Raw genomic sequence first — 128,852 nt, 5'->3', positions numbered from 1 at the left:
TCTATAAATCCTCCGAGCGGAAGACCGTCGAGATCCGACATTAAAAATCGAGAGACGGGCCGGCGTCTATAAATCCTCCGAGCGGAAGACCGTCGAGCTCCGACGTTAAAAATCGAGAGACGAGCCGGCGTCGATAAATCCTCCGAGCGGAAGACCGTCGAGCTCCAACATTAAAAATCGAGAGACGGGCCGGCGTCTATAAATCCTCTGAGCGGAAGACCGTCGAGCTCCGACGTTAAAAATCGAGAGACGAGCCGGCGTCTATAAACCCTCCGAGCAGAAGACCGTCGAGCTCCGACGTTAAAAATCGAGACACGGGCCGACGTCTATAAACCCTCCGAGCAGAAGACCGTCGAGCTCTGACGTTAAAAATCGAGAGACGAGCCGGAGTCTATAAATCCTCCAAGTGGAAGACCGTCGAGATCCGACGTTAAAAATCGAGAGACGGGCCGACGTCTATAAATCCTCCGAGCGGAAGACCGTCGAGCTCCGACGTTAAAAATCGAGAGACGAGCCGGTGTCTATAAATCCTCCGAGCGAAAGACCATCGAGCTCCGACGTTAAAAATCGAGAGACGAGCCGGCGTCTATAAATCCTCCGAGAGGAAGACCGTCGAGCTCCGACGTTAAAAATCGAGAGACGGGCCGGCGTCTATAAACCCTCCGAGCAGAAGACCGTCGAGCTCTGACGTTAAAAATCGAGAGACGAGCCGACGTCTATAAATCCTCCGAGCGGAAGACCGTCGAGATCCGACGTTAAAAATCGAGAGACGAGCTGGCGTCTATAAATCCTCCGAGCGGAAGATCGTCGAGCTCAGACGGTAAAAATCTACGTTAAGAGGCGGGCAACCAGAGTCTATCACGCCGCCGGACGGGTAACGTGCTGCGTGATCCTCGGCTGTAAGGGCCAACCCATGATCGGGCCTGCCGATAAGGCGAGAATAAAGGCAACGTGTGGCTGAGCGGCTCCCTTATAAAATATACTTGGCACAAGAAAATTAGGACTGAGGTAAAAGTTAAAGATTGGATGCTGGACGAACAAACAAATAACAAAAGAAGACAATTCATTTGCGCCGAACAGAGGAAAGACAAAATTTATAATAGTATTCGCCCGTTCAGTTTACAAAAGACAGCAAACACTTAAAGAAAGTTCATAAACCCTTCATTCACTATCATCAAAATTAAAGAGAGAATCAGGGATGAAGCCCATCATGACCGCTAGATCTTCGGGCGGATCTGTCGGTATGTGGCCCTTGGTCTTCAGATATTCGACTGCCACTTTGATCGCCTCCTCAAAAGTCAAGGACAGCTTGTCGCTGAACTTTTCGCCAAATTCATCCGAGCGGACGAATGCTTTGCGCACCTCCGCCGACCGACCGAGCTCCCCGTCTTGATATTCTTTAAAAGTAGCTTTAGAAGTGTCGAGGGCATCTTGAAGATCTTTCAGAGCCCCTTCCGCTTTAGCCTGGTCGGTTGAACGGCCCTCCCATTCGGCGGACAGCGAGGCGTCCAATTCCTTCACCTGCTGTTCTAGCCCCCGGTTCTCCACCTTCATCAGGTCCACGTCGTCGATGGCTTTGCGCTTCCGGGTGGTCGCGGTCTTTATCTCCTTGTCCCGCTGCTTGACCAAAGCCTCGAGTCGAGCTACTTCACTCGACAAGTCGGAGGACTTACCCCGTTCGGCTTCCAGTAGCTTCTTGGCCTTCTCCAGAGCGGCCGTGGATTGGCCTCTGCTTTCCCCCGAAGCTTTGAACTTTTTCAGCTCGTCCTCCAGCTCGGCTAAGCGGTCGCTGATGGCAATCTGCTCCACCCAGTTCTGCAAAACGGATAGGAGCAAGTTAGAAGCTAAATCAAAGTAACCAGCAAGGCAAAAAATATACCCTAGTCGCCTGTTGTAAATTGCTATCGCCTAGCTGACTGGGAGTCATAAGTGCAATACGGAGCCGAGCGTCCTCCCAGGCTTTGGCGAGAGGACCTGTAAGAGTGATCTGCTGCTCGGGAACCGTTGGCCGATCAGTAGCCGATAAGTATTCCTCTGAAGGAAAGCACAGTGCAGTTTTTATCAACCGCGGACCGCTCGGGTCACCTTGGGGCGCAGCTGCTTTACCAGACGGCTCATCGCCTGAGGAAGGAAGGTCGCCCAATCGTCTTAGGCGATGCATAGGCCGGGGAGGACTGGAGGGCGGCACCTCAGAGGTAGCCATGGTAGAGCCGAGCGGCGTGGGGGTACTCTCTATGGAGACCGTCCTGGAGATCACTGGAGCTTCATCACCCCGCTCGGAACGCCGTTCATCAGATGGGGTCAGCTGAGAGACTTGCTCTGGCCGTCTGCGCTTCCAAGTTGCTAGGGGAGCTTCATGGGCAGAGCGGCCCTCTACCTCGACTTGAGCAGAGGGCGCTATATCGCCCGCAGCCTCATTGAGAGAGGCAGAAGCGGCTAAGGCTTCAGGGACAATTTGAGTCCCCTCACCCTCTCTGGTGGCCGTGCCAGCCAAGGCCGAGTCACGCTCGGCGACCTCCCTATTCTTTGCCTCCTCGATCTCAGCAGCTCTCAATTTCAGCCGCTCGGTAGCCTTGGCGCGTCACATGACTTCGGCTGCAGAAACAAAGAATAAATCAGTTAGAACAAAAGAAAGAGAACAATAAGAGCACTTACTCATGCTGCAAGGCAAGTCGGCTAGGACTGGTGACAAGCCGAATATATACAGCACTCCCGGAAGGAGCAGCTTATCGATGTGATAGCGCTGGCCGACCAGCCGGTCGGCTGCATGAAGATAGGTCGGATCGCCCCTAAACTTGCCGAGCTCCGGTTGTGCTGGCATCGCCGTCTGCCATTTGATACAGAACGTTGGTGGCTCGGGGAGACGCATGTAGAAAAAATGCTCCTTCCAGTGTTTGTTGGAGCTCGGCATATTATCAAAAAGAACAAAACCTATCCTAGATTGGAAAATGAAAGTACCCCACTCGGCTTGCTTAGGGTAGTAGAAGTATTGGAACACTTTAGGGTCCAATGAGATGTTGTTCAGTTTAAAGAGAACTACCACCCCGCTCAGCAGCCTAATGGAGTTCGGAACTAGTTGGCCGAGCGGGATGCGAAAATAGTTGCACACTTGTAAGAAAAACTTATGTGGAGGAAAGCGTAGCCCGGCTAAAAATTGGTCTCGAAAAAAGAGGACAGTGCCTGGCGGCGGTTCATGAGGCCGGTCGGCGGGGGTGGCTAATACTATGTGGTGGTCGGCAGGGATTTCATAGGTCCGAGCGAGGCGCAGTGCGTCCTCCTCGTCAAACCGGCTCTCCATGGTCGTGTACCAAAGGCCAGGAGCGCCGGCAGTCGGCTGGGAAGTGCTGGTCATGGTCGAAAGTAAAAAAGAAATGCGGGACAAAAAGAAAGGGAGATCAAACAAGGAAGAAAGGTGGCAAAACGACAAGAGTAGCTAATCGAAAGCGTAAAGGAATGAGGAAGTGAAGAAAAGAAGGGCTTACGAGTAAAAGGGTGATCTAAATGGGTTGCGAGGTCGTCGGAGAGTTGAGAAACGGAGTCGCCAGAGCAGAAAGAAGCAGCAGGGTGTCGAAGTGCGATGGAGCAGGAATGCGGCGGAGAGAAGAAATCGAAAACTTTATAGCATTGGCCTCTGATAGCCCTAGCCGTCGGATTCAGGTTGCAAAAAACGAAGCTATCATCAAACCGTTCATTTCAAACGGCGGCTGTCCCATCGGAGGTAACGCCACCGTCATACGCTGACAAAAGCGAGATCGCCACGTGTCAGCAGGATACAGGTCACATTTAATGAACGCCCCTTACTGCGCGCAGTGCACGTGCTGGGCAGTAAAGGGGAAGATTCGGTATGGATTCCAAGGGAATACAAGGCACGGGCAAGACACAGCCGAACGGGTGCAACGAAGAGGGTGAACCGAGCGAATGAGCATCCCCAAGCCCTGCTGAGCGGACTAGTGTAGCGGCCGTTACTCAGTCAGATCGGCAGTCCAGTCAGTTGGACTTCGCCTCATTCGACTAGACTTGAGGGGGAGGCAAGTGATCCGGCGGTAAGAACAGGGGACCCCCATTTTGAGGAGTCAACGCCACGTGGATGTCAAAGGGCCAGGTGGTCCATCGGAAAAGGATGGACCGACCGGACGCTCGAGAGAAGGTCGGACTGATCGGCCGACCGGAGAAGGGTGGCTGACCGACCGGATGGCCGACCGGTGTTTAACTGACGGCCAAAAGGCGCCCCGATGGGAGTCGGGGTTTCGGCGCTCGATTGAACATGAACGAAGGGCCGAGCGAAAGTCACGCTCGGCCGAAGACATAAGGTAGCATACTGCTAATAGTCTCCACAAAGCACATGACCGAGAATCTCCCAAGTAAACCACTATATATGTCCGGCCGGACGTAAGGTGGAGGCTGTTTGGCCGGATGTTCGACAGGGAGTAAGGGGAAAAGGACAAGGGACATCTTTTTCTGACAGTGGGCATGTTCTACGTTCAGGCCATACTCAAAATCCTACAGCAGAAGGATTCGCTGTCCCATCAGAGACGTGCTTAAACTGTAGCAGTATGGTGTCAGGTAAGCTCCTCTGACAAGCCCACACTACGGTGTGGGAAAGGACACATGTACTCCTCGGTATGTGTGCACTCGCTTCTCCACAGCCCTATATAAAGGTCCTCACCCTTCGCCAGAGGTACGCGTTCTTGGAGACTTGGAGCCACTTTCTTATTGTCGAGCTTTGCCTGACTTGAGAGTCGGAGGGTCACCGTCGAGAACCCCTTCCCGACCCGACTTCTGTGCAGGTTCGCCGGAGGATCATACGACCAGTCGGAGATCCACATCAGCGACTCGGAGAGCGCCACGTGCCCAGCGTCCGTTGATTCAGCTTTCGGACAGGATCTAGAGCTAGTCGCCAATGAGGACGAACCGACCAGATCTCCTCCTAAGCAGCTGCACTTCCTCCCGGTCGGAGGGCGTTGCTCCGGACTTCAGAAATTCTGCTATAGCCGTCCGCCAGTCATTTGGAAATGTGAGCTCCTCCATCCGGTCGATGTGGGCGACCAGAGATACCTGCTCGATCGACTGTTGAATGACGATCGGTGATATCGAGCTGACTAGCTTAGCCAACTCATTTGCAGCCTGATTCTCCGCTCGGGGGATTTTCTGGATGAGCACCTCTCGAAACTGGCCTTCAATTTTTCAAAGGCCTCCGCATACAACTTCAGCCTTGCGTTGTTGATCTCGAAGGTTCCCAAGAGCTGTTGAGCGGCCAACTGTGAGTCCGAATAAATTAACACCTTCTGGCTCCTACGTGTCGAGCGGCCTGCAATCCTGCTACGAGGGCTTCATACTCCGCCTCGTTGTTGGTTGCGCAGTAATCCAGCTGAATGGACAGATGCATTCGCTCTTCTTATGGTGAAATCAATAGAAGAGCGATGTCGTTTCCCTGCCACGTGGCCGACCCGTCCACGTACACCCTCCAAGTGGCTTCGGGCTCAGGGTTGTGCACTTCGGTGACGAAATCTGCCAAGGATTGCGCCTTAATTGTCGTCCGGGGCTGGTACTATATGTCGAACTCGCTGAGTTCGATTGTCCATTTGATCAATCGTCCGGATGTCTCGGGATTAAGAAGTACTCTTCCCAAAGGGTTGTTTGTCATGACGACGATTGTGTGCACGAGAAAATACGGTCGGAGTCTCCGGGCGGCGAGGACTAACGCGAAGGCAAGCTTCTCGAGACCAGTATAGCGGGATTCAGCGTCCTTTAGGATGTGACTCAGAAAATACACAGACTATTTTTCGTCGTCCGACCTTACCAATGCCGAGCCAACAACATGCTCGGTTGAGGATAAGTATATACGGAGCGACTCACCGATAGTCGGCTTGGCTAATACAGGTAAAGAGTTCAGATAAACATTCAAAGCTTTGAATGCTCTGTCACATCCTTCGTCCCACTGGAATTTGGTGGCTCGGCGGAGAATCTTGAAAAAGGGCATGCTCCGGGCAACCGTTTTGGAGATGAACCACGAGAGAGTCGTTATCCGACCGGTAAGGCGTTGTACTTCCTTCAAATTTCTGGGAGGTGACATGTCCTGCAATACCTTTACCTTGTTGGGGTTCGCCTCTATGCCCTGCTCGGTGACGATATAGCCCAAAAAGTGACCACTCTTTGCTCCGAAGAGACACTTCTAAGGATTTAACTTGACTCCGTAAGGTCTCCTCTATATCTGCACATAGGTTGACCGCTCGGAGTGATTTAATAAGGATGTCATCCACATATACCTCCAAGTTCCGTCCATTCTATTTCCGGAACACCTTGTTCATGAGACGCTGATATGTGGCGTCAGCGTTCTTCAGTCCGAACGACATCACGTTGTAGCAGTAGGTGTCGTCCGCCGTGATGAAACTTACTTTTTCTTGATCATTCCGGACGAGCGGGACTTGGTGGTATCCCTGATAAGCATCCAATATGCATATCAGTTCGCATCCCGCAGTTGAGTCCACCATTTGGTCAATTCGGGGCAGATGGTAAAAGTCTTTTGGGCATGCCTTACTCAGATCTCGAAAGTCAATGCAGACCCTCCACTTGTTACCTGGCTTGGCGACCAGAACCACGTTCACGAGCCAGCTCGGGAATTGCACCTCCCGTATATGGCCAGCCTCCAGAAGCTTCTCGACTTCCGCCCGGATGATGACGTTCTGCTCAGCACTGAAGTCCCTCTTCCTCTGTTTTACCGGCCGCACGTCCGGCCGGACATGGAGTTCGTGCTGCGCAACGCTTGGCGAGATGCCTGGTAGCTCGTGTGTTGACCACGCAAAGACATCGTGGTTACATCGTAGGCATTTGATCAAGTTTTTCTTCTGGCCGCCTCCAGGTCGGATGCAATGAATGTGGTTGTCTCTGGTCGACCATCGTGGATTTACACCTGCTCTTTTTCTTCATAAACCAAAGTTGGAGGCTTTTCTGTTATGACGTTTACCTCCAACCGTGGTGCTTTCCGAGCGGACCTCGACTCGGCTCGGACCATTTCCACATAGCAGCGTCGTGCTGCCAACTAATCGCCTCTGACCTCTCCCACTTGGTCTTCGACAGGGAACTTGATCTTCTGATAGAATGTCGAGACGACGACCCGGAATTCGCTGAGGGCTGGTTGGCCCAAAATGACGTTGTACGCCGAGTGCACGTCCACTACGATGAAGTTAGTGGTCCGCGTTCTTCTGAACAACGTAACTCTTCGCCGAGTGAAATAGCCAATTTAATCTCGCCGACCAGCTGAACCTCTTTACCAGTGAATCTGAATAGGGGCGTTGTCATAGGCAGTAGCTCAGCCCTATCGATCTGAAGCTGGTCGAACGTCTTCTTGAAGATATTATTGACCGAGCTCCCTGTGTCAATGAAGATGCGATGAATAGTGTAGTTTGCTATTACCGCTCGGACGATGAGGGCGTCGTCGTGAGACACTTCAACTCCCTTGAGGTCGCCAGGGCCGAAGCTGATCTCGAGCACGTTCGCCTTCTCTTGACTGCATCCCACGGCATGGATCTCTAGCCGTCGGACGTACGTCTTTCAGACTCGGTTGGAGTCACCGCCGGTTGGCCCACCAGCGATGATGTTGATTTCCCCCCGAGCGGTGTTGCTTCTATTTTCTTCCTCCCGAGCAGACGGTCTGGCCCGCTCATGGGAGGCTTGAGGGTTGCTTCTTGGTTGGTGCGGGTGTTGCTGCTCGGGTGACTGTCTGGCTTCTCGCCGTCCGGCATTTTGATGATTATGCCGTCGGTCAGGCGAAGGCGATCAGCGACGATAGCTTCTCGGCGCCGGGTGAGCAATCGGGCCGAGACTTCGACAGTCACGGGTATTGTGGGTTGTTGACTGGTGAAGCGAACAAAACATGAGAGTCTATACCTTGTATTTTTACTTGGGCCGATCGGCTGCCACATGTTGGACGACGTGCTGTCTTGCCTCTTGATGAGGGTGTGCTCCTTCAGCGCGGGGCCCCCTTGGGGGTTGATGACTGGCCGAAGGTCTACGCTCGATCGGTGCTGAAGGCTCGAGTGGTGCTTCTTTCCTCCTGGCTACCTGAGCTTCCTCCACATTAATGTATTCGTTCGTCTTCTTCAACATGTGATCGTAGTCGCGGGACGACTTTCGGATGAGCGAGCGGAATAAATCCCCGTCGACTAGGCCCTGAGTGAAGGCATGCATCATAGTCTCGGATGAGACCGTGGGGATATCCATGACCGCCTGGTTGAAACGCCGGATGTAAGCTCGGAGGCTTTCTCTCGGGCCTTGCTTCATAGAAAATAAGTTGACGCTAGTTTTTTGGTAGCGTCGGCTGCTGGCAAAGTAGTGGAGGAACGCTGTTCGGAAGTCCTTGAAGCTTCGTACTGATCCGTCCGACAACCTCCTGAACCAGCGTTGTGCGGAGCCGGACAGGGTGGTGAGGAAGACCCTGCATTTGACTCCATCGGTGTATTGATGTAGAGTGGCGGTGTTGTCGAACTTACTGAGGTGGTCGTCCGGGTCGGTTGTGCCGTTGTACTCTCCGATCGCTAGGGGGGGCGTAATACTTTGGAAGTGGATCTTGCAGAATCGTCTCAGAAAACTGGCGATTGATTTGCTCGGGGGATGACTCGGTCTGAGGTAGCTTCCCCTTCCTGGCGTTCCGCACAGGCGCTTCGTCGGATGACCCCTGATTGGCTTGAGCTAGCTCGGACGGAGTCTGGAACAAGGCTTGGTGGAATGGAATAGGGGTGGGCGGCACGCCTCCTGGTGTGCCAGTCTGACCTTTATTCTACGCCCAAGTGGAGTATTGCTCCGGTCGATCTTCTTGGGCCGCTTGGGCTCCCGACGCCGAGGTCTCCTGCTGCGCCCTCTGCTCGGCTAACGCTTTTTGTTGCTGCTCCACTATCTTTGCTGCTCGCGCCTGGATGAGCGCGTCGAGTTCTTCGGGAGAGAGTGTCACGGTGTGTGAACGTTCAGCTTCCTCCATCTTTTCGGCTCGGATTCAGGTGCGTTCCAACAGACGGCGCCAAATTGATCCTGTTCGAGTGCTGAGTCGACAGACGATGGGGACGTGGCGCTCTCGTTGACAGCGTATGATCCTCCAACTGTTGTGAGCCTCCGGTGGAAACCTGCAAGCACAAAACTGGGCGGGGAAGGGGTTCCCGGCGACGGCCCTCCGACGCTTAAGTCAGGCAACGACGAGATGAAGTAGAAGCATAGTAACGATACTGTAGCTATAGTGAAGAATCGCGCATATCTCTGTCGAAGTCTGGGGGTCCTTATATAGGATCCGGGGTGAGGGGGGCGCGTGCACGCTTCCCCGAGGCGTGCACACTCCTCAAAGCATACCTCAGAATGGTCATGTTAGAAAAGTGTGTCTGACGCCATACCGCAACTATCCGAGCATATCTCTGGTATGACAGTGAAAGCTTCCACCGTACGATTCTCTGTCCGATCTGTCCGCCGATCATGCCGTTGGTCGGCGGCGCTTGTCTGGAGAAGGATATCGCCAGTTGTTCCTTTTGTCCTCCTCTTGCCCGTTACTAGACTTAGCGGGAGAGCCGCTCGGTTGTATGCTCGGACGGACATACGCCCTTAGTTGTTTGGTAGCTTGGCCGAGCGGACATGCCGCTCGGCTTGTCGATTCTTTTACACGAGAACCCCTGAGCATCGGAAGCCCGACGTGCAATCGGGCTGTCTTTGCGTCGGCCTGGGCGCTATCACGGCCGATCGGCGAGGTGACACCCCCGCTCGGTATAACCCTTGGGCTGACCATCTTGACTTTGATTTCCGCATGTCGTTTCCACTGTACGACTGAGATCCCTCCTTCCCTTCTTTACCACCGGAGCAATTACCCCTATCTTAATTTGGAGCTAAAAATAAATTTACTATCGTACTGTAATCCTAAGGCAAGAAAACTTTTAAATTTTGCTTCAACAACTTGGGCCCGCATCAATGATCGGATGAGGTAGAGGTACATAATTGGGAGGTGCATTTGTTATATTATCAGATCCTCAGGTAGCCGAGTTGATTTTACGTAATAATTTTGTAGAATTAAATAATAGTTGAATCCCGACGGACCAAAGAATTATTTTCACCCGAATTTGCTGTGTTATTCGATTCCATCAATTCTATTTTCCAATAATTAATCAATTAGATTTTTAATATATATTTTCGTGGTACATAATAAAAATAAGAATTTGCAATTATTAAATTCTTGACAAATTTTACATTTAATTTTTTAACAAAATTTCACCGAACAATATTTTTTTTTTAAAAAAGAAAATTTTGTAAATACATTTAGTAATTAACGTTTAAATTTAAAATGATAGAATGGTTAAATTGAATTTGGGAAATAAGCCGATTGCTTCCTGACTTCTAGGACAAACCAGGCCGGATAGGACCGGTCCGGTTTAATAGCACAGCGCACAGCTTCTAGAAGCCTTAGCATCGGCTTAATTCCGGCGGTGCTTCGTCATATCTCGCTAAAGAGGATTCCTCGTTCGCCCTCCTTGCACTCGATCCCTTCGCTGCCGCCTCCTTCTCCATCTCCTCCGGAGCTCCATTTCGGACTGCAGCAATGAGCTCCATGTAAGCATCTCTTTCTTTGCAAACCAGTTCTGTTGTTTGACTGTTTTTTTTTTCTTTTTTGGAAAGGAAGAATAGGGCGGGCCTGCGTTTATCTTAGTGAGTATGTTGTTGACTATCTTCTAGTGTATATTGAGCTCGTGCAATCAGTTTGTGGTGCCTTAGCTTTGCGTCGTCACTGTAAAGATGAGTATTGAGTCTGGATGCAAATTTTGAGCTTGGTTTTTAGTCTGGAGGATCTGTAGTTTAAACCGTATTGTGGTCATTGATAACTTAATTTTTGCCTAATTCAACGCCTTAGTCGGTTTTAATTGTTTACTCGGAGTGGGAACTGGAAGGGACGTAAGAAGTCGAGGGATTATGGAGCATGAGTGCGATTTGAATAGAGATCCCGCTCTTTCTTAAACAAACGGGATAATAAAAACTAAGGTAGGTAGTTATTCATGAGGATCCGGTTGTTTACACGATACCATAGTATTGTGAGGGGAAGAGCGGACAAAACTCTGCCTGGAACATGTTTTTCTAGAAATCTCACTTGTTTTATGAAGTAGGATATTGTCATTGAGTTTTGTCCTTAGTCTTGATGATTTGGTCAGTTACACCATGTGCCATGGTTATAAGATGCTTGAAACAATTTGTTTGCTAAATTGAACAACTTTTGTGTGAGAATGCAAGAAATATTGGATTGTGAATGTGAATTGACTGGAGATCTTGCTTATTTTTTAGATGGACACACACCACATTGGATGACAGGAGTGATAAGGCTAAACCCCTCCTAATATGCCATTATATGGATTCAAATCCCTTACCTTTAGCGAAAATTCCTCCTATCTAGCTTGTTTACTACTAAACCAAGCAATTGTTGGTAGATTTTGCTCTTTTTAGCAAATAGATAATAAGACGTTCACTATTGATTTTGGGATCTGGTGGTTTATGCTATATCATGATCAGAGTTGGATGTACCAACTTAATTTTGTTCTATTTAACATCTTGTGGAGAAGAATGAATGATATGCAATGATTGTGCCTGATCATGTCCGAGAAAGTCGATGAGATGGATGCTGGGGATGTGGCGCTCCCGCCGACCTCCTGTGGACTCCACTCTAACCTGCAACACAGCTGACATCAGTGTCGAGCCAGGGAAGGGGTCCCCGGTGATAGCCCTCCGACGGAGAAGAAGAAGAAGCAATAAGCGGAGCAACAAGAAGACTATCGTGCAACAGTAAAATATCGCATACCTCCGCCGATACTTGGACCCCCCTTTATATAGAGCTTCGGTACCGCACGTGCACACTTCCCAAAGTGCTCCTGACACAGTACCTTAACATGCCGAGCATATCTATGAAGTGACAGTGGAAGCTTCCGTCGTACGATCCTCTGTTTGACCATGCCGCTTGTTAGCGGCACTAGCTCCCAAAAGGATGTCGAAAGATAGTCTGCAGTGTCTATTGCTTGGTCGAGCGGAGTAGCCGCTCGACCGGAATTCTACTGTCCACGTGCTGTCCGTTGTCGGGTCGAGCGGGATAGCCGCCCGGCCGGAAGTCCACTGCCGTATTCTCTGTTGCTGGGTTGAGCGGGATAGCCGCTTGGCCAGAAGTCCACTGTCCGCGTGCTCGGCTGATGTCGATTCTGTTGTCAGGCCGAGTTGGGTAGCCGCTCGACCGAAGTTGAACTCTGTCGATGCCAGGCCTCGCTGTCTGGCCGAGCGGGGTAGCCGTTCGGCTCGGCTTCTGCGCGTCGTTCTCCCTTGAGCGTCAGTTATTTGAATGCTCCCCGTGTCGAAGTCGACGACAGGTCGGGGCCTTCTCCCCGGTCGGGGCATGTTTCGCCCGATCGGTCGATGCCTTTTACGCGTTAACCACCTTAACTTTGACCTCCACCGAGGCAGCGGGGTGGGGCTCTTCATCATCACCGCATCATTAATTGAAGAAGTGGATGATTCCAAACTTTTACTGTAGTCATATTTAGCTATCTATTCAAGTTTATCTAAACTTGTTAATTTCCACATGTAAGCTTTGGTTTATAATTGGACTTTAGGAGACCAGTAATTTATCTAACATTTTCCTTATTTTTAATGATTAACCAAAATCTATGCCAATTTGTTCAGGTATGGGTCAATTGAGTCAAATTCACCACCATCATCAATCAAGGTGACTTTAGATTGCATGCTGGACATTTTAGTCACTCATGTTTAGAAGTTGTTTGCTAGTTTTTCTTTCATATTCTAATCTTATGCTTCTCATATCAGATACTTGTATTAGGTGGCAATGGATTTGTCGGCTCACATGTTTGCAAAGAAGCTTTGGCACGAGGATTTTCTGTAGCTAGTCTCAGCAGGTGTTTTATTTTTTTCCCACACTCTTTTGGTAGCATTATCATTGTGGGCATTTGTCTATAGTTAGCACACCCACTTCTTCTATTTCTATAACTGCAACTTTATCTATAACAAGAGTAGGTGTTTCATATTAATGAGTCAAGTCACTTGGTTATTTATCAATAATGAAAGTAGGTACTTCATATCCACGATCAAACAAATGCAATCAGTTTCATGTATTAAGAACTGTTCCCTAATTGAAATAAGAACTATTGTTCCAAATTGAAATAAGAACTATCTAATTTACTGTTAGCCAAGTGAATCCCATAGGTACTCCTCAATACTATCCAAGGCCTTAAAAAAATCTTGTCAAAACTTTCACATATTGAAACTTTATCAATCAAATCAAGCTTTACATGTCTTTCTTCTTGTACGTGTCTTTTCTTTTATTCTTCTTGCGTGTGTTATTCTAAAACATCTTTTAACCCACATGCGTATTGTTGTGCCTTGACTTAAAGATACATTCTATTTTAATCTTCCACATGCTAGTTGCATGTTGCTACAGACTTATCTAAGAGCATAAAAAAAATATGTTTAGTGTTTTACATTTGATATGTTGCTTAGGTCTGGGAGGCCATCAATAAAAGAACTTTGGGCTGATGAAGTGGAGTGGTACAAAGGTGGGGAATTGTGAGACTAATCTTTTCCAACTCAAAATATATCCAATTCCAAAATCAGACAATTGCTTTCATTTGACAGGGAATCTTCTTGAACCTGAATCTTTGAAGGATGCTATGAGGGATGCAACTTCTGTGGTATGCTTGCATGGCTTTATTCTTCAAACTGCAAACACGCATGAGATACATTTTCCAACAAAAGAAGTTGGTACCCATTAAAACTAGTTGGGTATAGTGGAATCTTGAGGTTTATGCCTGTGGTTGCTTGACATTCTCATACGTTTCATAAGGATGTATGTCAGGAATATCCAGGTTTAGGTGTTCAGGATGGACATTCATCTGCATTACTTGAGTAATATATGTTCTGACAAGTGAACATATTTATTACAGATTCAGTTGTGTGGTTCAGTATTTTGGCAAATTATGTTCTTGAAGCTAGCTTTGGTTTAGTCTATAAGCCAAATGTTAATGACAGTAATATGTCAGGCGACTTGCTAGTTAGGTTGCTGTTAATTCTAAGACCTTGTTCATGTGTTGTTAGATGTCAGCTAATGTTGATGAAATTGGTGGACTTAGAATTGATGTTGGATGGTGTCCATTTATTTGTGTTGTACAAGTAGCGAGTTGAATAGTTTCTTTGAGAAATGGTAATTTGCTACATAAAGAATATGGAAATTTTTGGAGCTGTAAAATGTTTGTTGTTATGCTATTAGTTGATGAACTCATGTAACTCAAAGATAAATGTTACAGATATCTTGTGTTGGAGGCTTTGGATCCCCTTCCTACATGCGCACGCTCAATGGGACTGCAAACGTCAATGCTGTGCAAGCTGCTGCAGAAAATGGTTTTCTTCTATTTTCTTAGACTTTTCTTCCGTAATCGAGAACATTATAGTATTGCCTTCTTGATTTGAAAAGATGCGTGGAAGAACAAAAAATCAAAATCACTTGTGTGCACTTAAACCTGTATTGAGAATTGACATGCAAAAGAGCAGTATAAATAGTTGAGCAAATAAAAAAAATTCAGTGAATGCTGGCAGATCAACTTGCCATCTGCTTCTTGTTTCTTGCTTTTCCTCTTCAGTTCTGTGTTGAGATGTGATCATTTATATGTTTTACATGACATACTACAAAATATGGATCGTGCATTTCTTGGAAGTTTTTACAAAACCTAATTTAGTTAACAGTTTGACTAGACTGAAAGGATTCCAATAGTACTTGCACTCTTGGTTTCATTTTCTGCCAAATGCTATTCTGAATTCTGAATGCTGATGTTTGAGACTACTCATCGAAACTAACTGCTTCTTTCTTTTTGCAGGTGTAAAAAGATTTGTATACATATCAGCTGCTTCTTTTGGTGTAATTGACTATTGTATACAAGGTTATTACGATGGACAGGTGCAGTTTCTGAATTCATCTTTTCTTTTAGTTCTGTCTTACTAAGGTCTTACTAAGTTGAACTCTTAGTAACAAAATTTTTTGTTGTGCCATGGACCAACGATCATTTAGCAGGACATAGCTTATTTTAAAATAAGCCCTCGATTGCAAGCACCAAAAATTGGGCCACCTATATAATAACTGCTTAATTTCAATTTAATATTAAACGAGAAAAGATAATGCTTGTATTTGAACTTCTATATCCAGGTGTTCTAACATGGCAATGCAAGCTCATTACGGAAGAAAAAGTGAAAAAAGATAGTGTATTGTTGCTTTCATCCCCTCTACACACAAACATTATGGAAACACTAACAAAACCACTTGCCAAAAAAGAGGAATTCATTGGGAAAATAAATTGAACACTGATCTCATGATTGTTACAATTCTCGTTAGCTGGTTATTAATGTTATTATGCCATCTTCTACATCATCATGCTTTCTTCGTGATGTAGAGAGCTACTGAAGCAGAAATCAAGAAAAGATTTGCTGATGCAGGTCAGTCTTCCTACTTGTGTTCCATGTGCTAATTAAATTTTGGTTCTTGTGCAATGAACTAGAATATAGTTCTTCCGAATGTGAATGGTTGCATCTTGAATTGAAAGCACATGATTCTCTGCTTGCTACTCTTGAAAATGCTTTTGCAGGAGTAATTCTCAGGCCAGGTTACATATATGGAACGCGCCCCATCGGACCTTTGAAGATACCGTTCGGGCGATTGTGGACGCCTTTTGAGATGGTACAATCTATCACGTATTCTATCCATTCTGCAAAGAAACAAGATTTCACGACATGAAGTAAATGATTGCGCCCTCTGCAGGCTTTCCAGCACACACCGTTCCTTCGCAAGATCCCCCTCATAGGCCCTTTCTTCACACCTCCGGTTAATGTTGCCAAAGTCGCAAAGGTGGTAGTGAGGGGCGCAACTGATCCAACATTTCCTCCGGGCATAGTCGACGTGTATAACATCATTCGCTTGGGCAAACAAAACTAGCCAGCGTTTTCACTCGTGCTCCATCAAAACAAGCTCCGGCTCTCTATCGATCTACTGTGTACTTATTCCTTACGCGTTGTTATTGTTGTTGTAGTAATTTATCAGTGTTGAAAAGACAATTTGATCGTCCACACAGTTGTGATATGTAAGCCATTAGTATGTGCATCTCTGCGTTTTAGCCCAATTCATTTCAAGAATAACATTTTCCCTTGATCTGTTCATTCCTGGCGGTGCGGACTGCGGATTTTGATTTGGAAGAAGTAAATTATCAAACCGCAACTCACATGTCCCATTTTGAAAAATCTGGAAACGGTCCCGTGCCTCCAGATTGAGAAAAAAGGCGATGTGTAACGTACTTCCTGTCTTAGCTGACGCGCTTACCGCGAGTCAACGATTTGAGGAGCAACTCCTCAACCGCCTCGCTTCTAGAAGAAAACGTAGCAGATCGAGAAGTTTTAAAACGCGGGCCTCCGTCGTCCCCGTCTCCCACTCGAGCGTACACCCTCGGAAGGAGACGACCAGATCTAGGGCTCCAAGGATCAAGGATGACCTCCGTCGCGTCGCGGTATCCCTTCCTTCTCTCCCCTTCCCAAATTTCCTGTCGATTTGCGATTCCTATATCTCTAGGTCGCGGTAAAAGATTAATCTTGGTTTTGCGATTGGTATCTTGACCAATAGTAACGTTTTATGGCTCCTAATCGTTTTTTGGAGCGGGAATTCGGAGAAATTGTTGACGGAGATGACTTCATGAATGTGTAATTACAAAAAACCAAAAAAAAAAAAAGAAGTAATGATGGATAATATTTAGTAGGTTGTTTTTGTGCGGGCTGCGTCAGATCAATTTGTTTGTGCAACATGTTTTTTCATTAGCGTGAAACTGTCGTGTTGGTCTGTCCAGATACGGAAGATCATCGGAGACTGAGCCTCTTAAAGCGGAGGAAGCAGGAAGAGAAACGTCTAGATCAATAGCAAAGGTGTTGATGGGTTCCGTGATGAAGATTATGAACTTTTGGCTACTTTTCCCTTTCCCTTTTTTGTTTTCTTATAAATTGTATGATTTTCGTAACAGATACTTGTACTGGGTGGCAATGGATTCGTGGGATCACATGTTTGCAAAGAGGCATTGGCTCAAGGATTTTCTGTTTCTAGTCTCAGCAGGTGCTTTATTTTTCATGCGCGTCACACTTTTTGAGTAGGCTGAGCTTCCTGTATAATCTGTCTATGACTGCAAATCCAATTTCTGCTTTTCTAGTTATCACTTTATCTACAATGAGATCTTCTCTTTAATCTTATGCTGTGTGTTTTCAACATAACTAAGACAAAGGATGGTTTGGAATTTTTTTGAGTGATATTTTAAAGCTAATCTGTTAGTTATTTTTGTTGTGTTCTTCCTATGTACACTGAAGTAAATTTATGTATTTTTAGAAAACATTCTTTGATTTTTCAATGATAAGTTAAATTCTTGTGTGAATGTTATGTTTTTTTCCTTCAGTTTGAGATATTGTTGTACTGAATGGAACACTGGTTTTATGCTCTAGGCCACTATCTAAGTCTCACCTTAGATATCTTTTTGATACTAAAGATAAGCTCTGGATTTCTGTTTCAGATATTAAAATTTTCACTTAATCCAATCAACCTTTGTTTATCTTTCTGTTTAGTGAGTCCTAATTGTAGAATATTTGACTCATGTAAGATTCTTGTTTGCTTATTGCTTGGTTAAATTCTATTTTGATCTTTTAAGATGCTAGTCGTTACAATACAGATATATTTTTCTATAAGGAAAAATGAACTATGCTTCATCTTTGACAGTTAGTTTATTAATCCAGGTCAGGCAAACCATCAACACGTGAATCATGGGCTGAGAAAGTTGAGTGGCACAAAGGTTAGAGGAAAAGAATAAATTTCCTTCTCAAAATATGTCTAGTTCAACACTGTTATTCTTTTATTCTGCAGGGAATCTTCTTGAACCTGAATCTTTGAGGGATGCTATGAGTGATGCAACTGCAGTGGTATGAATTGCTTGTATAATTCTTTATTCCACATACTATTTAATTTGTATTTTGTAACCTGATAAATACTTAAGATGGTGTCATTTAAAGTTTTAAATAAAATCGCAATTGAAATAGAAATTAGGAAGAACATACAAGTAGATGTGAAGTGGATTTTAGATGCTTGAAGCTAGAGGATTGGTTACAAAAATTGGAATTTGTAAGATGATGTTTTTTTTTTTAAAAAAAAGGATATAGTATACATGACAATTGTGTTCATTCAAACAGCCAAATATGATGCATCCCAAATCTATCCCACATTGCTACAAAAACCATATATACATAGATATATCTATATATATATATAAGAGAATCAGATAAATAGCTGCTCATATTCTCAAAGATATCCTAGGAAATTAATTAGTCAATTAAGAACTACAATTAAATAAGGAAACAAGAATATTCTACAATATTCTATAATATATGACCAGGAACAATCTAGAGAGGCCACTTCCCAACCTTTGCTCAAAAAGAAAACTCAGGCTACAATGCATCTCCACAGGGCAAAAGAGCTGGATAGGTAAATCCACCACCACTTGACTAGAAGCACCCAATTACATTCCATTGGACTAAGAAAACCAAGTCCTCCAAGAGAAGTAGGTTCACAGACCAAACACTTAGGAAGGTAGTAGTGTTCTGGTGATGCCAAGATGTAAGATTTTAATTAAAGTTTTAAATATCACAATTGGAATAAGAAATTAGGAATAATATACAAGAAGAGGTGAAGAGGAAGTTAGAAATTTGAAGTCAGATAATTAGTTACAGTGAATTGGAAAATATATACACATTGTGAAAATTTCTTTTATCTGTCCTTAGCATATGAAAGTTTCGACAACTGAGAAATTGCATTACCAATTATAGATCTTTAGTTCCATCATGTCCCTTCTAAGTTTTTTTTTATTTTTTTTAAATGATTTTTGAATTGTGACAACCCAATTTTAATCCTAGATGGGAGATTGTGATCTAATAAGGAAGGCCTATTGGATTAGATGGGTAAACTACTATTAGTTTGGGCTTAAGTATTTTGGGCCTTAAAGTTGGAATTATATTAGATCTAATCTTAGGTATGACAAGGTGTTTGGAAATAGTTGCTTGTGTGATGGACGAAGGATCACTATTCTTCAAATGTTACCGATTAGGAATGACTTTGGAGTGTGAGCTGAACTTTGGGTCCCAACAGAGTTGTTAAACCTTAAGGCAGTATATTATGACATTTTAGTTTCGTCTCACATGCAGTTGTGGGCTAATGAAAAAATCTTAGAAACTCAGGTGCAAACTACTATTAATTTGAACTTGGACACCTTAAGCTAATAAGTAATAACTGAGAATAAGAAACATAATCATTGAATCCTCTTGTTTAAATGGGATTATATCAGTGGTTCTAAGTGATAGATAGATGAGCAAAGTTTCTTCGGTTGAAGTGGACAGCTAATGGTAACTTCTTTTAATAATATATTGTGGTAATATTCCTATGGGAATAATTGTATCTGTCACAGGTATCTTGTGTCGGAGGCTTTGGATCCCCTTCCCATATGCGCACACTTAATGGGACTGCAAACGTTAATGCTGTACAAGTTGCTTCTGAGCAAGGTTTACATCTTTTTTGTGTGTTGTATTTTTTAAGAATTCAGAACGCTCATATAACAATTTTGTTTTTCATAAATGGGGTTCTAAGAAGAAAAGCTTAGAATACTAGAAAAATTAGTAACATTTGTGAACTATAATGTTTACTGGTTATTTGCATGTGGGCCTGATTAAATGCTAAAAATGCAAAAGTCCTTTTGAATGATCGAGTATATTACCAAATGTTGGTGGAAGTTGTGGATTGAATGTTTGCATTTGTTTCCTATTCCTTGCATTTTGTTTCCTTTTTAACAACCCTTTCTCTCACTTTTGACGTTTAGGTTGGTTTTTGAATTGTTGGGCATAGCATAGCTGTGACATAGAAAGTTAGAGCCTGATGTGCTTCCTGTTTTTTATTTGTTGTTGGTCAGGTTATCTTATTTTCAATATTAGTCTATATTAGTACATTTTGAAACCCGTTTCACATGTGAGAAATAATTTATTCTGAATCCTTTTAGGAGATAACCAAGAATGTTGAAGCAGGTTTCAGGTGCTGCATTTTCTCAAATAACAATTCATGTCCTTGAGAACATAACTTCCTTTAAAGTTTTAGTCTTGGATAAACTTATAGAATAACTTGGTTATTTTTCTTTACTAATATACCCTGACTGATGTCTTTGTTAGATTTTTATCTTTGCAATCCCAGGCCAGTTTAGTTTGTTTTGATAAATTTGCTTGCTTTCTTCTACAATGCTTTTGACTTGATTGCCCGCAGCATTGTTCTCTGACAATCCACAACATCCGATGATGAACTCTTTTAGCACTTTATGAACCTGTAAGAGTTCTGATTAGCAATTAGAAATGGGATTGGTATAACATAATTGTTTAGTTTCTCTATTCTTAGTTTTCTAGCCTAATCGAATGATGCAATCACAATTTTGACAATGTATAATTTTCTCTCAAGAAACTCTATGATAATAGCCAGACTTTGGTTGACTCTGCTTGCTTTCTTATGCTCTATTCTTGGCTTTTATCTTAATTGAATGTCACTAAATATAATTGTAGGATGTTTATAAAAGTAAAATACATAATTTACTTCTACTTTGCGGAAATTAAATCTTGTACCTCCGTTAGTGATGCACCAATCACCAACACTACAAAGTCATAAACTGGAGGTACTTACTTTTATATTAATGCCCCATAGTGGGCATAGGTTACTTACATGTATCAATGCCCCATAGTGGCCATGAGTTACTTACATCTCCCACTTGCACACAAGGCCATTCAACTCATGTGAGCCATCATATCACCATACTAGGCTTCCATACAGGATTGAATGTTGTGCGACTTGCATTAGGGAGTTACTTTCATATTAATGCCCATAGTGCGCATAGGTTATTTACATGTATTAATGCCTTATAGTAGGTATAGGTTACTTACATGTATCGATACCCCATAGTGGGCATAGGTTATTTACATCTCCCACTTGCACACAAGGGCATTCAACTCATGTGACCCATCATATCACCATACTAGGCTTCTATACAGGGTTAAACGTCGTGTGACTTGCGAGCACACCTGCATACAAAACTACTCATTGCACCTGTTAGGATGATTAAACAGTCATCATTGTATCATAAGATACAAAATCTCACTGTATCTTAGATCCAAGACTTAATACATCCATCGAGCTACTTTCCTCATTGAAAGTAATCCTCAAATGATGCTCGATTTTATATTCACTAATATGTTTTAGTCTCTACATAGATAAACATAAAAGACTAGTCAGTGAATATTATATGATGATGTATTGTCAATTGGTCTTTCTTTTCTCAAACTTGAATCTATCAATCTTAACTCAGCTGCTTTCCTAGACCTGTCCCTCAAACCTCAATTTATCTTCCGGACCATCGGTAAATAGACTAAAGTAGCAAACACTGAATCATAACATCAAGAAATAGCCGAAAGTAATAAGGGCACAAGAAATCCCACCTCGAGGATTTCGGATCTCACACAGTGGGGCTCGGGGATATAAAGTTATTGTCTCTTATAATATGGCTCCTACTATCCCAGTCTATATATCACACGTGGTATGAAACACATGCCACAATGTTAATCCCCCATCTCTTAAAAGGGCATATGTCAGTTTTCTCTAGCATTGTGCAAGTATGAGACTCAGTCTACACATGAGACTCTACCCATAGATCTCTGAAAGAGTATCTCAATGACATCACAATTCGCAGGTGATATCTGAGATCTTAAACTTGGCTTCTTACAGGCAATATAGATGTGACTACGCCCATATCAGTCATGTCACACATGACCTCATCCTGAACACATATCAGGGTGACTTAAGTTCTAATAGGGCTACTCTCAGAATCTTTTATAGTTAGAAATCGTCTTATCCCTACTCTTGGATTATATCACAGCTAACATTATGTCATCTACATATAATGACAGAATCACAAAAGAGTCATCTAACCTTTTTAAATAGACACAATGATCCTCCTCGACCATTGTAAAATCATAAGATATTACCTCCTCGTGAAATCTTAGGTCCATGCCTGGATGATTGCTTTAGGTCATATTTTGACTTTTGAAGTCGACAAATCTTATTTTCTTGACCTAATAAAATGAACCCAGAGGGTTGTTCCATGTAAATCTCCTCATCCAAACTTCCATTAAGGAAAACAATCTTAACGTCCATCTAGTGTAACTCTAGATCTAAACCGACGACAATCGCTAAAAGTAAACGGATCGATGTAAACTTGATTACGGGGAGAAAGTCTCCTCGTAGTCAATGCCCTTTGTTTGTGTGTAACCCTTGGCTACCAGATGAGCTTTATATCTCTCGATGCATCGGCCTTCCTCTTGATTTTGAGAACCCACTTGTTCCCAATGACCTTTCTACCCTCAGGTAAGTCAACTAAGGCTCAGACCTTGTTGACTTTCATTGATTCTATTTCTTCTTGCATAGCCATTAACCATTGGACTTTTTTAGAACCTTCGAGAGCCTCTCCAAAGGTCCTCGATTCATCATCATCCTCTGGAGTCACAATGAGAATCTCATTTTCAATCGGAAAACGACGACAAGATATATTTTGCCGATCACTCCTATGAGGAGAGAGAGTCTCCCTACCTTCAGATGGACCACTCCCACTAGAACCAAGATCTATAATCAAGTCTTGAATCTTGCTAGGCTTGACTGTACCAATAGGCTCATCCATCTCATAGAAGGTGTAGGCTCGATCGATTTCTCCTCTCTTAGGAAAATCATTCTCAAGAAACATGACATCATGAGATTCAATCTCAGTTATTGTATCATCCGTATGTTCTCCTAGGAACATATATCCTTTGGAGTGTTCAGAGTATCTGATGAAGATACACTTCTTTCCTCGCGGGCCTAACTTGTCGTACTTATGCGAGGAATCTCTAACATACGCAGCACAACCCCATGTCCTAAGATGGCTAAGGACAGGATGCCTCCCTATCTAAAATTCGTATAGGGTGCTAACCACTGACTTTGTTGGAACACGATTAAGGACATAGACTGCAGTCAATAACGCATCCCCTCAATGAGAGATTGGTAAATTGGCCTGTGCCATCATGGACCTCACCATTTTCAATAGAGTCCTATTCCTTCTCTCAGCGACTCCATTCTGCTGAGTAGTAGAAATAGTCAGCTGTCTTGTAATGCCTTTTTCGAAACAAAGCTCTCTAAACTGCGCGCCCCAATCGGTTCTGAAAATTTTCACTCTCATGTCTAGCTGATTTTCTATCTCGCTAATAAACCTTCTAAAACACTCTAGTGCCTCAGACTTGTGCGAGATCAGGTAGACATAACCAAAACGCATGGAATTGTCTATAAAGGTAATAAAGTATGTGGCTCTGTTTCGAGCTCTCACATTCATGGGTCCATAAATGTCGGAATGAACTAACTGCAATGGAGTCCCAGCCCTTATTGCTTTTCCAAATGGTTTTCTTGTAGTTTTGCCTTCTAGACAAAACTCACATAAGGGTAACTCGACCTTGGTTAGCTGGCCTAACACGCCACATGCTTCTAACCGGCTCATCCTCTCTTGCCCTATATGACCAAGTCTGCTATGTCAAAACATTAATATCATCCACTACATTATCAAATGTAAAGGCAATGGTAGATATAGGATAAAACTCATGAAAAAAATCAAGTTCAGTGCATATAGTCCCTCATGTACTAAACCGGAACATATTAAAGTACTGTCATACGAGATGGAAACTTTAGAGTGTCCAATTACAACACAATATCCTAACTAGTTTAGACTACGAACAGGAACTAGATTCCGCCTTATTTTTGGAGTATATAACACGCCATGGAGATACATGACTTGATTATTTTGCAGCAAAAGCTTGCAAGTGCCAATCCCTCCTCACCTCCAGAAATGCCTCATTTTCCACATATAGTCTTCTTGCATTTAGGCTTAAACGGCGGAATCCACATATGCACTCCTATCACAAGCTACATTGTCTGTGACTCCTGAGTCTACAATTCATAAAGGAGATGAGTTAGCGAACATCACACTAGATGATACATAACTCATACCATGTAAAGAAGAAGGATATACCTCTTGCTTGCTACACTCACGTGCGAAATGCCCTTGCTTACCGTATACGTAGCATCAGACATTGCTCTTTACAAGCTCTTTTTCTTGCCTTTCTGTCCCTATCCTTTTTCATCGGTCTTTACAAATGACTTCTTCTTGCCACGACCTTTGGTCTTCTTCTCATGCTTGCACCACTTGCGCTTTGTACCCCGAGAGTCCTTACTTGACTCCACAAAGTGAGCATAACCTGAAGCAAACTTAGTCACCTCCTGGCGCTCCTCCTCCACAATGCCTACTCACATCCATGAAAGTACAGATACTTTCAGTGTATGTGAGATAGGTCTTAACAGTATCTCAGGAGGCAGGCAAGGACTGTATCACTCCTAATACTTGAAGCTCATTTGACATAGGCTCCCCCATATTCTTCAAAGAGGCAATCCTGCTCGACATATGCATTAAATACTGCTTCATATTATGATCAGACCTCTTCTTATGAGTTATGAACTTATAGGTCAGCATCCCCAACTTAGGAGCTGACAGGGTGTCATAATGCTCTTTAAGAGCATTCCAGACCGACACAGTTGTAGTATACTTCTCATAAATTGGAATTAGTTCATCATGTATGCTACTGAGAAGAATTACTCTGGCTTGGCCATCCTTCTTTTTCCAAGCACGATATACCTCCTGATCTCGTCTTGCGTGTGTTGTGGTACCTTCCCGAGGTTCAACATCTTATGCTTAAGAACCTCCCCAAGTTCTTGTTCCTCGAAAACAAACTAAACCTTCCGGTGTCATATTTCATAGTTATTACCATTCAGCTTGTCTTCCTTCACGAGATCTAGTATGACATTCTTTATCGCAGCCATATCTATGTTATACCGAATTGCGAGACGTGAGTGACATTTGATGCTTAAGATCTTAACTTTGTGTACCCTACAAATCATCTTAATTCAAATGACTCGAATACAAATTTCAAGACGAGAGTATGAGTCAGCAGACGCCATACACCACAATCTGAAATTGCCTCTCACCATTCGGATTAAGATATTGTACACAAGTAGTCACATTATACTCTTAAAGCTAACCTACGTGTCGCTGTGAATCCACACACTGCCAAACACCGACATCGTTATGTCACACATCTTAGAGTTGGGTCTCTTTGTCTTACCCCAAGACACTCAGTTCAAGCCATGGTCAAGTGGTTATCTCCCACTCTGAGTTATAAATCGAGTGTAATTCGGACAAGTGTCGAGCAGTACGCATGCTGGATAGCACTTCGTGCTGAGCACCTCTACATGCCAAGCACTGCGGACCTCTCCTCCCAAGAACCACACTTGTGTGTCGAGAACCCGAGCATCGCAGTTCTTCCTTAGCACCACGGCTAGGTCGCGTTCCCGAGCACTTGTGCTGAGAGCGCGGATGAGAAGTTTTGCATGTGGCTAAACACACGCGTCGAGCACTTCTTCTCGGGCTTCTTGAGCATCTCTACGTGCCCGGACGTCTTGAGAAACTCTGCACACACGATATTCAACTGGGTTTGTGAGTTTCTCTCATAAATTCGTTGATCAGTTGGTCAACGAAGTGCATCAAACCAACTTGGATCTGATAGCAATGTAGGATGTTTATAAAAGTAAAATACACAATTTACTTCTACTTTACAGAAATTAAATCTTGTACCTTGGTTGGTAATGCAACAATCGCCGACACTACAAACCTTCGAAATTGTTGTGAACTCTAGCCACAGATTGCTCGAAGTCGAGATGATAGTCACGTATTTCGAACTATCAACGTTATGTCACAACGTTTCAACCTTTAACCTTGTGATATGTGTGATGATAGCCTTCTTTTGTTCTTCTCAACAAGATAAAGACTATCACTCTCTTCTTTCTTAGACTCCCTTCCCTTTTCTTTCTTTCTCTCCTACATACTTCACACAAGAAGTATGTATTTATAGGACAAGATAAGAATGTGGGGTTACTTACATGAGGGAGTTACTTACCTTCATATTAATGCCTCATAGTGGGCAAAGGTTACTTACATATATTAATGCCTCATAGTGGGTATAGGTTACTTACATGTATCAATGCCCCATAGTGGGCATAGGTTACTTAAAATAATTATTTATGATGCTAAATTTTGTTCTTGAGAAATGTTCGATCTTAAGCCAGACTTTTAGTTAATTCATTGTTTCTTTCTTTTGACAGGTGTACAAAGATTTGCATATGTATCCGCAGCTTCTTTTGGTGTCATAGATTACTTTCTTCAAGGATATTATGATGGACAGGTTTGTCTTTTGAATTGCTCTCATCTCATCATTGTAATCTGCCTTACCTTGTGAGACTAGCCAATATTTCGAAAGTACAATACTAATGGTATCATGGCTAGTGAAAACATAGAGATCCACCTTGTGTCGGAAAACATTTAAAAAAACGAGAGAGAGAAAGGAGAAGAATTCAAAGTGATGGATGGCAAGCTGCTAAAATTATCTCAAGATGCTGAAATTTTTGAATGATCATATTCTCAATTGAAGTCATTCTTTTATATAATCTAGAAAGTCATTTTGCGCCCCCAGGGCGTAGCGCAGACGGTGGGCACATGATATCTCTGGCGTAATGGCCAGGGGTCGATTCTCAGAAACTGATGACCTAGAGTTTACCCTGCCATGCGCCTATGGCCTGTGTACCTACATGAACCTTCCTTCATATCCGTGGGGCCGCTAAGATAGCGGATCTACCTTTTTTTAGAAAGTCATTTCGAGCTGTCACCATGTGCAAGAGGTACAACTTTTTAAATGTGCATAACTCTTACAAAATCATAGATATAATTTCAATAAATCTGAAATATTGGGATAAAAATAGAAATGATTTTTTATTTTGGAATTAACCAAAGTGCACTTGGCAAGATAATTTAAACCAGCCTTAACCATGTAACTCCATTAATTACATCTAAAAAGCCCAACTAATTGAATACAACTAATGTGACATGAATGCTATAGACTTTCCTTTGATTACTAAACTTCCAACATGAGACTTCGTTCCATATATGCAAACTATCCTAAGAGATAAATATTTCAAAAACACAAAACTAGTGGTATATCATGGCTAGTGAAAACATAGCGTTGATCTTGGTCTCTGAACTTCTTATGGAAGAAGATTCTTTATGTTTCAGAGAGTGACTGAAGCAGCAATATCATCCAAGTTCCCAAATGGAGGTCAGTCTTCCTCTTTTACATATGCAATAAATTGGAATTTATACGATGATCTATGATTTTATAATGGAGGCTTCTGGAAGTTCCATACTCTGCATGTCTGCAATCACTCAAACTCTCAGAACCCATAAAATTCTTCAAAAATTTCTTTCTACAGGTGTAATTCTCAGACCAGGTTACATATACGGTAAATCGGAATCAATAATCTTTGCACCTTTTGAGAAGGTACACCCAATTGATCGATATATATATTTGTGATAGAAGACGGTTTTTGAGACTTGAAATGGCATTGTCATGTTTTCCGCAGGTTCTCCAGTACGCAGAACCACTTCGACGCATCCCACTTATAGGTCCTGTCTTCACGCCTCCAGTTAGCGTGTTCAAAGTCGCAAAGGTTATTGTGAAAGGTGTAACCGATCCAACATTTTCTCCTGGCGTCGTCGATCTATACAGCATTATTCGTCTGGGCAAAGAACTGTGATTTTTGCTCTTGGGAGTTTCATGGAGGCAAGCATAGACGTCTTCCTTTGGATTCACTCAACAATTCTGCAAAACATTCTCATTGCTTCTATTTCAACTTGCTGAATTGAGGCGTGGACAAAAACAACAAAAAAAAAAAGAGACTTTATGTTTATGATAAGTTTGTTGGACGTGCGCTTTATTATATGATTGCATTTGAAGAACAACCTGCTGGGAATGCACTATTTTTGTTGAATTTTCCTTTCTTTTACAATATTTTTGTTGAATTTTCCTCTAGTCTTGATATTTGATTTAGTTTTGATAGTACCCGAATTCATGATATTGAGTAATTTAAATGGGCAAAATATATAGATCTTCATGAGCACGTGTAATTTTAAATAAATTTGAATTACAACTGTTAAGAAAATTATTATTATTATTATTATTATGATGGATAGATATGGGAGAATACTGATTGTATCAAAAGGAAAACTGACTCAACCCAATCCTACCTTATTTGAACCGGAGTCGTATGCCAGTAAATCTAAACTCGCTCCAGATTTGGATCATTCATCAGACGAACCAGAGCGGTTTTAATTTTGACCAATCAATCTTGAGGCCACGTAGGCTTGATAATTGTCGCCCAGCAGTTGAATCGCGAGGCCGCTGCGTTCACCGGTCGATCACCACACACGGCTTCAGCGACATTTTTACTTTTTAACGCCACGCAGAATGAATGACAACGCAAGCAACGGCTTCGCTCGAGAAGCTGCGACAGCGATTCGAACACCGTGAAGAAAGACATCGCCTTATTGAGAAGAAGAAGAAAAAGCGGGGATCCGAGAATGAGATCGATAGCTTCGCGTTTGATCCACTCGCCCTCTTCCTTCCCCCGTTCACGGTGAGCATCTCTTGCATTTTGCCTATTCGCTTTTCCCCAAGTTTAATGGTACTCCTTTTTCTATTTCTATCGCTTCCTGAGTCGAGATCGTGGTGAAAAAACAGTCTTTTTGGCTAGGGCATGGTCGTAGACAGTTGTTGATTGCGTTCTTATGTTGTGTACATATTGATCGTGAGATTCTGAAAGTTCAAGGTGTTGTGGCGATTAAATGACACATGGTTCGATTTTCTTCACTATTTACAAACTGATGATGGAACCTTTAAAAGAAAGTTTTTTTTTTCTGCGCAGAATGTATTTGTTTTTCAGCTGTGTCCTTTCCTTACATATTTTTGTGAATGATCAAAACAGCTCTGCTCGTCTGTTGAGATATGAAAGATCAATTTCAACTGAGTCGAATCATGTGGACGAGCCTCATAAATTGGAGGAAGTAGAAACTATAAGAACGCCACCTCCACCGTTGGAAAAGGTGGCATTTCCTTGTTTTGCTTTATTTTACTTTATTATGTTTGTAAACCTTTTTCTAGTTTCTCTTTTTGTTTAGTCTAATTTATATGCTTCTAATGACAGTTACTTGTACTGGGTGGCAATGGTTTCATTGGTTCACATGTTTGCAAAGAGGCTTTGGATCAAGGGTTATCAGTTTCTAGTCTCAGCAGGTGCACACAGTCTCAATTAATTTTGTAGCCTGGGCACAATGCACTGTTGTGTTTCTACATCTGAATCTTATCAATAACAAAATCAGATGTCCGCGTTAATAGAAAACTTTAGTCGTTACTTCTCAATTTCTTAGGAACCCTCCTTTTTATCCTCTCCTCAGTATATGAATTTAATCTGTCTGATCACTAGCTTTCCTGGTTAGTAAATTAAGTGGTGAATTATTTAATCACTGTTTAATGCACCTCTAGTGGTCCTGCAGTTTCTTTATAATCATATTATTGTCAACTCATGTTTGTTCGAAACTATTTTGTGTGGGATACATGGATGTTGCCCCTCCATGGAATGATTGTTGTATTCTTCTTGTAAAAGTATCATCATCCAACAATCAATTCATGTAAAATATTCTGAAATATGGCATTACTCTCTTAATTTGATACTATTTATTTTGACTTTAAAGTATGAATGGATGAATAACTTTAGCTCATTCCATATCTTCTTTCCATTTGCATGTTGTTTTGATTGAACTTATCTAAAGGAAGAATGCGCTCAGGATTGATGCCTTTTTTATTACCCAGGTCTGGAAGATCATCGATACGTGAACAATGGGCTGATAAAGTTGAGTGGCGCCAAGGTTGAAAATTAAGAGAAGGCTCATTCCCTGTGAAGGAAAAACATATAGTTCAGCTTTCTGTGGCTAATCTTTCTATTTGGCAGGAAGCCTTCTTGTACCTGAAACTTGGAGGGATGCTTTGAATGATGTGACTGCAGTGGTACGCCTGTTTTTTAGTCCTTAGTTATGCATTCTAGCCTGGCATTTAATTAGATTTTTGTTGATTAGCGGTCCTTGAAAATTGAATTGGTATTGATATTGATCCTGTTCGAATTAGAAGTCAACAGACGCTGGGCACGTGGCGCTCCCTGACTCGCTGATGTAGATCTCCAACTGGTGGCGCGATGCTCCGGCTATCCTGCACAGAAGTCGGGCCGGGAAGGGGATTCCCGGCGACGACCCTCCGACGCTCAAGTCAGGTAAATCACGATGAACAAGGTGGCTCCCAAAGTCTCAGAGTACGTACCCAGAATCCCCCTCCGTCGGTGAAACCTGAGGTTCTTTATATAGAGCCGTGAAAGGTTTGGGCACGCGTACCAAGGTGCATAAGTGTCCTCTGTCCTATCCTAGGTATGCGGCTGTCAGAAAGCTTACCTGTCCTTTCCTAGGTACGCGGCTGTCAGAAAGTTTACCTGACCCATATCGCTACAGTCAAAGCATGCCCTCGATGGGACAGCAGAATCCCCTGTCACAAGATTTGGAGCATGGCACACACGTGAAACCTACAGGTTGTCAAAGAAAGAAATCCTCTGGCCTTTTCCTTTGCTCCAAACTTGTAGTCCGAGCGGACGGATACCTAAACATCCGACCGGACATCCGCAGTGGTTTACTTGTGCTTTGTGGAGACTAACAAACAGGGGTGCTTTATGACTGTGGTCGGTCCGGTCCTTCGACTTTTTAATCGAGCGCCGGAACCCCGATTGACAGGGTGCCTCCCAACTATAAGTGCGAGCCGGACGGACCCGGTACTCGATTCCATCGGCCGGTCAGCCCGGTCGGACCGGCCGTCTGACCGTCCGTCGGACCACACTCTCCTCCAGGGTGGGCGGTGACTTCCACTGGCGACTTTGCAAGAAAAGGGGCCGCCTTACTACCGGATCACTTGCCTTCAAGTCTAGTCGAAGGAGGCGATAGTCCGACGACCGGACCGTGAGTCTAGCCGAACGGCTCCTCTATGCTAATACTCTCCGCCCGGTCAGCGGCAGAGATATCCTTGAATGAATCAATGATGGCTTTCGCCGGATCTCCTCGCGTTCTGCGCCAATCTTTGACATCAATGTCGATCATACCTTCATTAAATGCTCCGAATGATTGACTGCCACGTGGAGCAATGCCATCAGAGTACGGAGGCGGTTGCATGATATTTTGATGTGACCGAAGCAATTCGAAATAAACGGCTAGATGTATGCATTGATTCCCGTGACCTGGATCCGACGGTGGAGGCCGGCCGGCCCTCACCCTATAAATTCTTCGTTTCCTTCTCACCTTCACACGCCTCCGTTACCGTGGAGCTCCGGCGATCTTGTTGCTGCCTTCTGACGCTCTCCGGCGCCTTTCCTCGATTCATCTCCCCTCAGTAAGGTTTTAGATCTCTCCTCCTTCCTTTCCGGTATCTGATTCGCATTTCTTCTCCTAGCTCCAGTCTTTGAAATTCCATTCCTTCGTCTTTGGAACTTCCTTTTTTGATTTCTCCTATCCGGATCATGGCCAGTTCCTCTCATCTCGAAGACCAATCCCTAGGCCCATGGTATACTACCATGCGATCCCGTTTCGAACAACGGGATTTTGATATATTGGCTGACAATTTCGAAATCCCCGAGGATATCGAAGTTCGCCTAGCTGGTCCTGCCGCTCGGCCACACAGACCGCCGCGCGGTGGTTTCTGTGTCTTTCGCGACCAATTTACCGCCGGTCTGCGGTTCCCCGTACATCCTTTTATAGCAGACGTTTGCAATTATTTTGGCGTGCCGCTCGGAAGTTTAGTACCAAATACCTTTCGTCTCCTCTGCGGCGTTGTCGTTTTGTTTAAGATTCACAACATTCCCCTCCGACCGGAGGTCTTCTTTTATTTCTATTATCCTAAGCAGGCTGAGCCGGGCACCTTTATGTTCCAAGCTCGGCCCGGTTTGGTCTTCTTCAATAAATTACCCACTTCCAATAAACATTGGAAGGATTATTATTTCTATATCCGCATGCCCAGTCAGCCAAACTTTCCGACCCAGTGGCAAGTCAGTCTACCTCCTACTCCCGAGTTGAAGAAATTCAAGACCCGACCGGATTATCTTCACGCCGTAAATGTACTAGCCGGTCTGCGGCTCGACATCAACAAACTCCTTCACGAGGGAGTGATGTACATTTTTGGGCTGAGTCCTATACGGACCCCACTTCCGACCGGCTTCGGTAAGAATTTTGCTTGGGCACTTGCTTTAATTGCTAACTGATTTCTTCTTCTCTTCATGCAGCTGACATCGTCATGGACTCGGTGATGGCCGGCGTTCTGAAGAGGAAGGCAGCGGCGGCCAAGGAAATGAAGGCGCTGGGTATTCAGCCGGTCGGTTCTCACGAAGGAGAGAGCGACACTCAGGCTGAATCGGCCTCTCAACAACAAGCGGCCAGCGGAGCTACCCCCTCTAGGGAACCAACGGCCCCCGAGGAAGGGTCCGTTCGGGAGGAGGAACAGCCACTGCAAAAGAGGCGCCGGGTGGAGACTCCGCTGCGATCGGCTACCTCCGCGGTCCAACCATCCGATCGGGCCGTCGTGGCTGCTAAAGGCAAGGCGCCAGTGCCCGAGACCATCTCGTCCGACCGGACGCCTTCTGACTGGGACGAGCTGCCTGCTCCGGTTGAAGCCACTCCGGTCGACACTCTCCCCCCCGCTCGCCGTTCAGTCCAACGTTCGACCATCCATTCGCGGTTTTCTGCGCCAGCTTCTGATCCCGGTCGGGCGATCCCTGGTCACGGCCGCACAATACGGGTTACTCTTCATCTTCCAACTGAAGAGTTGCTACCAGAAGCCGACCGGCCCACCGTGCCCGAGCACACCATTACTTTGAAAGGGCCCCTCGCCGAGATGTGGGCCGACGCTCGGGCGCGCGTGGCAATGATTCCCCTCCGGAACTTAGCCAACAGCCACATGCAAGCGGCTACGGGGGTAAGTTTGCTGTTTTTTGAAGCTTTGCCTAAATATTTCAGCTCGGCTTTTAACAACTGCGCCTTCTTGCTTCAGAGATGGGTGGAAGAGATAGCAGTTTCCAGCGGCCTGGCTATGGCGGACGAGGAGATAAGACAACTGCGGGCGGCAGGCGGTCCGAGCGGCTCCCAGGGCCCTTCCTACTCCGAGCTGCAAAAAGAGCTGAAGAGGGCTCAAACTCTGCTAGCTGCTGAGCAGAAGAAAACAGCTGACCAGGCCCACGCCCTAGCCGAGTACGAGCGACAGGTCAAGTCGCTTGACACAAAGATAACTCTGGCCACCACTAGGAAGAACACAGCCATCTCCGATCTGGAGAAGAAAAACGTGGAGGCCCGGGGCCTGGAGTTGAAGATAAAGGAGCTGACGGAGCAGCTCGATCGGGAGAAGGCAGGCCGCTCGGCCGATGCGGAGAAGATTGAACGTCTGAATGAGGCCCTCACAAGCTCCCAGGCAACCTTCAAAGAATACCAGGATGCCGAGTCGAGCCGAGTCGCCGCTCTCCGACAAAGCCACATCCGATCGCCCGAGTTCTCGGAGAAAATTTGCGAGCGGATGTACTCGGCTTTCGACTTGGCCATTACGGCCACTATGACCTATCTGAAGTCGAAGGGCCTTCTTCCGGAGTCCACCAATATTCCGGCCGGCGATCAGGTGGAGCTCCTGAGCAACATTCCGAGGGACCTCTACGACTACATCGAGTAATTCTTGTAATTTCGCCGCTCGGCTGAACATGAACCTTTTTGTACTTAGGCCACTCGGCCTAAGGTTTTAATTTTAATGAAATGCTTTCCTTTCGTGTACTCTATCTTTTTGCACTGTTCCTTTGCTAACACTTGTACTGTCCGCTCGTCTTCTATCACATCATACCTTGGGCATTCGAGGTGCATTCTTGCAAGTGTTTTCCCTAGCTCTTCCGTTCGGCCGAAATATCATTCTGTGCTGCTAGCCAGAATCGCTCGTTATAAGCCGATCCGAACCTTTTATACCTCGAGTCCGAGCGGAAATTAGCGTCGGTCTGACTATCGGCGGAGAATACGGATAATTGCAGTGTCGACGATATTCCGCTCGGATTATTTATGGACGCCGGCTCGTCTCTCGATTTTTAACGACGGAGCTCGTCGGTTAGTCCGCTCGGACTGTTTATAGACGTCGGCTCGTCTCTTGATTTTTAACGACGGAGCTCGTCGGCACAGATATTTATAGCCGGACGGCGCGGCTCTCGATCTTTAACGACGGAGCTCGTCGGCGCGAATATTTATTGCCGGTCGGCGCGGCTCTCGATCTTTAACGACGGAGCTCGTCGGCACAGATATTTATAGCCGGACGGCGCGGCTCTCGATCTTTAACGACGGAGCTCGTCGGCACGGATATTTATAGCCGGGCGGCGCGGCTCTCCGGTTTAACGTCTGGGCTAGACGGCCTTTAAGGCTAACTCTTTACCAGGTCGAGCGACCTTGGCCTTCCTTTCAGCAGAGGATATTCTGTGCTTTCATCTTTCTACTTCCTGCATCGCAAGTACATAGGCGACCAAAAAGTATATAAGTTTATATCCTTCATTCCAACTTGGAGAACGTATTCATGGCCGAACGGCTCAGGTCTGCTGTCGGGCGGTTTGGCTCGAATAATTTGCCTCCGTCCGAACGGCACGGGGCCTTCGCTCCTCCGCTTGGCTCGACCCATTTACCTCCCGCCGAACGGGCCTTCGTTCCTCGAGCGTTTGGCTCGACCCATTTACCTCCGGCCGAACCTTCGGGTTCGATGATAATGCCTTATATTCGCTTTTTGACTTTTCATTTCCAGTAATCAATCGAAAAATGTACAGGATGATTTACATAGGCATACCTTTCATCCCGCCCGGTAGGCTGGAGGTGGTTCGCTCCACGGCCTATCTAGCTGCCACCGTCCTCATCCTCCAAATAATATCCGACCGGAGCTTTTCGATGATTTTGAAGGACCCGCCCACGGAGCTTCAAGCTCACACGTCGCCGACCGCTTCGACTTTCTTCCGATAAGATCGCCGACCGGAATGATCCGGGAACGACGCGGTTGTAGTTTTGCCTCATCCGCTGACGCCATCACCGAACGGATGCCTTCGCACGCCTTCGCTACCAAATCCGACTCCATGTTTCTCGCACGGCGTTGCCTTCATCATAACATCGATCCGCGGACTCGGCCGACTTGCCGGAATGACGGCCTCACCGCCGTATACCAAATGGAGGCGTGACTCCTGTCCCTTCTTTTGGCGTCGTTCGGATGGCCCACAAGACGCTCGGCACTTCATCCCGCCAACTTCCTCCCAAACGATCGAGCCGAGCGCAGACACGGAGAATTTCCGGTTGGCCACTTGACCGTTGCTCGAGGATAGGCCACGGATGTGAAATGTTGCTCAATGCCGTAGCTCTTGCACCAATCCTCTAACATCTTCCCCGTGAACTGCCGCCGTTGTCGGACACTAGTCGGCGAGGGATCCGAACCGACAAATGATGTGTTGCCGGATGAATTTTTAACCATTTGTTCGATGATCTTTGCTAGCGGCTCGGCCTCCACCCACTGGAGAAATAGTCTACCGCCACTAGTAAGAATTTCCTCTGCCCGGTTATCTGAAATGGACCCACAATATCCATTCCCCATTGATCGAACGGACATGAGATGGTTGATGCCTTCATCTCCTCTGCCGGTCGGTGGGAGAAGTTGTGATACTTCGGCATGAAAGGCATGTAGATACTGCATCTGTTTGTAAAGTTGGCCAAAAGTATCCGGCCAAGAGGATCTTCTTGGCCAACGACCGCCCGCCCGGATGACCCCCGCATGATCCTTGATGTACTTCCTGGAGGATGTAAGCTGAGTCCTCTGAGCTTACACATTTCAGCAAAGGGCGCGAGAAAGCTTTCTTGTAGAGCTGATCTCCGATGAGTGTAAACCGACCGGCTCTTCTTCTGAGGAGCCGGGCTGCATATTCATCGGATGGTGTGGTGCCCGAACGGAGGAATTCTATAATAGGTGTCCTCCAGTCACTTGGAAACGTGAGGCCTTGCATCCGGTCGACATGCGCCACCAGCAGTGTTTTTTCAATTGGTTGCTGAATGGTGACCGGCGTTATTGAGCTCGCGAGTTTGGCTAACTCATCGGCCGCCTGGTTCTCCGTTCGGGGAATCTTCTGAATAAGCACCTCTCGGAAAGTAGCTTTGAGTTTTTCAAAGGCCTCAGCGTAGAGTTTAAGCCGAACACAGTTGATTTCAAAGGTGCCGGAAAGTTGCTGAGCGGCCAACTGTGAATCCGAATAAAGTGTCACCCGACCGGCTCCCACATGCCGTGCTGCCTGCAATCCGGCTATAAGGGCCTCATACTCTGCTTCATTGTTAGTAGCTTTGTAATCTAGCCGGACGGATAGATGCATCTTTTCTTCCTGAGGTGAGAGTAGTAATATTCCGATCCCACTTCCGAGACGAGTGGAGGATCCATCCACATATATTCTCCACATAGCTTCCGGCTCTGGCCTTTGCACTTCGGTCACAAAATCAGCCAAGGATTGGGCTTTGATCGCCGAGCGGGGCTGATATTGGATGTCAAATTCACTTAATTCTGTTGTCCACTTGATAAGCCGTCCGGACGCTTCTGGATTCAACAGTACTCTCCCGAGTGGACTGTTCGTCCGGACAATGATGGTGTGAGCCAAGAAATACGGTCGAAGGCGCCGAGCGGCTAGAACCAAAGCAAAGGCCAGCTTCTCGAGCCCGGTGTAACGAGATTCAGCATCTTTCAAAATGTGGCTTAGAAAGTACACCGGCTGCTCTTCACCGCTCGCCCTCACAAGTGCTGAGCCTACAGCATGCTCAGTTGACGACAGATACATATAAAGTGACTCACCCCTGATCGGCTTGGCCAGCACAGGCAGAGAATTTAGATATGTTTTCAACTCTTCAAATGCTCGGTCGCACTCTTCATCCCACTGGAACTTAGTAGCCTTGCGCAGGATCTTGAAGAATGGCGGCAGCTCCGGCCGGTTTGGAGATGAACTGACAAAGCGCTTATCCGACCGGTCAACCGTTGCACTTCCCTTGTGTTTCGGGAGGCATGTCTTGAGCTTTTTTGGGTTGGCTTCAATTCTCCGGTCACTATATATCCCAAGAAACGCCTCCCTTTGGCTCCGAGAGGATTTAGCTTAACCCCATATTTGCGCAGCGTTCGGAAGGTTTCTTCCATGTCCTTGAAGAGATCCGCTCGGACGGATTTAATAAGGATGTCTACATAAACTTCCAGATTCCGCCATCCGCTCCCGAATACTTTGTTCATCAAGCGTTGATAGGTGGCCCCGGCATTCTTCATCCGAACGGCATCACGTTGTAGCAATAAGTGCCGTTCTGGCTTACTTTTCTTGATCTTCCGGCGGCTGCACTGATGATATCCTGGTAGGCGCCACATGCAATTAATTCGTAGAGTCCACCAACTGATCTATCCGGGCAGGGGATATTGGGGCACGCTTTGTTTAAGTCTCGAAAGTCGATGCAGACCCTCCACTTGCCGCCCGGCTTGGAGACCAAGACTACGTTGGCCAACCAGCTCGGGAACTGCACCTCGCGTATGTGGCCGGCCTTCAGAAGTTTTTCTACTTCCGCCCGGATAATGGTATTCTGCTCGGCACTGAAGTCCCTTTTTCTCTGTTTTACTGGCCGAGCGTCTGGTCGGACATGCAATTCATGCTGCGTCAGGCTCGGCGAAATTCCGGGCAACTCATGTGTCGACCAGACAAAGACATCATGATTTCGCTGGAGGCATTGGATCAGCTTCTCCTTCTGTTCTACCTCCAGATCCGAGGCGATAAAAGTCGTGGCCTCCGGTCGGGTCGGATGGATCTGAACTTCCTCCTTTTCATCATAAATTAAAGCGGGAGGTTTCTCGGTTATGGCGTGTACCTCGATTCGGGGCGCCTTCCGAGCGGAAGAAGCTTCTGCTCGGATCATCTCTATATAGCACCGCCGAGCTGCTAGCTGATCTCCACGCACTTCTCCTACTTTGTCTTCCACGGGGAACTTTATCTTCTGGTGGAAGGTTGAGATGACCGCTCGGAATTCGCCAAGTGCCGGTCGTCCCAAAATGACGTTGTAGGATGATGGAGAGTCGACCACCACGAAGTTTATTGTCGGTCCTCTGGCTCTTCTCCCGGAGGTGGCCAACCGGATCTGTCCGAACCGAACTTGCCCGTAAACCCGTGAGCGGGTCGCTACGGGCGCCTCGGCTCGATTAATTCGGTGATCGAACGCCTTCTTGAATACGATGTTGACGAGCTCCCCGTGTCAACAAATATGCGTGAATGGTGTAATTTGCTATTACCGCTTTAATGAAAGCGCGTCGTCGTGGGGCACTTCTACTCCTTCTAAGTCTCCGGCCCGAAAGTGATTTCGGTCCACTTGCCCGCTCTTGGCTCCGCGTGGATCTGCGGCTTGACGCCCGCCTTTCGCTCGGTTGAGTCTCCTCCGGCCGGCCCGCCAGAATAACGTTGATCTCGCCCGGTATTGCTCCTGTTTTCCTCCTCCCGAGTGGACGGCCGGGACCGTTCTCGGACGTCCGCGATTCTCCTGCCTTGGGATCGGTGCCGACAGGCGCCCGTGATGTCGCCTCGGTGCGGGTCCGACCATAGGTCCTTTGTCTTCGTCGATGGGAGGAGACCGCTGCTCGCTTTCACGAACGGATTAGTCACGGGAAGACTTGACAATCCCTCGTGTTGTCGCGATTCCGATCGTGGAAGGAGCGTAACATAGGGTCCATCTCTTCTTTGGCTTGGCGGCCCACTTCTTGACGCGCGATCCGCGTGGGGATCGAATCGTGCGCCTCGGTCCTCTAGGTGGTCAGCCGAGAGGCGTCTGCTTCCGCCGCATGAGCAGTGCACGCCGGTTGGAGTTTCCTTTTTCCGAGCGGCTTGCGCTTCTTCCACGCTTATGTATTCGTTGGCCCGACGCAGCATGTGATCATAATCTCGGGGCGGCTTTCGGATGAGCGACCGGAAGAAGTCCCCATCTACAAGGCCTTGTGTGAAGGCGTTCATCATCGTCTCCGATGTGGCCGTTGGGATGTCCATCGCCACTTGGTTGAATCGTTGGATGTAAGCTCAAGCGATTCTTTTGGCTCTTGCTTGATGGCGAACAGGCTGACACTTGTCTTCCGATAACGCCGATCGCTAGCGAAGTGGTGGAGGAAGGCCGTTCGAAATCCTTGAAGCTTGTGATGGATCCGTCCGGCAGCCTCCGTAACCACCGTTGAGCCGATCCCGAGAGGTGGTAAGAAAAACTCCATCGGTGTATTGATGGAGCGTGGCTGTGTTGTCAAACTTACCCAGATGGTCATCCGGGTCCGTTGTTCCATTGTACTCGCCGATCGTCGGAGGCACATAGTGCTTGGGCAGAGGGTCTCGTAGAATAGTCTCCGAGAATTGGCGATTGATCCGCTCGGGAGATGAGTCCGCCCGGGGAGCTTTCCCTTTTCTGTCATCCCGCCTTGGCATTTCGTCTGAAGAAGAGCCTCTATCTCTTCAAACTGGTGCGGCCTCAGGGGTGCGAAATAAGGCCCGATGGAAAGCGACGGTGGCTTGAGGTGCTTCCGGTCGGCCACCAGACGCAGATGTCGCTTGTTGCTCCTGCCGCTCGGCTGAAGCTTTTTGCTTTTGCTCCAATAGTTTGGCAGCCCTCATCTCGACCAGAGCTTCGAGTTCTTCTGTTGAAAGCGTCACCGTGTGTTGTCGTCCAGCCTCGTCCATTGCTCTTGTTCGAATGCAGGTGCGTTCCCACAGACGGCGCCAATTTGATCCTGTTCGAATTAGAAGTCAACAGACGCTGGGCACGTGGCGCTCCCTGACTCGTTGATGTAGATCTCCAACTGGTGGCGCGATGCTCCGGCTATCCTGCACAGAAGTCGTGCCGAGAAGGGGATTCCCGGCAACGACCCTCCGACGCTCAAGTCAGGTAAATCACGATGAACAAGGTGGCTCCCAAAGTCTCAGAGTACGTACCCAGAATCCCCCTCCGTCGGTGAAACCTGAGGTTCTTTATATAGAGCCGTGAAAGGTTTGGGCACGCGTACCAAGGTGCATAAGTGTCCTCTGTCCTATCCTAGGTATGCGGCTGTCAGAAAGCTTACCTGTCCTTTCCTAGGTACGCGGCTGTCAGAAAGTTTACCTGACCCATATCGCTACAGTCAAAGCATGCCCTCGATGGGACAGCAGAATCCCCTGTCACAAGATTTGGAGCATGGCATACACGTGAAACCTACAAGTTGTCAGAGAAAGAAATCCTCTGGCCTCTGGCCTTTTCCCTTTGCTCCAAACTTGTAGTCCGAGCGGACAGATACCTAAACATCCGACCGGACATCCGCAGTGGTTTACTTGTGCTTTGTGGAGACTAACAAACAGGGGTGCTTTATGACTGTGGTCGGTCAAAAGGTCAGCTCGGTCCATGACCTTTTTAACTGAGCGTCGGAACCCCGATTTGACAGGGTGCCTCCCAACTATAAGTGCGAGCCGGCCGGACCCCTCCGGGTACTCGATTCCATCGGCCGGCCAGCAGTCCAGTCGGACCGGCCGTCTACGGCCGTCCGTCCGGTCGGACCACACTCTCCTCTGGGGTGGGCGGCTGTTCCGGTGACTTCCACTTGACGTTGACTTTGCAAGAAAATGGGGGGGCCCGCTCTTACTACCGGATCAGATATGATTTAATGATATAAGTTGATTCACTTTTGTAATTTCTAGATAAATTTTTGCAGATATCTTGTGTTGGGGGTTTTGGATCTAATTCTCACATGTACAAGATCAATGGGACTGCCAACATCAATGCCATCAGGGCTGCTTCTGAAAAAGGTATTACATTGGTACTGCATCTTCTTTTCAGTTTTATTCTTCAATAACCAATATTTAATTGTTCTTTTTTTATTTAAATGAACATTTCTTTTTAAATGAAGGAACTGTATAAGAAGAAATAGATTGAATCAATACAAGTTTTAAAAGGACACTTTTCTTGGCTTTCTAGTTTCATTGTAGGATGCTATTCTGAAGGTGTTGGACTGTTAGTTTTCCTTTTAAAAATATACTATATAAACTAGAACTTCTATTGACAAATTGTTTTGTTCTTCTGAGCAGGTGTAAAAAGATTTGTATATGTTTCAGCTGCTGACTTTGGTCCAGTTAATTATCTTCTGAAAGGATATTATGAAGGGAAGGTATGATATCTGAATTATCCTTTTTGTTGACTAAGATGCCTTCTATAATAAGGATTTTTGTTTTTTCAGTCGTGACATGTTGGTAGATCAATCCCATGTTTGTTTTATTGTTATAGTAGTTTTATCATGTTAACCTAATTGATACGTGTATTTATCGTCTGCTCTACTATATTAGTAGGAGTTTATAGTGCTAGCCAACCTTAAGGACTACTTTGTGCTTGAACTTCTGTCTTCCTTTTGTAACATGATAAATCGAATTGACTTTTCCAAAGGTTCAAGTAAAAGAAATGCATCTAAAAATACACTTCTCTAATATAATTTCGGAATTTATCTTAAGAATATCAGCTGATCATGAATAACTTTGTTCTTATATAACATTTTGCTTACATGATTTTATGGTTCAGAGGGATGCTGAAGCAGAACTATTATTGAAATTCGCCTTTGGAGGTCAGTCTTCCTATTCCAACACATAAATGTTAATAATTTGCTACTAGGTATAATTTCCCTCGATGAACACAAGTGTATGCATCCACTGTCAATGCCTAGACTCATGCTCAACTCAAACTCAATCTGAATCAATGCCATGTGTTCCTACAAAATTCTCCTTCAAAACTTGCTTTGTACAGGGGTAATTCTCAGGCCTGGTTTTGTGCATGGAATGCGCCGAGTTGGGAGTATAAAGATTCCTCTATGGCTAATTGGATCGCCATTGGAGATGGTACAACTCATTGTGTCTTTCTGTGATCTCTCCATTTGTGATGGCCAGAGAATTTGAAACTTGATCTCACATAGTTCATGTTCTACTATGTAGGTTCTTCAGCACGCAAAGCCACTTAGTCGCATCCCGGTTGTTGGTCCTCTCTTCACACCTCCGGTTAATGTCACCTCTGTCGCAAAAGTTGCGGTCAGAGCTGCTACCAATCCAGTGTTTCCTCCGGGCATAGTTGACGCATATGGCATTCTTCGATATGGCAAACAGAAGTGAGTTAACTCTAGTCTTGGATTAGCTTGGTTTTTTTCTTCCTCATAAAAAGAGTCAGATCTCCTGAACAATTCATTAATAATGTAAGCCACCTTCCTCTTCAGCATGCTGAGGAGAATTAAACTGTGCAAACTGGCATTGGTTCGTTCGAACAAAAGTTTGAAATACTCTTTCAATTCGATTTTGATAAGAACCTTGTTCCTTAAGCCTATTGTAGTGCAACTCTGCGTGCCACGATCTCTTCCGTGTCTTTGTGAGACCATATGACTTTCAACAAGATTATCCAAACCAAGATTGTAAACTAAGGTTCTGAAAAGAATTACCTTGTGTGCGACTTCACTTTTAGGCGTATCGAAACCAAAAACTTGTTTTCCCCTTTGACCTTGTAAGGTTTATTTAGCTCAGGAATGCTCCAGTGTCAAAATAAGAAGAGACCAGTGTGCTGAAGTTGATTAAGAATTTTGCAGACTTGAACCATTACTACAAGTTTTCTTAAGAACTTCATACCTGGAAGAATTAGTTCATAAACTGTAAAAAGGTTTAGTCTAACAGCTAAATAATGGGATTAAAACTGAAATCAAAATGTAATTTGCACATCAGAAACAAATATCATTGGAAATAAAAAAATTTATTACCATGAAGGAAGAAGAAAGCTGTAATGTCAAGACTTAATGTCCAATTCTTATGACGACTATTTAGGAAGGTTACAACATTGATTTAGTCTACACGGATCATAAGGCACTACATAAAGATCTCTTTGGTTTGTTAATTTTTATACATTTATGCTTCGACAAGTTGGTTTTGCTTAGCTCCTACTGAAGCCCTCCTCCTCAGTTTGCACCAGAGGCCACTTTTTGTATGTATAGTTGCGCCGGTGATTAACTGTACTTCATCAGGTGACCCCCTCAGTTGGACATCGAACTTTTGAAGCAACAAAGCCAAAGCAACAGTCGATTCCAATAGTGCAAACTGATCGCCGACACACTTACGCGGCCCTCCACCGAATGGTATGAAGGCGAAATCAGAAGTTATCTATAAAGATGATAGCTGAAGATTAAGCAGTAAAGCTTTATAAATCTATCAATTTTATGAAGTAACAACTTAACAACCTCGTTTGGGTACATCGCTCCAGGGCTGCGACTTGGATCGTAGCCTGCCCATCCGGCAATGCCTTCATTTGCTTTTGGAGTTAAAAATCTTTCTGGCTCAAACTCATCTGGCTTGTCCCAGAAATATGGTGATCTGTGGAGATTGTATACCTGAATATGACAGTTTCAGCTTCGTGAATATAAAACATTAGAATATTAGATAGATCACTAAACCCTACAACATAGACATGTATTAGTTCTTGGTGACAGATTTTAGCATTTAAAAAAAAAATTCTAAATTCAGATTGTAGATAAGATTGGAATTTGAATATGTTACTCCTGAAAACCAAAGACATCATAAAAGACAAGTGGACATTTGGACAATGGGATTTGAGATCACAAACAATCATTTATTCCTCTTTAATTGAAATATTTATGGTTGAGTAGATGAATCCATTATCCATTAATACCACCTAAACGACAATTGGGTGCTCTACTAATTGTTGCTAGCTAGTAGAATTCTGAAACAATACTTGTGCATTTAATGCCTACTATATATCTTGGATTAACTCACAGAAATAAAAATATCGGTCCCTGCAGGAATTGAATATCCATCTTCATTACCCATATAACCTCCTGAAAGTAAAGAGTAAATGCATCAAATGGAAGTTTGAAGATAAGGAAACATATTGGAAAATTTAATGCAATTTGTCACTTAAAAGAAAAGGCAATCAAGATAGTTGGCTCAACAGGCATGGCTTGATCTCTAATATCTCAAATTATGTTGGCCCAATTTTTATAGATTTGATGAGAACCAAAAAAAAAACATATGAAACAGATGATATCAAAAGTTCATTAAGGAGATCATATAACTTAAGATTCTAGTTAATATGGAAAGAGAAAAAATACCAGGAAGTTTATCTTCTTTGAGAGCTCGTCTAATAAGTAATGGAGGCTGAGGATACAAACGAAGAGCTTCAACAATGATAAGACGCAGGTATCTGGAGATGTAATAGTTATTGAAGTAGTATAAGAAAACAACTGAGGGCGATACCATTTAAAATAATGTTAACTGGACCTGAGCAAATACCCTATTGAAACAATCACAAAAAAAAAAATGTATTATTACAAAGCATCTTATAAACCTACAATCTGATTGTACGTCTGCTTACAATTCCTACAAGGGATCTAAATCAAAGCAATCTTGAATTGATAGAATATGCTCACCAATTTAGAAAATTTAAATATTGATATGTGTAGTATAGTGAATACATTTTTTTTGTCATATCATTTGAGAAATTTTCAATTATATAAGATTCTTTTATCTCCTAAGTAGAAGAGTCCTTTTTAATGTGAAAGTCAAATTCTTATGGTCAAGTGAAGATATAAATTATTGAATTCATAAAATCACTGTCATTTTATGTTTCAATCAAAAAACGTTGTCATATATGAACTTGTGCAATGTTTCTAATCACATATAATTTTCTCCAAAATGTGTAACTACATAGAGAAAAGTATAAATTTGTGCCCACAAACTAAGAACCCATCTCATGAACAAAATTTGAACTAATAAGTAGAAGATTTGTCTCAAAAAGGAAAAAAAAAACTATCATTTTTTATCCAAGTATTATGCATGCCACACAACAAATTGCAAATTTGTCTAGACTGAAAATTTTAATTATAACTAGTAGTAGTATAACATACTCCATTTTTTTTAGACATTCAAGGGTTATTTTCTTTCCACCGAGAACAGAATCTACCTCCATCTGGGCCTTTTTCATCTTTGATGGGTTCTGCATCACAAGAAAATTTAATTATCTAAGACTTCTATGATTACCCGTTCAATTAACTCAGTGAAGAAATACCTTAACATTTGCATTAAATGTCACATTACCTGAGCAAGTAGAAACACTGACCATGTAAGAACAGCAGCAGTTGTTTCATGTCCCGCAATAAGCATTGTCATGAGATCATCCCTTAGCTACAGAATGAATTATTTCTTATATAAATAATCTATTAAGATTAAGGATTTACAGTTAATAGCTCAAACAATTTTGTGGCTGACTGTATGGTTTATTTTATGTCATTAAACTCTAAGGTACGTTGCTATTAATACTCAGAGTCTCAGATCTTTAAGTCAAAAAGTTGGTTCGAACAAGTGAAATTTACCTGGCGATCATCAACATCGACACCGCGCATATCAACGAGAAAGCGCAGCAAACTGACGTCCTACATGCTTTTCACGTTAAGTTCAATAGTAGGCCTCATGGGAATCTATTTTTATTCTAAAATGAAGAGAACTGACATCACACAGTAAAGAGGGTATATAATGAACAAACCTTGAGAGATGAGTAATCTCTTTGCTGAAGTTTCTCAACATCATCTTCCTAGAATGAATAATGATGAAATAAGATTTGAAATATTTTTATAATAATAAAAAATGAAATGCCAAACACAAGAACTTGAAAGCATTTTGCTAACTGCTATGTCAATTGACAAATACTCAAAATCAGTACCAAGAATGATAAATCACTTCAAAACAAACAAAAAAAGAACATTATAAGATTAACAAGAAATCAAGGATATCGCTAATGAAACATCATCAAATGGTGACAAATCTTGATGAGGTAAAACCGTAGAAAAGACAAAAGAGATTCATGAGGCCAAATTAAAAGATAATGTACATAACAAAGTGTTGAATTTATACATGTAACAAAAGATTTACTCGTACAACCATCAGAACATGTGTTCCACAGGCAAGAACAATGGGGCACTTGATGTTCAGGTAGGATACTTTAAATGACACAGAACAACTTGATCTGTTGGTTGGCTATGGCTAGTGATGTAAATTACTGGAACGAGTACTTTTCGTTCTCTTATAAAAGCTGAAACGAATGGATGTATACACAAATGATTTTATTTTATCAGTCTGGAGTTTGCATTAAACAAGAGTTAAGTGAAGAGTTAACTATTATTAACATGTGTAAACAAAAATGAAGAACTATATCTACATGGTGGACCAACAAACTAAATGTTATATCCCTGATAACTTAGGATACTTCCAGTTAGAATACCAAGACTTGATTTAATATCCACGTTAGCGATGAAGTTGAACCTATTCCCATCAAGGCATCAACATGTTAACAACCCAAGCAGTACTATATGTTTGGTTAAAATGTCAATGGATTTAATAACTTAGTAAGAAGATAATGTTCCAAAAGGGGCAATCTTATTGAGACAAACGAATAAAATATCTAACCATGTTATGCATTCTAAATTATCATAGTTGCACCTATAAGGTTATGGAACAAATTATGTTAATCTAATAATTAATACCGACCTGTCTTGTCTCCTTGGCATTTTTTATAAGCCCATCAAGGCAGTCATTTATAATCTTCAGGTCATTGTGGAACTTAATCTGCCGAGGAACTATCCATCTCACAAAAGGGAGATTCCAGTAAGGAATGTAGAAGGTTGATCGGTGTTCAGCCTCAAATAGAGTTCCATAAACAGCCTGTTTGTTACAAGAAAATAAGTGAAGTCTCTTGTGTTGGTTGATAACATTCAACTCAAGAAGCTAATCTAAGGCATAAATATTTTAAATTTATCAGCGGTGATCTAAGATAGACAAATCCAGTGTCAAGTATACAATTAATCAACATCCGCTAAAAATCAGTACAGACGGCCAGATACAACTAGTAGAATGATGCCACTAAAGGCAAGTAATGATAAAGCTTCAAAATGACTTTTAGCTAGCTGAAATTATCTTTCACTACCACATAACGCTACCTACAAGGGCAATCAATCTAATGTTTGAAATCACGACAAACTGACATCCACTGCCAGGATCACTGGGAGTGTGCCTACACATAAGATATCTGAGATAAAATTTAAGAGTATTTGAAGTATGCGCATGCTCAAATATAACAAAAAATGCGAAATAGAGAAAACACATAAGTAGAATATATAGCATTCAAATGACCAAACCTTGATAACAGGAGATTCTTTAGTGACAGAACCAAAATCATAGTTGAATATCCCCAGCCCAATTATGTCAAGTGCTAAATTTGAAAATTCAGCCTCAAGATCCAACTGAATTTCTTCTATTTCAGAATTCTCACTTTCAAGGAGTTTCTCAAACTTCGATATGCTTCGCTCAGAACAATCCGTGAAAACTTTTACCATAGCTTCGAGGAATAAAGAATGAAATCCAGGTGCAATAACTGCAAATCACAAACATCAGTAGAATAAAAGACAACTGCACAAGAGAATGTAAGAATGATTTCTTGCTCCATCATGACTAATCATGATGATCCAACAGAATCTACCTAGATCAAACACCATTCACAGCCAAATTCAACACAATTCCAACTGCATCCTGACTAACTCCACCCATCTTAACCTCCTTTAGCCAACCACAAAAAATAAGATCTGTGCTAGGTTCAGAAACCCAGGAGACCCCACTGCTGCTATGATTTAACCATAATAGGATATGAGATATTTTTTTCCAAGTGTTGTTGTCTTGTAACATTCAAAAGCACTTTTCGCAAGAAGAAGTTCATCACCTATGTTTTTATTTTTCTTTTCAACATTACCATCATGGTAATTAAAGAGAACATTCTAAACTCAAATTACACAAAATGAAACAAAGGAGAGTTTTAAGGTGAAACAATATGTTTCATAGAAAATCTCACTTCTATTTAAGACATACAAATTGTTGTCATCATCATAGTTAGCAGAAGAACATTTCTTAATCATTCTTCCATACTAAGTCAAGTTCAACTAAATTAGAGAGCCTGCCTACAAGGATGGTACTACTAGTCATCCAGACAATCAAGTCTCAGTTTTGAGTAAAACTGATATTTGCTATACTTTCCAATATACCAGCCATTATAGACCGTGAGGCTGTTGCTAACAGAAGCAAATCATGCCAAAATTAACTTGTTCTAGCTAACAGAGTTTACTGTACAAGTTAGGATCCAATAAAACGTTTGAAACTTAATCTATGTAAAAAATTAAAGATTGGATGGACTTCTAACCTTTTCTCCTCTGTTTCCAAGTGCCAAGATCCGCAGGTATGAGCCCTTTTCCCATTATTGGTTCTAATATTTCGGCGAGAACTCCCTGGATTAAGTCGAATACATTGGCTAATCACTTTTGGAAGAATTTATATAAAAATGTGTAACATGAAAATTGGTCAACAAAGGTTTAAGCTTAGTATGCACCGTTTTGAAGATGTTTTTGACAATAAATGCAAAATGGCATGGCAGGCTCAATCAATGCACATAATTAACATAAGTATACATGGACTTCAAATATCTAGGTGTTATAATTGATTTTCAATAAAATCAGTATAGACACAAAAGCACAAATGAACATGGAAAAAGTGATACAAGAGTATTGACAACCCAAACATTGCAATAAAATTGCAATGTAAATCGAGAATCATTCATATATTGTCAAATTATCATAGATGCTGGTGTATCCTAGCAAATAAATTTTCTTATATCTTCTTGATAGAAAATCTCACAAATCGAAAGTCTAATGAACCTATAGCAAATTCAATGCACCATAAGGAATGAAAATAGAATGATGTTATGAGTCACGACTGTATAAACTAACTTTAACTTCCCGCAAAATAAATGGTGTAGAAATGTATAAGAATAGGAGAATATATAATTAAACTTCAGTTGCAGGGTGAATGAAATGGTAGATTAAATACCTTATCATAAGAAAATGCATTTTCCCGAAGGACATGTCTTGCCACAATGGGATCGGATACAACAACAAATGATTTAGGCCCAAAGGCTAACTTGTAAACTGAACCATGCTGCTTAAGCAATAAGAATCTTGTTAGTACAGTGGCATGTTTGCTCTACTGGTAAAATATCATGACATACATCATCATTAAGACAGGAAAGCAAGAGCATTCTGTAACCTATTAAAACCCGGAAAAAGATTTTAAGTTGTTGCTAGCTAGACAATATTACTATGTTCTTGCTAAAACATTGTTTATGACATGCATAGCTTCAATTTAATAAAAGAAATAACTTCTCCTGAAAGAAAAGTTCCGAAGATTAGAAATTCTTGGAGCAAGTCAACACAAGATATTTTTTAGGGGGTATTTTCTCTTTTTTTATTGTGACTCATTCGTACTTGGAGCTACAGTTCAGCTAACATCAAGAACTCAATTATGAAAGCTAGATTAATGAAGACAATTTAAATGCAGGGTCAGTTATTTTGGCTAATATCAAGGAAAATATGAGTCAAATTGAACTTCTATGGTTCTTTGCATTTCTAACCAAACATAAATGAATTAGTGAAAAAACTTGAAATGGCGCCCAGACTATATATTATAGTTTTGTTGTATTTAACAGTTGTAGACATGGTTACTGAGCCAAATATATGTTCAATCATTCTAAAAAAATTTCATTCTATTGTAATTTTCTATGCATCAGCTTCATATGCATTAGCTTCTATGCATCAGCTAGAACATATGAAGTCTACAACCTGCACCGAACAAGAAAAAGCAATATATATATATAAAAGATGGTAGAAGTACCTCGAGAAACCAATCATAGAGCGAAAAAAAAAGTGGCCGACCAAACAAATCCGAGACAGCACCTTCAGCGGTGGGCAACGATCCAAGGCGACCCCCACTTAGCAAATTAGTAAGAAGGTTGCTTGCATTGTCAAGCAGATTTTTCTTTGACGTCTTTGATTTCTCCATACTACTTGATTGGCATCTGCACAAGCTCGAAGCGAATAGGTCAAGTTCGTAGTTTAAATTTCCATGCATATTTATTTTCCAGAAACGTATGAAGAAGAAGAAAATAATGTGGATTTGGGCAACATAGGTTCACTCCGCAATATCATGACAATTTGTGACTTTAAATTGCACAAGAAAAATCATTCAGACCATCATGAGAAGGTTCTAAGATGCCCCACGCCAAATTAGTCTCACATAGGCAAAAGACAGATCGAAAAGAAAAAGGAACGGAGCAAATGAAGATGGAATATCAGCGGCCACAGTAACCAAAAAACCTATATTTTTAAATTGAGCAAACATACCAATTCGTTTACCTCGAGAACCAATAATTATTCCAGAAACAGTAAGACAATCCAACTAGAGATTGGAACAGCAGAATTAATCAGCATGCACTGAAAGAAAAATCGCAGGGAGATTGGGAGCCCACCGAATGCCAGAGGAACATTTGGCGAACCGGGAATCGAAGGAGGGAATGGAGTGGGGAGAATGGGTAGCAGAGAAGGAGAGAAGACGCTGGAATCCGCCATGGATCAGAGTCGGGAGATGCCCGAGAGCCGTAGCGTCCATTTGAGTTTTCTGGAAAACAACAAGAAACTAGAAATGGAAGGCGATAAGGTATTTTTAAAAGACACCACTGCCCTATTAAAATTATATTTTTAAATTATATATATATTTTTTATTATATACTTAAGAATATACTCCTTTAATAAATAATTTTTATGAGATCTAAAATAAAATTATGATAATATTTTTTTCTACTAAAAATAATTTTTAAATTTATTAACAATTTTTTGATAATTTTTTATATAAAAAATATGCACTGGGATGTCATAATTCTCTTTAATCTCATGTTTTAGGATCATAATATCATGAGTTGAGAAGCTTTTATAAATATCTTTAGCTGCGACGTTAGAAAATATACCTTTTTTTAACCATTTAATCAAATGTAGTATTTGTTCTTATCAGTTTAATATCTGATATAAAAAATTAAATTAATTTTTTATAGGAAGAGTCCGTCTCAAACTCTCCCTTGTGTTGCAGTACTACATGAGCGTACTCTTATCAAGTCCAATTTAGATGTTAATTTATATGTATTCATGTATTATATTATATATAAATGCAATGTGTGTGCACACTCATGATGCGGACTCAACTTCTTGGAGCATAATCTAATATTTGTTTTGTCGGGACTATAGTACGATAGTAAGAAGTGGGATAGACTTTTCTACTTCTAATATTATATCGGAAGAATTTAGAAAATTTATGATGTTGAGTCTTCTGTTATGATCCATCTATACTTCTCAATTTATTCTGATGATCGATAATAAATTTTTGTAAAGTCAAACGGGTGACTTCTAAAATTAATTGATCAGAAAAATTAGATACATGAATTAAAATTTTACTATCTTATTATTTAATTAAGAATTTAATCCTTTAATAACTAATTTTGATGAACTCTTTGATCTTACTATCTACATACTTGATCATGATTAGATTATATTCATTTGAAATATAATATTTATCATGAAATACCTATTATTTGATTTATACATTAAAATATTGTTATAATTATCACTCGGAAAAAAGTAAAATCAAAATGATATAAAATTACTATGATAGAAGCTAACAACTAACTTTTACACATTATAAAATCTAACAACTAACTTATGTACATTATAGAAGCTACATGTTAACTTATACATGATCAATCATGATCAAATAATATTCATTTGAAGTGTAATAAGTATAATGAAATCCCAAACATTTATTTTACCGGTTACAATGTTATTTTAAACTGATTATTACTCAAATAAATAAAATAAAAAATGATATAGTTATTGTTATAGAAGCTAGTAAATAGACGTGTGAAGATAGTAGTTAGCTTCTACATGTAGAAGTTAACCAAATAATACATTGTAACTTTTACCCAGCCAAATGACTAGATAATGTAGTGTAGACATGAGATATTAACTTCTAAAGCTAATTGCTAACTTCTATAAAGCAAAATGATAAAATTATTTTAAACATATCATTTTAAATGAGATGTTATTCGATTTTAATAAAAACTAAAATATCCGTCTGACAAAAACACATATGACAAATGGCCATCTAATTTTTACCCATTTAATTAAATAAAAAACACAATAGTAAAATATATAACTATTTTATTTTAAAAAATTGGTGCATGCAGTGATCGCTGTGGAAACTTCACTTTATTGAGTGAGAAGATAGGCGAAAAACTTCAGTGCTTGGCGAAAAGGGGCAGCACAATAGTAGGGAGACAGGTGTGCCACCACACTTTCAGATAAGGATAATGCATACGCATATTGTTAATGGGACGGCTAAAGAAAATAGACACGCCACAACATTCCATGTGATAATCAATCACACACAACAACTTTCAAAACAAATAAACACAAAAAAAAAAATAATAATAATAATCCAAGGAGCAAAGTGGAATGTAGAGTGCAGTCTCATGCCTAGTAGGTGATCTCACAAGGTGCGTGGAATGTCCTTCCACGGCATATGGCTTCGAGGTTCTCCCCGGCATAGGAGCAAAGTGGAGAGATTTCAACGCCTGCAAGAAAGAAATGGTCGACGGCTTAGTGCAGCCTGATCCAGTCTCCACAATGGTCTACTGCAACATCTCTTTGGCAAGAAGAAACATAAATTATAGCGATGGGAAGAATACCAGTCAAGTACAGAGGCACCGAATGTGTTAGGAATCCTCCAGCAGCGACTACCCAGCGACTGTGGAGGCGAAGAAGCATCAGTTTGGCACTGTCAGGAGTGTCATAGCTTGCCCCGTTTGCATTCTTAACTGGTGCAAATTCCTCCTCCCTCAAAATCTGTTTTCCAGTTCATAGGCAGCAATTCGAATTTCTAAGCCAGCAGCAAAAGAAGAGATCAAAATTATCCTAGATATTGAATTATGGTAACCAACCTCAAAAAGTGCCATAGATGGAGCATATGCAAATGCATCAAAGATGAAATGCTCTAGCTTAAACCCAACAGTGGATCCATGGATAGAGGGAATTTTCTTCTCGGCGAGGTGGTAACTGCATTTCAAATGTGACTTTTATGGGTCCCTGACCAGGGGCTTTTGAGATAGTTAACATAATGATTGACAATGCTACTGAATCAACCTAATTCCAAAAGGAAGATATAAAATATCAAATAGTTAGGCTGGATGGAAAATCTTGAACAGTTGAATAGGAACCCTTATAACAGATGTCGGCTGCAAATCTCAAGACAAAAACACAGAAAATTTAATATAAAATAAAAAAAAAACTTTACATATCACTTATTTGTGTGAAATTGATTTGTTTTCTCAAAAAAAAAAAAGCATGCTGGACAGATTAAAACATTACTATTAGGGCGGTAAATGAACCAAGTGTTCATGAATAAATTTGGTGTTCGGCTTGGTAAAAGCTTGTTTATGTTCGTTCAATATACATAAGATTAATTAAACAAACAACCTTGAACAACTCGTTAAGCTAAACAAACAAGCTTGAACACATATGTGTTCAGCTCGTTAACATTCGTGAACAACGTTCGTGAACAATGTTCATGAACTATATTTATTAATAATTTTTTTCAATATGCTAAATAAACAATAAAATAAAATAAATAAATAAATTTAAATTATCAATCTTAATAACTAATCAAACAATTAAAAGTTTCAAACAATCAAACAAGCTTGAATTGAGAGCTTGATAATATCTAAACAAATCAAGCTCAAACCAAGCTCAAGCCAAGCTCGAACCAAGCTCAAACCAAGCGTGAATTGAAAGTTTGATAACATCTAAACAAACTAAGCTCAAGCCAAGTTTCAAACAAGCTCAAGCTTATAAAAAATAAACCAAGCCAAGCTTGAACACTCATTTCAAAAGCTTGGTTCATTTTAAGCTCGGTTCGGCTCAGCTCGCCTCGATTATCTTATCAAACAAGCATAAACACCCCAAATCTCGGCTCGACTTATTTACAGCCCTAATTACTATCCCTCCCAAACCTCATAGAGTAGACCTTTTCTTTTGTAGAATGACTCCCCTTGCATACATCTGTCTCCTCTATGACACTTAACTTTGCATCTACCCATCCATGCCCATGTTGGAGGTCAACACTTGGATACCAACATTCTGAGTGGACACTTGGTAGGTCAATTGATCAAGTGTAAAAAAATTTAAAAAATTGTTGTGTTACAGGCTTGCATGCACATCCGAGTTGGATACTTGTGCCCGAGCCTGAGTAATAATATAAATGTTTTTTTTCATAATTTCAAATTAATCAATCTTCATTTGCAGACTTTGTAGCCCTCTCCATCACCAACTATTGTCAAAAAAAGGACAACCAAGAATGATATAGTTGCACCAGAACAAATTGACTTACAATACTTGAAATTCTTAGATCCCCGGAAGCTTGAGTCTTAAGCTTATAGACAATTTACATTGAATACTTAACTACAGCCAGATATAACTAGGAAAAACAGAATCAGTATATTGGCATTTATAAAATAATCAAGCGTAGCAACCTAGTACATGGTAGCATGAGCCAGTCGAGTTAGTAAGAGCTTACATGCTGTCCCTTTCAAGGTTAATTGCCACTTGATTCAGGAAATCCAGAGTGAACATATGCAAGCATACCTAATAATGTCTCAAACACATCATTTAAGATATATTAGAAGCTACATTATCGGAACTCAAAAATTATATTGAATGTGATAACTCCTAAAAGAATAAATGAAAAACAGCACTCAGGATAACCAAGAATAAACTTCTTTAATAAAGACTAATAAAAGAAAAGAATATAACCAAGTCTCAGAATCGGTGCACAACAAAAGACAGAAAATGTATAGATTCTAGGTAAAGGAGCATTAAATTGAGATCCTAGATTTCACATCTCAATTTTCATTCTATTTTGACAAAATTTCCTTAATTTTTACCTAGCATAACCTGGAAGACCATATTTCAGTAAGACTGAAATCATAAAACATTTAGGTGTTATAAAAATACATTGACAGGTCTGTCATGTGTTTCTCCCAATAGTACCGCAACATCGTTGGTGAATAGTATCCTTCACCTAGAAGAGGTCATCCAGATAATATTCATTTAACCGTAATATGAAATTGTAGAGATATTTATTTGGTTGTTAGACAATGTAGCATTTAGATTGCATTGATCATAAATGTTGCACAAGCTATGCAACATAAACAACTAAGATAACCTCATATTTTATCTAGAATCCATAATTTGTAGCCAAGTGAAATAGGAGGAAATGATTTCTTAGCCAAAGATGTTGTGGCTTAGAACATTGACACCTGTATCCTTTTGCTTTTATAAAGGGTAATTAATGGAGAAGGTCGCTTCTATCCCACATTCACACAAGAAACGCTACTAATAGAGAATATAGCAAGATAATAACAAAGGGAATAACAATTTACATTACTCCAGCAATAGCGAAGGCGCCCAGTGGTCTGGTTGGTGTCAGTAGCCATTGATGCATCCATCTCTCAACCACCCTGAGAGGCGCACCTCTGCCTTGTTGAACAAAGACCCCAACTTTCTCTTGTGGATAAGCCTGATTAAAAAATCACATAAACAAATTTAAGTTACAGAAATAATTCAAGCTGGCACTGGCAGTATTATGCCCAATTAATGGTTATCTGAAAACATGTTAAACGTGGATTGCACAGCACATGTAAGAGAGCATGAACTGATAGTAAATATGAACCAAACTGAAGAATTCTTTGTTATATTTACAGCAAGAAACCTGATGAGTTAAACGTACAATCTTACATATTTCTATACATGTCCATGATAAAAAATTTAAATGCCACCAAATCTTGACGAGAAGCCCTGAGCTATTTTAAAGAGTGCAAGGAAAATTTGTTTCAATCAGATGCTTCATGGCATGGAGAAAATGATTATGCATAATCATTATCATCCAATTGCCAATAACAACTAAAAGAAAAGAGTCTTTGTAAATGATCAAAGAAGTTTTATACTCAAATGCCAAACTGCAGCTATGCTAAAGTTGAACTCCTAATGAAGCATCTAATGACAAACTCTGATGCATTTTATTGTTCCTATCAAGCAGGTTTAAAGAGCAATGAGTGCTGAGGATAATATCTTCAAGATTCTCTTTAAACCAGGAAAAATTCTAGTTACAAAGTAGAAATTCCATAAATCTATAATCTATTATCAGAAATAAGATATGCAACCTCCTGTCTGTCAGCAAATGAGGCATCAAATTCTCTTACCTTGCGAACAACCTTTGCTGCTGCAGCGGCACCTTTATCAATAAAATATCCTAAGAATGTTGGATCAGCAACACGAACCTGCTCTGAGGATGTTGAGTTAGTAAAATCTAGCAGAGAATTTTTTTTTTTTTTTCAATAAACCAATTGTCTCACCAGTGCATTATCAACCCCATAACAATCAACATATTTGACCCCTCTCGAGGACATATCTTCTAGTAATTTTGTAGATTTAAGAGCTGTCAAAAGAGGACCCATATTTGATCAACAAATTTAAATGATAGGGAAATTGCTAGAAAATCATTGGTAATTTTAAAAAAATATACCAGAATACAACCCTCCATTTCCATCAGGAGCCTTCGCCACCTGAGTTTTAAAAACATTACGGTTACAACTTCCACTGCAGAAGGAATGCAGAAGAGGAAATACACAAACCAAATCAAAAGTTTCTAATTTTTAAATATAATAAGACACGTATACTACAAATCAAGATTTAGTAACAACTTGAAACCTCGTTTGAGCTCAAAAACCAAACCGCATCAATTAACAGCTATGGATTAATTATTTATGATTGTTGAATGGATACTCAGTTCTGAAGAAAAAAAGTTGATGGCCATAAGTAATATGAATGTAGTACCTTATACGGCGTCTCCATGATAAATCTGTCATCCGTGGAAACACAGGGAAGAGTACCTTGTTGGAAAATTTTCACCTGGAAGGAAATTAACATATATGAATGGATGACTTTCTGGTGGTGAAGTTTATAAACCATCCTTGCAGTAATAAAAAATCTAACCTGATCAGATTCCAATCCAAAATATTTATGACTGTCCGCCCTGGATGTGAAGGATCTCTCTCATCTTCGCTCCTCCGCTTTTCAAAAATTAGGGTTCTGGATGCCGGCGAGAGGAGAATAACAGGGAGAGGAGCGAGTGAAAGCTTCAGATCTGGGACACCACTTTATAGTAGGATAATTCTGATCTTGACACTCTTTCTTGGAATCTTGGACAAGAATCCGTTAGAAGCAATATTGTTCTTCATCAAATCTGCCTATAAATTTCTCCCCACCCCCCCCCCCCCGCCCCCTCCACCCTCCACCCTCCACCCTCCAATGGCCCCCCGGCGCCGTAGCACCGTGACCCAGACACAGTCGACGACGCAGCAATCACAGACCCACTCGACAACTACGCAGCCCCCGACCCAATCGACAACTATGCAGTCCCAGACCCAATCTTCAACTGCGACACTGAAGACTACTGCCACAACTTCTACGACGACGACAACCCTAACGCAGAGTCAGTCCCAAACCACTCGCATTCTAACCGAGGACACTCAGACGCCTCCCTCAGCCTCCGGACCGGCCTCGGTGGTACGTATCAACAACAGCTAGGTACAGTCTTTGCGAAACAAGAATGGTTTTTTGTATTCCTATAAACAAGAATCCGAACCGTAAACCCTAAATCTTCTGTGAAATGGCTTGTTGTATGTCTTCTTTAATCCGGTAAAAACGATTTGTTGAATGTCTTTGATATTTTGTGAGTTATGAGTACCGTCGCCGGCGTGAGGTTAGGGCAAGCACTGCGGGGGGACGTGGGGCTCGCGGGAGTTTTCGTCGCCGGCGGGGATTTTATACCTAATGTTATTTAGTTTCAGCCATGTTATAATAAAAATTTATTTATTTAAAATTTTTAATAAATAATTTAATATAATATTTTACTATATTATCTTTAGTTATAAAATTAACTATATATTATTATTATTAAACTCTATGCTTTTTTTATTTTTCTTTTTTTTAGTTTTTTTTATTTTTATGTGTTTTTTTTTATTTCTGTTCTTTTTTTATTTTTCCATTTTTTAATCTTTTTAAAACTTTTTAAAGGTTTCTTAATTTTTTTTACGTTTTTTTAATATTTTTTTCTATTTTTTATTTTTTTTTTATGTTTTTTTATTTTTTATTTTTATATATTTTTATATATATATTTTTATTATTTTTTACGTTTTCTAATTTTTTAAATTATTTTTATTTTTTTTACGTTTTTAATATTTTTTAAAATTTTTAAAATTTTTTATTTTATATTTTTTTCTTTACTTTTTTCTTTTTTATTATATTTTTCTCTTATTTGATACTGCACAGAAATGAACATAATAATAAGTTAAAAGATTCTGCGGCATGGCTGATGGCCCCCTCGTGGGCTTTCTCTAACTCGTCAGGTGACTTATTGCTCTGCAATTGATGTTTTGTATTAACTTCCGAAAAAAAAACGAAGCAGAAGAAGAAAAACGAAGCAGAAGAAGAAGAAAGAAATTCTAATATTACTAAAATGAATTAGAATTTATTTGAATTATTAATATTTTGACAGTGACTATGTTTCTGAATGATCTCGGAATGTTTATAATATCTGTTCCCTTATTCAAGTGACACTAAGTTAACCCCTACTATTCCGGCACGCAGAGATGGGGTCACGTGGTCGAGGGGTCAGGTCAGCAATGATTTGGGGATGCGCGGAAGAGGCCGGCGAATGGCAACATTTCTGTGAGATGGAGCCCAACGACTTCTGAGCCCAACGTCAATGAATTGCACATTGCCTTGGGCTCGATCCTTTAAATATTTATTTTATTATTTATTATTATTATTATTATTATTTAAAAAAAGGTTATTCTTACAGTTTTTCCAAGCAACAGAGGTTTTTTTTCTAATTATTTTATTGGTTTAAACATATTATTTTAACAGTTTACTAAAAGTGAATTATTTTTCAAGAGAAAATTAGCACGGGTTTTAGTGGAAAGAAGTTATTTTCTAAGTTGAATCTTATTATTATTATTATTTAATAAAAATCGTTTTCATAATGATCAATGCCATGAAATGAGAGGTAGTTGATAATCACTATCATGATATCCGTTTCAACTAAAAAAATTTCACTTGAAACTTTGAAAAAGCTTCTTATATGATCAGGAGCATGTTTCTTGTTAGATAAATCCGAATGCCAAAAACTCTCATATGCATGTTCTAATAAATCATAAATAGTGACAGAAAATGAAGGTTTGTTTGCGGCATAAAACTCATCATTCTCCAACTTCGCCGCGGGGGATAGGATTGTTTAGTTTGTTTTATTGTCGATCACCCTCTTCGCGAAAGAAGGCAAGCAAAAAGCAGCAGCATGAATCTGCGAGAAAAATGTATTTGTTAGGCGTGGAGAAGGCACTAGCATATTTGTTAGAATGAGAGGTACCTCTGAGTTGTAGAACTTTAATGGTCCTCTTCTATGTGGTACACAGGATGTCGGAAATCCACTGGCGGCCCTTCGGTAGAGCAGATCATGAAGCCAATCACTCCACTAAATTCAGAATCCAAGGAAGTAGCAGCGTTTAACCATACAATGCATGGAAGAAAGAAAAAGAGGATACTACTTGGAATAAAAAACCCTAGAGATTTAGACATTTTCCTTGCCTCGGATATGTGGGCACTGACGTCCAAGCGTAGTTGACAGAGCCCTTGAAGACCTGGCGATAATTCGAGACAATATCTTCAATGATGTGCATATGAAGCCATATGCTCTCGGCCTGAGTGCATACAACTCCTCCGGCCGGAGAGCTTTAGCAACTAATTGAAAGAAAGGCTTCTCGAAAAGTTCCTAAGCTGGACCTGAGCAAGCAATGAAGCAAGGCATAAGCAAGTCTAAAAGGAAGCATTAAGGAGCGGGAGAAGATAACTTACCTATTGGGTCAGAGGAATCGACAATGATTACATCGTAAGTTCCTTCCAGAACAACTTTTAAAAACGCAACTCCTGTGTATGTTGAACCAAAATGTGAAAAAACTGGATGACAAATTGACATAGTAAAATCAATACCAACTCGCTGGCAAATTGGGTAAGTTTCGATTCAGTGGAAGTTAAACACTAGGAAAACTGGCAGTGATCATATCATTTGGCAACCAACTTGACACAAAGGTCATAACCAGATAGAGAACCATAAGTTGCTTACGGCTTACCATCACCAACATGAAGATTCACACGAGGATCTTCATATCCGACAGCCATTTTGGGAAAGAACTGCTTCGAAACATATTTAACAAATAGTGGGGATAAATTGGATGAGAATGAGCCCAGAAAGATTTTCATGATGTGAAGGATCATCACAAGGACTGAAAGAGAACAACATTATATCTGATAGTAAAGGTAATCTTCATATTCAAGCTACATATTTGAGAGGAAGGTAATCTTCATCACCTTGCTCTATGACAGCAATTTTTTTTCTTCAATCTTTACATAGTTAATTTGACACAGTCAAACATATAATCATATAACATTTATGGAGCAAGATTTCTTTAGCAACTGTGGGAAGAAAGTAATTACTCACATCGATAACCATTTTGTCGATCTCACGTATATCTATTTGCTCCGCTGAAGAATATCGTGATACTTATCGGAGGACACCACCATCACCTCCTCCAATAACCAGAACCTGAAATAATAATAGCATCATCAGCCAGATGAAAGAGTGTGAGCACATATATGCAAACAATGCAAAATCCATTTTAGCTGGTAATTGATTTCCCATAAGATAAAAGGGTGAAAAAAAGAAGAACAATTATGGTTTGGATACTTCATTGCAAATTGCACATAAAATGCCTATGTTAGAGAGGACAGAGGATAGTTTAAAAGATTATCCTCACAATAAAAACAATTTGGATATTTTAAAGGGAAAGCTTAATCTCGTACCTCACAAAATAATCAATTAGCATAGAAGGGTAGCATCATGCTGTAGCATATAAATAAACAAGTTGCAAGTTTCTAGGTAAATTTAATGTGGTAATGTCAGTAGAAGCAAAGAAAAAAAATCAGTAAATCTCTACTACTAACTGCCCAAAGTGTAAGATTTAAGTTTATTTGTCAAGCATATCATAGGAACAGACGAGTGAATCTTACAGGTTTAGATAATTGCGTGAAATAACATGAAACAATCAATAAAAATTCACCTTTTTAGGGTTAGGAATTGAGCAAAGAGGAAGATGAGTAATCATTTCTTGGTAAGCACACTCATCCCTCTCTGTACTTTGGATGACTCCATCCAAGACAAGAACTTTGCCATACGCTGAGTTCTGAGTAAAAAAAAAAAAAAAAATTATTGATGCCCACCAAAAGAATTGAACTTATGATGAACTTCCATCATTAAATACCTGAAACACCATTACGTTTTGGTAATCAGATTTCCCTTGAAATAACACCTTTTCCACTTGTAAGGAATGAGCTTCTCCTATCAACAGGATCAAGAACGAAAACAGAAATTTTAGGCACTAAGCACGTCACATATAAATGCAACCTTAGTAGGCACCACAGTCATTTCATTCTATCAATACAATTTCTTAAAATTTCCCCTTTATTGTTTTAAATGCTTCCGAGTTTTTAGGATTGTCTTCAAACCTTAAGTATGTTAAGTCCCACTAAATGCTTCAAAGAAAACCTTGCTTTCTATGAATAATTTAGAAGAAAAAATCTTAGAAATTTTGGATTGATAGCCTCGCAAACCAGAAGCATTCACACAACAAAAGGGTGGTTGGCGGTGAATCCAAAATTTTCCCATTCCAAAATCGAATAATAATCGCAACAAACAAGACAACAAAGTTAAAAGGGGGATCATCGAGTAGCCAAACGAAAACCAAACGGAATGGAGCCAAAGGCAAAGGACTTAAACAAAACACTGAAACTTTGTTGAACACAAATTTACAGCAAGCAGATAAAATGGCGAGAGATACGTTTGTACTGATTCTGAGAAAGAAAAGAGAAACAAAACAAAAGCACAATCATGAAGAGGTAGAAGTTTCAAAAACCATAAAAAAAAAAATAGAGTGAAGGAACCTTGCAAGGCATACAGACATCATTAAACGTTCCCACCAATCTGCATGTCCTCCTTCTCCATAGCCTTTTAGCAAGGAAGATATATAACAAAAAAAAAAAACCTCAAAAACATCACCACAAGAGTTCGATAAAAAGAACAAAACCCGAAGCAGCGGAGATCAAACGGATAACATTAAAAAAAGGAAAAAGTGCCAGAAGAAGGAACGGAAATCAATTCCAAATGGCCGAAATCTCTTGAAAGAAGGGCGTATTATAACGCAGCAAACCTGGACACATGGGGCTAATCTCGGAGAACCATCCTAGCTTGATGGTCGAGATGCCGTCCTGCGACGAACCCACGGAGACACTGGCGCTCGACGCCCCGGCGACCTCCTCCTTCGCCCCCGGCCCGCTTGCTGCCTTCTCGAGGGCCACTCTAGCGCCGCCTTCCGCTTCCATCACTCTCCTTTGGCGACACGTCTCCTCTTTTTCCGATGCTTCGCTGCTGCCTGCTCGGCTTGTGATGTGTTATTTAGGCCCCTTGGTAAATTTTAAAAATTGCCAAAAGAAATTGTCCTGGAAAAAAAATTAATTAACAAACTTACCTTATTTATTTTATTAGTTTTAATTTTTAAAAACAAATCATCATTTTATTCTTTATATAAGTTTTCAATTAAATTCCTTATTCTTATTTTGTCACATCATTAAACGACGAATACTCAAATGGGAACACGTGCAACTTAATTGTTTCCCCATAAACTTGTTAATATTTTAAAAAATAATATGGTAAATTTAATAAATTATAAGTGAAGAAAGATTAGTAAAATTGTTAGATTATTATTATTATTTATACTTACGGTAACTAACTTTTATAATATAATTAATTCTATATAGAATTACCGATTTAATTTAAAAAAAATTATGGACAATATAAATCATAAAGCGTCATAAAATTTTTCAAACTTTTTAAATATAATATGCGCAGGATGAAATTTCCATTTCTTTCAATCATTATAGTAAAAATAATTATATTCATCTTAAGAAAAGTGATTATATCCATTTGAGACGTCTTGATATTCCTTATATTTGATTTTTAGATTATGTAAAAAAAATTTATGATCAATTTATAGTCAACGTTAAATGGTTAGAAAACATGGATTTTTTGTTTTTAAATTTACACAGTTAAAATTAAACCAATCTTTGGGGCTAAAAATAAATTTACTATGGTACTGTAATCCTAAGGCAAGAAAACTTTTAAATTTTGCTTCAATAAATTGGGCCCTCATCAATGATCGAATGAGGTAGGGGTATATGATTGGGACGTGCATTTGTTATATTATCAGATCCTCAAGTAGCCGAGTTGATTTTACGTAATAATTTTATAGAATTAAATAACAGTTGAATCCCGACGGACCAAAGAATTAATTTCACCCGAATTTGCTGTGTTATTCGATTCCATCAATTCTATTTTCAAATAATTAATAAATTATTTTTTAATATATATTTTCGTGGTACATAATAAAAATAAGAATTTGCAATTATTAAATTCTTGACAAATTTTACATTTAAATTTTTAATAAAATTTCACCGAACAATATTTTTTTTTTTAAAAAAAATTATAAATATATTTAGTAATTAACGTTTAAATTTAAAATGATAGAATGGTTAAATTGAATTTGGGAAATAAGCCGATTGCTTGCTGACTTCTAGGAAAAACCAGGCCGGATAGGACCGGTCCGGTTTAAAAGCACTGAGGCACAGCTTCTAGAAGCCTTAGCATCGTCTTAATTCCGGCGGTGCTTCTTCATATCTCGCTAAAGAGGATTCCTTGTTCGCCCTCCCTTGCACTCGATCCCTTCGCTGCCGCCTCCTTCTCCATCTCCTCGGGAGCTCCATTTCGGACTGCAGCAATGAGCTCCATGTAAGCATCTCTTTCTTTGCAAACCACTTCTGTTGTTTGACTGTTTTTTTTTTCTTTTTTGGAAAGGAAGAATAGGGCGGGCCTGCGTTTATCTTAGTGAGTATGTTGTTGACTATCTGCTAGTGTATATTGAGTTCGTGCAATCAGTTTGTGGTGCCTAAACTTTGCGTCGTCACTGTAAAGATGAGTATTGAGTGAACCTCCCTCCATATCCGTGGAGCCGGCACTAGGGGGGCCGCTAAGGTAGTGGATCTACCTTTTTGTAAAGATGAGTATTGAGTCTGGATGCAAATTTTGAGCTTGGTTTTTAGTATGGAGGATCTGTAGTTTAAGTCATATTGTGGTCATTGATAACTTAATTTTTGCCTAATTCAACGCCTTGGTCGGTTTTAATTGTTTACTCGGAGTGGGAACTGGAAGGGACGTAAGAAGTCGAGGGATTATGGAGCATGAGTGCGATTTGAATAGAGATCCCGCTCTTTCTTAAACAAACAGGATAATAAAAACTGAGCTAGGTAGTTATTCATGAGGATCCGGTTGTTTACACGATACCATAGTATTGTGAGGAGAAGAGCGGACAAAACTGTGCCTGGAACAAGTTTTTCTAGAAATCTCACTTGTTCTATGAAGTAGGATATTGTCATTGAGCTTTTTCCTTAGTCTTGATGATTTGGTCAGTTACACCATGTGCCATGGTTATAGATGCTTGAAACAATTTGTTTGCTAAATTGAACAACTTTTGTGTGAGAATGCAAGAAATATTTGGATTGTGAATGTGAATTGACTGGAGATCTTGCTTATTTTTTAGATGGCCGCACACCACATTGGATGTGCAACAATTTTCCATTTGGGACAGGAGTGATAAGGAATATGCCGGATTCAAATCCCTTACCTTTAGCGAAAATTCCTCCTATCTAGCTTGTTTACCACTAAACCAAGCAATTGTTGGTAGATTTTACTCTTTTTTACAAATAGATAATAAGAGCTTCACTATTGATTTTGGGATCTGGTGGTTTATGCTATATCATGATCAGAGTTGGCTGTACCAACTTAATTTTTTTGTATTTAACATCTTGTGGAGAAGAATGAATGAATTGCAATGATTGTGCCCATTAATTGAACAAGTGGATGATTCCAAACTTTTAATGTAGTCATATTTAGCTATATATTCAAGTTTATCTAAACTTGTTAATTTCCACATGGAAGCTTTGGTTTAATTGGACTTTAGGAGACCAGTAATTTATCTAACATTTTCCTTATTTTTAATGATTGACCAAAATCTATGCCAATTTGTTCAGGTATGGGTCAATTGAGTCAAATTCACCACCATCATCAATCAAGGTGACTTTAGATTGCATGCTGGGCATTTTAGTCACTCATGTTTAGAAGTTGTTTGCTAGTTTTGCTTTCATATTCTAATCTTATGCTTCTCATATCAGATACTTGTATTAGGTGGCAATGGATTTGTGGGCTCACATGTTTGCAAAGAAGCTTTGGCACAAGGATTTTCTGTAGCTAGTCTCAGCAGGTGTTTTACTTTTTTCCCACACTCTTTTGGTAGCATTATCATCGTGGGTATTTTGTCTATAGTTAGCACACCCACTTTTTCTATTTCTATAACTGCAACTTTGTCTATAACAAGAGTAGGTGTTTCATATTAATGAGTCAAGTCACTTGGTTATTTATCAATAATGAAAGTAGGTACTTCATATCCACGATCAAACAAATGCAATCAGTTTCATGTATTAAGAACTGTTCCCTAATTGAAATAAGAACTATTGTTCCAAATTCATGTGTTATTCTAAAACATCTTTTAACTCACATGCGTATTGTTGTGCCCTGACTTAAAGATACATTCTATTTTAATCTTCCACATGCTAGTTGCATGTTGCTACAGACTTATCTAAGAGCATAAAAAGAATATGTTTAGTGTTTTACATTTGATATGTTGCTTAGGTCTGGGAGGCCATCAATAAAAGAACTTTGGGCCGATGAAGTGGAGTGGTACAAAGGTGGGGAATTGTGAGACTAATCTTTTCCAACTCAAAATATATCCAATTCCAAACTCAGACAATTGCTTTCATTTGACAGGGAATCTTCTTGAACCTGAATCTTTGAAGGATGCTATGAGGGATGCAACTTCTGTGGTATGCTTGCATGGCTTTATTCTTCAAACTGCAAACACGCATGAGATACATTTTCCAACAAAAGAAATTGGTACCCATTAAAACTAGTTGGGTATAATGGAATCTTGAGGTTTATGCCTGTGGTTGCTTGACATTCTCGTACGTTTCATAAGGATGTATGTCAGCAATATCCAGGTTTAGGTGCTCAGGATGGACATTCATCTGCATTACTTGAGAAATATATGATCTGACAAGTGAACATATTTATTACAGATTCAGTTGTGTGGTTCAATATTTTGGCAAATTATGTTCTTGAAGCTAGCTTTGGCTTAGTCTATAAGTCAAATGGTAATGACAGGAATATGTCAGGCGACTTGCTAGTTAGGTTGCTGTTAATTCTAAGACCTTGTTCATGTGTTGTTAGATGTCAGCTAATGTTGATGAAATTGGTGGACTTAGAGTTGATGTTGGATGGTGTTCATTTATTTGTGTTGTACAAGTAGTGAGTTGAAAAGTTTCTTTGAGAATGGAAATTTGCTACATAAACAATATGGAAATTTTTGGAGCTGTCAAGTGTTTGTTGTTACGCTATGAGTTGATGAACTCATGTAACTCAAAGATAAATGTTACAGATATCTTGTGTTGGAGGCTTTGGATCCCCTTCCTACATGTGCACGCTCAATGGGACTGCAAACGTCAATGCTGTGCAAGCTGCTGCAGAAAATGGTTTTCTCCTATTTTCATAGACTTTTCTTCCGTAATAGAGAACATTATAGTATTGCCTTCTTGATTTCAACCAACTTCCTTTTTTCTTGAAAAGATGCGTGGAAGAACAAAAAATCAAAATCACTTGTGTGCACTTAAACCTGAATTGAGAATTGACATGCAAAAGCGCAGTATAAATAGTTGAGCAAATAAAAAAAATTCAGTGATCGCTGGCAGATCAACTTCCCATCTGCTTCTCGTTTCTTGCTTTTCCTCTTTTCAGTTCTGTGTTGGGATGTAATCATTTATATGTTTTACATGACATACTACAAAATATGGATGGATTCATTTCTTGGAAGCTTTTTACAAAACCTAATTTAGTTAACAGTTTGATTAGACTGAAAGGATTTCAATATTACTTGCACTCTTGGTTTCATACTCTCGCTGCTGAATGCTATTCTGAATGCTGAATGTTTGAGACTACTCATCGAAACTAACTGCTTTCTTTGTGCAGGTGTAAAAAGATTTGTATACATATCAGCTGCTTCTTTTGGTGTAATTGACTATTGTATACAAGGTTATTACGATGGACAGGTGCAGTTTCTGAATTCATCTTTTCTTTTAGTTGTCTTACTAAGGTCTTACTAAGTTGAACTCTTAGTAACAAAACTTTTTGTTGTGGCATGGACCAACGATTATTTAGCAGGACATCGCTTATTTTAAAATAAGCCCTCGATTGCAAGCACCAAAAATTGGGCCACCTATATAATAACTGCTTAATTTCAATTTAATATTAAACGAGAAAAGATAATGCTTGTATTTGAACTTCTATATCCAGGTGTTCTAATATGGCAATGCAAGTTCATTACGGAAGAAAAAGTGAAAAAAGATACTGTATTGTTGCTTTCATCCCCTCTACACACAAACATTATGGAAACACTAACAAAACCACTTGCCAAAAAAGAGGAATTCATTGGGAAAATAAATTGAACACTGATCTCATGATCGTTACAATTCTCGTTAGTTGGTTATTAATGTTATTATGTCATCTTCTACATCATCATGCTTTCTTCGTGATGTAGAGAGCTACTGAAGCAGAAATCAAGAAAAGATTTGCTGATGCAGGTCAGTCTTCCTAGTTGTGTTCCATGTGCTAATTAAATTTTGATTCTTGTGCAATGAAATAGAATATAGTTCTTCCGAATGTGAATGGTTGCATCTTGAATTGAAAGCACATGATTCTCTGCTTGCTACTCTTGAAAATGCTTTTGCACGAGTAATTCTCAGGCCAGGTTACATATATGGAACACGCCCATCGGGCCTTTGAAGATACCGTTCGGGCGAATGTGGACGCCTTTTGAGATGGTACAATCTATCACGTATTCTATCCATTCTGCAAAGAAACAAGATCTCACGACATGAAGTAATATGATTGCGCCCTCTGCAGGCTTTCCAGCACACACCGTTCCTTCGCACCTCCGGTTAATGTTGCCAAAGTCGCAAAGGTAGTCGTGAGCAGCGCAACTGATCCGACATTTCCTCCCGGCATAGTCGACGTGTATAACATCATTCGCTTGGGCAAACAAAACTAACCAGCGTTTTCACTCGTGCTCCCTCAAAACAAGCTCTGGCTCTCTATCGATCTACTGTGTACTTATTCCTTGCGCGTTGTTTATTGTTGTTGTAGTAATTTATCAGTGTTGAAAAGATAATTCGATCGTCTACACAGTTGTGATATGTAAGCCATTAGTATGTGCATCTCTGCGTTTTAGCCCAATTCATTTCAAGAATAACATTTTCCCTTGATCTGTTCATTCCTGGCGGTGCGGACTGCGGATTTTGATTTGGAAGGAGTAAATTATCAAACCGCAACTCACTTGTCCCATTTTGAAAAATCTGGAAACGTTCCCGTGCCTCGGGATTGAGAAAAAAGGCGATGTGTAACGTACTTCCTGTCTTAGCTGACGCGCTTACCGCGAGTCAACGATTTGAGGAGCAACTCGTCAACCGCCTCGCTTCTTGAAGAAAACGTAGCAGATCGAGAAGTGTTGACGAGTGGCTCATATTTGGATGAAGGGATGTCATGAAAGAAAAATCTGTTAAGATTTTTCGTAATAAAATTATGTTAAGATTTTATATAACAGAATTTTGTTATGTTTTTCATAACAAATTCTGTTACGTTTTTACCGGGTCTGGGGGTTTAGCAGTATTTATAGGGATCATTGTAAACCCATTGTAGATCAGACAACACAAGAATCATTAGATGTGATTCTCTTGTGTAGAAGAGAATTCTAATAAAGCTTCGGCCGTTTTGTGGAGTAGGCAAGTCGCCGAACCACGGTAACTCTTTTTCTTTCTCTTCTTCTTCTCCTTCCTGGTGTTTGCTCTCTTTTGTGCGTCTTTGTCTTGTTGTTCCGCGCGATCTCTTTTCTCTCTTCCTCTTCTTCCGCGGTTCAGAAAGGTTGAGAGGTATTGCCCTCTCTTTGCACAACAATTGGTATCAGAGCTCCAGGTTTTTGGCAGATTTCTTCAACATGTCGGGGACGACTTCTACAAAGTTTGATATGGTGAAGTTTGACGGAACCGGAAACTTTGGATTATGGCAGAGAAGGGTCAAGGACTTGTTGGTGCAACAAGGCATGGTGAAGGCGCTAGGAGAAAGAAAATCGGAAAGCATGGAGAAATCAGATTGGGAAGAACTTCAGGCGAAGGCAGTAGCAACAATCAGGCTTTGTCTTACGGATGACGTGATGTACCATGTCATGGACGAGGAGTCACCGGTGACAGTTTGGCAAAAGCTGGAAAGCCGGTACATGTCAAAATCATTGACAAACAAGCTGTATCTCAAGCAGAAATTATTCGGGCTGAAGATGACAGAAGGAACCGATCTGAGCCAGCACATCAACGTATTCAACCAGATTGTAAGTGATCTGAAGCGGATTGATGTGAAGATCGAAGACGAAGACAAGGCGCTGATGTTGTTGAATTCTCTACCTTCATCTCCTACGTACGAGAATTTGGTTACTACTTTGATGTGGGGTAAGGAAACTCTCAAATTGGAGGAGATCACAAGTGCGTTGCTAGGTTTTCACCAAAGGAAGAAAACAAGCGATGAAATTTCTCAAGGAGAAGGACTTGTGGTAAATAGCAACCAAGAGCGTGGTAGGAGCAAATCTCGACATGGATATGACAACAACAACAAGACTCGTTCTAAGTCGAGAAGGAAGAAGGTGATCACGTGCTACAAATGTGGAGGTAAAGGTCATATCAAGAGAAATTGTCCAGAGATAAAGAAATATGTTGGAGAGAACAAAAGTAGTTCGGCAAAGTCTGCAAACATAGTTGAAGAAGAAAATTCAGAAAGCGGTGATGGAGATATGCTATCAGTTATGTCAAGTTCGGAGCAGCTGACGGATGCATGGATTTTAGACTCTGCATGTTCATATCACATGACTCCAAACAAGGATTGGTTTGACACTTATAAGGCAGTGGATTATGGTTCAGTGTTGATGGGAAACGATGCATCATGCAAGGTTATCGGCATAGGGAATGTCAGAATCAAGATGTTTGATGGTGTGATCAGAACTTTATGTGATGTCAGATATATACCAGAGCTAAGGAAGAACTTGATCTCACTAGGCACACTGGATGGTATTGGTTGTAATTACAAATCAGTGAGCGGGGTGATGAAAGTCAGCAAGGGAGCTCAACGGTAATGAAAGGACAAAAGGTAGCAGGAAACATCTACAAGTTGATAGGGACTACAGTTGTAGGTGGAGTCGCCTCGGTGGAGTCTGAATCAGATAGTATTGTCTTGTGGCATATGCGGCTAGGGCATATGGGTGAACGTGGGATGCTAGAACTTCACAAGAGAGATTTGTTGAAGGGTGTCAAGACATGCAAGCTTGAATTTTATAAATTCTGTGTTCTTGGGAAACAGAGCAAAGTGCAATTCAAGACGGCAACAAACAAGACGGAGTGGATTTGGACTATATACATACGTATCTCTGGGGACCTGCCAGTGTAGCATCACGTGGAAGACACTTGTATTTTATGAGTTTTACTGATGATTTCTCACGAAAGGTCTGAGTATACTTTATGCATTACAAGTCGAAAACTTTTGCAAAGTTTAAACTATGGAAAACTGAAGTAGAGAACCAGACCGGAAGGAAGATCAAATGCCTTAGGTCAGATAATGGGACTGAGTACACAGATTCAAAGTTTTAGGAATTCTGTGAGCAGCATGGGATAATGAGGCACTTCTCGGTTCGCAGGACACCTCAGCAGAATGGGGTAGCGGAAAGGTTGAACAGGACAATCATTGAGAAGGCAAGATGTCTCAGGCTGAATGCAGGGCTTGCAAAGAATTTCTGGGCGGAAGCAGTTAACATGGCATGTTATCTCATTAATAGATCACCAAGGGCAGCACTAGAAGGCAAAGTATCAGAGGAAGTATGGACAGAGAATCAAGTAGAATACTCTCATCTTCGAGTTTTTGGATGTCCAGCCTATATGCACATATCTAGTGAGGAAAGATCAAAGCTGGATACAAAGTCAAAGCAATGCATTTTTCTGGGCTATCAGAAAGGAGTTAAAGGCTTCAAGCTTTGGGATCCTAAGGCAAACAAGGTGGTGATCAGCAGAGATGTGGTGTTTGACGAGAAAGCTATGTTACAACGTACTCAGGAAGAAGGAAAGGAAACACTACAAAGCAACAAAGAGAAAGATATTGTGCAGGTGGAGCTAGAGACTCATGACTTCGATGATTCTAGCTCAGAGCACATGGAGCATCGCACTATAGCTAGTGGTAGAACGAGACGAGTCGTAAAACCACCCACTAGATACGGATTCGAAGACTTGGTATCTTATGCACTTACCACTAGTAGCGGAGACCCTACATCTTTTCAGGAGGCAATACATAGCTCTGAGAAGGACAGGTGGACGGGTGCTATGGCAGAGGAGATGGAGTCGTTGCATAAGAACCAAACGTGGGATCTAGTGGAACTTCCTGAAGGAGAGAAAGCTATAGGGTGCAAGTGGATATTCAAGAAGAAAGAAGCAATGTCAGAGGGAGAAGAAGTGAAGTTTAAGGCTCGGTTGGTAGCAAAGGGGTATTCACAAAGAAAGGGGATTGAGTATGAAGAAATTTTCTCTCCAGTGGTAAGACATACGTCAATTAGAGCGGTATTGACTTTGGTGGCACATCACGATTTGTATTTGGAGCAAATGGATGTGAAGACGGCATTTCTTCATGGAAATTTGGAGGAGCAGATTTTTATGTTACAACCTGAGGGATTTAGTCAGTCCGGACAAGAGCAGTTGGTTTGTAAGTTGAAGAAATCGCTCTATGGACTGAAACAATCTCCTAGGCAATGGTACAAACGTTTTGATTCATACATGATTCAAAACGGATATAGGAGATGCGAGTATGACTGCTGCATATATGTGAAGGACCTTGAAGATGAATCACTGATTTTCTTACTACTATACGTAGATGACATGCTCATTGTTGCGAAGAAAATGAGAGAGGTTGACAAATTGAAGACGCTACTGAGCAAGGAATTTGACATGAAAGATTTGGGAGAGGCCAAGAAGATTCTTGGGATGGAGATTCATAGGAATAGAGTTGCAGGGAGATTATGGTTGTCTCAACGTAGCTATGTGAAGAAGGTGTTGGATAGGTTCAACATGAAGAATGCAAAGTCGGTGAGCACACCCCTGGCGCATCACTTCAAGTTATCCAGTACACAGTGTCCAAAGACGGATGACGAGATCCAAGAGATGTCAAAGGTTCCTTATGCCAGTGCAGTTGTTGTCGATGTATGCCATGGTTTGCACGAGACCAGTTTTGCAAGCAATTAGTATGGTAAGCAAGTTTCTCTCAAATCTGGTCGACCACATTGGGATGCAGTGAAATGGATTTTCAGATACTTGAGAAATACAACTAATTATGACATCATGTTCGAGACAACCGAAGATCCTTTAGTTCTTTGAGTGCGTAGATCACGGAGATTTAGATAACGGAGGTCTACTACGGATACGTATTCACTCGGCGGAGAACCTATTTGTTGGAAATCTATGATACAATCTATTGTTGCATTGTCTACTACGGAATCCGAGTACATGGCAGCAGCTGAAGCAGCGAAGGAAGCTTTATGGCTTACAGGGTTGGTCAGAGAACTGGGTGTTCAGCAAGGTGGAGTCAAGTTGTTATGCGATAGTCAGAGTGTTATCTATTTGGCGAAGAATCAGGTGTATCATGCGAGAACCAAACACATTGATGTGAGGTTTCACAAGATCAGAGAGTTGATTGCTTCCGGGGAAATTCAACTTGAGAAGGTTCACACTGCATACAATGCTGCAGATATGCTGACAAAGCCAGTGACCACAGAGAAGTTTAAGCATTGCTTGAACTTGATCCATATCTCTAGATGCTAGAGGAAGGAAGCCCAGACCCAGAGATCCAGATGGAGTTTTGTCCAGATATTCGTATTCTTCGAAGGGGTGAATATTCGCCAAGGTGGAGATTGTTGACGAGTGGCTCATATTTGGATGAAAGGATATCATGGAAGAAAAATCTGTTAAGATTTTTCGTAATAAAATTCTGTTAAGATTTTATATAACAGAATTTTGTTATGTTTTTCATAACAAATTTTGTTACGTTTTTACTGGGTCTGGGGGTTTAGCAGTATTTATAGGAATCATTGTAAACCCATTGTAGATCAGACAACACAAGAATCATTAGATGTGATTCTCTTGTATAGAAGAGAATTCTAATAAAGCTTCGGCCGTTTTGTGGAGTAGGCAAGTCGCCGAACCACGGTAACTCTTTTTCTTTCTCTTCTTCTTCTCCTTCCTGGTGTTTGCTCTCTTTTGTGCGTCTTTGTCTTGTTGTTCCGCGCGATCTCTTTTCTCTCTTCCTCTTCTTCCGCGGTTCAGAAAGGTTGAGAGGTATTGCCCTCTCTTTGCACAACAAGAAGTTTTAAAACACGGGCCTCCGTCGTCCCCGTCTCCCACTCGAGCGTAGACCCTCGGAAGGAGACAACCAGATCTAGGGCTCCAAGGATCAAGGATGACCTCCGTCGCGTCGCGGTATCCCTCCCTTCTCTCCCCTTCCAAAATTTCTTGTCGATTTGCGATTCCGATATCTCTAGGTCACGGTAAAAGATTAATCTTGGTTTTGCGATTGAGATCTTGACCAATAGTAACGTTTTATCCCTCCGAATCATTTATTTGGAGCGGGAATTCGGAGAAATTGTTGATGGAGATGACTTCATGAATGTGTAATTACAAAAAACCAAAAAAAGGAAGTAATGATGGATAATATTTAGTAGGTTGTTTTTGTGCGGGCTGCGTCAGATCAATTTGTTTGTGCAACATGTTTTTTTCATTAGCGTGAAAACTGCCGTGTTGGTCTGTCCAGATACGGAAGATCATCGGAGACTGAGCCTCTTAAAGCTGAGGAAGCAGGAAGAGAAACGTCTAGATCAACAGCAAAGGTGTTGATGGGTTCCATGATGAAGATTATGAACTTTTCGCTACTTTTCCCTTTCCCTTTTTTGTTTTCTTATAAATTGTATGCTTTTCGTAACAGATACTTGTACTGGGTGGCAATGGATTCGTGGGATCACATGTTTGCAAAGAGGCATTGGCTCAAGGGCTTTCTGTTTCTAGTCTCAGCAGGTGCTTTATTTTTCACGCGCGTCACACTCTTTGAGTAGGCTGAGCTTCCTGTATAATCTCTCTATGACTGCAAATCCAATTTCTGCTTTTCTAGTTATCACTTTATCTACAATGGGATCTTCTCTTTAATCTTATGCTGTGTGTTTTGAACATAACTAAGCCAAAGGATGGTTTGAAATTTTTTTTTGAGTGATATTTTAAAGCTTAGCTGTTCATTATTTTTGTTGTGTTCTTCCTATGTACTCTGAAGTAAATTTATGTATTTTTAGAAAACATTCTTTGATTTTTCAATGATAAGTTAAATTCTTCTGTGAATGTTATGCTTTTTTTCTTCAGTTTGAGATATTGTTGTGCTGAATGGAACACTGGTTTTATGCTCTAGGCCACTATCTAAGTCTCACCTTAAATATCTTTTTGATACTAAAGATAAGCTCTGGATTTCTGTTTCAGATATTAAAATTTCCACTTAATTAATCCAATCAACCTTTGTTTATCTTTCTGTTTAGTGAGTCCTAATTGGAGAATATTTGACTCATGTAAGATTCTTGTTTGCTTAGCTTGGTTAAATTCTATTTGATCTTTTAAGATGCTAGTCGTTACAATACAGATATATTTTTCTATATGGAAAAATGAACTATGCTTGATCTTTGACAGTTAGTTTGTTAATCCAGGTCAGGCAAACCATCAACACGTGAATCTTGGGCTGAGAAAGTTGAGTGGCACAAAGGTTAGAGGAAAAGAATAAATTTCCTTCTCAAAATATGTCTTGTTCAACACTGTTATTCTTTTATTCTGCAGGGAATCTTCTGGAGCCTGAATCTTTGAGGGATGCTATGAGTGATGCAACTGCAGTGGTATGAATTGCTTGTATAATTCTTTATTCCGCATACTATTTAATTTGTATTTTTTAACCTGATAAAGACTTAAGATGGTGTCATTTAAAGTTTTAAATAAAATCGCAATTGAAATAGAAATTAGGAAGAACATACAAGTAGATGTGAAGTGGCTTTTAGATGCTTGAAGCTAGAGAATTGGTTACAAAAATTGGAATTTGTAAGATGATGTTTTTTTTTTAAAAAAAAAAGGATATAGTATACATGTCAATTGTGTTCATTCAAACAGCCAAATATGATGCATCCCAAATCTATCCCACATTGCTACAAAAACCATATCTATATATATATATATTTATATATATAAGAGAATCAGATAAATAGCTGCTCATATTCTCAAAGATATCCTAGGAGATTAATTAGTCAATTAAGAACTATAATTAAATAAGGAAACAAGAATATTCTACAATATTCTATAATATATGACCAGGAACAATCTAGAGAGGCCACCTCCCGACCTTTGCTCAAAAAGAAAACTCAGGCTACAATGCATCTCCACAGGGCAAAAGAGCTGGATAGGTAAATCCACCACCACTTGACTAGAAGCACCCAATTACATTCCATTGGACTAAGAAAACCAAGTCCTCCAAGAGTAGGTTCACAGACCAAACACTTAGGAAGGTAGTGCTCTGGTGATGCCAAGATGTAAGATTTTATTTAAAGTTTTAATATCACATTTGGAATAAGAAATTAGGAATAATATACAAGGAGAGGTGAAGAGGAAGTTAGAAATTTGAAGTCAGATAATTAGTTACAGTGAATCGGAAAATATATACACATTGTGAAAATTTCTTTTATCTGTCCTTAGCATATGAAAGTTTCAGCAACTGATAAATTGCATTACCAATTATAGATCTTTAGTTCCATCATGTCCCTTCTAAGTTTTTTTTCCTTTTTTTTTTTAAATGATTTTTGAATTGTGACGACCCAATTTTAATCCTATATGGGAGATTGTGATCTAAGTTATCTAACAAGGAAGGCCTATTGGATTAGATGGGTAAACTACTATTAGTTTGGGCTTAAGTATTTTGGGCCTTAAAGTTGGAATTATATTAGATCTAATCTTAGGTATGAGTATGAAGGTTTAAATTTCGACCTGTGCCGAGGTTTCGGTTTCAGATCGGAACGATACGGTTTCGGTATCATGTCGTGCCGATAGAGTTTCGGTATTTTTTTATTTATATATAATATTTATAAAATAAATATAATTATGATTTATATATAAAAATAAGTTGTATATTGATTTTGTATAAATTTTCAATTATTGAACAATCTAACATTATTAGAAAAAATAATTAAAAATAGTTTTATTTAAATAAAATTGATAGATCAATAATTCGAATTAAATGGATCTATCTACAGTAATAAGTATAAAAATTAATATAAGATATTACTTTATATATAACAATAATTCTATAAATTAACTATTTATTTATTTATTTATTAAATAATATATATTTTAAATAGTAAAAAATATCAAGTAAAAAAATATAAAATAATAAAAAAATATCAGAATATAAATATTATTTATTAGATTTTTAACATTTTTTTAGAATTTTAAAGAATTTTTTAAAAATTTTAAATGAAATTTAAAATAATACAAAATATTAAAAAAATATAGTAGAAATTTTTAAATGAAATTTAAAACATTAAAAAATCAGAATATTAATTAATAAAATTTATTGAATTTATTTTAATTTAAAATATATTTTTAATATATTTTATTAGGATATTTTAATTAGGGTTTATAAAAGCAGGTTCGAAATATCACCTGTCCTTAGGAATTGTTTAAATTAATTAAATAAAATAATTATTTATCAGAAAAGAAAAAAAAAAATGCGATCGCGAACTCACGATCGCTCTCTGCGATCGACGCAGGGGCGTCCGGCAGCGCCGGAAGCGGCGGCGCCGGAAGGGTTGTCGGACGTGTCCGGCGGCGCCGGAAGGGTCGTCCGGCCACGCCTTCGGCGCCGCAGAAGACTTCACTTGACACCTGCCTTCGATGCCGAAGGCTTCGCGAAACCGCCGGAGGCGTCTCACGACTTCTCCAGCGCCACCGGAGACATCCCGCGTCTCCTCCTGCGCCGCCGGAGGCGTCCGCGACTCCTCGAGACGTCCCCGTCTCCTGTGCCGGTTTCGGCCGCTCGGCGGAACGGTAAAAGCCATTCGTGCCGGGCGGCATGGAACGACATTTGATTTCTTTCTATAGACCAGTCGTCCGGCCGCCACCACCGCGCCACCGCGCCGCCACACATCTCTGGAAGCCAAGCCCGATGACGTCGAGAAGGGTTGCGAGCTTCCCACGCCTATCCAGTCTCAAGTCCTCTTTCGTTCTTGTTGCTGCCGGTGCCGTCGGTGACCGCTGGCTCGGCTTCTTCTGCTCTCCTCCCTACTGTTCTCCTCGTTGATCTCTCTTATGTCCCTACTGGTTCTCTCTTACTCATAACTCGCAAATATCAATTACGAAGACATTCAAGAAATCTTTTTTACCGGACTACAGAAAACATTCAACAAGCCATTTCACAGAGGATTCTTTTTTATCGGAATACAAAAAACATTAAGGATCTATCATCTTCCCCGCAAAGACCGTTCTGTACCTAGCTGTCGATACGTACCACCAAGTTCGGTTCGGAGGCTGAGGGAGGCGTCTGAGTCTCCTGGGTTTGAATCTTAGTGGTCTGCGACTGAGAAAGCTTTTGCGTCGTAGTTGTCGTCGTCGCAGTGGCGGTCGTCTACTGTATCGTCGTTGTCCATTGGGTCTGGGATTGCGTCGTTGTCGATTGGGTCTGGGATTGCGTAGTTGTCGATTGGGTCTGGGATTGCTGCGTCGTCGATTGTGTCTGGGTCACTCTGCTATGGCGCCGGGGGGCCATTGGAGGGTGGAGGGTGGAGGGTTGGGGGTTGGGAGAGATTTATATGCAGATTTGAATGACGAATAAGATTGCCGTTTTAATTACGGACTCTTGTCCAAGATTCCAAGAAGCCTGCAAGGAGTGTTTTCTTGATTCTTGTTCTGATAATTGAGGAGGTGGGAAGCGGTAAGGTTACTCCGGTGAGGAGATCAGAATTACCCTACTTTTTGGAAATAGTTGCTTGTGTGATGGACGAAGGATCACTATTCTTCAAATGTAACCGATTAGGAATGACTTTGGGGTGGGAGTTGAACTTTGGGTCCCAACAGAGTTGTTAAACCTTAAGGCAGTATATTATGACATTTTAGTTTCGTCTCACATGGAGCTGTGGGCTAATGAAAAAATCTTAGAAACTCAGGTGCAAACTACTATTAATTTAAACTTGGACACTTTAAGCTAATAAGTAATAACTGAGAATAACAAATGTAATCCTTGAATCCTCTTGTTTAAATGGGATTATATCAGTGGTTCTAAGTGATAGATAGATGAGCAAAGTTTCTTCAATTGAAGTGGACAGCTAATGGTAGCTTCTTTTAATAATATATTGTGGCAATATTCCTATGGGAATAATTGTATCTGTCACAGGTATCTTGTGTCGGAGGCTTTGGATCCCCTTCCCATATGCGCACACTTAATGGGACTGCAAACGTTAATGCTGTACAAGTTGCTTCTGAGCAAGGTTTACATCTTTTTTGTGTGTTGTATTTTTTAAGAATTCAGAACGCTCATATAACAATTTTGCTTTTCATAAATGGGGTTCTAAGAAGAAAAGCTTAGAATACTAGAAAAATTAGTAACATTTGTGAACTATAATGTTTACTGGTTATTTGCATTTGGACCTGATTAAATGCTAAAAATGCAAAAGTCCTTTTGAATGATCAAGTATATTACCAAATGTTGGTGGAAGTTGTGGACTGAATGTTTGCATTTGTTTCCTATTCCTTGCATTTCGTATCCTTTTAACAGCCCTTTCTCTCACTTTTGACGTTTAGGTTGGTTTTTGAATTGTTGTGCATAGCATAGCTATGACATAAAGAGTTAGAGCCTGATGTGCATTTTCAATATTAGTCTATAATAGTACATTTTGAAACCCGTTTCACATGTGAGAAATAATTTATTCTGAATCCTTTTAGGAGATAACCAAGAATGTTGAGGCAGGTTTCAGGTGCTGCATTTTCTCAAATAACAATTCATGTCCTTGAGAACATCACCTCCTTTAAAGTTTTAATGTTGGATAAACTTATAGAATAACTTGGTTATTTTTCTTTACTAATATACCCTGACTGATGTCTTTGTTAGATTTTTATCTTTGCAATCCCAGGCCAGTTTAGTTTGTCTTGATAAATTTGCTTGTTTTCTTCTACAATGCTTTTGACTTGATTGCCCACAACATTGTTCTCTGACAAACCACAACATCCGATGATGAACTCTTTTAGCACTTTATGAACCTGCAAGAGTTCTGATTTGCAATTAGAAATGGGATCGGTATAACACAATTGTTTAGTTTCTCTATTCTTAGTTTTCTAGCCTAATTGAATGACGCAATCACAATTTTGACAATGTATAGTTTTCTCTCAAGAAACTCTATGATCATAGCCAGACTTTGGTTAACTCTGCTTGCTTTCTTATGCTCTATTCTTGGCTTTTATCTTAATTGAATGTCATTAAATATAATTATTTATGATGCTAAATTTTGTTCTTGAGAAATGTTCGATCTTAAGCCAGACTTTTAGTTAATTCATTGTTTCTTTCTTTTGACAGGTGTACAAAGATTTGCATATGTATCCGCAGCTTCTTTTGGTGTCATAGATTACTTTCTTCAAGGATATTATGATGGACAGGTTTGTCTTTTGAATTGCTCTCATCTCATCATTGTAATCTGCCTTATCTTGTCAGACTGGTCAATATTTTGAAAGTACAATACTACCGGTATCATGGCTAGTGAAAACATAGAGATCTACCTTGTGTCGGAAAACATTTAAAAAAAAAAAGAGAGAGAAAGGAGAAGAATTCAAAGTGATTGATGGCTTAGGGGTGTGTTATCACTTTCTTAAGGTAAAATTGCCTCATGATACAACTAAGCTGCTAAAATTATCTCAAGATGCTGAAATTTTTGAATGATCATAATCTCAATTGAAGCCATTCTTTTATATAATCTAGAAAGTCATTTCGAGCTGTCACCATGTGCAAGAGGTACAACTTTTTAAATGTGCATAACTCTTACAAAATCATAGGTATAATTTCAATAAATCTGAAATATTGGAGAAATGATTTTTTATTTTGGAATTAACCCAAGCGCCCAAGTGCACTTGGCAAGATAATTTAAACCAGCCTTAACCATGTAACTCCATTAATTACATCAAAAAAGCCCAATTAATTGAATACAACTAATGTGACATGATTGCTAGACTTTCCTTTGATTACTAAACTTCCAACATGAGACCTCGTTCCATATATGCAAACTATCCTAAGAGATAAATATTTCAAAAGCCCACAACTAGTGGTATCATGGCTAGTGAAAACATAGCGTTGATCTTGGTCTCTGAACCTCTTATGGAAGAACATTCTTTATGTTTTAGAGAGTGACTGAAGCAGCAATATCATCCAGGTTCCCAAATGGAGGTCAGTCTTCCTCTTTTACATATGCAATAAATTGGAATTTATACGATGATCAATGATTTTCGAATGGAGGCTTCTGGAATTTCCATACTCTGCATGTCTACAGTCACTCCAACTCTCAGAACCCATAAAATGCTTCAAAAATTTCTTTCTACAGGTGTAATTCTCAGACCAGGTTACATATACGGTAAATCGGAATCAATAATCTTTGCACCTTTTGAGAAGGTACAACCCATTGATCAATATATTTGTGATAGAAGATGGTTTTTGAGACTTGAAATGGCATTGTCATGTTTTCCGCAGGTTCTCCAGTACGCAGAACCACTTCGACGCATCCCACTTATAGGTCCTGTCTTCTCGCCTCCAGTTAGTGTGTTCAAAGTCGCAAAGGTTATTGTGAAAGGTGTAACCGATCCAACATTTTCTCCTGGCGTAGTCGATCTATACAGCATTATTCGTCTGGGCAAAGAACTGTGATTTTTGCTCTTGGGAGTTTCATGGAGGCAAGCATAGATGTCTTCCTTTGGATTCACTCAACAATTCTGCAAAACATTCTCATTGCTTCTATTTCAACTTGCTGAATTGAGGCGTGGACAAAAAAAAAAAAAAGACTTTAGTTTATGATAAGTTTGTTGGACGTGCGCTTTATCATATGATTTGCATTTGAAGAACAACCATGCTGGGAATGCACTATTTTTGTTGAATTTCCCTTTCTTTTACAATATTTTTGTTGAATTTTCCTCTAGTATTGATATTTGATTTAGTTTTGATAGTACCCGAATTCATGATATTGAGTAATTTAAATGGGCAAAATATATAGATCTTCATGAGCACGTGTAATTTTAAATAAATTTGAATTACAACTGTTAAGAAAATTATTATTATTATTATTATTATGGATAGATATGGGAGAATACAAACTGTATCAAAAGTAAAACTGACTCAACCCGATCCTACCTTATTTGAACCGGAGTCGTATGCCAGTAAATCTAACTCGCTCCAGATTTGGATCATTCAACAGACGAACCAGAGCGGTTTTAATTTTGACCAATCAATCTTGAGGCCACGTAGGCTTGATAATCGTTGCCCAGTAGTTGAATCGCAAGGCCGCTGCGTTCACCGGTCGATGACCACACACGCCTTCAACGACATTTTACTTTTTAACGCCGCGCAAAATGAATGACAACGCAAGCAACGACGTCGCTCGAGAAGCTGCGACAGCGATTTGATCGTCGTGAAGAAAGACATCGCCTTATTGAGAAGAAGAAGAAGAAGCGGGGATCCAAGAATGAGATCGATAGCTTCGCGTTTGATCCACTCGCCCTCTTCCTTCCCCCGTTCATGGTGAACATCTCTTGCATTTTGCCTATTCGCTTTTCCCCAAGTTTAATGGTACTCCTTTTTCTATTTTTATCGCTTCCTGAGTCGAGATCGTGGTGAAAAAAACAGCCTTTTAGGCTAGGGCAGGGTCGTAGACAGTTGCTGATTGCGTTGTTATGTTGTGTACATATTGATCGTGAGCTTCCGAAAGTTCAAGGTGTTGTGGCGATTAAATGACACATGGTTCGATTTCTTTCACTATTTACAAACTGATGATGTAACCTTTAAAAGATTTTTTTTTTTCTGCGCAGAATGTACTAGTTTCTCAGCTGTGTCCTTTCCTTACATATTTTTGTGAATGATCAAAACAGCTCTGCTCGTCTGTTGAGATATGAAAGATCAATTTCAACTGAGTCAAATCATGTGGACGAGCCTCATAAATTGGAGGAAGTAGAAACTGTAAGAAAGCCACCTCCACCGTTAGAAAAGGTGGCATTTCCTTGTCTTGTTTTGTTTTATTTTATTTTATTTTATTATGTTTATAAACCTTTTCCTAGTTTCTTTTTTGTTTAGTCTAATTTATATGTTTCTAATGACAGTTACTTGTACTGGGTGGCAATAGTTTCATTGGTTCACAGGTTTGCAAACAGGCTTTGGATTAAGGGTTATCATTTTCTAGTCTCAGCTTGTCACGCCCCAGAGGAGTCCCTGTCCGAAGAAATTTCGATAACATCTCCCCTGTACAACAAACAATCTGAAACTTCTACATAGCACAAATACCTCAGCCACAGACGACTGGAATCATAACAATAAATAAAAGCAAACACCACGCAGTTAATATAATTTATTCAGCCTCTGGCTGTCACAACCACGCAGTTAATAATAGTAAACAAAAACAATAGTACTCTGACTCAAATCCACCCTACTCCACTACACTCGTAAAGCTCAAATCCGACGAACTCACCTCTTCTGTCCAGGCAGGAATGTAGTAAAAACATATCGATTAGAAAATCCATCAACATCACCAAAATCCATAAAATGTCCAAGTATCCAAACAAACCAAATTCTCACAAAATCAAATAAGAAACAAAACTAATGATCAATAAATCCTCGAGGTCTGCAGGGAACTAGTACTACGAGCAGTGAGAACTAGCGACTGGAACTCCCTCTTGACAGCATCAACCTGAAAATAACAACAATGGAGGCAGGGTGAGTCCAACACTCAGCAGGTACAACTGATATACAAAGTAGAGAAAATAACAACTAGCACTAATCATGCGTACAGTCTCCTGTTGTGATAAAGATAAATGCAAACAGAAGTAAAACAGGAAAGAACTGTACTAACCAGGACCTGGGTAAAAGGACAAACAGTCCGAGTGGTATGGAAATCCTGTATGCATGTCAAACATAAGTATCCAAACAATATGCAGCATATAAATGCAGCAAGCACAAACACAAGCAATAAATACATCATGCATATGATGCCAATGATGCGTCCTGGTCACCCCTAACGCCAATCAACCATCTCACACAAAAGTGAGGTTGAGTGGGTAAGGATGTGACAACTGTGCACTATGTCGTCACTACTCCTGATGAGTGACCGAGTGGACGGGATGCTGTCGGAGTACACCTATCCTCCTACCCCAAATCATAAATGGGGGAGCGCAATGCTCTTATCTCCCGGTACACAATGACGGGGAGGAATCCCTGTCGGATAACACGTTGTGTCACACTACCCATGAGCGGACCAACGGTGCCTAACAGAGTCCCTGCCTGAATCGACCACTAACCCATGAGTGGTGGTGTGTGCAGATCCATGTAACTGGCGATGTGCTCAACAATAATGGAGCGGACTATCGCACAGCATGCAATCATACAAATGATGCATGGCAATAACCATAAAACATCCTGACCTAATCCATATATATAGAATAGTGCACCCTAGGTCAACGAATCCTATCGAATCAAAGGTACACAGAAGGTATAAAAAACCCTAGGTCCTGAACATGGTGAAGCATGGTATATCACTACCCCTATAAGCATGTATAAACAGATAAAGTATACATGGGATGCAAATCAAGCAATTAATCAATCATGTAGCAGATATTGGGTAGTGACTAACCGAAACAAATAAAGGACATAATTAATGTAACTTGTTAAATGCACTACTATGTATATCAAATGACATAAGTCAAAAGTACCCGCCTCCAATAGGAATGTCCAAATTCGACATCGAGATACTCATCTCGCGTCAAAGTCCTGTAATACCAAAACATACATTTTTATTTAGCTACGACATTAAACGGATAGCTAAATAAAAATCCTTAAGAACAATTATAGGGAAAAACCCTAAACCATAAATCTCAACCTACCTAAATCGAATCCAACAATTAATTAGGGTTAGTTTTCTAATCCCTAATCAACCCTTAGATACAAATTGAAGTTAAGCTACAGCAAGAAACAATAACTCCTTACCCTAAATTAGGGCAAACCCTAATTTAACACGACAACATAAACCTAATTCACAATCCAACCTAATTAAATATCTTACCTCAACACCCAAATCTCCACTATTGAATCCACAACCGGCAGTTGTTGTCGGAATAGGGCAGCCGCTGGAAATCTAATACACTACCAATAATTTATTAATCTGATCCAAGATTGAAACCCTAGAAATCAACAAGGATACGCAGGCTCACCTATATTGAACCAAGTGGCCGGCGCTAGGGTTCACGGTGGCGTCGGCAGAGAGGAGAAGGTATCGGCCGGTATCAGTGGTGTCGGAGCCGGCTAGAGCACAGAAGAACAGTTTCGGGCAGAAGACAAAGAATTGTCGACTCTGTGAGTTGGGGCCAGCGGTGTCTAGTCGGACCAGAGGAGAGGAGAGGGAGTCAAGGTGGCCGGCGCTGCTTCGGTCCAGAGAGGGCAGCGGCGTCGGCGAAGGGAAGAAGGCGTCGCCCCGGGTACAGGAGTGGGGGTCGGCGCCGGCAGAGGAAGGCCTCGGCTCGGGTCGGAGAAGAAGAAGAGGGCTTCGGCTGGGCAGAGGAGAAGATGGAGATGCTAGGGCACGGCTGGGCAGAGGAGAAGATGGAGATGCTTCGGGTGTGCGGCTCGGGAGGAAGAAAACGAGAAGAGGATGCTCGACCAGTGATGAGAAGCGAGAAGAAGTGGTCGAGGCTTATACGCGAGGGAGAAACCGCCGGCCGGCGGTTAGGGCACGAAGGCTCGCGCGGGGGGAGGAAGATGACTCGGGCGTCGGGTGAGGAGAAGGGAACGGCGACAAAAAAATAAATAAAAGAAATATAAAAAGAAAAGGAATTAAGAAATTCAACTTTTCCTTATTTAAATGGGATAGCCAAAACAGGCTTTTCCGGGCCCCGTTTATGTCCCCATTAACTCGTCCATACGAGCTCCGAAAAATTCCCGAAAAATTTCTAAAAATTCCGAAAAATTCCCTTATTAATATTTCTCTATTTTCCGGTATTTTACACAGCAGGTGCACTCAGTCTCAATTAATTTTGTAGCCTGGGCACCCTGGAAAGTTTGTCTATAATTGCACAATGCATTGTTGTGTTTCTACATCTGAATCTTGTCTTTAACAAAATCAGATGTCGCGTTAATAGAAAACTTTAGTCGTTACTTCTCAATTTCTTAGGAACCCATTTTATCCTCTTCTCAGTATATGAGTTTAATCTGTCTGATCACCAGCTTTTATAGTTAGTAACTTAAATGGTGAATTATTTAATCACTGTTTAATGCACCTCTAGTGGTCTTTCAGTTTCTTTATAATCATATTATCGTCAACTCATGTTTGTTCGAAACTATTTGGTGTGGGATACATGGATGTTGCCCCTCCATGGAATGATTGTTGTATTCTTCTTGTAAAAGTATCATCATCCAACTATCAATTCCTGTAAAATATTCTGAAATACGACATTACTCTCTTAATTCAAGCTGGCACTGGCAGTATTATGCCCAATTAATGGTTATCTGAAAACATGTTAAACGTGGATTGCACAGCACATGTAAGAGAGCATGAACTGGTAGTAAATATGAACCAAACTGAAGAATTCTTTGTTATATTTACAGCAAGAAACCTGATGAGTTAAACGTGCAAACTTACATATTTCTATACATGTCCATGATAAAAAATTTAAATGCCACCAAATCTTGACGAGAAGCCCTGAGCTACTTTAAAGAGTGCAAGGAAAATTTGTTTCAATCAGATGCTTCATGGCATGGAGAAAATGATTATGCATAATCATTATCATCCAATTGCCAATAACAACTAAAAGAAAAGAGTCTTTGTAAATGATCAAAGAAGTTTTATCCTCAAATGCCAAACTGCAGCTATGCTAAAGTTGAACTCCTAATGAAGCATCTAATGACAAACTCTGATGCATTTTATTGTTCCTATCAAGCAGGTTTAAAGAGCAATGAGTGCTGAGGATAATATCTTCAAGATTCTCTTTAAACCAGGAAAAATTCAAGTTGCAAAGTAGAAATTCCATAAATCTATAATCTATTATCAGAAATAAGATATGCAACCTCCTGTTTGTCAGCAAATGAGGCATCAAATTCTCTTACCTTGCGAACAACCTTTGCTGCTGCAGCGGCACCTTTATCAATAAAATATCCTAAGAATGTTGGATCAGCAACACGAACCTGCTCTGAGGATGTTGAGTTAGTAAAATCTAGCAGAGAAATTATTATTTTTTCAATAAACCAATTGTCTCACCAGTGCATTATCAACCACATAACAATCAACATATTTGACCCCTCTCGAGGACATATCTTCTAGTAATTTTGTAGATTTAAGAGCTGTCAAAAGATGACCCATATTTGATCAACAAATTTAAATGATAGGGAAACTGCTAGAAAATCATTGGTAATTTTAAAAAAAATATACCAGAATACAACCCTCCATTTCCATCAGGAGCCTTCGCCACCTGAGTTTTAAAAACATTACGGTTACAACTTCCACTGCAGAAGGAATGCAGAAGAGGAAATACACAAACCAAATCAAAAGTTTCTAATTTTTTAATATAATAAGACACATATACTACAAATCAAGATTTAGTAACAACTTGAAACCTCGTTCGAGCTCAAAAACCAAACTGCATCAATTAACAGCTATGGATTAATTATTTATGATTGTTGGATGGCTACTCAGTTCTGAAGAAAAAAAGTTGATGGCCATAAGTAATATGAATGTAGTACCTTATACGGCGTCTCCATGATAAATCTGCCATCCGTGGAAACACAGGGAAGAGTACCTTGTTGGAAAATTTTCACCTGGAAGGAAATTAACATATATATGAATGGATGACTTTCTGGTGGTGAAGTTTATAAACCATCCTTGCAGCAATAAAAAATCTAACCTGATCAGCTTCCAATCCAAAATATTTATGACTTTCAAAGAATTTACGAGTAGCATCATCAGTAAATGGACTCGTCATTATGTACCATTAAATTGGCGTAATACCAACTATTTCAAGTAACAGAATAAGGTCAAAGTTAAAAGGTTTGTTCTGTTTAGCAGACTAAAAACAAGCTTAAAAGATCCACAGTTACCATCATTTGCCTGAGCTGCAAGTTTTTGAACACACAAAATTTTCTCAGCTTGAAGTTGAAAGTGATTTTCCTGATGGAAGTCCAATATCTACAGCAAGAAATAATGAATTTCTACATATCCAATATTGTTAAATGATTGAAACTGAATGAATCCTAACATCAAACTAGAAAGTAATTAACAAATGGAAAATTTTCAAAAGAGACAGAAAAAACTAGGAGCAGTTCAAACAGAAGTCGGAACATATCATAATTTCCATAACAAAGTTCTTACACACGATGTTCAGAATTCCTAATTTCATTGCAACCATGCAAAAAGTAAGTGATAGTCTTGTTCATATAGACCTCCGTAAGAAAGAGGTTACATTGATATATAGATATCAAGATTGCAAAACCGGACCATGGAATCTTACAATCTTTGATCCAAGAAGACCGAATCAATCCAGATTCCAAGTAGCATTTGAATCGGGCTTTGATCTTAAAATCCTATAATTTATCCTTCTTACCATTTGAAGGTAGCAACTCAATCCCAACAACTTTGATTAGTTAAAATATAATTACATTCAATTGGGCATTTTAAAAATCGACATGCACTACAGGCATAATTTCATCCAGTAGAAAACTGAAGAATCAGATCCTTATACTATCCAGTAGAAAAGAAAAGAACTCACATTTTTACACGCTGATTTCATATATTTATATGAAAATTTAAACACAGAGCACAGTATTCGGAATATTTTAAGATAAAATGGTTCAAACTAGAGGGGATCAATCAACACCCAAGACGTTTGAAAAATAAAGGAAAACCTACAGATCCACCACTTTAGCCTAATTTTAACAACGATCAGAAATTACATGAAAATAACACGGATCCACTAAGAACTAAAGCCTATTTTGAACGAGGAAGGTCATACCCTGCAAGCAGTCGCAGTTCTCTGCCTCCTTCCTGACCACATCAAGCACCGAGTCAATGAGCTCAGCACCCTCCGTGTAATGCCCTTTGGCCCAATTGTTACCAGCACCGGACTGGCCGAAGACGAAGTTATCCGGTCTAAAAACCTGGCCAAAGGACCCAGATTGGACGGAATCCATAGTTCCAGGTTCAAGATCCATGAGCACCGCGCGAGGGACGTAGCGCCCACCGCTGGCCTCATTGTAATAGACGTTGATCCTCTCAAGCTGGAGGTCCGAATCGCCGGTGTACTTCCCAGTGCCGTCGATGCCGTGCTCGTCGCAGATTACCTCCCAAAACTTGGCCCCGATCTGGTTCCCGCACTGCCCACCCTGCATGTGAAGGATCTCTCTCATCTTCGCTCCTCCGCTTTTCAAAAATTAGGGTTCTGGATCCCGGCGAGAGAAGGAGACCAATAAACTGGAGGCGGAGACAGGTAGAGGAGCGAGTGAAAGCTTCATATCGGACGCCACTATATAGTACCGCTTCCTACCTCCTCAACACTCCTTGCAGGTGATAAGATTCTATGGATTTATTCATTATAGAATAAAATTTATTTGAATAAATCCATTATATATTGTCACATATAATAGATTTATTCAAATAAATTTTTTAACTTTATTTTCTTTTTAAAGTAAGTTTTAGATTTTTTTTTATTTTAGATAAGTTTTAATAAGATATTTTCTCTTGAAAATATATTTTTATTTTATTTTTTTTAGACCTTTTCTTTTGAGAAGGTAGTTTAGGTTTCTATTTAAAGAGACGTTATATAACGTTGGAAGACAAGTAATTTTCCTTTTAATTAATCAATTTCGTTTGATTATTGGAGGTTGATCCCCTCGAAGTAATCACCCTGTCCCTGTTTTCCCTTTCTCTTTCGATTTTTTCACATGATAGGCCCCCGGTTCCTATCAACAGGCTTCTTGGAATCTTGGACAAGAGTCACTTACAATTAAAACGACAATCTTATTCGTCATCCAAATCTACATATAAATTTCTCCCCAACCCTCCACCCTCCACCCTCCAATGGCCCCCCGGCGCCATAGCAGCGTGACCCAGACACAATCGAGGACGACTCAATCCCAGACACAATCGATAACGACTCAATCCCAGACACAATCGACGACGACTCAATCCCAAACACAATCGACGACGACTCAATCCCAGAAACAATCGACGACGACAACACAGAAGACGACGGCGGCAGCGACGACGACGAGGACGAAAAAGCAGACCCAGTCGCAGACTATGCATATTCAAACCTAGGAGACGACGCCAACGCCTCCCTCAGCCTCCGACTCAGACTTGGAGGTGCATATCAATGGCTAGGTACAGAACGGTCTTTGCGGGGGAAGATGATAGGTTCTTAATGTTTTTTTGTATTTCGATAAAAAAGAATCCTCTGTGAAATGGCTTCTTGAATGTTTTCTGTAGTCTGGTAAAAAAGATTTCTTGAATGTCTTCGTAATTGATATTTGCGAGTTATGAGTAAGAGAGAACTAGTAGGGACATAAGAGAGATCAACTGAAGCGGAGAACAGTCGGTAGGAGAAGAAAGTGTTTGGTGGGGAGAGGCCGAGGTGAGCAGAAGAAGCCGAGTCAGCGGTCACCGACGGCACCGGGAGCAACAAGAACGGAAGAAGACTTGAGAAATGCCAATTAAGTATTCGTTTGGAGCAAGGACTAGGTTTTCGTAATTTTTATTGTAATAAATTATTAATTTTTATTAATTTTATAATTTGTTTAGAAAAAAAGAAAATAAAATAAAATTACCCTAAAGAAATTTAATTGGACGAAAATAAAAGAAATAAATTAAGGCAACTAATTTTCGTAAACAAATGAATATAATTTCGATGACGATGAAATAATTAAGTTTTTTACTGAAATTTAGTATATGCAAGCTCATACATAAAATAGAGAGGAGAAGCCTTTTTATTTGTTATTCGAAATGATGGTAGAGTTCGAGAGGTTTCACTGCAAGACCAGCATCCACATGAACGTCTGTTTTTGAGCATGATACAATTATGAAAACAAAATGAAAAGACAGAAAAAAAAAAAAAAAAATAACCAAAAAGTCAGAAAATTCCTTTGAAGAACCAAAAAGTCAGAAAATTCCTTTGAAACTTTAGTATCGTTAAAAGTTAAAACAAGTACGTTAGAATGCAATTATAGGAAAAAATAAATAAATAAATAAATAAAAATAATAATAATAATAATAATAATAACAAGGAATTACAAGAGACTAAAGCCAGTTCAAAGTGCAAAAAGCTTCTGTTAACTCAGGAATTGATGTTGTGTGTGTAACAATTGATAATGTAGTATTCGATACATACAAACCAGAGTTTCATAATCCTTCTCGTGTTTTTCCGTTACTATGGCTGCTGGACATATACTAATAATTACATCAAATCAGAACTTAAGCCACCGATGAAAGTCAGGTTTGACTCGAGGGGCGTTTGAATGATGATAATGGCTATGCTACAAAGTTGACTAAACCTGCAGCAGGAGCATTAATAGAAGTGTATGGAACAGTTCTGCCCGTGATAATTTGTTCACTTGCAAGAAAGTTCATGCATTAGTTTAGATCTTAACTAGAACTGGAATCAACTGGTTGAACCGACAGCAGAGTTTGGTTTCCGATGGATAACGAAATGGTCAACAAGACGCACAGATTTGAGTGGGTTTGCACCATAAGCCGACCTCCATTTGCTGGGAAACTTTCTGACATGGCTCAGTTGTAGTGGCTGTTTTGCTTCGGCATCCCAATATGGATCTAACTCCCAGTCCTTCGGAACCTAATGGAAAGAGGAAGAACCTGAGGTTACACCAGGTATATTGGATAAACATCAATATATAACCTCTGAAGAAACACTACTTATAGATGTTTATCATACGGAAGAAAGCATGTGGATTGTGAGAATAGAGATCTGCAAGCATCTTCGGATGAAGAAAACCAACAATGGAAGTCATTATTGAAGCAAATTAGGATAACTTCCTGTTCACAGATTTGGAGAATGGTTACTTAATCTATAATCTGTGATATAGATTTGCATAAAATTCAATGATGAGGTAACTGTTGATGCGGGTAACACTAACGGTCTAACCCAGTTTTTGATGAATGACAAATAGGTTAAGTTAGTTGTGTTGTTGTCTGACACTTTGATCAAGTGTGCAGGAAAAATCCAGACAGGTCGACGGGCTGACCGGATGTCTGGCACAAAGTCCAGCTAGGTCGACGGGCTGACCGGATAGCTGGCGAGAAGTCCAAGCGGGTCGACAGGCAGACCGGACGCTTGGCGAGAAGTCCAGCTAGGTCGACGGGCTGACCGGATAGCTGGCGAGAAGTCCAAGCGGGTCGACGGGCTGACCGGACGCTTGGCGAGAAGTCCAGACGGGTCGACGGGCTGGCCGGACGTCTGGCAGGTAAGTAAGGTAAGTCACTGGAGGGGAGTGACCGTGAGGACGCGTTCCCGGGAAGGGGACATTAGGCGTCGATCCGGCTTAGATCCATTTCGGATGTCTAAGTCGAGATCGTGACTAGATTCCGGTCTCGGAAAGACGGAATCTAAGTCATACTCTTTTTATCCATCTGTTGAACTTTAACTGTGCTAACAATCTGTCTTACAGGATGTATATTTGCCTCGGACTAACTTTGTTTTGCAGGAAAAGGGAGTTTTCTGGAACAAGGTGGTCCGGGCGTCCGGAAGGCAAACTCTATCCAGCCAAGTCGTCGCCACGTGGAGCATCTCGGTTTGAGCAGTTACGTCACATTCCAGGCGCCCGGAAGGAATCCAGGCGCCCGGAACAGCATATAAAAGAAGCCCCAGGCAGGAGCTTCAGAATCAATCAATTAAGCTGAGAACTCTTCTACTGCTGGTCTTGTTGCTCGACGTTCAGTGCGACGCCAACAAAGCTCCGACACTACGCTCTGTTCTTTTCCCTTTTTGTCGGTATTTGTTTTCAGTTTTCATTAGCATTCTCTGTACGGTTCTTTTGTAATCATCATTTCGAATTGCTAGTGATTGCCCAACGAAAATGGTCAAGGACCACGGGCCTTCGAGTAGGAGTCGTCACAGGCTCCGAACGAAGTAAAATCATTGTGTCTATTTTACTTTTCCGCTGCGTTTATACTCGATATTTTCGAATCGATATTCACCCCCCCCCCCCTCTATCGAATCTAACGGTCCTACAAGTGGTATCAGAGCAGGTACCGCTCTGATTTGGTGCAACCACCAATCAGACTGGGGGTGATTTTTTTTTGTTTTCAGTTTTACACTCAAAACTTGTTTATCATTTTTTTTGCAACATCAATCTAGATTTTTCTACTATTTTTCTCTTCCCGCACTACTAATCCAAGACCAAGTCTTGGGATATTTTTTCGGTTATTTACCTGTGCACAGAATGTCCCAACAAGAAGGATTTAGCACAGTGCGACCTCCACTCTTCAACGGGGACGACTTCCCGTACTGGAAGAAGCGCATGGAGGTCTACCTCAAAACAGACTTCGACCAGTGGATGAGCATTACGAAACCCTACAAAATTCCAGTGGACAACGTCGGGAATCTAGTGGATCCTGAAGACTGGACAGCAGATCTGAAGAAAAAAGCATCAACAGAAAATAAAGCGATCAACACTCTACAGTGCAGATTGACAAGAGAAGAACTGAACAGGGTCGGTCCACACAAAAACGCTAAAGAGCTATGGGACAAGTTGATCGAACTGCACGAGGGAACGAGCGACGCTAAGGTAACAAAACGAGACCTGCTTTTAAATAAAATTTTTAACATAAAAATGCAGGAAGGAGAAACAGCGAATCAACTACACGCGAGGATCAAGGACATCCTCAATGGGCTTCATGCAATAGGCCACCAGATGGAGAACAGAGACTTAATAAGGTACGCATTAAACGTCTTTCCACGTAATAGTTTGTGGGCATCAATAGTGGATGCCTACAAAATTTCTAAGAATCTTTCTAACTTAAAATTAGATGAGCTTTTCTGTGAATTAGAATTACACGAACAAACTAATGCTGGAGCCGAGAAAGGTATAGCTCTATTTGCAGGTTCCTCTAAAGAAAAGAAAAGCAAGCCTGAATTTGAAGAGGAATCTGACCAAGACTCCGAAGACGAATAACACCTGGTGAACTTGGTAAGAAAAATGTTCACCAGGAGAAAGAGGAGCTTCAGCAAAAAGGACCTTCAAAAGATCAGCTCTCCCTCAGAACAAAAGAACGTGACTTGCTACGGCTGCAATAAAAAGGGACACTACAAGAACGAATGTCCAAAACTGAAGCTCGACAAACCGAAGCCAACCAAAAAGAAGGCACTCAAAGCAACGTGGGACGACTCCTCGGACGAATCAGAAGAAGAAGAACAGAAACATCAGAGCCACCTCGCACTGATGGCTCGCGAAGCCGAAACAGAAGACGAGTCGGAAGATGAAGACGGGTCTGAACCCGAAACAAGCCACGAGTCCGTACTCGTTTCCGAATGCTCGAATGAGGTATATTTTAATTTAAACAAAAATTTTTTTAGAATCATCTCCTGTTTAAATAGTAAATTAACTAAAGTAGAAAATAAAAACAAATCACTTCTTGAGGAAAATCAAAACCTCAAAGAACAATTAAAAAATTCGAATCCAACTCAAGATCTAACACTTGAGGAGGAAAATCTATCATTAAAAAATGAGGTTAAAAATTTAAAAGAAATGCTAGAAAAATTTACAACAAGATCAAAAAATTTAGACTTAATCCTAAATAATCAAAAAGCATGTTATAATAAAACCGGACTAGGATATAAGTCGAATTCAAATAAAACCTTCAACTCATTAATAACCCAATACAAATCAACCAATCTAGCTTGGGTTCCGAAAGCGTGTCTGACCACGCAAATAGGACTTAATCAATATTATATACCTAAAGAAAAAATACATTATATAAAATTGAATAAACCAAACCAAAATCCAAAATATAAACCTAAATCAAATTCAAAATCTAAACAGTTTAAAAATCAACAAAATTATCACCAAGTTAACCATAACTATAAAAAGAATCGACACAAACCTAAAACCAAAATTTAAATTAATAGCCAATAATTCAGGGGGAGGCTCCAGAATAGCTGGCACCTCAACCGACAGGGTAACCCAAAACTAACTAACCCGGTAATTAGAATTTGAGGCCAAGTTTAACTTGACTCAGTACTCGTGAAGTTTTGGATGATAGACGTTAGGAAACTTGGGCATCGCATGTCTAGAAAGATATGGCTCGATCCGGTGCATTTGCGGAACTAACCGAAGCTACCCTAAAACGAATCCTAACCAGTTAGACCAAGATTTAGTACTAAGTTCCGTGTATAGGACTATTCGAAAAACCTCGAAAGGTTGGTTACTTCTAATGATGTCCTTGTGACTCACCAAGCTTAGAAGTTTATCCGAAAAATGCCTATTTGTGGAAACCAAAGCTAAGTCTGAATCTAACACAAGTTAAACCAAAACTCTGTAATCAAACCAATTTCATCTCACAAAATCATAGGATTCCCTGATTGATAATATAGATCGGGTGAGATGAATAAGGCTTAAATTTTAAAGTCAAAATTTCAATTTTAAACTTAAAAACTAATTTCAAATTTTAACTTTAAACTTAAAAATCAATTTCAAAATTTTAATTTTAAACTTAATTTCAAATCTTAATTTTAAACTTAAAAATTAATTTCAAATTTTAATTTTAAACTTAAAAATTAATTTCAAAATTTTAATTTTAAACTTAATTTCAAAATTTTAATTTTAAATTTAAAAATTAATTTCAAAATTTTAATTTTTAAACTTAAAAATTAATTTCAAAATTTTAATTTTAAAACTTAAAAATTTTTAAACTTAAAAATTAATTTCAAAATTTTAATTTTAAACTTAATTTCAAAATTTTAACTTTAATTTAATTTCAAAATTTTAATTTTAATTTCAATTTTTTTAAAAAAATTCAGTTTCAAAATATTTAATTCAAAATTTTTATTTTAAAACTTAACTCCAAAACCTAAAAAAAAAATACAGTCAAAAACCAGGGGCGGGCGCCCTTGGTATTCCCCTCCGGGGCGCCCGGAAGGGGATCCGGGCGCCCGGAGTCCCCTATAAATAAGGGGCAGCAGGCGCCCCCAATCTTTGCACCACTAATTCTCACTTTTGCCAAGGTTCACTTCGAACCTCAGTGCGAAAGTACTCTAAATCAAAATTTTCTTGCGGTGAAGACGCTGTTGCGATTCAACCGAGGTCGTCAGATTTGTCGATGGCTCCTCGGTAAAAAATTCTTCCCCTCCCTAAAAATTTTTTTATTAGAATTTGGTCTCTTATTTTGTTTCTTAGAATGTTTTATTATATATATATAGTAGGAAACGAACAAATACTGATGCTGGACCCTCCAATGCTAGTACAGACCCTAGGTTCCCCACAGACGAACTTAGGATTAAGTTTGAATCAACTATCTATAATGCCATTAGGACTGCCTGCATAGATAGATCTTTCTTTCTAGTGTCATGTCCCTCCGTTTTAGAGGTTATAGACCACTATAACTTAAAGAACCTTGTCGAATGTACCAGTCCAATAAACATAAGTCTGTGTGCCGAATTTTGCAATAACCTAGTGAAAGTAGACGATCTCACCTATACCACTAGGGCAGCAGATATCATATTTTCCCCTACTACTATCCGAGAGTTCTTAGAGTTACGTCCATCTACTTGTTCTTTTTGTGTTATCCTCCCGTGGATCTACCATTCGGAGATCCCTACTCATATTACTCTCGGTACGATTTATTCGTATTTTTCGAGGAGAGCGAGATCCCACTGTGACACAGTTTAGGTCGGTAGAGTCCAGGACTACGCTCTTTATAGGGTGTTAGTCCTTTGCATTTTACCACCGACTACCGGAACATCGTTGTGATGCGCCCATTTCATTCGTTCTTACTCTCTTAGTCATGGGTTAGATATTGACATCACCCTCATATCTTCTCCACCATTATCTACTTGGCTGGACGATAGGCGAGTCCACATGCCATTTTGTCACATTCTGCCTATATGTCCTCTTTGCACATTGATGTCACTAGAGGAGACATTGCCCATATATCGAGTTCGATGTTATAGCGGCTCGGAACCCTAGCTGGTGTCCGGATAGATAGGGATGACGGGAATATGTTTTGGCGGAGGGGGGCACAACACCCACAGGTGGACGAGTTCATGCTCGCACTATTTTCGAGGAAGCCCCACCGGCTCCACCACCGCCCCCTCGAGCACCACGACACGCTCCCCACACTCTAGCCGGACTAGAGAGAGCTATGCGAGTCTCCAGCAGGAGAACTCCGATTTTCATCGAGACATACGGCGAGAGGTTGCCGAGTCACCCGACACACTGAGCTGATGGCACTTCTTCGATCCTTGGGATCTGGACCACCCCGTTCATCATCTCAGTAGCTTTAGTTATGACCTACTTCTGTAGTTACACTACTTGTAAAATATTTTGGATTTATCTAGTGATATTTCAGACCTACATTGATTATGTTCTATCTCGGTAGCCTAGGAATTTTAAATTTCAAAATTGTTTTCAAAAATCACTCTTTTAACTTATAAGTTAAAACTGTATGTTTTCAAAACTTTCCATTTTTAGATTTTCAAAAACAGCTTTGGCCTTAGACTAGTTTTGAATCCTTAGAAAGCATGTACCCATAGGTCTAGTTTTTGAGCATCTCATCAACACCTTAGGTTTACCTTGCTTGTGTTTGACAAACATAGAAAGGGGTGAGATGCATAGGCCAATTGTCTGAACTTAAGATGCTTATTTCAGTGCATCAGCATAAGTCTGAACGTTAAATACAACTCAGATATTAATCAGATTAAGTTGATCAATCAAGTCAACTTAATCTGACTAACCAAATGAAAGCTACTATCTTCTGATAGTCAGTTAGTACCTAATTGGTTAGACAGCTGGTTAAATTTAAGTATCAAGTTCAGGGGAAGAACTAACTCAAATTTTGTGTGTTTGAAAAATGCCTTTTAAAACCTAACCTATGTTTGAACATTGATTTACAAAAGTTAAATTTAACTAAGTATTTGAAAAATGTGAAAGTTTAATCCCACCCAATTTTCAAACATGATTTGAAAAGTTAACTATTTCCAAATTTAGTCTTTATCAAATTAGCCTTAAAAATTAATTTTGGCAAAAATTTTACTTCTTGAAAAATTATTTAATTTTTGCTTTGTTTTGAAAAATCGAAGTTGAAAATTTTACCTTTTTGAAAAGTAAATGTTACTTAAACATAAAAAGTAAATTTGAAAAACCTATTTTGAAAATTTCTACACGCTTGAAAAGTTAAACTTGATTAACTTTAAATTTATACTTTTCAAAATTCAACTTGTCTCCCCCAAGTCAATTTGACTATTTTTTTAACTTGGTGATAAAAATTGTACTTTTATCTTTTTTGAACCAAACTTAGATATGTTTCAAAATTTGATTACCTTTTACAGTAACTCTTCACTATGATTGTTTACCCTTGCTTATTTTTGATGAATGCCAAAGGGGGAGGGTTAGGTGGTTAAGTTAGCTAAATCAATTTAAAAATACAAACTAACTTTAAAACCACATAAATGTATGTTGTTTCTTGCATATGTTTTCACTAACTTAACCAGGTTGTCATTCCATCAAAAAGGGGGAGATTGTTGGTGCGGGTAGCACTAACGGTCTAACCCAGGTTTTGATGAATGACAAATAGGTTAAGTTAGTTGTGTTGTTGTCTGACACTTTGATCAAGTGTGCAGAAAAAGTCCAGACAGGTCGACGGGCTGACCGGATGTCTGGCACAAAGTCCAGCTAGGTCGACGGGCTGACCGGATAGCTGGCGAGAAGTCCAAGCGGGTCAACGGGCTGACCGGACGCTTGGCGAGAAGTCCAAGCGGGTCGACGGGCTGACCGGACGCTAGGCGAGAAGTCCAAGCGGGTCGACGGGCTGACCGGACGCTTGGCGAGAAGTCCAGACGGGTCGACGGGCTGGCCGGACGTCTGGCAGGTAAGTAAGGTAAGTCACTGGAGGGGAGTGACTGTGAGGACGCGTTCCCGGGAAGGGGACATTAGGCGTCGATCCGGCTTAGATCCATTTCGGATGTCTAAGTCGAGATCGTGACTAGATTCCGGTCTCGGAAAGACGGAATCTAAGTCATACTCTTTTTATCCATCTGTTGAACTTTAACTGTGCTAACAATCTGTTTTACAGGATGTATATTTGCCTCGGACTAACTTTGTTTTGCAGGAAAAGGGAGTTTTCTGGAACAAGGTGGTCCGGGCGCCCGGAGGGGATCCGGGCGCCCGGAGGTCCGGGCGCCCGGAAGGCGAATTCTATCCAGCCAAGTCGTCGCCACGTGGAGCATCTCGGTTTGAGCAGTTACGTCACATTCCAGGCGCCCGGAAGGAATCCAGGCGCCCGGAAGGAATCCAGGCGCCCGGAACAGCATATAAAAGAAGCCCCAGGCAGGAGCTTCAGAATCAATCAATCAAGCTGAGAACTCTTCTACTGCTGGTCTTGCTGCTCGACGTTCAGTGCGACGCCAACAAAGCTCCGACACTACGCTCCGTTCTTTTCCCTTTTTGTCGGTATTTGTTTTCAGTTTTCATTAGCATTCCCTGTACGGTTCTTTTGTAATCATCATTTCGAATTGCTAGTGATTGCCCAACGAAAGTGGTCAAGGACCACGGGCCTTCGAGTAGGAGTCGTCACAGGCTCCGAACGAAGTAAAACCATTGTGTCTATTTTACTTTTCCGCTGCGTTTATACTCGATATTTTCGAATCGATATTCACCCCCCCCCCCTCTATCGAATCTAACGGTCCTACAGTAACGTCAGCATCAGTGCTACGTTCTCGTGGAAGAAACTTGGGCTCATAGAAGACACGACAAAGGCGGAAGACCCTCATGGAAAGGGGAAGGCACTCCTGACTCCAGCAAAAGGAATTTGTCCTGATGAATGGACACAACTAAATCAAAAGATGCTTGCATCTCGTGCAGAAGGGTCTCATACTCTCATCCACGCCAAAGATGCTCAGGCTCACAAAAGATGGTCGCGATGAAGGTAGAATCGCGGAAGGACTCATCCAGTGGCATAGTATTGAGTAGTGCACACCATACATTGATATACATTCCAAAAAAATAAACATGACCTAAGCATATCAATAGATTTAGCAGGCATTGAACATTGACAAATGGAGTCAAAGAGCCAGCTAAAATTAATAAGCAAGAACTAATATATTGTTTTGAGGGTATATGAGTGTTTAAAATTAGTATAATAATTACCAGCCTGCTATAACTTGATCATGTATGAAGTTATGTCTTTTTTTTAGAAAAGTGAATGCTGTATTCCAAAGTAAGCTAATGAGAAAATTATTACCTTATCAACAGCAAGAGTGAAGACTTCAAGGTCGCCAGTCGCAGTTATATGAAAACGAGTAAATGCTTTGCAATTCACAATCCGAAGGGAAGAGAAAGCTTCATCAAAATGAATATGAAACCAATTGATGCATACATACAAATAGCTTCCAAATATCAGAGAGACAACTGGAGTAGAGAGGACCCAGGAGTATAGAAACACTGAAGCATAGTAGATGATAGCACCACCCCGTGGAAGTATCTCAATACCTTTTCTGCAGATGTTACTTCTGCTAACAGCCATAACCTGTGAAGGAAAAAAAACTACTAATGGTAAAGCAACTAGTCAACTGAATTTAAAAAATGTACAGAAATTTGATCACCTCAGGAACATCAAAAGCTGACATAAGATACTTTATACAGGCAGGATAAAGTCCAAATGTCCATTGTTCAATACGAGCCCGCAGCCCACTCGGGTCAGGAAAATGCTCACTTTCCATGGATCTATACCATTCATAAAGTGTGTGATAGCCTGATAGAGGCAAATGGCATCTTAGGTACTTTAAGGATAAGCCAAATAGCCAATATCAGCTGAAATATCACAAACATTGATACTGGAGGCTAAAAAATTACAGTAATCTGGGCAAAAATCTAGTAAAGAAGTTTTATAATTATTGTTGTTGGATTTATCCATGTTTTTGCAAGTGGGTATAAGACAACTCAGGTACTTTAAGGATAAGCCATTATCAGCTGAAATATCACAAAAACGATAAGGCTAAAAAATACAGCAACCTGAGCAAAGTTCTAATAAAGAAACCTTATATTTTATCAAAAATAATAAAGAAACCTTATAAGTTATAACTATTGTTGTAGGATTTATCCATGTTTTCACAGGTGGGAAATATTCAGTGTACTGGTATGTAAAACCCAACAACGTGTCAGGAATATCATCAAATCAGTATTTCAAAACATTCCATACAGCTACAAATTGTGAGACTTGGCTGCCTCGTAATAGTGGATTGATTGAACTTGTAGACCTCAAGAAGTCTGCAACTTCCATGTATCATTACCTCAAAGTAGATCTCTCACACACTAAAACTTTTACAAGTTACCTTCAACATCAATGTTTGCTTTTTTCAATATTTTATCTTTGCAGACACTTTTAATTTTTGTCCTACAAATTCAATTCCAAGCTGAAATGAAAAATATTAAGAGTTGCATTTGGCTGAGACAGCCAACATCAGATTTGTCTAAACCCTTGCGTCTAACTTGCCAACTCTAAACTTCAGCACCTCTATCATTTTAGGTCATCTTAGAATTTGATCTTAGTCTTAAAGGGGAGTCATACAATAAATTTGTTAATAATAAACTTTATACTTAACATATAATGTTGACTATTTGACAATAAGGCATTGTCAGACTTACCCTACTAGAATCGTCATAAGAAGTATAAGTGGCTTTGCTTTCATAACAACTTCCATAAAAGTTATTGAACTTTCTGAAGACATGTGTAGGATGCAAAAAGGCTCCACCACAGCCGTTTACAAGCAAATGTTCCACATAAACAGGTTTGCCTGATGGAATTGAAGAATGGCGCATATAATGGTGTAAATCTCCAGCCATTCGAAGTTTACATCTTCCTTTCAGGTAGTCCTTTATCAGATGAGAGACATTTTTCCCAGTGACATCATTCCAGTACCAATCAAGAAGCCAACTTGGTTCATGAGTAATAATAATTAGACAGTCATTCTCTCCCACCTGTAGATTTGCTACTCGGAAAATCTAGAGGTTTCACTGTACAAAAATTTTTACAAAGGTCTGAACATTTTCCTAGCTATCATGTGTTCTTTTAAATTAAATTTTGGATCGCTTGCGGAACTTAACACGTTTGATCCAAAACTTAATATATTCGTTCTTTTAGGTTTTGACTTGGGTCTCCTGCGGAACTTAACACGTTCGACCCAAATCACCTTAAGTTATTAATTCCATTAAATATTAATTTCAATAATTGGTTCCCAGTACTGACATGGCGAGGCACATGGCCTTCTTGGATATGGGAGCAACCACCACCGACTAGACAAAATCTTTTATGGAAAGCTAATATTTAATTTCCTAAAATAACTTTAGGTTAACCGAAAAGAACAATCAAATCACAGGGAAAAGAAAAAATAAAAGAACACAACATCGAAAAACATATTCGAAATACTAGAATCGCATGCCTCTTGTATTTGGTATTATTTTCAAAAAATAACTAGTATGATGCGGAAAGAAAAATTACTAGTTATACCTTTTAGAAAGACCTCTTGATCTTCTACCGTATTCCTCTTCTAACCTCGGACGTTGTGTGGACAACGATCTTCCGAGATGAGAACCACCAAGCACCTTCTTCTTCCTTGCAAATTTCGGCCATCAAAACTTCTTCTAGGATGAAGAGGTTCGGCCACCACCACCATGCTCCAAGGGATGCTAGAAAAGAGGCTTCTTTTCTCTCCTTCTTCTCCTTCTTAGATCCGGCCACCAAAGCTATCTCCACCATGAGAAAGTTTCGGCCACACAAAGGAGAGGAGAGAAAACAAAGGGCCGGCCACACCCAAGGAAGAAAAGAGGGAGAAAAATATAATAGAGTCATTCGCCTTGAAGCCTCCTCTACCCCCTCTTTTATAATCCTTGGTCTTGACAAATAAGGAAAATTTAATAAAAACTTCCTTAATTCTTTTGTCAATGAAAAAGAAAATTTATTTAATTAAAATAATTTTTCCTTTTCAAATTTCAATGGTCGGCCACAACAATAAACTTCCAAGCAAATAAAATTTTAAACACCAATTAAAACTTCCTTATTTGCTTCCGGAAATTTATAAAATTTCTCTAATAATTTTATCCCTTCATGATTGGTTTATAAAAAAGAAATTTAATAAATTAAAATCTTTCTTTTAACATGTAGATAAAAAGAAAGTTATCTCTAAAAATTAAAATCTCTTTTAATCTACAAATAAGGAAAGATATCAAATCTTTTCTTAATCTTTTGTAGAAACTTATAAAAGAGAATATTTAATTTTAAACTCTCTTTTAAATCATGAACATAGTTAAAAAGGAAAGTTTTCTTAAAATTTAAAATCCTCCTTTAAACAACAAATAAGGAAAGATTTCAAATTTTAAACTCTCTTTTAAACATGTATATAATTTACAAATAAGGAAAGTTTTTACCAAAAAATTAAAACCATCCTTTTAAACTACAAATAAGGAAAGAGATTAATCTCTTCTCTTAATCTTTTGTAGAAAGTTATAAAAGGAAATTTTTAATTTTTAAACTCTCTTTTAAAATCATAATATCCACATAAAAAATAATTTTAATAAAAATCCTTTTTAATATTCTAGTGGCCGGCCACCTACATGGCTCATCCACTTGGTCTTGGCCGGCCCTAGCTTGGGTTCCAAGCTAGCTTGGCCGGCCCCATTGGATGGGTAAGAAGATGGGTATGCGGTGAGTATAAATCTCTATATACTAGAGGCTACGATAGGGACCGAGAGGAGGAATTGGTTTTGGTCTTCCGATGAAAATAAGCATCCCGTGTTCGCCCCGAACACACAACTTAATTTTATCAATAATAATTCATTCCACTAGAGAATTATTATTGAACTACCGCACCAATCCCAAATTACATTTTGGGCTCCTTCTTATTATGAGTGTGTTAGTCTCCCTGTGTTTAAGATGTCGAATGCCCACTAATTAAGTGAGTTACTGACAACTCATTTAATTAATATCTTAATCCAAGAGTAGTACCACTCAACTTTATCATCATGTCGGACTAAGTCCACCTGCAGGGTTTAACATGACAATCCTTATGAGCTCCTCTTGGGACATTCTCAACCTAGATCACTAGGACACAGTTTCCTTCTATAATCAATAACACACACTATAAGTGATATCATTTCCCAACTTATCGGGCTTATTGATTTATCGAACTAAATCTCACCCATTGATAAATTAAAGAAATAAATATCAAATATATGTGCTTGTTATTATATTAGGATTAAGAGCACACACTTCCATAATAACTGAGGTCTTTGTTCCTTTATAAAGTCAGTATAAAAGGAACGACCTCAAATGGTCCTACTCAATACACTCTAAGTGTACTAGTATAATTATATAGTTAAGATAAACTAATACCTAATTACACTACGACCTTCCAATGGTTTGTTCCTTTCCATCTTGGTCGTGAGCTACTGTTTATAATTTATAAGGAACCGATAACATGATCTTCTGTATATGACACCACACACCATGTTATCTACAATATAAATTAATTGAGCAACTACATTTATCATAAATGTAGACATTTGACCAATGTGATTCTTATTTCTAGATAAATGTTTATACCAAAAGCTAGACTTTTAGTATACACTCTAACAAGATTTTCCATCATTGACTACAAATGTTTGCAAGAAATAGCTTACAAAGCACTAGATGAAAGTGAAACAGGATCAGGAAAAGAAAAGTAAGAAAAATCACCATGACAAACAGGTTCACAGAATCACCATTGTGGTTGCATTGCACATTTCACTTGAACCTACAAACATTAACTACACAGACAGAATCACCAGGATCCAGGGGAATTATATTCCTTGTTACAATATTAGTTATTATTATGAGTTGGTATGTATTTTTGTGTAATTAGCAGGCTGCTCTATAGTTATTGCTTCATTATTTAAGTATAGCCAACAAACAAAAAATATTGTCATTTCATGAAGTTTTAACTTTGAGGACATTAAACCAGTGATAATTGCAAACACATACAATATCAACCAATAGAGACACTAAGCAACCTTCTTCTGGCATAATTCTGTGAAAAACTTGAACTGATAGACATCAATATCTCCATGCAGAGCCTGGTCAAGACCAAATATCCACCACCCTTTGGGAAGTTCCAGAGCAAAATAACTCTTCTTCTGTGGAAGAAACCACCCACCCAACCAGCTTTTATGGCATATGTACCTCATAAAAGTATGAAGTCCATAAAACCAATCAGTAGAATGATTAACGGATCATGGTATCAATACCTCTTAAATTATTAACTTGGTGCTCTTGCTCAACAAGATTGCAATCCAAACTAATTCAATAAAAAAAAAAAAATAACCCGGTGCACGAAGCTCCAGCTATGCGGGGTCTCGGGGAAGGATCCATTGTACGCAACCTTATCCTACTTTTTGCAAGAGACTGTTTTTAGGATTCGAACCCGTGACCTTTTGGACACAAAGCAATAACTTTACCGTTGCGCCGAGACTCCCCTTCAATCCAAACTAATTCAATACGAGCAAAAATTAAAAAGTTTATCCTGAACATCCTCAAGTAGAATTTATAGTAAATGACTACTGACCATGATTGCCAGGAATTATAAAACATTGAGGCCCATCATATTTGCTTAGTTCAGACACCCCATACGGAAGCTCTGGCTTATTTACTGCAATATGTTCAGGTTTGTACCAGGACGGAGACTGAAGAGCATCTTCAAAAGGACAGAAAAAGCGTCTCTCATATGTATGTATATGCTGAAGGGTTTGGGTACCTATTGACAACCAAAACAAACAAATCCTGAAAGCAACCTCTTCATCTGAAATAATAAAATTCAATAAAATTATCTTTGAACAAGAAGTATATCATATAACAGGAGCAATTAGCTTGATGCAACGAGTTCAAAGAACATGACAACTACTACACTATGTTTTACATGTAAAATGTTTACTGAATATTTTCGGAAAGCTGGTGTAGACTGTGAATGACTATAACAAAATAACAAGGAGACAGATTCCTTGAGAAAAATCCAAGCTCGAAAAATAATGAAAATTACCACATCAATTGATTAGTCTGATTATAGTGAAATATATACCAGAATCCTCACGGAAAATGTAATTAAAAGTAAAGCAGCAGACACAAATAGAACTATCTGTCATCAGATAGATAGGTAAATATTCACCACAAAGTAAATTATAAATAGAAAAGATCAAATTAAATATAATTCTTTTAGTCAAGGCCACAGTTGTCTCCAAACATTTTTTGTAAAAAAATAAATAAATTTATAAAACATATTCTTCTTTTATTCAACAAGAGCAAGATAACAAGGAATCTTACGCAAGGTCTCCTCCAATAAGAAGCAATTTCCCACGTGAAAGAGAACGATTACAAAGTTACAGATACCATGAGGTCAAACACAGTCTTAAATAAATCAGCTGATGTTCTGAAGACATAAATAACAAAGCAAATCAGCAATACTCTCAACATTCAACTTGGCCTCTGTAGATAGTTCAGAATTTTAACTAGCTAACAACCTACCCTGAATACCATGGAACCATCTCCAAGAAATCAGGTTTCATTTGTTTTTTCAACTTCTCATATTCAGATAAGGGCGAAGTATGTGTAAGAGCCCATCTATGAGATCTCAGCCAAAGTTAGAAGGGAGAATAAGAATTGGTTGTCAAAAGGAAAATGATATAATAAAAATAATTGTGCATAAACAAATTGAGAACCACCTTCAACAGTTCTATCAGCATACTCTAGTAATTATATAATGCAAAAAAATAAGTTGAGTATCTCAAGCTTTATGACACCACTTTTTACAGTAAAACTAGGAAAACTAAATACTGAAAAAATGTGTACCCTGTTGATCGTTCCACTTCCATCACATAATGAGCCATGTACAGACCCATAAATGTTGCCCACAATGAAAATATGGGAGATATTTCATCAGAAAGGCCAGGACATGATCCATTGCATGCTAGCTGAATATGAAGATCTTAAAATTTTAACGGCCACAAAAAATTAGAAATAAAAAAAAATTAAATATCAATATGATGTGGATAAAATATGTTACCTCCCCATAGATGACCCATTTAGAAAAAAGAGGATAGTCACTCGCAGTTCCTACGGGAGCAAACCAAGTAGAACAAATCTGGTCCTTAAACTCATTCATTCGAATGAACTTCGATATCCAAGAATTTGTATCTTGTTTCTTCCACAATAGGAGGGAAAACCAACTTGAACTCTTCCTATCTAAATGTTTTTCTGTAACAATGGCTATGTTTCCACAGTGACTATAGAATACACAGCAAGCAATGCTGATGACCTGCACTATAACAGAAACAGGAAGATAGCCACACATTTTAGTAGAACATGCATAGATTCAAATATGTGGATCAGTTAAAGCACTCACTGTACAGTTCTGGGTGATGGGCAGTAATTCTGGTTGTTTTCTTGCCACACGAGAAACAAGACCCATATACCAAAGGCCAAGAAATATGATGTGAAACAAAATAAGAAAACCAACAGAAGAGATGAAACTTGTCAGAAACAGAGGAAGATTCATCCGCAAATCCACTCCCATAGATTGGAAACTTGGGAGATGATATAATGCCGCAACAAAGATCCATGAGATATACCTGCAGCAATAGAATGTGCAATCAACTCATAAATCTACTTGACTATTATAGCATGGATCTAAGGCCCTAGTTGCGGACTTCAGTGATTTAGTTACAAGTATTTCCTGTGCAGTAAGATAAAGAATATAAAGGAGAAGTAAATTTCAGGGGACAACAATCTGTAAATTTGGATCAAGTTCTTGAACGAATCAAAATATTGTAAAGTTCATCATGATCTTGGGTCGCCTACAAAGTTGGACCATATGAATTCTTGGACCACCATGGGTTGTTGGCTTGTTGCTGGTTTTCTTAGACTGCTCATGAATGATTAAAGAGCACAAGAATCTCAACGAACTTAAGGTTCCCATACAGAGATGATGCCAAAAAAAAAAAATCCAGGCTGCACCATTCATATTTAGTGTTGTCAGCTAGTTGAATTCGTGTCCTGCACTTCTGCAAAAGATCTCTGTGGGTCCATAGAATTTAGCTCCTGTAAACTTCTGAAGCATCATGATTGTTGAGCTGAAAGAACATTCTAAAGTAGAGGTTGCTTTAATCATATCTTGATGCCATTTGTGCCATTTGTGCCACTTGCATTTGCTGAGCAAATGCTTGCATTTCATCAATGTCCTCTGGTTCTCTACTGGTTGAAAAACTATAATTATCCTCACTGCTTATGAGCTTTCAGGAATATATCTCAAGCTTGGAACAGCATCGGAAGGAAAGATTGCTCTAGTTATGAATTGCATGCCACTTCCAGATGATTTGGTGATCTTGGAACATCATTTACTCGGGAAACAAACTGTTTGCAAGCTTTTCTCAGATTCTCTTTTACTTGGGACAGCTCCCTGTTTTGAGCTGTGAGGGCATCCAATTCATCAACCAGCCTTAAAATAGTGTCGCTCTTAAAGCGATGTGCATTGCTGTTGAGTAAATTCAACCATGACCTCTCAGAAAAGGCATGGATGTCGATCTCCTGAAGAATGTCCAAGCAAGAAAAGGCAGCCGGGTGGTCTTCTTCCACTAGTTTCATGCAAAATCTTTCCTTGACAATAGGTATTGGCGGCACCCTTTCAAAGCGAACCAAATGCTTCCATGTTGACTCAAGCACCAGTACCTGAATTCAAAGGGATAATATATTTAAGCAAGAAAAAAGAAAAGAAAAAGTAAGCTTCAGTAGTTGTATAAGAAAGATCAGCTAAGAATACAGCCATAGTATCTCCTGAGTGTGTCTCAAGCTCTTGATTTAAATAATAAAGTAGATTTCCATTTTTCCACTATAGGGTCCAAAACCTAAATTTAGATTGAAAGACAGAAATAAGTATTTGGAAAAGGTAAGATAGGAGAGCCAGCTGCTCATGCTAAATTTAGGCTTCATGTAGCTTCATCTGACTCCCTAGAAATAATCAAAGTTGCCTTGGCGGTTGATAAAGTAAAACTAGAACTGTTAACTAGTAAAACAAGAGACATATTCAAATGCAAGCTTTATCTTGCTATCACATGCATCATCGGGAGATGATGATTATTCTACCTAGATATGAAGATGGAAGTTCTAAAGTTTGAATGAAATACTTGCATATGAAACAATAACTGAGGCTACTAGAGAACTCAGCATTGAAATAGGACAGCATTTTCCATTACTTGAGAGAATGATGAGTTTATTGCATTAGAAATTACCTTCCCAGCCCTGAACGCATCAAGCACCATGCGCATATGCCTTTTTGTGTTGAAGTGAAACCCTTGGTTTAGCATTTGTCTATAAACATTCTCAAAATCATCCCACTTCTGTCTTTGAGCATAAGCCTCAATCATGGTATTGAATGTAAAGTTATCAGGAACAACTCTTTGACTCAAGCCATCATTGTTGACATTCTGATAACCACCAGCCAATATTTTCTGAAACAGATCTTTTGCTTCTTCAAGCATCCCATGACCTAAGTATGACTTCAACATTATGTTACAATATTTGGCAAACAAAATTTATGCATTTGGTTAAAGACAAATGCTCCATTCTCAATGCTTCCAGAGTCTATACAGGTTTGAATCAATCCAGTATATGTTACAACCAAAGGTTTCTTTGCAACCTTGCATATTTTCTTTATCTGCAAAAGAGATATAAATGGCCAAATGATTTAATCAATATTGCAACCTTGCATATCTTATTTAACAGCAATAAAGATAGAAATGATTAAAAGTGTTTTGCAACAATTGAGCAAGTAGGTTGTAGGAATCAATTACATGGCCACAAACCATCTTTTTAACCAATAACATATTCACTCAGTTATCAGGAATATTTTTTGAGAAAATAGTTGAATATTATTCTAAGAGTATACTAGGTGTGGCCCCTAGGAACAATTCCAAAATCTCCAATATAGTTCCTAATTCAAGAGACCTACCAATTTAGTTAAGAAAAATCAAGTAACATTACATTTTTTTTTTAAATTTTCGTGCAAAATATAAGGGACTATTTATTTATTTTTTAGATCCTTAAATCTATCTCATGAGAACAATAAAGAGCCTTCCACTAACATTTTCAGTTCTAGGGAGGATGGGTTGAGATTTATGGATAACTCGAAAGCTTTGATGGCTTCCAACTGTTATGTGTAACTAAAGTTATGAAGGGAGAAATGCACCACTAGAAGAAAAAGTTGGAATATCAACACAAAAACTGGTCAAAGATAAAAACCTGGAGTAAAGCTTCTTGACACCTCCCTGAGCTGCAGAGACAGCGTGCTAGATCATAATAAAGACTGGCTGTGCCTATAATTCCACGCTTTTCCATGTCTTGCACTGCTGCTACAGTTTCATCAATTTTACCTTCTCTCCATAGAGCATTTACAAGAACTGCAGCCAACATAAGGGTGATACATATTGAGTAACCAAATCTTGGGATTGATAGAATGTATAAATATGTGAAAAAAATGGCAAACCAGCAATTATAGTCAATAAAGATCTTTTACCAGCAGAACCTATGTTACCTTTGTAATTCAGAGCTCCAGGTACTGATGTTTTCTCAACTTTCCTAAAAAACTCATGCACTAGGCTGTACTTGCCACATGCCAGCATCACCTGTTAATAAAAAGTAAAATGCGTTGTGCTCCATTAAAGGGTCATAAATAACACAACGGACAGCTGAAATGAGTAGAAAGTCAAAATTTATCTTTAGGTATTACTGTATGGATGATGGGAAATTATCTAAGAATTAACATCTGATACAAGACTATATTTTACTAACAGATTTTCCTTTTTAACCTAGCAGGCAATAGATCAGGAACAAAAATGTAAAAGCTAATTCAGAGAGAAAATTTGGTCAATAAAATGGGCTATTGGCAAGATCCATATATTAACAATATGAAAAGAGCAAGAAATTTGAGACAAATGCAGCGATAACTTGAACAAAATAGGCAGTTACTAGAACTTACAAATAAGACTAAAGAAAACAACGTAATGAGAGTTCTAAGGTGAGAACTAGATTGCTAAGAAATTCTAAAATTCAGAAAAACAAATTCCTTGAAGAAGATGAATTGAGCTATCTGATTTTTAAATCAGAAAACGCCCAAACTGTATATGGTGAAATTTACAGACATTCTTTTAATAACTTAATCAAGATAAACATCACATGCTAAACTTACCGAGGAGAGAAAGAAGAGAGACTAGATTCTAATAAGTTAACCAAACATGCAAAGTAAATATCCTACAAAAACAAATAAGAATTTACACCACTCAGGAACTCACTAACTGTGGAGCATTGTTTATAATTCACTTCCTAGGTTAAAATAACTACAACTCAATTTGTGGCCATTTGCAGGTTTTTTCCTACTTAAATTCCTGATAAATTGAATTGTATTTTAGTCTATTAAAAAAATGAAACAACGAGACTGATCATGATGAACTGTACTACGAGTTCCTACATTTCACATATGATGATTCCTATAACACAATTCTATCCCGGGTAAGGATTCCAGCAAAATGAGAGAGCTACAGAGACCTCCATGATGAGCCCATAGGTTGTGTTTGAAGGCTTTATACCCCGCTGTTTCAGCTGTTGTAGAACCCAAAATGCTCCTTCCCATTGTTTCTGCGTAACACAAGCATTCAAAACCTACAATTGAGAAAGGCATGGAATTATTAGTTAGCTGTAGCAAGCAACAAGGCACTTCTAACTATCTTATACTAAACTGCACGAGGAGTTGGAAGTCTGTTAAAACACAAGAGAGAGCCCAATGCAACCCAAATGCCAAGACACTTATGTGGGGAACTCTTAGTATTTAAACATATTTGAGAGCCCCCATTCTTAGAATGTGGAAGTAAAAGGTTGGTGGTTCTCTCTCTCTCTCTCACTCCCACTCCTAAAATATGTCCCCTTAGGCTCAATTTCATTTTTAAAGGTGAGAGCCTGACTCTTATACCATGTTAGAGCTAAAGAGAAAGATCAATCCAGCATTAATGTCAAGGCACTTAGGTGAGGACCTCTTGGTATTCAAACACAGTTTAAAAAGCACATTTTAAGGATGTGGAGGTTATCCTCTCTGTGTCACTCCCACTCCTCTTTACAGAGTCTCTAACACTATCACACTTTATTTTTTAACAGTAGAATACTAACTGCATTGTAGACAACAAGGTCTGGTTCAAGGCGTGGATCCCACTTCTGAAGAGGGCCCAAGTTGAACTTCTTTTCTGGAACAACTTGCATGCAATCCATGACATCAAATAGTTCCTTCATGAGTCCTGCTTGGCCCAGTGTAACAGCAATACAATGGTAAGCTGCAAGATCAGGGTACGAAGATAACCCTTGCTGCACAGAATTTTAAACATAGTCAACACAGTTGTAACTTCAAAGTGAGAATCATAACTCTAAAGTGAATAGATCACAAAACTAAGATCATTACACGCATAGCTTGGAATATGTTGAGTGCTTCAATAGGTCTCTTTGCCTTCCCAAGCACATCGAGGACAGATGTGTAAACATATCTGTAATAAAGGATCGTAAATATATATACAAAAATAAACAAATTTTCAATTCCAAATCAGCAGAAATGTTGAAAAAATAATCTCTAGTGTGAGATGACACAAATGAGAAGAAAATGTCAGGTAAGGAATGTGGCATGCAAAATACAATAATAATTCAAAATTTTAAACTTTTTTAGGAACAATTCATATATAGACCTGCTCTTAAGTGACTTAAATCTCTTTCGGGACTGAAACCATTCAACAACTTGTAGTACCCTTCTCCAGTTCCCATGTGTGCCCAATATCTAAACAATCCTCAAGATTGAATGATCTGTGAATTTAATCCTGGCATTGTGAATCATCTTAGAAAACTTCCATTGAGGTATATTTATATCAGCTGCATTTAACCTGTGACAAAATATCATATGGATTAACAATTGACTATTTAAATCATAAAAGAAAGACAAAAATTCCAAATACTAAAAGTAAGACAAATCCAATAATCAGAATGTATCGACAAAGAGAGATAAACAAACGTACTAAGAAACACAATCCTTAGTGGAAATCGTTTAATGAACAGACTGTACATTTGAAGACATAATGCATTTACTAATTAGCCTAGCCAAGCCAAACCAAGCCAAGCCAAGCCTGGACGAGCCAAGCTTGCATCAGAACTGCTATATGTCAGCTGGTGTCCCTCAAGTGGTGGATACTAATGCTGTGTTGTCATAGGGAAAAGATTTTCATTTGGTGAGTGGATCCTTCAAGGAGCCTTATGGTCTATTGGAAAGTAATATTCCTATGGAGGTGGTACCAAAGTAGATCTTGCTTGGTTTGCTCTCATTGGTGCAGCCAGAAATACAACACCACAATTGCAGTTGATCAACAAGGCCATATTGAGTAGATAGAATTGTATGAGCAAAGAAAGATAGAAGTATGTTCAATGATAGGGCAGAGCTGGAACTCTTGACTGATATGCAAGATGAAGTTGCACAAGAAAGCAACACCAAGAGTTATGCAAAATTAGAATAAATGAAAGCATGTTTATGTCATGGAATACTGATTTGAACAAGTAGCAAGCAATAAACATCGTCGTGCAATAAAAAAAGGAAAATTGGACATTCATGGCTTACTGCTTTGCTAGGGTCTGTATCCTCTCTTCCAATTCCATCCGCAATACCCTTGGTCTGTTTCTGACATCAGTGAACACCTCAAAAGTCTTAAATGCAGCTCTGTCCTCAGAATCGAAGCAATCAGAATCTCTAGAAAAATTGCTGGTGTCCAAATTAGCATCACTGAGCATCTTACTTGTATTCGAACCATTAGCATTCATGCCAGAATTCCAGTTTTGCCTATCATGCCCATCATGCTTCTTTGACAAAGAAAATTTGTTCCTCTTCACTATTTGCTCTTTGCCATTATTTCGTTTCCCTACCCAACTATTGACATGCATATTCTGCCCATCATTTTCATCCTCAAGTTTGAACTCTTCTCCGCTTCTTCTCAATCTGGTATTAGTCAATCCATGATCCATTGTCAAATGGAGCTTGTGATTAGTAGTCATATTGGAACCAGGGCTGACATTGCTTGTATCACTTGCATAAAATTTCTTAGCATTTTGTTCCTTTTTTATCATCACGAATTCCTCTGACTTTCTCTGTATACTTTCTTCAGTAGAATCTATAACCTCTTTACAGAATTATTAATTACACACCCGTGCACAGTCTTTGCCACCTTACTATCTTTGGGATGATGGTCATTGATATAACTAATCTCGTGATCATCAATGCCTCCATTTAAATCATCATTACTTGACCATGGACTGTTTGATTCAGATAGTTCCCCACTTACAGGCTTTGAGCGTCTAGGGCGAGATTCACCCCCTGATGAATGGTAGTAGCTACTATGTTTGACACTATTTCCGTTGGAAGTTTCAAGTTTATCAACTCCTACTGTTTTCCTATTCTTTTGAGATATATCCATCTGTCTCTCAAAATGACTCACTTTTCTTTTAACAAAATAGTAGACATCTGCGTCTTCTCCTGTATCATTTAATTCGTCTTGCGAGTGAAATTTCCTCAAAGCTCTAGAATTACGATTACCATTGTTGTGTAGATTACTAGTATTGCCGTTTCTCCTTGGAGCTCCTTTCTGTAACAACCCTTCATCCAAACCTCGTTGGTCATCACTTTTATTCCTTTTTGATCCTGTAGCATCTTCCAAGTCCTTGGTCCTTACACGAACGGAAAATCTTTCACTCCTATTCGTTTTTTATCTTGTAGCATCTTCCAAGTCCTTATTCCTTCCACGAACGGCGAGTCTTACACTCCAAGAGCTATTTTCCACCGCATTTGGCCTCTGCTTTGAATCATCATTTCTATCTGAACGATGTTGCTGCTTCATTCTGAACGATTTCCCCTTATTCACCATTTGCTTCTTCGAGCCTTCCTCCTCGCCATCGCCCGTATGCCAACTCCTATCTGTCCTCACCGATTCCAAAACCTACACATAATCATCAAACGCGGGCGTAAACGTGAATTCCTTCTCAAGAAATCTACTGGAGACAGACAAGCTCCCCATATCCTCGGTTTCTAAAGCACAAAAAATTAGGCCTTTGGAACTTCCTCGGTCGAGATCCCGTCTTCTCCTCGCCATCCGAAGAACCGAAGCTCCGCCTAAGAAGCGTCTCGGCAGAATCGAAATCCCCTGAAACGAAGAAACATTCGACCAAGCATTCCTAGAAAAACTCCGGCAATCCCCTGAACCGAGGAGGTCAATTGGCCTGTTCGCCAACATCATCTCTTCCGGGATTTGCAGGAACAGCAGAGCGACGAACTAGCTTAGGGAATCATAGAAAGGGGAAAGGGATTGGCAAACGAAGATCATTTGACCTGCGAACTCGGGAGCATAAGGAAGGACAGGGGCTTCCACGCGCGCGATGGCTAAACCCTCAGCGGGGAGCTCGGGAAAAGGATAGAGCGGCCACGCCGTTTCTTACTCATCGTGGCGTAGCGGCTTGAGTCATCGGGCGCACTCCTTCGTCCGACCAGCCCATGGGCCTAAATCAGTCCGCCAAAATTTGAGCCCAAGGTATTGAAAGTCGAGGCACAAGGTTTCCACTTGTTCCTTACTGTTGCACATTTTCCCATTCGATATGTTGGTCACAAATTTACTATCTTGAATGGTGTTTCTTCTTTATCAGGCTCTCTATTTAACTAAACTCTTACTTTTTCTGCAGTTGGAACTGATGGAAAATTTTGGCGTTCGTCAGGTTTGAGGCATAACCACCAGAGCCTCATATATCTGTTGTTTCTGCCGAATGACGGCATGCTAATCTCACAAATCCTTATATGTAGGCAAGTGTTTTGCCGGTTCTTAATCTGCATGTGAAAACATTCGATCACAGCAAGACACTCACGATATGAGTTGAAATCCTCTGTCCCCAAATCTCCCCGTGTCCCATTCATCGTCCCAGTCCACCGTCGATAGGAGATTTGATTTCCGCTGCGTTCCCAGGTCGATGGCCACACACGCCTTCAGCGACATTTTACTTTTTAACGCCACGCAGAATGAATGACAATACAAGCAACGACATCGCTCGAGAAGCTGCGACAGCGATTCGATCACCGTGAAGAAAGACACCGCCTTATTGAGAAGAAGAAGAAGAAGCGGGGATCCGAGAATGAGATCGATAGCTTCGCGTTTGATCCACTCGCCCTCTTCCTTCCCACGTTCATGGTGAGCATCTCTTGCATTTTGCCTATTCGCTTTTCCCCAAGTTTAATGGTACTCCTTTTTCTATTTCTTTGGCTTCCTGAGTCGAGATCGTGGTGAAAAAACAGTCTTTTAGGCTAGGGCATGGTCGTAGTCAGTTGCTGATTGTGTTCTTATGTTGTGTACATATTAATCGTGAGATTCTGAAAGTTCAAGGTGTTGTGGCGATTAAATGGCACATGGTTCGATTTCCTTCACTATTTACAAACTGATGATGGAACCTTTAAAAGAAAGTTTTTTTTTCCTGCGCAGAATGTATTAGTTTTTCAGCTGTGTCCTTTCCTTACATATTTTTGTGAATGATCAAAACAGCTCTGCTCGTCTGTTATGTTCAAAACAACTCTAGTCTTGGATTAGCTTGGTTATCGAAACCAAAAACTTGTTTTCCCCTTTGACCTTGCAAGATTTATGTAGCTCAGGAATGCTCCAGTGTCAAAATAAGAAGAGACCAGTGTGCTGAAATTGATTAAGAATTTTGCAGACTTGAACCATTACTACAAGTTCTCTTAAGAACTTCATAGCTGGAAGAATTAGTTCATAAACAGTAAAAAGGTTTAGTCTAACAGCTAAATAATGGGGATTAAAACTGAAATCAAAATGTAATTTGCACATCAGAAACTAATATCATTGGAAATAAAAAAAAAATATTACCATGAAGGAAGAAGAAAGCTGTAATGTCAAGACTTAATGTCCAATTCTTATGACGACTATTTAGGAAGGTTACAACATTAATTTAGTCTACACGGATCATAAGACACTACATAAAGATCTCTTTGGTTTGTTAATTTTTATACATTTATACTTCGACAAGTTGGTTTTGCTTAGCTCCTACTGAAGCCCTCCTCCTCAGCTTGCACCAGAGGCCACTTTTTGTATGTATAGTTGCGCCAGTGATTAACTGTACTTCATCAGGTGACCCCCTCAGTTGGACATCGAACTTCTGAAGCAACAAAGCCAAAGCAATAGTCGATTCCAATAGTGCAAACTGGTCGCCGACACACTTATGCGGCCCTCCACCGAATGGTATGAAGGCGAAATCAGAAGTTATCTATAAAGATGATAGCTGAAGATTAAGCAGTAAAGCTTTATAAATCTATCAATTTTATGAAGTAACGACTTAACAACCTCGTTTGGGTACATCGCTCCAGGGCTGCGACTTGGATCGTAGCCTGCCCATCCGGCAATGCCTTCATTTGCTTTTGGAGTTAAAAATCTTTCTGGCTCAAACTCAGCTGGCTTGTCCCAGAAATATGGTGATCTGTGGAGATTGTATACCTGAATACGGCAGTTTCAGTTTCGTGAATATAAAACATTAGATAGATCACTAAACCCTACAACATAGATATGTATTAGTTCTTGGTGACAGATTTTAGCATTTTTTAAAAAAAAATCCTAAATTCAGATTGTAGATAAGATTGGAATTTGAATATGTTACTCCTGAAAACCAAAGACATGATAAAAGACAAGTGGACATTTGGACAATGGGATTTGAGATTACAAACAATCATTTATTCCTCTTTAATTGAAATATTTATGGCTGAGTAGATAAATCCATTATCCATTAATACCTCCTAAACGACAATTGGGTGCTCTACCAATTGTTGCTAGCCAGTAGAATTCTGAAACAATACTTGCGCATTTAATGCCTACTATATATCTTGGATTAACTCACAGAAATAAAAATATCGGTCCCTGCAGGAATTGCGTATCCATCTTCATTACCCATATAACCTCCTGAAAGTAAAGAGTAAATGCATCAAATGGAAGTTTGAAGATAAGGAATCGTATTGGAAAATTTAATGCAATTTGTAGCTTAAAAGAAAAGGTAATCAAGATAGTTGGCTCAACAGGAACATGGCTTGATCTCTAATGTCTCAAATTATGTTGGCCCAATTTTTATAGATTTGATGAGAACCAAAAAAAAAAAACATATGAAACAGATGATATCAAAAGTTCATTCAAGGAGATCATGTAACTTAAGATTCTAGTTAATATGGGAAGAGAAAAATATCAGGAAGTTTATCTTCTTTGAGAGCTCGTCTAATAAGTAATGGAGGCTGAGGATACAAACGAAGAGCTTCAACAATGATAAGACGCAGGTATCTGGAGATGTAACAGTTATTGAAGTAGTAAAAGAAAACAACTGAGGACGATGCCATTTAAAATAATGTTAACTGGACCTGAGCAAATACCCTATTGAAACAATCACAAAAAAATGTATTATTACAAAGCATCTTATAAACCTACAATCTGATTGTATGTCTGCTTACAATTCCTATATGGGATCTAAATCAAAGCGATCTTGAATTGATAGAATATGCTCACTAATTTAGAAAATTTAAATATTGATATGTAGTATAGTGAATACTTTTTTTTGTGTCATATCATTTGAAAAATTTTCAATTATATAAGATTTCTTTTATCTCCTAAGTAGAAGAGTCCTTTTTAAATGTGAAAGTCAAATTCTTATGGTCAAGTGAAGATATAAATTACTGAATTCATAAAATCGCTGTCATTTTATGTTTCAATCAAAAAACGTTGTCATATATGAACTTGTGCAATGTTTTCTAATCACATATAAATTTCTCCAAAATGTGTAACTATATAGAGAAAAGTATAAATTTGAGCCCACAAACTAAGAAATCATCTCATGAACAAAATTTGAACTAATAAGTAGAAGATTTGTCTCAAAAAGGAAAAAAACTATCATTTTTTTATCCAAGTATTATGCATGCCACACAACAAATTGCAAATTTGTCTAGACTGAAAATTTTAATTATAACTAGTAGTAGTATAACATACTCCATTTTTTTCAGACATTCAAGGGTTATTTTCTTTCCATCGAGAACAGAATCTACCTCCATCTGGGCCTTTTTCATCTTTGATGGGTTCTGCATCACAAGAAACTTTAATTATCTAAGACTTCTATGATTACCCGTTCAATTAACTCAGTGAAGAAATACCTTGACATTTGCATTAAATGTCACATTACCTGAGCAAGTAGAAACACTGACCATGTAAGAACAGCAGCAGTTGTTTCATGTCCCGCAATAAGCATTGTCATGAGATCATCCCTTAGCTACAGAATGAATTGTTTCTTATATAAATAATCTATTAAGATTAAGGATTTACAGTTAATAGCTCAAACAATTTTGGGGTAGACTGTATGGTTTATTTTATGTCATTAAACTCTAAGGTACGTTGCTATTAATACTCAGAGTCTCAGATCTTTAAGTCAAAAAGTTGATGCGAACAAGTGAAATTTACCTGGCAATCATCAACATCGACACCCCGCATATCAACGAGAAAGCGCTTTCTCTTGCCACATGAGAAAGCGCAACAAACTGGCGTCCTACATGCTTTTCACGTTAAGTTCAATAGTAGACCTCATGAGAATCTATTTTTATCCTAAAATGAAGAGAACTGACATCACACAGTAAAGAAGGTATATAATGAACAAACCTTGTGAGATGAGTAATCTCTTTGCTGAAGTTTCTCAACATCATCTTCCTAGAATGAATAATGATGAAATAAGAATTGAAATATTTTTATAATAATAAAAAATAAAATGCCAAACACAAGAACTTTAAAGCATTTTGCTAACTGCTATGTCAATTGACAAATAGTCAAAATCAGTACCAAGAATGATAAACCACTTCAAAACAAACCAAAAAAAGAACATTATAAGATTAACAAGAAATCCAGGATATAGCTAATGAAACATCATCAAATGGTGACAAATCTTGATGACGTAAACCTTAGAAAAGACAAAAGAGATTCATGAGGCCAAATTAAAAGATAATGTACATAACAAAGTGTTGAATTTATACATGTGACAAAAAATTTACTCGTACAACCATCAGAACATGTGTTCCACAGGCAAGAACAATGGGACACTTGATGTTCAGGTAGGATACTTTAAATGACGCAGAACAACATAAGAAAATGCATTTTCCCCAAGGACATGTCTTGCCACAATGGGATCGGATACAACAACAAATAATTTAGGCCCAAAGGCTAACTTGTAAACTGAACCATGCTGCTTAAACAATATGAATCTTGTTAGTACAGCGGCATGCTTTCTCTACTCATAAAATATCATGACATACATCATCATTAACACAGGAAAGAAAGAGCATTCTGCAACCTATTAAAACACAGAAAAAGAATTAAGTTGTTGCTAGCTACACAATATTGCTATGTTCTTGCTAAAACATTGTTTATGACGTGCATAGCTTGAATTTAATAAAAGAAATAACTTCTCCTGAAAGAAAAGTTTTAAAGATTAGAAGTTCTTGGAGCAAGTTAACACAAGATATTTTTTGGGGGGTATTTTATCTTTTTTTATTGTGACTCTCATTCGTACTTGGAGCAACAGTATAGCTAACATCAAGAACTCAATTATGAAAGCTAGATTAAAGAAGACAATTTAAATGCAGGGTCAGTTAGTTTGGCTAATATCAAGGAAAATATGACTCAAATTGAACTTTTATGGTTCTTTGCATTTCTAACCAAACATAAATGAATTAGTGGAAAAAGTTGAAATGGCGCCCAGACTATATATTATAGTTTTGTTGTACTTAACAGTTGTAGACGTGGTTACTGAACCAAATATATGTTCAATCATTATAAAAAAATTTATATATATATATATATATAAAAGATGGTAGAAGTACCTCGAGAAACCAATCATACAGCGAAAAAAAAAGTGGCCGACCAAACAAATCCAAGACAGCACCTTCAGCGGTGGGCAACGATCCAAGGCGACCCCCACTTAGCAAATTAGTAAGAAGGTTGCTTGCATTGTCAAGCAGATTTTTCTTTGACGTCTTTGATTTCTCCATACTACATGATTGGCATCTGCACAAGCTCGAAGCAAATAGGTCAAGTTCATAGTTTAAATTTCCATGCATATTTGTTTTCCAGAAACATATGAAGAAGAAAATAATGTGGATTTGGGCAACATAGGTCCACTCCGCAATATCATGACAATTTGTGACTTCAGATTGCACGAGACAGATCATTCAGACCATCATGAGAAGGTTCTAAGATGCTCCACACCAAATTAGTCGCAAAAGAAAGATCGAAAAGAAAAGGGAACAGAGCAAATGAAGATGGAATATCAGCAGCCACAGTAACCCAAAAACCTATATTTTTAAATTGAGCAAGCATGCCAATTCCTTTACCTCGAGAACCAATAATTATTCCAAAAAAAGTAAGACAATCCAACTAGAGATTGGAACAGAGATTAGAACTGCAGAATTAATCAGCATGCACTGAAAGAAAAATCGGCCCAAAAAGCAAAATCGCAAGGGAGATTGGGAGCCCACCGAATGCCAGAGGAACATTTGGTGAACCGGGAATTGAAGGAGGGAATGCAGTCGGGAGAATGGGTAGCAGAGGAGGAGAGAAGACGCTGGAATCCGCCATGGATCACAGTCGGGAGATGCCCGAGAGCCGTAGCGTCCATGTGAGTTTTCTGGAAACGACAACAAGAAATGGCAGGCGATAAGGTCTTTTTAAAAGAGATCAGTATGAAAGCAAATTAGTAGGGCAATTGGTTTTAAGTAAGCATGATAATTGCTCATGAACTGAGAACGATCGAAAAGAAAAGAAAATATGCATTGATAAATTTTATACCAACTGAACTTCATGAGGGTCCAAGTAGAGTGCCTTCTCATCTTGCACACCAACAATATAGGTTGAGGCACCAGGTTTACCACCTAAGATGCCGAGGCATTGTGGAAATGCAAACGTTCCCTACAGCAAAGGAATATTCCTGCAAAAATATGGCACATACTAAGGAGCAGCTGGGAAGATACTCAAGAAGATAAATACCCCAAATATCAAACAAAAAACAATTATAGAAAATTTGAAAAACAAATGCAAACATGATCTAAGAAAGTAACACTGCCACCGTGCCGCCTAGAAGCCAGACTAAAACCATGATAAATGGATCTTAACCGTATTTGAAGCAAGACTAAGTATACACAAAACTGACCCAAGCTACATTCACCATCCAGGTGCCCCGATTTGCAAAGGGAAAATATATGATTCCTCAGAAGTCACTCGTCATATTTGAAGTCCAGATATGGCGCATATAATATCATGGACGCAAAGAGTCCATAGCCATATAGTTAGACTAATATTTTGAATAAAGGAGCATAACCAAAAACTATACATAATATCATTAATATCTAGAACATATGAAAATGTTTTATTGTATCATTAATTTTTTTTTCTGGACAAGTTCAAATCTTCACAATGGGAAAAGATAAATCAAAAGTATCACCCTTGATACACTAGAGAAATGCTATATTCAAATTTACCTGGGGTTGATTTTTTCTAAACCAAGAACCAAAGGCACCAGAAGTAGTATAGGTGCCCAATCTTGTTGCCCGATAATCGTTTCCCATGTTCGACACATAGCATAAGGACCCAATCAGGACCCAGCAACCAAACCATAAAGCCTTCCCAGCTTCAAGAAGATTGTGTATTGAAAAAGCGCACGAGCTAGAATCACCAAAAAGATGTAGAATTTCAAGATACAGAAGATCATATGGCTGCAGATCAACATTAAATCATTATAAACGTTCAGCCAGAAAATTTTGAAGTTTCCTCACTAGATTGGAAAATACATTTGTTCAGGACAAAAGAATAGATTTTACAAGAGGCAACACGGATTTTACCCTAGTTCGGCGGAGAGAAATGCCCTAGTGTCGAAGAAGATCAGAAGGCGATGAGGGGTCTCGCGGCGAGAGAGGAACGCGACGAGGAGAGGAGGGCTGCTCTGCTTCGCGACGAGGAGAGGAGGGCGGCTCTGCTTCGCGACGAGGAGAGGAGCTCTGCTTCGCGACGAGCTTCGGCGAGAGAGGGAGGCGGCTCTGCTTCGCGACGAGGAGAGGAGGGCGGCTCTGCTTCGCGATGAGCTTCGGCGAGAGAGGAGGGGATTTGGAGAGGGAGGAGAGGCGCGACACGAGGAGAGGGAGGAAGGAGAAAAATCGCGGCGCCTCTCTTGTGCTAGGGTTAGCGTAGAGGAAGGATGGAGAAACAGGCGGCACGACTTTTTTTTTTTTTTTTTTTTTTTTTTTTAAGGCTTTGACATGCCTTATTCTCGCGATGACGTGGAACATATATAATTAAGAATATACTCCTTTAATAAATAATTTTTATGAAATCTAAAATAATGTTAATATTTTATATTAAAATTAATTTTTAAATTTATTAACAATTTTTCCGATATTTTTTTATATAAAAAATATATATTGTGATGTTATAATTCTTTTTAGTCTCATATTTTATGATTGATAATATCACGTGTAGATAAACTTTTATAAATACCTTTTTCCGGCGACATTAGAAAATATATTCTTTTCTGCCTTTTGATCAAATAATGTAGTATGTGTTCTTATCAGTTTAATATCTCATTAAAAAAATTAAATTAATTTTTATAGGGAGAGTCCATCTAGAGCTCTCCCTTGTGTGCTCTCCCTTGTGTTACACTATTGCATGAGCTGTATTCATGTATTATATTATATATAAATGCAATGACTACATGCTCAAGATAGTAAGAAGTTGGACGGACTTTTCCACTTCTAATATTATATCGAGAGAGTTTGAAAAAAGTGTTGAGTCCTTTGTTATGATCCATCTATACTTCTCAATTTATTCTGATCATCAATAGTAAAGTTTTATAAAGTAAAATGGGTCATTTTCTAAGATTAATAGATGAGAAAAATTGGATACATGAATTAAAATTTTACTATCTTACTATTTAATTAAGAATTTAGATCTTTTAATAACAAATTTTGACGGACCTTTTAATCTTATTATCCACATGTTCAATTATGATTTAATTATATTCATTTGAAATGTAATATTTGTGATGAAATTCCTATTGTTTGATTTATTCATTAAAATGTTGTTTTAATTATCACATGAATAAAGTAAAATTAAAATTATATAAAATTATCGCGGTTGAAGCTAACAACTAGCATCTACACATTATAGAATCTAACAATTAGCTTATGTACATTATAAAAGCTACATGCTAGCTTTTACATGTTCATCATGATTAAATAATATTCAAATATGTTCATCATGATTAAATAATATTCATTTGAAGTGTAATAAATATTATGAAGTCTCAATTATTTATTTTATTGGTTAAAATATTATTTTGAACTAGTTATCACTCAAATAAATAAAATTAAAAAAATAATATAGTTATTGTTATAAAAGCTAGTAGATAGACGTGTGAAGATAGTAGTTTCGACAAATAATACATTTTATTGGTTAAAATATTATTTTAAACTAGTTATCACTCAAATAAATAAAATTAAAAAAATAATATAGTTATTGTTATAAAAGCTAGTAGATAGACGTGTGGAGATAGTAGTTTCGACAAATAATACATTGCGACTTTTACACAGCCAAATGATGAGATAATGTAGTGTAGACATTAGATATTAACTTCTACCATTATATAGCAAAATGATAAAATTATTTTAAAGATACCATTTTAAATGAGACGTTCATTCGATTTTAATAAAACCTAAAATATCCATTTGACACATATGACAAATGCCATCTAATTTTTACCCATTTAATTAAATTAAAAAACACAATAGTAAAATATACTGTTGTTTTTACTAAAGAAAATGGCCACATTTCCTTATTTATAAAAAACAATCTTAATTTTAAAATTATTAAAAAACATCAAAAATAATAATATTCCCTTCTTATCACTCGTGTCAAACTTCTAAATCTCATATGTTTTTCAATATAAGAAACTGAAATGGAAAAAAATCAAGCCTATGTTAGACGTGATATTAGACATGACTTGATATTTTACATATCAAATTCAATAGGTATACTATGAGAAAATATCATATCCACTTATATGAGATCATATCAGATTTAACGGTGAATCTTATATGAAAACATATCAATTTTTTTTTAATCCTAAACAAAGGAAATGTATTAAAAATGACGAGAGAGAGAATTTAGGTGATTAATTAACGGGAAAAAAATAATATTATTTTGGTGCTGTTTTTTTATTTCAAAATTAAGGTATTCTTTTAGATAGATAAATGAAAAAACGTCATCGCTCCGTTTTTGGTAAAAAGAAGGGTAGAATATATAACTTCTTGATTTTAAAAAATTGGTGCATGCAGTGATCGCTGTGGAAACTTCATTTTATTGAGTGAGAAGATAGGCGAAAAACTTCAGTGCTTGGCGAAAAGGGGCAGCACAATAGTAGGGAGACAGGTGTGCCACCACACTTTCAGATAAGGATAATGCATACGCATATTGTTAATGGGACGGCTAAAGAAAATAGACACGCCACAACATTCCATGTGATAATCAATCACACACAACAACTTTCAAAACAAATAAACACAAAAAAAAAAATAATAATAATAATCCAAGGAGCAAAGTGGAATGTAGAGTGCAGTCTCATGCCTAGTAGGTGATCTCACAAGGTGCGTGGAATGTCCTTCCACGGCATATGGCTTCGAGGTTCTCCCCGGCATAGGAGCAAAGTGGAGAGATTTCAACGCCTGCAAGAAAGAAATGGTCGACGGCTTAGTGCAGCCTGATCCAGTTTCCACAATGGTCTACTGCAACATCTCTTTGGTAAGAAGAAACATAAATTATAGCGATGGGAAGAATACCAGTCAAGTACAGAGGCACAGAATGTGTTAGGAATCCTCCAGCAGCGACTACCCAGCGACTGTGGAGGCGAAGAAGCATCAGTTTGGCACTGTCAGGAGTGTCATAGCTTGCCCCGTTTACATTCTTAACTGGTGCAAATTCCTCCTCCCTCAAAATCTGTTTTCCAGTTCATAGGCAGCAATTCGAATTTCTAAGCCAGCAGCAAAAGAAGAGATCAAAATTATCCTAGATATTGAATTATGGTAACCAACCTCAAAAAGTGCCATAGATGGAGCATATGCAAATGCATCAAAGATGAAATGCTCTAGCTTAAACCCAACAGTGGATCCATGGATAGAGGGAATTTTCTTCTCGGCGAGGTGGTAACTGCATTTCAAATGTGACTTTTATGGGTCCCTGACCAGGGGCTTTTGAGATAGTTAACATAATGATTGACAATGCTACTGAATCAACCTAATTCCAAAAGGAAGATATAAAATATCAAATAGTTAGGCTGGATGGAAAATCTTGAACAGTTGAATAGGAACCCTTATAACAGATGTCGGCTGCAAATCTCAAGACAAAAACACAGAAAATTTAATATAAAATAAAAAAAAAACTTTACATATCACTTATTTGTGTAAAATTGATTTGTTTTCTCCAAAAAAAAGCATGCTGGACAGATTAAAACATTACTATTAGGGCTGTAAATGAACCAAGTGTTCATGAATAAATTTGGTGTTCGGCTTGGTAAAAGTTTGTTTATGTTCGTTCAATATACATAAGATTAATTAAACAAACAACCTTGAACAACTCGTTAAGCTAAACAAACAAGCTTGAACACATATGTGTTCAGCTCGTTAACATTCGTGAACAACGTTCGTGAACAATGTTCATGAACTATATTTATTAATAATTTTTTTTCAATATGCTAAATAAACAATAAAATAAAATAAATAAATAAATTTAAATTATCAATCTTAATAACTAATCAAACAATTAAAAGTTTCAAACAATCAAACAAGCTTGAATTGAGAGCTTGATAACATCTAAACAAATCAAGCTCAAACCAAGCTCAAGCCAAGCTCGAACCAAGCTCAAACCAAGCGTGAATTGAAAGTTTGATAACATCTAAACAAACTAAGCTCAAGCCAAGTTTCAAACAAGCTCAAGCTTATAAAAAATAAACCAAGCCAAGCTTGAACACTCATTTCAAAAGCTTGGTTCATTTTAAACTCGGCTCGGCTCAGCTCGGTTCGATTATCTTATCAAACAAGTATAAACACTCCAAATCTCGGCTCGGCTTATTTACAGCTCTAATTACTATCCCTCCCAAACCTCATAGAGTAGACCTTTTCTTTTGTAGAATGACTCCCCTTGCATACATCTGTCTCCTCTATGACACTTAACTTTGCATCTACCCATCCATGCCCATGTTGGAGGCCAACACTTGGATACCAACATTCTGAGTGGACACTTGGTAGGTCTATTGATCAAGTGTAAAAAAGTTAAAAAAATTGTTGTGTTACAGGCTTGCATGCACATCCGAGTTGGATACTTGTGCCCGAGCCTGAGAAATAATATAAATGTTTTTTTTCATAATTTCAAATTAATCAATCTTCCTTTGCAGACTTTGCAGCCCTCTCCATCACCAACTATTGTCAAAAAAAGGACAACCAAGAATGATATAGTTGCACCAGAACAAATTGACTTACAATACTTGAAATTCTTAAATTCCCGGGAGCTTGAGTCTTAAGCTTATAGACAATTTAAATTGAATACTTAACTACAGCCAGATATAACTAGGAAAAACAGAATCAGTAAATTGGCATTTAGAAAATAGTCAAGCATAGCAACCTAGTACATGGTAGCATGAGCAAGTCGAGTTAGTAAGAGCTTACATGCTGTCCCTTTCAAGGTTAATTGCCACTTGATTCAGGAAATCCAGAGTGAACATATGCAAGCATACCTAATAATGTCTCAAACACATCATTTAAGATATATTAGAAGCAACATTATCGGAACTCAAAAATGATATTGAATGTGATAACTCCTAAAAGAATAAATGAAAAACAGCACTCAAGATAACCAAGAATAAACTTCTTTAATAAAGACTAATAAAAGAAAAGAATATAACCAAGTCTCAGAATCGGTGCACAACAAAAGACAGAAAATGTATAGATTCTAGGTAAAGGAGCATTATATTGAGATCCTAGATTTCACATCTCAATTTTCATTCTATTTTGACAAAATTTCCTTAATTTTTACCTAGCATAACCTGGAAGACCATATTTCAGTAAGACTGAAGTCATAAAACATTTAGGTGTTATAAAAATACATTGACAGGTCTGTTATGTGTTTCTCCCAATAGTACTGCAACATCGTTGGTGAATAATATCCTTCACCTAGAAGAGGTCATCCAGATAATATTCATTTAACCGTAATATGAAATTGTAGAGATATTTATTTGGTTGTTAGACAATGTAGCATTTAGATTGCATTGATCATAAATGTTGCACAAGCTATGCAACATAAACAACTAAGATAACCTCATATTTTATCTAGAATCCATAATTTGTAGCCAAGTGAAATAGGAGGAAATGATTTCTTAGCAAAAGATGTTGTG

At 39.5% G+C, this 128,852-nt stretch overlaps 9 protein-coding genes, 2 long non-coding RNA genes and 5 pseudogenes across 13 annotated transcripts in view; 6 read left to right on the top strand and 10 right to left on the bottom strand.

The window, feature by feature from the left end:
• The first annotated feature begins 10,424 nt into the window (after positions 1–10,424).
• LOC121993113 (uncharacterized protein At1g32220, chloroplastic-like) lies at positions 10,425–16,202 on the top strand. Its single transcript, XM_042547791.1, has 10 exons — positions 10,425–10,578; positions 12,682–12,724; positions 12,823–12,911; positions 13,513–13,568; positions 13,648–13,703; positions 14,316–14,409; positions 14,883–14,962; positions 15,453–15,495; positions 15,645–15,736; positions 15,818–16,202. Exons 1-10 carry the CDS (start codon positions 10,568–10,570, stop codon positions 15,989–15,991), a joined length of 738 nt encoding a protein of 245 aa, XP_042403725.1. The 5' UTR covers positions 10,425–10,567; the 3' UTR covers positions 15,992–16,202.
• A 179-nt stretch (positions 16,203–16,381) lies between these two features.
• Positions 16,382–28,164, top strand: LOC121993111 (uncharacterized protein At1g32220, chloroplastic-like). Its single transcript, XM_042547789.1, has 10 exons — positions 16,382–16,556; positions 16,890–16,965; positions 17,061–17,149; positions 17,818–17,873; positions 17,945–18,000; positions 19,536–19,629; positions 26,387–26,466; positions 27,351–27,393; positions 27,548–27,615; positions 27,698–28,164. The coding sequence occupies exons 1-10, from the start codon at positions 16,537–16,539 to the stop codon at positions 27,869–27,871; spliced, it is 756 nt and encodes a 251-aa protein (XP_042403723.1). The 5' UTR covers positions 16,382–16,536; the 3' UTR covers positions 27,872–28,164.
• A 363-nt stretch (positions 28,165–28,527) lies between these two features.
• Positions 28,528–42,603, top strand: LOC121993110 (uncharacterized protein At1g32220, chloroplastic-like). Its single transcript, XM_042547788.1, has 10 exons — positions 28,528–28,750; positions 29,099–29,216; positions 29,318–29,406; positions 29,983–30,038; positions 30,122–30,177; positions 40,960–41,053; positions 41,333–41,412; positions 41,817–41,859; positions 42,039–42,130; positions 42,224–42,603. Exons 1-10 carry the CDS (start codon positions 28,695–28,697, stop codon positions 42,395–42,397), a joined length of 858 nt encoding a protein of 285 aa, XP_042403722.1. The 5' UTR covers positions 28,528–28,694; the 3' UTR covers positions 42,398–42,603.
• A 403-nt stretch (positions 42,604–43,006) lies between these two features.
• Positions 43,007–50,856, bottom strand: LOC121993104 (cytochrome P450 97B2, chloroplastic-like). The gene is made up of 14 exons (XM_042547785.1): positions 50,679–50,856; positions 50,045–50,228; positions 49,205–49,312; positions 48,522–48,606; positions 47,470–47,705; positions 46,823–46,996; positions 45,822–45,869; positions 45,652–45,711; positions 45,377–45,463; positions 45,187–45,275; positions 44,392–44,483; positions 44,057–44,118; positions 43,504–43,653; positions 43,007–43,426 (listed from the first exon to the last, which is right to left on the bottom strand). Exons 1-14 carry the CDS (start codon positions 50,816–50,818, stop codon positions 43,175–43,177), a joined length of 1,767 nt encoding a protein of 588 aa, XP_042403719.1. The 5' UTR covers positions 50,819–50,856; the 3' UTR covers positions 43,007–43,174.
• A 313-nt stretch (positions 50,857–51,169) lies between these two features.
• Positions 51,170–51,313, top strand: LOC121993503 (annotated as a pseudogene).
• Positions 51,314–52,576: 1,263 nt separating this feature from the next.
• On the bottom strand, positions 52,577–89,060 carry LOC121993109 (annotated as a pseudogene).
• On the bottom strand, positions 59,454–62,867 carry LOC121993108 (annotated as a pseudogene).
• On the top strand, positions 64,125–68,909 carry LOC121993114 (uncharacterized protein At1g32220, chloroplastic-like). 2 transcript variants are annotated; one of them, XM_042547793.1, is made up of 10 exons: positions 64,125–64,264; positions 65,563–65,605; positions 65,704–65,792; positions 66,221–66,276; positions 66,356–66,411; positions 67,023–67,116; positions 67,610–67,689; positions 68,178–68,220; positions 68,383–68,460; positions 68,543–68,909. In XM_042547793.1, exons 1-9 carry the CDS (start codon positions 64,254–64,256, stop codon positions 68,454–68,456), a joined length of 546 nt encoding a protein of 181 aa, XP_042403727.1. In that variant the 5' UTR covers positions 64,125–64,253; the 3' UTR covers positions 68,457–68,460; positions 68,543–68,909. The 2 variants fall into 2 exon arrangements, with proteins under 2 accessions (XP_042403727.1, XP_042403726.1); XM_042547792.1 differs by having other exon boundaries at positions 68,283–68,460.
• LOC121993112 (uncharacterized protein At1g32220, chloroplastic-like) lies at positions 74,031–81,977 on the top strand. The gene is made up of 10 exons (XM_042547790.1): positions 74,031–74,187; positions 74,519–74,594; positions 74,690–74,778; positions 75,450–75,505; positions 75,577–75,632; positions 79,169–79,262; positions 80,345–80,424; positions 81,163–81,205; positions 81,360–81,427; positions 81,506–81,977. The coding sequence occupies exons 1-10, from the start codon at positions 74,168–74,170 to the stop codon at positions 81,677–81,679; spliced, it is 756 nt and encodes a 251-aa protein (XP_042403724.1). The 5' UTR covers positions 74,031–74,167; the 3' UTR covers positions 81,680–81,977.
• On the bottom strand, positions 83,613–85,835 carry LOC121993118. 2 transcript variants are annotated; one of them, XR_006115075.1, is made up of 4 exons: positions 85,222–85,835; positions 85,074–85,145; positions 83,868–83,912; positions 83,613–83,705 (listed from the first exon to the last, which is right to left on the bottom strand). It is a non-coding gene; the product is annotated as an uncharacterized LOC121993118 (long non-coding RNA). The 2 variants fall into 2 exon arrangements; XR_006115076.1 differs by lacking the exons at positions 83,613–83,705; positions 83,868–83,912 and adding an exon at positions 84,742–84,781 and having other exon boundaries at positions 85,222–85,831.
• LOC121993119 lies at positions 86,586–87,473 on the bottom strand. Its single transcript, XR_006115077.1, has 4 exons — positions 87,432–87,473; positions 87,261–87,343; positions 87,110–87,192; positions 86,586–86,935 (listed from the first exon to the last, which is right to left on the bottom strand). It is a non-coding gene; the product is annotated as an uncharacterized LOC121993119 (long non-coding RNA).
• LOC121991234 (tubulin beta chain-like) lies at positions 88,976–89,401 on the bottom strand. The gene has a single exon (XM_042545244.1). It carries the CDS (start codon positions 89,399–89,401, stop codon positions 88,976–88,978), a length of 426 nt encoding a protein of 141 aa, XP_042401178.1.
• Positions 89,402–91,318: 1,917 nt separating this feature from the next.
• Positions 91,319–108,468, bottom strand: LOC121991233 (annotated as a pseudogene).
• Positions 108,032–115,803, bottom strand: LOC121993103 (annotated as a pseudogene).
• Positions 115,804–117,196: 1,393 nt separating this feature from the next.
• Positions 117,197–123,628, bottom strand: LOC121993117 (cytochrome P450 97B2, chloroplastic-like). Its single transcript, XM_042547795.1, has 13 exons — positions 123,259–123,628; positions 122,899–123,132; positions 122,210–122,348; positions 121,900–122,048; positions 121,246–121,429; positions 120,032–120,075; positions 119,837–119,921; positions 119,562–119,648; positions 119,372–119,460; positions 118,584–118,672; positions 118,242–118,306; positions 117,695–117,844; positions 117,197–117,617 (listed from the first exon to the last, which is right to left on the bottom strand). Exons 4-13 carry the CDS (start codon positions 122,037–122,039, stop codon positions 117,366–117,368), a joined length of 1,185 nt encoding a protein of 394 aa, XP_042403729.1. The 5' UTR covers positions 122,040–122,048; positions 122,210–122,348; positions 122,899–123,132; positions 123,259–123,628; the 3' UTR covers positions 117,197–117,365.
• Positions 123,629–125,879: 2,251 nt separating this feature from the next.
• The window catches only part of LOC121993105 (UDP-N-acetylglucosamine diphosphorylase 1-like), a 7,330-nt gene continuing 4,357 nt past the window's right edge, over positions 125,880–128,852 (bottom strand). The window contains exons 12-15 of the mRNA XM_042547786.1: positions 128,128–128,195; positions 126,499–126,613; positions 126,247–126,403; positions 125,880–126,132 (exon numbers count right to left, since the gene is read on the bottom strand). Of these exons, the coding sequence (XP_042403720.1) occupies positions 126,035–126,132; positions 126,247–126,403; positions 126,499–126,613; positions 128,128–128,195 (438 nt within the window). The 3' untranslated portion in view covers positions 125,880–126,034. The remainder of the gene's footprint in view (positions 126,133–126,246; positions 126,404–126,498; positions 126,614–128,127; positions 128,196–128,852) is intronic.

Source organism: Zingiber officinale, chromosome 6B, assembly GCF_018446385.1.
Source record: "Zingiber officinale cultivar Zhangliang chromosome 6B, Zo_v1.1, whole genome shotgun sequence".
In the NCBI taxonomy this organism is placed as follows: Eukaryota; Viridiplantae; Streptophyta; class Magnoliopsida; order Zingiberales; family Zingiberaceae; genus Zingiber; species Zingiber officinale.
The sequence above is the reverse complement of the archived record's forward strand: the minus strand, read 5'-3'. Positions and strand labels throughout refer to the sequence as shown.

Excerpts from the sequence above, each read along its gene's own strand:
- LOC121993113 (XM_042547791.1), top strand. Across the intron at positions 12,725-12,822 it reads CACCACCATCATCAATCAAG|ATACTTGTATTAGGTGGCAA; the intron begins GTGACTTTAGAT and ends TTCTCATATCAG. Across the intron at positions 15,737-15,817 it reads TGTGGACGCCTTTTGAGATG|GCTTTCCAGCACACACCGTT; the intron begins GTACAATCTATC and ends CGCCCTCTGCAG.
- LOC121993110 (XM_042547788.1), top strand. The coding sequence starts at position 28,695 with ATGAGATCGATAGCTTCGCGTTTGATCCACTCGCCCTCTTCCTTCCCC. Across the intron at positions 29,407-29,982 it reads TCAGTTTCTAGTCTCAGCAG|GTCTGGAAGATCATCGATAC; the intron begins GTGCACACAGTC and ends TTTATTACCCAG. Across the intron at positions 41,860-42,038 it reads ATTGAAATTCGCCTTTGGAG|GGGTAATTCTCAGGCCTGGT; the intron begins GTCAGTCTTCCT and ends TGCTTTGTACAG.
- LOC121993114 (XM_042547792.1), top strand. Across the intron at positions 66,277-66,355 it reads TGAAGTGGAGTGGTACAAAG|GGAATCTTCTTGAACCTGAA; the intron begins GTGGGGAATTGT and ends TTCATTTGACAG. Across the intron at positions 68,221-68,282 it reads GAAAAGATTTGCTGATGCAG|AATATAGTTCTTCCGAATGT; the intron begins GTCAGTCTTCCT and ends GCAATGAAATAG.
- LOC121991234 (XM_042545244.1), bottom strand. The coding sequence starts at position 89,401 with ATGAGAGAGATCCTTCACATGCAGGGTGGGCAGTGCGGGAACCAGATC.
- LOC121993111 (XM_042547789.1), top strand. The coding sequence starts at position 16,537 with ATGACCTCCGTCGCGTCGCG. Across the intron at positions 17,150-17,817 it reads TCTGTTTCTAGTCTCAGCAG|GTCAGGCAAACCATCAACAC; the intron begins GTGCTTTATTTT and ends TTATTAATCCAG. Across the intron at positions 27,616-27,697 it reads TCTTTGCACCTTTTGAGAAG|GTTCTCCAGTACGCAGAACC; the intron begins GTACACCCAATT and ends TGTTTTCCGCAG.
- LOC121993104 (XM_042547785.1), bottom strand. The coding sequence starts at position 50,818 with ATGGACGCTACGGCTCTCGGGCATCTCCCGACTCTGATCCATGGCGGA. Across the intron at positions 48,607-49,204 it reads ATGCATTTTCTTATGATAAG|GGAGTTCTCGCCGAAATATT; the intron begins GTATTTAATCTA and ends GACTTAATCCAG. Across the intron at positions 44,484-45,186 it reads GAATGTCTAAAAAAAATGGA|ATACCTGCGTCTTATCATTG; the intron begins GTATGTTATACT and ends TTACATCTCCAG.
- LOC121993117 (XM_042547795.1), bottom strand. The coding sequence starts at position 122,039 with ATGGACGCTACGGCTCTCGGGCATCTCCCGACTGTGATCCATGGCGGA. Across the intron at positions 119,461-119,561 it reads CAGTGTTTCTACTTGCTCAG|AACCCATCAAAGATGAAAAA; the intron begins GTAATGTGACAT and ends CTTGTGATGCAG. Across the intron at positions 117,618-117,694 it reads GAGCGATGTACCCAAACGAG|ATAACTTCTGATTTCGCCTT; the intron begins GTTGTTAAGTCG and ends TCATCTTTATAG.
- LOC121993112 (XM_042547790.1), top strand. The coding sequence starts at position 74,168 with ATGACCTCCGTCGCGTCGCG. Across the intron at positions 74,779-75,449 it reads TCTGTTTCTAGTCTCAGCAG|GTCAGGCAAACCATCAACAC; the intron begins GTGCTTTATTTT and ends TTGTTAATCCAG. Across the intron at positions 80,425-81,162 it reads AAGGATATTATGATGGACAG|AGAGTGACTGAAGCAGCAAT; the intron begins GTTTGTCTTTTG and ends TTTATGTTTTAG.